This window comes from Chelonia mydas, chromosome 2 (genome assembly GCF_015237465.2).
Source record: "Chelonia mydas isolate rCheMyd1 chromosome 2, rCheMyd1.pri.v2, whole genome shotgun sequence".
In the NCBI taxonomy this organism is placed as follows: domain Eukaryota; kingdom Metazoa; phylum Chordata; order Testudines; family Cheloniidae; genus Chelonia; species Chelonia mydas.
This window is the reverse complement of record NC_057850.1, coordinates 242,336,030-242,469,954: the sequence shown is the minus strand read 5'-3', so window position 1 is coordinate 242,469,954 and position 133,925 is coordinate 242,336,030. Positions and strand designations below refer to the sequence as shown.

General features: G+C 41.9%; 1 protein-coding gene across 6 annotated transcripts; it reads left to right on the top strand.

Moving 5' to 3' along the window:
- The first annotated feature begins 12,506 nt into the window (after positions 1-12,506).
- Positions 12,507-107,768, top strand: DNAJB6 (DnaJ heat shock protein family (Hsp40) member B6). 6 transcript variants are annotated; one of them, XM_027830894.3, is made up of 11 exons: positions 12,561-12,675; positions 32,425-32,704; positions 33,308-33,403; positions 36,659-36,768; positions 41,285-41,344; positions 42,792-42,902; positions 52,823-52,954; positions 53,623-53,764; positions 58,403-58,473; positions 96,666-96,866; positions 106,089-107,768. In XM_027830894.3, the coding sequence occupies exons 3-11, from the start codon at positions 33,339-33,341 to the stop codon at positions 106,169-106,171; spliced, it is 975 nt and encodes a 324-aa protein (XP_027686695.1). In that variant the 5' UTR covers positions 12,561-12,675; positions 32,425-32,704; positions 33,308-33,338; the 3' UTR covers positions 106,172-107,768. The 6 variants fall into 6 exon arrangements, with proteins under 6 accessions (XP_007054174.1, XP_043397490.1, XP_037747000.1 ...); XM_007054112.4 differs by lacking the exon at positions 32,425-32,704 and having other exon boundaries at positions 12,507-12,675; XM_043541555.1 differs by lacking the exons at positions 32,425-32,704; positions 106,089-107,768 and adding an exon at positions 99,068-99,993 and having other exon boundaries at positions 12,526-12,675.
- The last annotated feature ends 26,157 nt before the right edge of the window (positions 107,769-133,925 follow it).

The following is a 133,925-nucleotide window of genomic DNA, read 5'->3' as shown; positions in this document are numbered from 1 at the left end:
GAGACCTTCTGTTGGTTATTTATTTAGCAAGACATAATCAAAGAATTCACTGAAACTTAAACTATGTGGGTCTCCACAGATGTTTTGCACAAATGCTTTAACTAAACTGAATGTTTATCATGTTTGATCTTGGCTCCTATGCAGATTATACATGGAAACTTGCAAAATCAGTATGCCTAGCATAATAGGGCCCCAATTGTTGATTGGGGCTCCTTAGGACTGTAATAAGAACAAACCATCCTCATGAATTATGGGGCTACGATGGAAAATAAAATGGTGTAAATACCCCACACAGCACAGTTTCAGCTACTGGCGAGGCTCTAGCCTCAAATCCTTTTCCCTAAATTTTATTATGGCAGAGGCCCATCTGTGGAACAGGAAACCTGTTTATTCTGGGTCTCTTAATCCTTGTACCTTTAAGGATAACTACAGTGATCACCTTTAATATATTATTAATGCGAAACTGTATTCTTAAAAAAACAAACAAAAAAATCTCACAGAAATTTTCAAAAAGCTTTTTAGAATTACCTGCATCTCTTTCGGTATCTCCTGTGTGATTGTGAATGGTGCTGGTATTTCACAGAGAAGTGCCATTTTGTTGCTTTTCCTAGGATAGAATATGGACAAATGACTGGAGGAGAATTGTGTGGGTTTCTAGGATGGGATTTTTTTGTAATATACATATGGGGCAGAGATCCAGTACTTTTAGCACTTTCAGTTAATCTGCAGTGAAACACCAATATCCTGCCCATGTAAAGGAAAAGTGAAGAGCAGGACAGGAACCAATGGGAGCCCAGTCATGAATTGAGAATACTGCTGTGCTACTGAAACTCTGCTCTTAACTGGACCAGCTCCTTCCAATAGTGGCTACTATTCTATCCGCCCTGTCACAGGTCAGCTAACCTAACCACCAATTCCATAAAGGTGACCAAAAACAAATAACTGAACGTAAGAACAGCCATACTGGGTCAGACCAAAGGTCCATCTAGCACAGTATCCTGTCTTCCGACAGTGGCCAATGCCAGGTGCCCCAGAGGGAATGAACAGAACAGGTAATCATCAAGTGATCCATCCCCTGTCACCCATTTCCAGCTTCTGGCAAACAGAGGCTAGGGACACCATCCCTGCTCATCCTGGCTAATAGCCATTGATGGACCTATCCTCCAGGAACTTATCTAGTTCTTTTTTGAACTGTTATAGTCTTGGCCTACACAACATCCTCTGGCAAGGAGTTCCACAGGTTGACTGTGTGTTGTGTGAAAAAATGCTTCTGTTTGTTTTAAACCTGCTGCCTATTAATTTCATTTGGTGACCCCTAGTTCTTGTGTTATGAGAAGGAGTAAATAACACTTCCTTATTTACTTTCTCCACACCAGTCATGATTTTATAGACCTCCATCATATCCCCACTTATTCATCTCTTTTCCAAGCTGAAAAGCCCGAGTCTTAATAATCGTTCCATACCATTCTAATCATTTTTGTTGTCCTTTTTTGAACTTTTTCCAAATCCAATATATGTTTTTTGAGATGGGGTGACCACGTCTGTATTCAAGATGTGGGCATACCATGGATTTCTATAGCTGCAATATGATATTTTCTGTCTCATTGTCTATCCCTTTCTTAATGATTCCCAACATTCTATTTACTTTTTTGACTGCACATTGAGTGGATGTTTTCAGAGAACGATCCACAATGACTCCAAGATCTCTTTCTTGAGTGGTAACAGCTAATTTAGACCCCATCATTTTATATGTATAGTTGGGATTGTTTTCCAGTGTGCATTACTTTGCATTCATCAACATTTAATTTCATCTGCCATTTTGTTGCCGAGTCACCCGGTTTTATGAGATCCTTTTGTAGCTCTTCGCAGTCTGCCCGGGACTTAACTATCTTGAGTAGTTTTGTATCATCTGCAAATTTTGCCACCTCACTGTTTACCCCTTTTTCCAGATCATTTATGAATACGTTGAATAGGACTGGTCCCAGAACAGACCCCTGGGGGACACCATTATTTATAGCTCTCCATTCTGAAAACTGACCATTTATTCCTACCCTTTGTTTCCTATCTTTTAACTAGTTACCAATCCATGACAGGACCTTCCCTCTTATCCCAGGACTGCTTATTTTGCTTAAGAGCCTTTGGTAAGGGGCCTTGTCAAAGGCTTTCTGAACATCTAAGTATACTATATCCACTGGTTCCCCATTGTCCACATGCTTGTTGATCCCCCTCAAAGAATTCTAGTAGATTGGTGAGGCATGATTTCCCTTTACAAAAACCCATGTTGATTCTTCCTCAACAAATTATGTTCATCTATGTGTCTGACCATTTTGTTCTTTACTGAAACCAAAAATGTTCTAAAAATGCAGGGCTAGTTCCTCAGTTGCTGTAACTGGACATCATTGATGGAGTTCTGTCCATTTACACAAGCTGAGGATCTGACCCTCTGAGTGAGAACAAATGTCAGATTAAGGGATAACCATGGTGATTTGACTAACCTCTTACTACTGGAGAATCCTGGTCATTTTCAAGCATTGCTGGGGCTCAGGGTTGATGCAGGAGGCAAAGTGCTGCAGAGACAGTTTATAAATACTCCATGTAATACTACCAATTGATCAAAAACTATACAGAATTAGCTAATATCTGGTGTGGGCCTATGGATAAGAAAGCAAATCATAGATCAAGTTAATGAAAGTGGAATGTTCAGCATAATTGCTGATGAAGCTCTGCACGCAACTAATAAGGAACCTCTGCCAGATCTGTGGATAATCCACAGCAGCAATTCTCAAACTGGTCCATAGACAAGGTATGATCAATGGAGTCCCTGCTGGTGTTCCATGAAAAGCTCCCAGGACACATGGAGTTGGCTGTTCTTGCTTGAGTTGTGTCAACAAACATCCATTCAATCTAGGCTATTAGGCCCAGATCCTCAAAGGTATTTAGATTCCTAACTTCCATAGATTTCACTATGCATTCTTGTTGTAGCAATGGAAATTAGGAGCCCAAATACCTTTGAGGATCTGGGCCTGAATTACAAATCGGAGTCTGGATGTATGTAAAGGCAGCTGGATTCAAGAGAAGTTGCTGGGCAGCATGTATTAATATAGTTCTGATGAAAAATTGTAGAGAAGCTCAGGAGACTGTCATGAAAGCTGCTTATTTCTTCTTTTTCCTTTTTGTGCTTTAAATATTTCTGTTAAGAGTCTGTTTGGAGTCTGAAATGTTCAGTGTACTGCCAATATTTCAGATCTAATTGTTTCTGATAAGCTATCAACAAGAAGTTAATGGTAGTGTTTAATTAAATGGTACTTTCCAGAATTGCTTTGCTGGTTGTACTATATTTAACTTTAAGAACAGTCTTTGATGCATCTCCTATCCTTTTGCTAATTCCAAAAATAACTGCTATCTGTAAATAGAAAAACTAGATGCATTAAGCAGCAGGCACAGCATGCAAGAAAGGCCATAATCATTACTATGTCAGGAGTACTATATTAATGTCTCTAATGTAGCCTTTTCCCAACATTTCTTCAAGTCTGTTGGGTTTATCCATATCTGACCTTCATATATCATAAAAATTAATCCAGAAAGCTGGGAACTATGTGAGTGGCTTATACCTCATGGAATGATGCCACATTATTTTCACGATAGAGTAACACCCATCATTTTAAGTGCTGACATCAGGTGAAAAAGTTAGACCCGAGTACCAAATTTTTTTATCCTACAGTACTAGGGATTTATTTCTTATGACTAAAGGCTATTTTCACCTGATACATGGAGGAGTAACTACTTCTTTCAAAAGGATGCTCCTTTCTTGACTGTCATAGGTACCAGCTGAGTACCCCCCACCCCAGCCCTCACTAGACTGCTGTTAAAGAACCCAGCCACTGGGGCCCCAGGTGTTTTAAAAGTCCACAGCTTTACTGGAGCCCAGCTACTGCCTCAGTCTTGGGATCCCTAGGGGCACAGCGAGGATGCAGATCCTCTGTCTGAGAGTTGGAACTCACCCTTCCCTTTGGAGTCCTTGGGGACCAGCTGTGTTCAGGGAAGTAGGCAGTGCTCCCCTCGTCTCAGCTGGCAGTGGCACCTATCTGCTGGCTTGCTTCTCCCTTCTCTTGAGCTGAAGAAAAATGGCCCCTAAAAAGAGCAGCTCCTGCCCTTTTTTAACTTTCAGTACCTGCTGTCAGCTGACTAGAGACCCCTGCCGGCTGATTTCGTGCCCCTGAAAGTTCTCCTGGTTGGGAACCAGTCTACTGTTTAGAGCTATTTCTTTTCAGTGGGACAGCACTTTGTCAACAACCATCTTTTGTTGTTCTTTTGCCACAAGCCTTTGGAATTTCAGTCCAAAATGGAGGCAAATAGCTAGCAGAGAAGGCAAAGAGGCATATGTGGCTGGTGAAAATATTCTTTGAGGGTGCTAAGCCCAGCCCACACTCCCGCTGAAGCAGTGGCTCCTGTCCCAGGGGGCTGGATCACATGCCCCATTCCAGCCAGCTGGCTCTCACCCATCTCAGATTTGGAGGAGCCAGTGGCCGTATCATTTGTGCATGTCCACACACATATGAGCTCCCCACCCCCCGCCCCCAACCATCCCTTTTCCTGTCCCCAGCACCATTGGCTGTGGGGCTTTGCCCAGCGAGCTTGGCATGCCCACGGGTGGCTCAGAAAATAAGGCAGAAGTAGATTTAAAGGGGCTAAGCCCCCTCTAGCCCTAGCCACCTCCGCCACCTGTGCAAAGAGGTTGCACATTCAAACTGGAGTTTGTGGCTTGGTAAAGTTACATACAGAGCATTCAATCTCAGACAGAATTCATAAATTGTACAGCCAGACTCCCAGGTTGTCACAGTCGCATCCTCTGATGGCTCTGTCATCTTGTTCAGATTCTGGTAAAAGATGTGGCAGAAGCCTTGCTTGGTCAGCTACCCCTTCAATCTGGACTCAGTCTACCAGTGATTGGAGGGAGCCTCCATGATAGATAAATATACAGAGTGCCTGGACATTGAAAGAGCTTCCCACCCCTCTGGACACCTGTCTGGTTGTACTCCCTCAGGCCCTAGACCACTACAGCAAGCCTCCTCTGGATAGGGAAAGGAGACATGGACATTCTTCAGACCCCTTGGTCTGCTCCGTCCCTTCTAGGGAGGGCTTCCTAATATGATATGAAGGGGACTTTCCAGGACCTATAACCTATAACTTTCCTGTTCTATCTTACCAGGCTTACCAATCCCCAAAGTGAGCCATCCCAAAAGTCTAAGGTTCTCCCATCTGCCAACAAGCCTGAGAAAGTCTCCCCATCCCAGACATCTGGAGCAACAGCTGGACCCATGGAGCGATTCAGTGGTGCGGTGACTTGGAAGACTCCAAAACTCACAGACATAAGTGACCAACAGAAGTCTAGAATGCCTACAGTGGGTTGGGTATCCTTTTGAAGGGGATTTTCCCCCCCAACACAAGTACTAGGCAAGGAGAAACTGTGTGCTCCAGTTTCAAGATCCTCTCTAGTTTCTGGATACCATTGGCTCCCTCTTGGCCACTGCATCAAACACAAATTTAATGATTTTTGCCTATAAATCTTTCCATAGCTTAGCCGTGCCTTACATACCAGCTCTTATATGTTGTTAAACTGCTGATAACAGCCTCTTCTCTGCCAAGTATTCCAGTCTTCCTATGAAATCTAAGTTTAGAGCTCACAACCAATTAGGGTTTGTGCCCTGATTTTTAACAGTCTGCCCTGAGGTTGATATTCACGCTCTTGCATGTGAGTCGGGAGAATTACAAATATAAATAAACACAAATATTTAATTATAAAGAAAAGGAGACAAGGAGAGATCTTAGGGTTCCTAACTCAGTTCAGACACCCATAATTTACAGGGGGGTTTTCTCCAATCTTCAATATCAAGAAGTGTCATTCCTAAGAAAAAAAATTGATTCAAACTAGGAAAAAGACTCTGTGTTGGAAAATTCTGTCTCAGCACATTGAGAGACTGCTGATTCTGCATATGCCATACTGTAAATGCTAAATTACGTAGAGCTGGAGCAGAACAGAGGAAAATTCTCTTCTCTATAGGTTTTTATACAATGCTCATCACCATAGTATCTGAGGGCCTTTTAATACAGCATTAAACAACATGACTAGCATCTGTCACATGGTGTTTGTTCTCTTGTCCTCTCCCCAAAGGGAGAAGTGTGTGCAGTGGTTTTGTTATGGTACAGTTTGATTTTTATTGTTATTAAATAAATATACCCTATCAGGGTCACAACCAGAAGTTTCCTAAAGAGGAGCCCTAGTGAGAGGACACATTTTCAGTAGGGTACCTGGCCCAGAGTGAAGATGGTGGGGTATAGCTTGGCTTGCTGTATGATTTGCAGAGGGCAGAGCCAGCCACAGGCAGGTCTGCAGGCACAGAAGGAAGTGCTGGGATGTGCTGAGCCTGAGTCCCCCATGCCAGGGCAGGTTGCAGTGTAGAAAGCGCAAGGGAAGGTAACGTGCAGCTCCATGGGCCCTCAAGCACCCCCACTCTTCATGGAAAACCCCAGTATCTGGGCTGTAGCCCCATATCTGTTGCTACCCACCCCAGGGCAGGGAGCTCAGGAAGGTCCTGGGGACTCCCCTCCCAGCCTACAGCACTGGGAGTCTGGCAGAGGGTCCTGCATTGGGCAGGAATGCGAGTGCCCGAGCCTCTTATCTCCTGTGCAGGCAGTGGAACCTGGTCACAGGGCTACCCTGTGTTGCTGTCTCAGGCATGACCAGGATGGGAGGGGGTGACTGCTGGGTCCCTGCACAGAGCCAGACTAGAGCAATGTAATACACCCAGGGCATGAAACCTTAAGTACTTAGGAAACTCCAACTAGTACATAACCTGATGCTCCCCTGTGCTGTTGTTACATGTTTATGTTGGAGAAGGTAGTTCAAAAGAATGCGCCTTGCGCTTGGAGCGGAAAATGGTGAGGTATGTGATGGCCCTAAGTTCTTGGGGGAGCTCATGCCAAGTCTCAGACCAACCCCAGAGAAAGTTCTGTCTACTGGACAACAACTCTTATTGTTGAGAGTTCTATTGTGCCAGAGGAACAAACTTGTCAACCATGGTCTTCGTTCCAGAGCATCAGGTATCCTAGACCCAGGTCATGGAGCACTTTGAAGATAAGAACTGAGACCCTGAGCTTGATCTAAGATTCCATAAGAAGCCATTGTAGAGAATGGAGGACAAGAGCGATGTGCTCATGGTAGCCTGTGTTGCTGAGGAGAGGCACTGAAGTGTTTTGTACTAGTTGGAGTTTCCAAAGTGTTTAAGATTTCATGCCCTGGTATATTACACTGCTGTAGTCCAGCTGATGAAAGACCATGAAGGCATGAATAACTAAAGTCATGTCTTCATCTGCCAGGATGGGAGAGAGTCTCCTAGACAACCAGGGATGGTAAAAAGCATTATGTGCAGCCATTGTAATGTGACAGTTCAGCATCAGCAAGGAATCCCAGAGTACTCCTAGACTATGGATTGAACTGATCAATTGTGGATTGGAACCATCAGTCAAAGGAGACTATATCATAGCTGCGAACACAGTATTCTTCTCTGCCCATCAGTTTCATCTCTTTTTGCTCAGGCTAAGCTTCAGCCCGCTGTCCTGCATCCATGAGCTGATCTCATCCAAGCACTGGCCATCTTGGTGGTAGTGGTATGGTTGTATGTAGTGAAGGATCATTACAGCTGTGTACCATCTGCGTGTTGCTGACTCTTGAGTCCTTGTCATCTGACCAGTTCACCTAGTGGTTGCATGTAGATGTTAAAAAGGACTGGAGAGAGAATTAATACTTTTGGGGGGGCCTCTTTCTGGTTGTATCTACACAAATAATGAAGCTACTGCAGGAACACTGATTGCATGAAATTACTGGTAGCCTTGACAGTCCTCCTAGCAGTTCAGGTCACCCACATAGAAAAGCTGATGTTGAAGGAGCCATATTTGCACCCTCACGCAACCATTTTCCAGATATACCAGCACATAATGAGATTGTTGAATAACCTCACTCATATTGCTCAGCACTTCTTGCTTGGAGTGAAAAATCTGGCAGTTTCCAAAATGTCAGTCACCAAAATGTCAGGCATACATCGTGCTAAAGGTTTACATATCATGTCCCAATTTTATAAAGGAGAAAAACACCCATCAGGGTCTGTATTGGCTGTGGCCCAGCATGGGTCATGCTGCAGTCATTTTCCTTACTTGCTGTATACCTGATGCGTGATTATCTCATAACCATGTACCCTGTCGTGTGGTAATACTACACACAGAGCCAATGTATATTTCAACAGTTTCCAAATTGAAGCAAAAAGTAAATAACTCAGAACACGCCATATTTCATCTTACTTTTATTGGGCAAATCCTGCATAAGGAGACAAATAGGTTAGAAACGCCATGAGTCCATTGAACTAAGAAATGGACAGCAGGCAATAGAGACCATGGAACCAATTCCATAAAAGTGGGATTATGGGTGAGCTGGAGTGGAGTATTTACATAGCCCTACTATCCACGAACACCACAAGTTGGGGACTGTGGGCCAGGTGCCCCTCTCACACTCTGTAGTAAACACTGTAGCTCGGGTATGTCCTAGCTACTACAGAATGGAACTGAGGATTCAGTTCTTCAGCCTCGTGCCTTTTGAGGGCCTTTATACGAACAGAGAGCTCACTTCCTCAGGCTGGACGTGCGTTGACACAGCACTTACCAGCACACAGCATCACCTTTTTCCTGCTTTTCATAAAAACTATGGCGCTTCTGCATCGACTTCCTTCTAAAAGCATGAGCTATCCCTAATCCACTACCTATGGCTGTGATGGGACGGGCAGGCCCAACGCTGGCACCAAGGAGGTTAATGAGGCGATCACATTTTCCCTTCCCCCCCCGCCCCGCCCTGTTACTGCATGAAAAAGATGTACAAACAACAGGGGAACTGACAGGGATACTATATACAAAGTGCTGTCAAATGCACTAAGTAAATAAACTGGAAAAAATAGAGAAAACCAATTTATTTTCTCTAATCTCTTTCAATCATCACCATCTCAGTACCATGTGTAATTGTAATAGGTAAAAAATGTTCAGAGAGACATGAGATTTTTAAATTTATGGTGACCTTTTAATCAAGAATCTTAAGAAAGTTACTATGTTAGCATGATACAACAAACCCTAACTGGTTAAGCTACACTTTAGCAATTTACTATTTCATTAGTTTGTTTCTATACTTTTGCCCATTTGCTTAAATTTTCTGACTATCTGTGGCCTCGGGGACAAAGCACCAGATTGGGATTTAGGAGAGCTGGATTCTGTCACTGGCTCTGCCACTGGCCTGCTGGGTGACCTTGGAAAAAACACTATAACCACTCTCTGCTTCAGTTTCCCCACATGTAAAAGAGAAATAATGATATTTAGTACTTTTGTAAAGTGCTTAGTAATCTACAGACGAAAAGCGCTATGTAGGAGCTAGGGAATATTAAATGATTACAAAAGCACTGGAATTCCAGTGCACAAATGTAAGTATCACTATCACACTTGTATGCAGTTGTGTTGTAGCCATTGTCAGTCCCAAGATATTAGAGAACCAAGGTGGGTGAGGTAATATCTTTTATTGGAGCAACTTCAGATGGTGAGACAAGCTTACAAAGAGCTCTTTTTCAGGTCTGGGAAACAGTACTCAAGAATGTCACAGCTAAATAAAAGCTGGAACAGCGGCCTTCCCCCTTTCTCCCCACCCCTCCACTCCTTTATTTCACTCCTATGACTGGAGGGTGTTAATGGGCCACTTCACTTTGAATGGTCCCTTGAAATATGTGTTAACTACTTACTCCTGGGGGAATTCTGCATCACTGTGCATGTGCAGAATTCATGTCTCCTGCAGAATTTTATTTTTTTCTGCAGAAAATACATTCTGCCCCAGAAGTGCTGCAGTTCCACCTTTTACCCAGCAGAGACCACTGTGGTGCCAGAACAGCCAACAGCATGAATGCAGCAGGCTGTTTTGGGGTCATAGTGGCCCCTGGTGGGGAAAAGGCAGAATTGCAGCACTTCTGGGGCAGAATGTATTTGCTGTGGGGAAAAAAAATTCTGTGTGCATGCACTGGCACAGAATCCCTCCAGGAGTTCATCACAGCACCCTGCCTGCAGAGCCAGGTTAGGACAGAATGGGGCACATGGTGGGGAGGTCAGAATGGCCAGTGGGGGGAAAGACTGGGGCATGGGCTCAGGAGCCAGTGAGGTGACAGCGTTGAGCCAGGAGCTGAATGGGAGTGGAGGGGCATGGCCACATGGGGAGGAGGCTGCAGGGATCCATCAAGATTGGGGGAGAGTGCAGGCATAGGGGCAGATGTGCCTGACTGAATGGGAGAGGCCTGGGATCAGCCAGGGTCTCCCTAACAATACTGCCTCTCCCCCACAAAAAAAACTTGTTCCATACTTCTCCTCTCCCACCCACACCCAACAACCCTCCTGGTTCACTCCAGGCTCCTTCCCTCTCCCTCAGTTTCTCCATTACCCTTGACACTGCCAAACCTTTGCACTGCTTCTGATGGGTGCAGAAAATACAGTTCTGTATTTTAATTTAAATGACTTACTCAAAATTCTATATTAATATGCCTAATAAGGAATCTATTTGCCAAAAAAAGCTTTTTTGGGGGTCTGTATTGTTACAGACATACTTGCTGACAGATATTTTGAAATAAATTACCAAAATAATTGAAACTGGCATGATTATATTGTGTTATTTTGACAAATAAAATATGCAGAATTTTGCAGAATTTTAAAATATCACAGAATTTTTAGAATTTTCGTGCAGAATTCCCCCAGGAGTAACTACTTATGCTAAATAATCTGTTCCACCAGTGACATTCTGAGGCCAGGACTACAGTACAGACCTATATCAGCATCATTACATTGCTCAGGGGTGTGAAAAATCCACATGCCTGAGCAACATAGTTACACTGACCTAATCCCCCATGTAGACAGTGCTGTTAATGTGAGAGTTTCTCCAGCTCCTTCGTCTCGGGGAGGTGGATTATCTATGCTGATAGAAGAAGCTTTCCTATTGGCATAGGAGGGTCTTCACTTAAGTGCTACAGTGGCACAGATGCAATGCTTTAAGTGTAGAGCTGCTTTCAGTAAGTTTCCCAAAGCTGAAGAAGAGCTCCGTGTAAACTCAAAACTCGTCTCTCTCACCAACAGAAGTTGATCCAATAAAAGATATTATCTCATCCACCTTGTCTCTCTATCACAGTTGGTATCGTTGGCAGCCTCAATAGAAACACCAAGGACCGAATGGACGTAAAAAGAGCTGTGCTTTTGATGGCACTGGTTCCCTCTTGGATAGTGTTGAGATTAATTTTTTTTCTGCTGCCTGTGCTGTTCTTATTTGGTGACTAGACAGAGGACTTTATGTTCCAGAGCTGTCAAAGCACTGGACTCTGATAAAATCTGGCATAACAATTAAAAGAAATGAATTAATGTACTTTCTCTACTGACGCTGGGATTTTCTAAAAGGATTAAGGGAGTTAATAGTCCGCACAGAAATTCACTGCGCAGTGGGCATCTAACTCTGTTTGGCCCCTTTGAAAGCCCGCACCTGACTCTATAAAAACTTCTGGAGAGGGAAATAACTGATCTTGTTCTCAAATCAGACCATGCTGGTCTGGGGTTTGCCTCGAGAATATACAGAGAGCAGTATCCTCTGAAACCAGCAAGCACAATAGCTAGAAAGAATTAATCTGTTGTGAACAAGAAACAATGCTCAGAATGATAATGTCACAAGTTACACACTCAGATATGATGGTGATAAGGACCACATAAGAACTGGGCTAGACAGTAGCTCAAAAACCATAAGTCATGCCTCTAAAAAATTTTGACTGGTTTAAAAATTAAGAGATTTAAAAAAAAATGTGGGGTTCTTTTCATTTGCCTTCCAGTTTCTGAGACTTCAGGTTCACCTTTTCACGCTTTTCCTCACAACTATCAGGGCTCACATCAGAAGAAAGAAAAGGAAAAACACTAACAGGTGTGAGACTTGCAATAAAATTATGTGAAGTATCAACCATGAGTTAGCTAGACAGCAGGCTCTTACAGTTTAAATCAGAGATTTCATAGATCCCAAGACCAGAAGCAACCACTGTGATCATCTAGTCTGCTCTTCTGTATTCCATAGATTCTAGAACTCCTGCACAATGATTCCTAGAGCACATCTTTTTGAAAGCCATTCAATCGCAACCTAAATATTGCCTGAGATGGAGAATCCACCATAACCCTGAGCAAATTGTGTCAATGCTTAATTACCCTCCCTGTTAAAAATGTACATCTTATCTCTAGTCCGAAGTTCGTGACGGCCTCGCCCATGCCTCCCCCCCCCCCCGCACCGGCTCCCCCGTCGGCCGCGACACCGCCCGCCGCACCCCAGCTGCGCAGCGCGCCGCCAACGGCCAGCAGGTGACGCCGCAGTTCGCGCTCCCTGTCAAACCCCCCCCCACACACACTTCCGCTTCGAGGGAAGAGGGCGAGGTCGTTCCAGAAACTTCCGGAAATAGGGGGCGTTAGCGGAAGTGACGTTCCGGAGTGCGACGCAATTTCTGTTTGTGCGTGGCCGGCCAAAGCTGGTGCAATCGCTGCTGCTGGGAGAGACGGGAGCGCGTCCGCCGTGCAGGCCTGGGCTGGGTGAGCCAGGGGCTCGCGGGGGGGTGCGGGGGCGATTTACGCTGTTCCCGCCGGGGCGGCGATGGCCGTGCTGGACCGGACTGGACCGGACCCGGGGGGGTGGGGGAGGGGGGGAATACGAGGCGGGCTCTCGCCCTCAGCAACAGTGTTGTTGGTGATGGAGCTTCTCCCCCTCCCCCCATCTCCCGCTGGCGGCAGAGCGGGGGCGGGGTGAGCGGAGGCCACCGCTGCTGTCTGCGCCCGAGCCGCTGTGGGGGCGCTTCTGGGTGCCGGGCCCCGGTTCCGGGCGGGCCTGTAGTGAGCCCTGACCCCGGCTCCGGGGTGCGGCGGGACTGGCGCGGAGCGCGACCCAGGCGTCGGTCGTCGTGGGAAGGGAGCGGACGCGGCGATAGGCTCCCTGCTTTGGGGAGGGCCCCGGCGGCTCGGTTACTCTGACCGGCCGCTGGGTGCCGGGGAGATACGCCGCAGCGCTGGGCGAGGACAAGGCCCGTGTTGATGCCTCGCAATGAAGCAAACTCAGATCGCGCCAAACTTCCGGGGGAGTCTAACGCTGCGCGGGGGTGGGGTGGCGAGGGAGCTCCGAGCACCCCGGCACGCTCGCAGGTACCGAAGAGGTGACTCACGAGGCCGGTGTGTAGCCGCCTCTTCGCTGTGAGTCCGCTTCACGTTTTTGGGGGTGGCTCTGGGCGTTAGTTTTTCCTTAAAAAGCAAGCGAGGGAAGCGGCCACTGAGCCCCATGGTACCACTGGAGTTCTTGTACGTTAGTTTGCAGTAAAACTTCCACGCACCTTGTACGTTAGTTTGCAGTAAAACTTTTTCAGTAAGTAAGGGCAATGGTAGCAGCCTAGTGTGTTGGCAAAGCCGAGGGGCCCTTGGATGTTTTGTATATGATGTTGCCAAGCTTCCCACGCACAGTGTCCCTATGAAGGTGAGGCAGATGGTTCGTGTCATCACTATTTGCAGGATTTCTGGGATGGTAGTGAGTGGGCAAGTGGAGTCTCTGGTCTTCCTGCTGGCAATAAAACTTTAAACTAGCTTCAGGGTGGTCACAACTAATGTGATTTGAAGTTGTCTGCAAAACTGGCTTCCTCTTTGAGGCAGGAAGAACATGGAACAAATTATTCGAGATGTTAAGATCATTGAAGCCCTTTCTCATTATGTTTTAACTAGTAACTTTATAACCATAGGTAGAAATTGGAGTGTTTATCATACAACATTGTTCTTAGGGGGCCAAGATGACATTATAGAAGCTGAATTTTTATAACAAGGTTTTAAATGTATGTGGTCAAGCTTGTGACCTGGTATAGCAATTTAGTTGTCAGTCTTGTGCAGGGTGGATAAAAATCAGTGATTTATTTAAAAACACAAAAATAAATCCAGTTTTTTATTTAAATCGGGGAAAAAAACTATTTTCCTTTTTGAGGGGGGGAAAAAACTACCTAAAAGTAGTTTTAATTAAGATACATGATAGCTCAAAGATATCTCCTCGTGGAATAGGGATTAGAAGTTTTAATTCTATAGTATGAGACTATATATTCATGTAATGTTTAAGAAAAGTTTTGTAAGTGAGTTCCAGTAGTTCATGGATTTAGGGACCCAGTTTTATGGGATTCCAGGGGCTTTTGATTAGATTATTTACGTTAATCTTTCCATCTGCCCAATAGTGCTCAGTCTAGCAGATACCGTCAGAGATGCTTAGTTTTGTAGTTCTCAGACTGGATTTGTTTCCAGAGATAATATGCTTATTAACAGCAAAAATGTTTTAAAATAAATAATATATAAAGGTGAGAAATAACAGACCTCAACCCTATTGTCCCTACGCAAATTTGCGTATACGGGGTCAATCCCTTACCTCTCTCTCAAAGTGTAAAGTTTCAAAAAGTTCAGTGAATAGAAGATTGTTGGGGGTGGAATAGATCTGGACAAGAAGAAGTCTGGAGATAAGTGTGAGAAGGGAGAGACAGGCAGTAGGAACAAAAGTGAAACAGGAGTATAAATAAACAGGAAAATGAAGGTGAAGATGACTGAGTTAGCTGCAAAAACCAATATTTTAAGTTTCTGGTGTTGAACTGGCTGACAATTTCATTTTTTTAATATTTCATTAACTATTTTAAACAATTTTTTAACGAAAACAAACCTGATTTTAAAAAACTTGAATGTTGAACTAAATTCAAAAATTCATGTGCTTGTTTTGTTAAAATATTTATATGTTTGCTATGGAAGAAAAAATCCAGAATACTTAACATTGTTTTTAGTTAAATAAAACAATTTAAATGTCTGTCTGGTGGTGATCTCCTCCTAATACATCATGGCAAGAAAATCCTCCAAATATTAATGATAGATCACTTCCCAGTGACTTCATAAATATCTGCTTCTATTACCTTTTGGTAAATGAAATAACCAAACAATCATTCATTTTCTGATATAGCTGTAAAACTAATTTGAAAAGTTTTCAAAATAAACCACTTCAAAAATGTATAGTGTGTACCTTCTAAAAATGAAACCTACATCTATCTCGAGTTGTGAAGAATATGTATTAAGGTTACAATCCACAAGAATGCACTTTTATGTAGAAATCCATGATTAAATTGTCTGCTTGACTAGTGATTTAAATCAAATCCACTGTGGTCTTGTATATAGAATATCATTTAAAAAAAAACCATGGCTTTAGCCTAGTTTGAATGATTGAAATGGCCTGCTAGTTCCATTCTCTGATTGTAGGGTCCTTTGGCAGTTATTGCTGTGTACTTGTGAGGGGTGCATAATCATATAGGTCTGGATTCTTCAGGTTTTGGGATATGAGGTATCATGTAACTCCAGTTAGAAAAGGTGTTTGTTTTCAGATGGGGAGGTGTAAGAACTTGGCAATTAAGTTAAACTGTAGTTGTGTTACATTACTGGGCTGACTAAATAGTCAGCTGAAGTATGTGTAAGGCAGTGGGCAAATATGCTTACCGGGACACTTGTGATTTTTTTTTTTAAATGTACAGAACAAAAAATGAACAAATTACATAAAGGTTGGCTTTATAAGTTAATAACATTCATTTGAGCCCTATAGATAGTCCTTTTGTTAGCTCTGGCTATGACCACAGAGCCCTTCTTATCAGATCTTTACATAATTTTTTGTTTAAATCCTCTTTCCAGTTTCTGAGACTGAATTCAGTTTGTTAGTGGACCGTGGAATTGTTTATATGTTGCCACAAGAAAATTGTTATCACTAATGTCCTGTGAAAACATGAAATCTAGAAGTGAGAACAGCAGGGTTTTTGACTTCCGGTAGCTAAACAACTAGTTACAGCAAAATCAAAACATCACACATAAATTAGCATAATTTCAGAGCACTATAATACATCAAAAATAAACTCAAGGTCAATTTTCTCAAAAAAAAAAAAAAAAAAAAAAGGCCAAACGCCGCCCCCCCCCCCCCCCAAATTTCATCAAACAATATCTTTTTAAAAAAACTCTGGAAGAAATAACTTTTTTTGAAAGTTTGAAACGTTTTATTTAGTCATAGTGGGGAGATTCCCACTTGCAGTGGGGGGGGGGAAAAGGAAGGGAAGTAAAATATGAACAAATGCAGAGAAAAGGAGAGAAGGAAAATCTTAAATTCAGAACCATTTTCTTCAAACAAACAGTTTCAGTTATTTTCATCAAAAAATCAATGTCAACCAGCTTCACACACAAGTAATTGCCTTTATTCAGCATAACGTATTTTTCTGCCTCACAGTTACTTTTGGTTTCCACAAGTTAATTGTTTTCCAATGCTGCCTTCCATCGTGGATAACACTTCAGAATATTTTAAATTTTAATACAGGGTTTTTAAAACATCTATTCCAAATTAAATTGGAAATGGACAGTCTATGTTAAGTCCCCAAACTTAACATATTGAAATCATTTAAACAAAATAAAAAAAAAAATCGAAGTCAAACCACAACTTGTGGAAGTCATTGGTTAAGCACCTCGAATCCCAGTCCGTTGAAGGCCTAAAACCAGTTGCTTTTTTTGCTGGTCCATAGAGAATATTTTCTTTTCAGTTTATTCAACTAGTTCAGTTCAATGGCTCGTACAAAGTTAAGAAACCAATTGGAAGTTGAAAAAGCAGGAAAGCTAGTCTTCCTCTTCTAATTTAGAAATAATAAAAACTAGGTGCAAGAGGATGAACTCTGCTAGTTTTTAAATATTTGACGGACATGGTGTCCACAGAAGTATTTAGTCTGGCTTCCACTGAATTCAGCAAAAGTTAAGAGCCTAAATACCTTTGTTTCCAGTCACCGTGGCCCAAATCTACATACAATCACCTCAGTTCACTAACTACAGATAATACTACCGTTGTTTAATAAATCAGTTCATTTTAAATGCAAAACATGTTAAACTTTTTCTTTTATATCTGGTATGCTAGGGGACACACTAAAGTTTGTACCCCCAGAAGGTCTTCCTGGTTCTTGAGGCAAAGACAATGGAATTAGGAAAACCTAAAGGGAGTAAAAAGACCTTCTAGTTAACTATTGGTTGGGGAATAAAGCACCCTCTGATTCTGTGAATATGGGATCCCCATATCTGGTGGGCTGGTAACTTGATGTAAGTAATACTCCTGGGGGAATTCTGCACCAAAAAATTTCTGTGCACAATATTTTCAAATTCTGCACATTTTATTTGTCAAAGTAATAGTACAGTCACTCCAGTTTCAGTTATTTTGGTAATTTATTTCAAAATGCGTGTCAGCAAGTATGTCTGTAACAATACAGACAACAAAATATTCATGAAATGTTTTTTGACAAATTCCTTACTAGGCATATTAATACAGAACTCTGAGCAATTCATTTAAACTACAGTACAGAACCGTATTTTTGGAAGCAGGGCAAAGGCTTGGGGGAATCCGGGGGAGTGGATAAGCTGAGGGAGAGGAAAGTAAATTGCTGGGAAGGAACCTGGGTCTGAACTTGGAGGGCTCTTGGGTATGGGTGGGAAAAGTATGGAACAGATTTTTGGGGGAGCCGGGAGGGATTGTTAGGGAGCTTCCCCCATGCAGACCCTGGCTGATTCCTAGCTTCTCCCATTCAGTCAGGCACATGTGTCCCTGCACTCCCGTCTCTGTTTCTTTCCATCCCCATGTGGCCCTGCATCCCCTTCCCCATGTGGCCCTGCCCAACTCTGTCCTCCTCTACTAGCCCTTATGAACCCCTGTATGTGACCCCTCAGCAGCCCCATGTGCCCCATGCTGTCTGTCTCTCCATATCCCCTGTCTCCTGATCTGGCCTGACAGGCGCTGTGACGAAGGCACTGCAGGCTCTTTCTCTTCCATATAGTACCTGGGGCTGGCCTGGAGCAGCTGCTCTGTTCTAGTGCCACAGCACCCTCTGGTGGGTGATAGGTGGAACTGCATATCTTTCAGCCAGAAGTTTTCTGCGGGGAAACACAAAATGTGCGGCCCATGAATTATGCATGCAGTGGCGCAGAATTCTCCCAGGAGTAAAGTAACATATCTGCTTAGACAGAGATTGTAACTTGCTAAAATTAAGTGTTAATTGCTAGAGAGCTTGTCTTGTTTGTAACCATATCTGTCTTTTCTCCTTGCTTAGAATCACTTTTAAATCTGTTCTTTGTTCACACATTTATTCTTGATGATTACAAAACCATCTCGGTGTAAAGGGTAAGTCTTCAGCTAACCTAACAGATGCGTGCTCTGCCGTTTTGGAGGCAGAGAACCTAATTTCTGAGTATCCAGTGAGATGGACTACGTGCTGCAGGGAGATGTCTTGAGTGAACTTGGGAACTCTGATTCACTGATTTATTACCTGTTAGGCAAAGTTTAGACTGACAGTCTTGAAGGGTTTGCTGGCAAGGCAGACAGGCTGTTATGTCAGTGCTCTCACTCTTGCTAAGTCGGAGTGATAAAACAGTGGCTCACAGTTCTGGGAGTTCTGAGCATGACATCACAGTTCACCAGATGTAAAAACTGTACTTTCTGCTGCTTAGTTAACTTTGGCTGTAACTGTACCTTTCTCACTTTCTCCACCCACCACGCTCTATCAGCAATGGGGATGTAGATGGAATGTGCACAGAGAGGAGACATCAAGTTCAACTCTCCCTATGATGGGTGCCACCTGGAACTGGGGTACTGCTGAGCCCCCTTGACCCACCAGGCTGGACTCCCTTTTACACTGTTGTCATAAATATAAAGGGAAGGGTAACCACCTTTCTCTATACAGAACTATAAAATCCCTCCTGGCCTGAGGCAAAACCCCTTAACCTCGTTGGCGCTTGACCAAAATGACCAACGAGGAGACAAGATACTTTCAAAGCTGGAGGGGGCAAAAAAAAAGGGTCTGTCTGTGTGTGTGTTGCTTTTGCCGGGAACAGAACAGGAATGAAGTATTAGAACTTGTTATTAAGTAGTCTAGAAATGCGTTAGATTTCCTTTTGTTTAAATAGCTGGTAAATAAGCTGTGCTGAATGGAATGTATATTCCTGTTTTTGTGTCTTTTTGTAACTTAAGGTTTTGCTCTATGTTTTGAATCTGATTACCCTGTAAGGTATTTTCCATCCTGATTTTACAGAGGTGATTCTTTTACTTTTTCTTTAATTAAAATTCTCTTTTAAGAACCTGATTGCTTTTTCATTGTTCTTAAGATCCAAGGGTTTGGGTCTGTGTTCACCTATGCAAATTGGTGAGGATTTTCATCAGGCCTTCCCCAGGAAAGGAGGTGTAGGGCTTGGGGGGATTTTGGGGGAAGACGTCTCCAAGTGGGCTCTTTCCCTGTCCTTTGTTTAACACGCTTGGTGGTGGCAGCATAGGGTTCAAGGACAAGGCAAAGTTTGTACCTTGAAGTTTTTAACCTAAGCTGGTAAGAATAAGCTTGGGGGGCGGGGGTCTTTCATGCAAGTCCCCCACATCTGTACCCTAGAGTTCAGAGTGGGGAAGGAACCTTGACACTGTACTGCTGTGACAAGCTGCCACGCCCTCTCCAGGCTCCAGCCTGCACTTACACCAGCACGCACACAGGTAGGACACACCTAGCTGCAGTACACGCATGCAGGCTTTTTAACCAGACCCTGCATGGTAAGGCTTCAGCTAGGGCACATCCCAGTTCCTAAGGCACGCACCCTCTGTGGAGTATAAACCCACAATTATACAATCTTATACTGAACAGTTCCCTATGCAGCACAAGCTCATGAAATTCGCCCCCTTCCTCAATGTGGAGAGTAATATACAACTGCTTTCTGCCCTGAGTTATGACTCCCACAAACTGGTTTTAGATAAAGCAGAAACAACTGTATTAACTATAAAAGATTAACTGATTATAAGGGATAGCAAACTGATCAAAGCAGATTACCTGCAAATAAACAAAAACTGCAAACTAAGCTTAATATACAACATAGATGGGATATGAATAGCAAATTCTCACTCTAAGTAATGATACAAGCAGACTGCAGATTCTTAAGGGGTAAACTGCACTTGCTTATGGCTTGGAATCCCCAGGTGTTCCATTCACAAGCTAAAAATTCCTTTAGCCTGGGTCTAGCACTTCCCCCTAGTTCAGTCTTTGTTCCTCACGTGTTTCCAGGAGCCTCCTTGGGTGGGGAGTCATTGAAGAACCCAGATGATGTCACTCCCCTGCCTTTTATAGCTTTTGCACATGGTGGGAACACTGTTTCAAAGCTTGGTTCCCACGCAAGTCAGTGGAAAAATAAACCTCCCAAGATGAAGTCCTGCACCAGGTGACCTGGTCACATGTCTCTGTTGTGTGACAGCAGCTGTTATTGGAGGCTGTCTGTCGCATCCTCAGGAAGGCTTTCCAGCTGGAGATAAGCTTCCCCTGAGGCCTATTGTTCTCTCTCATGGCTAATTAACTTGATGGCTGGCTGGAAAGGACCCATTCTAGACTGAGAGCCTTTGCCTAGTGGGCGTTGCCCAGGAATAGCTACATGTGAAATAGATACAGTCAATATTCATAATTGCAGATACAAAAATGATCCATGCATGCAAATAGGATAATCATTCAGCAAATCATAAACTTCCCAATGACCTCTCACATGACTTGCATAAAATACATCATAACTATGTCATAATCACATATCATTGTGAAGAATATGGAGTGCAGTGTCACACTTCCATCCCAATTCCCAAGAAGTCCCAGTTCCTAACAGTAATGGGGCAATGCAGGGAAAAGGGAAGTGAGGATTTTAATAACATTAACTTTGTATTACCATAGTGCTTATGAGCACTAGTCAGGGACCAGCACCCCATGGTGCAAGGCATTGTACAAACTCAGCAAAAAGATGGCCCCCCCTGCCTGAAGGAGCTTAAGTTCAAGTGAAGGTGTCTGTCAAGTGGCAGTAGTAGCTGTTCCAGTACAGGAGCCCCTTCTGTCTACTAATCTTCTTACAATTTGCCAGAGAAACTGCTCACTGGATCCTATGAGTTGTGGTTGGCCTGGATGTTTGGCTTACCTGTTGTTTTTTTTGGGGGGGGGGGGGAGGGGCGTGGATAATAGAAAAATATTGCATTGGTTAAAAAAGAAGCTGCATAACGTTAACAATAAGTTAAGTTTTGTTGTTTTGGGGGTTTCTCTGGCGGGAAGAAAAAATGTTTGCATCAATATAGTTTCTCCCCCCCTCCCCAGCATTTGTGTATTTTAAAAAAATTGCACTGTTAAACAATAATAGAATAACATTTAAATAAATATTTTTGGATGTTTTCTACATTTTCAAATATATTGATTTCAGTTACAATACAGAATACAAAGTGTACAGTGCTCACTTTGTTTATTTCTGATTACAAATATTTGCACTATAAAAAACAAAAGAAATAGTATTTTTCATGTACTATAGTGCAGTCTCTTTATCATGAAAGTTGAACTTACAAATGTAGAATTATGTACAAAAAAAACCCCTGCATACAAAAATAAAATGTAAAACTTTAGAGCCTACAAGTCCACTCAGTCCTATTTCTGGTTTAGCCAATCACTCAGACAAACAAGCTTGGTTACATTTGCAGGAGATAATGCTATCCGCTTTGTGTTCACAGTGTCACCTGAAAGTGAGAACAGGTGTTCGCATGGCACTGTTGTAGCCAGCATCGCAAGATATTTACATGCCAGCTGCTCTAAATGTCTCTTCATGCTTCAACCACCATTCCAGAGGATCCAAAGCGGTGTAGGCTGATGCACGTTCATTTTCATCCCTGAGTCAGATGTCACGATCAGAAGATTGACTTTCTTTTTTGGTGGTTCTGGTTCTGTAGTTTCTGCATCGGAGCGTTGCTCTTTTAAGACTTTCAAGAGCATGGTCCACACTTTGTCCCCCTCAAATTTTGGAAGGCACTTCATATTCTTAAACCTTGGGTTGAGTGCTAAAGTGATCTTTAGAAATTTCACATTGGTACCTTCTTTGTGTTTTGTCAGATTTGCTGTGAAAGTGTTCTTAAACGTGATGATTCATCACCTGAGATATCTATAACATGAAATGTATAGCAGAATGCAGGTAAAACAGAGCCGGATGAATACAATCCCCCCCCCCCCGCTGAGTTCAAATTTAATTAACTCTTGTTTTTTATAAAAAAAAGCATCATCAGCATGGGAGCATGTCCTCTGGGTTGGTGGCCGAAGCATGAAGGGGCGTATGAATGTTTAGCATATCTGGCACGTAAATACCTTGCAATGCTGGCTACAAAAGTCCAATGCGAACGCCTGTTCTTATTTACAATGTCCCCAATAGGTGAGAAGGATGCAGAACTATCTCTTGTAAATGTAAACAAAGTTGTTTCTTGCTCAGCCAATTGCTTAGACAAGTAGGACTGAGTGGACTTGTAACAAAATCTACATTTGTAAATTGCACTTTCACGATAAAGAGATTGCACTACAGTACTTGTATGAGGTGAATTGAAAAATACTATTTCTCTTGTTTATAATTTTTACACTGCAAATTTTTAATCAAAAATAAGTGAGCAGTGTACACTTTGTGTTCTGTTGTAATAAAATCAATATATTTGAAAATGTAGAAAAAAATCCAAAAATATTTAATAAATTTCAATTGGTATCCTATTGTTTAACAGTAGGATTAAAACTGCAATTAATCACAAATTTTTTTGAGTTAATCACATGAGTTAAATATGATTGATCGACAGCCCTAGTATTTAGGTTTATGATGTCTGCTTCATATAAATGAAACCTGAACTTTATAAAACTGGCCATAGAGGCTCTGATTTAGCTAGCTTATGGATAAGAAGTAATTAATGGGTAGAATAATAGCCAAGAGTATTTGAGGTGTGGGCTCTGCATTACTGTGTCTTTCCAGAATTTCCCTCTGTTATCCTTGGTTCCGGGGTAGAGGATTTCACTCCTGTCTCATTTCTTCTCACTTTTAAGTTGGCTGATTTTTATGTGAGGTTTTTCTTAGTTGTAATGCCTTCTACGGATTTGTGTATTTTACCGCATGCTTTCCTGTTCTCAGTGTTGGCTGTGGCCTGCAGTTCCTGCCGATATAGTCTTGTACTCATTTTCATTTGGGGCCTCCTTTGAGCATCTTGCTCTGAAAATGAGAGTACAGCAAAGTTGGCGTTATTTTAGAGAAGCAGAATTAGAAGGCATGTAATCATCCTGTTGAGCTTATTCCACACATTTATTTACTCAAATATGTTGCTATTTTTATTTTTTGGACACAGAGCTATGTTGTATGGAAGGGAAACTTGTGTAAATGTAGAAGTAAATATCATACATCCAAAAGTTTCTTTTAGTTTGTTTTGACTTGGGCCACATCTGTATATTGAGCACATCAGGGCACCACTGCACTGATGCAGCAGTGCCTCTAGTGAAGACGCTCTATGCCAGTGGTCCCCAAACTGTGGGGTGTACCCCCTAGGAGGCAAGGAAGAATGTTTCAGGGGGTGGGGAAGGAGTGCCACACAGTCCCATACTACCCCCCCAGCTCTGCTCTGATCTTGCCTGCAGCCCCAGCCCTGACTTCAGCACAGCTCAGGGGGGCATGGACAGATTCCATTACAGGTTGGGGGAGGGGGGAGCATGACCTAAAAACTTTGGGGTCCGCTGTCTATGCTCTATGGGAGAAGCTCTCCTGCTGACATAGCACTGTGCGCACAAGCACTTATGTCACTCGCAGGTGGAATATTCACACCTCTGAATGACACAAGTCACGTAGACATAACTTTGGTTTAGTTAGTGTCTAGGCTGGTGATGGCCAACCTGAGCCTGAGAAGGAGCCAGAATTTACCAATGTACATTTCCAAAGAGCCACTCTAATATGTCAGTATCGCGCGCCTCCCAACCGCCGGCAGCCCTGCCAATCAGTGTCTCCCCCTCCCTCCATGTACCTCCCGAAGGCGAAGGAGTGAGGGCACAGCAGGCTCAGGGGTGGAGTGGGCTAGGGCCTGTGGCAGAGCCGGGGTTGAGCAGTGAGCACCCCTGGCACTCTGGAAAGTTGGCACCTGTAGCTCTAGCCCCAGAGTCGTTGCCTACACAAGGAGCCGCATATTAACTTCTGAAGAGCCGCATGTGGCTCCGGAGCCACAGGTTGGCCACCGCTGGTCTAGGTATTCAATTATCTTTGACGTTCATGTTTAATAACCTTACTTTAAAATTAGTGATTTTTCTTCCCATGTGAATCTGAAGCTGAGTTTCACAGATGTATGTGTGTTAACCTATGTTAGGGGTAAGCTAAGTGGTCAGATAGCATTGAAATTTCTTGTATTTTAAGATACCCCAGTCTACAGTTTAATCTGCATACGTGACCATTGGTCCCAAAGTTAACACATAATTGATTTCTGAAGATGATAGCAACATTTAAGCAACATGTCACTAGTTGGATAAATCTTTAGAAAAGTTTTTTCTGCTGCATTCCTGTGCCCTAGCATCAGTGCAGGAGCAGCTTTCATTAGTTTATTTGGCAAATGTGTAGTTGTAAACTTTCACTTACACTACACCTCTACCCCAATATAATGCGGTCCAATATAACGCAAATTTGGATATAACATGGTAAAGCAGCGCTCTGGGGAGCGGGGCTGCTTTACCACGTTATATCCGAATTCGTGTTAACGCAAGCGGTTCCTCTGCGCCCTCCCTCCTTACTTACTGCGGCCCCCCTGCCCCAGCTCACCTCCGCTCCACCTCCTCCCACGAGCGTGCCGCAACTCCGCTTCTCCCCCCCTCCCAGGCTTGCCACGCCAATCAGCTTGGCACGGCAAGCCTGGGAGGGAGGAGAAGCAGAGCTACTGCGTGCTCGTGTGAGGAGGCGGAGCGGAGGTGAGCTGTGGTGGGCGGGCCGCAGCAAGTAAGGAGGGAGGGTGCAGAGGAACCACTCCCCGCCCTGTGCTCAACTCCGCCTCCTCCCTGAGCGCACTGCCGCTGCTGCTCCACTTCTTCCCCCTCCCCTCCCCCCCTTCCTTCCAGGCTTCCTGTGCCAAACAGCTGATTGTTGTGGCAAGCCTGGGAGGGAGGGAGAAGCGGAGCAGTGGTGGCATGCTCAGGGAAGGAGGCAGAGTGGAAGTGAGCTGGGGCGGGGAGCAGTTCCTCTCCCTACCCCAATATTATGCGGTCTCACCTATAAGAGAGTAAGGGTTTTGTTTTTTTTTGGGGTCCCGAGGACCGTGTTATATCGGGGTAGAGGTGTATATGTTTGGAAGGTTAGGGGTCCACTTGGATATCTAGGTATCTAAAGGTGAATCCTCAACATCGTTTCTAGGGTGGGAGGTCTGTTGGTTTGGTTAGTTTTTCAACAGCACTTCCGGGTAGAGTGTATTAAGAGGAATTATGTACTGATTTCAAGGTGTTTTCTCTTCCTAAGTATGTGAACAACACCTACCATATTGTGGATGCTACTGAAATGAAAACATCTGGATTCATGCTAGCTGAAAATGCATTCAAATGGATTTTGTTTGAGTTGTGGGTCTCTTCTGCACCTGACAATTGAGCTATACAGCGATTCCTCTGCTTTTTCTTGACCTAGCATGATAGTATGGAGGGCATTTTTCACACCCAGGCTCCTTCTGTAAAGGGCAGTCAGCTCATTCAGCCATTTTTTAGTGAAGCAACAATATTAGGTTTGTTTACTAGCTTTGGCATCCAAACAGCCATATATGGGAAGGTTAATTGGAAAGGGTCCATGGACCAGCAGTTTGCTTGCCCCTTGATGCATTGACTGAACTCTGGTCTCTTTCACACTCTCCATTCCAGTTATGACTCAGACTGACAGGGTCACATATTAAGAAATGTGCAGCCCACAAAAAGAGAACTAACAAAGTTTCACCTATAATCTTTAAATAGCTAGCTTGGAGGCTCTATTCCCTGCTCCTGTCAGTACTGGGCTGAGTAAGCTGCTGAATTGGGGGGTTAATAAAAAGCTTAAATTGCAGTCTTTACAAAACAGATGCATGAAGTTAAAATAGTGGATATAGGACCTCATGAACACTTCTATGGGTAGATCTTGGTTCCAAAGATAAAGAGCTACTGCCTAAGAACTTTCCCCTTAGGCCTTTTCCACATTAAAAGGAAAAAAAGGAGAGGGGGGGGGGAAAAAAGAGAATAATTCCTATCCTTTACTCTGGATTTACAAGCATTCTAATTAAACCTGCTTTACTGTGTTAAATGCCAGAAGCCTTGGGAACTTAATCTACACTTCCAGCTGACAAAATATTTTTTATAAACTTTCACTCTTATAAACCAGATCCCCAGACATATCTGCTCCTCTTCAGCATCATTATAGCTGTCTTCCCAAGGAAAAATGTATCCTTAATTCCAGTTAGCTAACTTGAAGTGAAATCCCAGTGAAGACAAGACAATTTGTAATTACAAAACAAGCAGGTTACGTTAAAGACTAAGCCTCACAGGTCTTTTCTCGCCACCTAAGACTTACAGCAATGTACAGAGTACAGGCACTACACATGTAGCTATATACTGCCGTGAAAGGCAGGCTGTGTCCACATTTGTTGCTGATGTGTAGCTACATGCAGTGAGGAAAGTCTCCAGCAAGGCAAGGCAGTGGGATATAACAGCACTAAAAATAGCAGTGTACATGTCTGAGGTGCTGTGTAGGGTGTACTCTCTAGGGGGTTCAGGCACTGTAGGGCACTTTACTTGCCTAATCCATGACTCACTGTCTCCACTGCTATTTATACCCGTGCTAGCTGGGTGTGCAGTTTCTGTACATGCTGCTGTAAGTGTTAGACATACATTAAATGTTCTAATAAAAGGACAGACTTCCCAGTTCTCAGGGAAATTGTAGACCCAGCTGTGCTTAACACAGGGCCTCTGTCTTGATGGAAATGTACCACGGGGAAAATGTCAATTATATAAAGTTTTTTTTGTAGGCTTTTCTCCAGCCAACACTAAATATATTAAAATAAAAACACCCCCTAACGTCCCTGGGATATTACTAAATCCCCTAAAGATTTCTCTGAAACAAACCTAGCCCAAAACAAAGTAGCTGCATTTTAGGTTTACAATATCTGGGGCAGTACTAAGCGTGGTATTGATACTCCTGTTCCCACAATTTCAGGCAGTTCATGGCCTTTCAGTAACCCTCTGTCATAGGGCCTTTCTTGACAAGCAGAAAGGTGGTGCATTTCAGTTGTTAGCTCACTCAAGTTACCTTAATCTCACTGGCTGCGTTTTAGTCTCAAGGGGAACCAGCTAACTCAACTTCAGATTTGTTAGCTGGCATCTTAAACAGAATTTTTTTTCAAAAAGAAAAGGAGTACTTGTGGCACCTTAGAGACTAACATTTATTTGAGCATAAGCTTTCGTGAGCTACAGCTTACTTCATTGGATGCATGATCGGACAAAGGATTTTTTTCAGTCATGTTACATCAGTCAGTTGAGCTAACATGATTGAAGATAGTACAAAAGAAATAAAGGTGGAGAAATTTTTCTCAGTTGTAGTTCTAGAACTTGTTCAATTTATGGATGAGCTATAGTTGCTCCTTGAGGGGACTTCCAATAGTCATTACCACTCAATGACAAATGAAACTTAAGTTAAATCTGTGTTTTTAAAAATGGGGACTAGTTCCTATTTCTAGGAAAGGTCAGCTGTTCTCTGAAAGGCACGATTCCCACTGATATAAGTTAATCATAGAATCCTTTGACCTAGCTTGTCACACAATCAACCTGCTTTTCTTGTTTTCCCTATAGTTGCTTATTTCTAGATTGTATAGTCTTAGACTGGAGTTATGACTACTGTAGGACACAGCAGTCATTAGTTAGGATTGCTTTTGTTACTTCTGCTGTAGATCCTTTCTGTAAGAAGATGTTTACGAGGACTTTAGAACTCTAGTTAGATGTACTGGCATATCCGATGAAGTGCGCTGTAGCTCACGAAAGCTTATGCTCAAATAAATGTGTTAGTCTAAGGTGCCACAAGTACTCCTTTTCTAGTAAAGCATGTGAACCATTTCTGAGAAATACTCAAATGTACTTTCAATTTTAGTTTCTACTTGTTAAATAACATAACGCATTGTCAGGGTGGATAAAAATTTTAAACAGCCCCTTTAAAATTGGATTTTTGGTATAAATCTTAAATGGCTTCTAAACATTGGGAAGTATGGCAACCTATATTAAGGACTAAATTTCACCACTGAACTAGTGGAAGTCACTGGCCAGTCACCTGGAACTAGTCTGACGTGCTAAACCAGCTTTTTGCAGCGTAGTCTTTTCTGCAGGTGTAAAGAGAACTTACTTTCTTAGTTTATTCAGCTAGTTCAGTTCAGTGACTAATTGCTCATTCAAAGTTGAGAAACTGATAGGAAGTTGAAAATCTGTTCAATCTGTGAATAATGTTTAGATTTAAAAGGATTAGATCTTCTAGTTCTAAAATCTCAAAGGATATGATGACTGGGAACAATTAGCTTGATTAATTACAGATAATACTTTTTAATCCGTTTTAAATGCAAATCATTTCTAACTTTTTGTGGCCAGCACAATAATAGTAACATTTAATATTAGTTAAATCAAATTGTAAAGTGGTGTCTTTGTGCATTTTAATTCAATTTTCATCCAAGTGCAGCTTGGCAGTGTCACATGCAGATTATTTAGTAAATAAGAAATGCATCATTCAGCATTTTCTAGTGTAATAAAAATGTAAACAATCCGAAGATGTGTGTGTAAAGCTGTGTAATTGCTTAAATAAATGTGTATAGAGTGCATCTTTCTGGTTAGAAAAAATACCAGATTATGCCAGCCAATGAGAATCAACTTTTCTCCAGGAAAATGAGTGAAGTAAATTGCAAAACAGTCCTGCAGTTATAATGTGCTCAACATAGGAGGGGTGCAGAACGTTGTCTTTTGGGTTGAATTTTCTAAGTTTTAAAACCAAGGTTAGGGGAGAGATGGTAAAAGGAGTTTTCGTCTCTGGCTAGACACCACCAGAGCTTCCCACCCCAGGCACTTAAGGTGGAAGCCCATCTTCTGCACCCTTAAGGAGTGACTTCTGGCTGTTAACCTAATGTGCAGTAGCTAATAGAGATTCATGTTCTTTAATTTTCTTTTTCTCTCCCGCTCTATTGCTTCCTCCTTTCCACACTTCTGAATTCTTCTGCAGGATGCCCTATTCCTGCCAATTTACCATCAAGCAAATGAAGTAGGAAAAAAGGATTATTTAATTTTACTGTTTGAAGCCATATGTACAGGAGAAAGGATGCCCTTGTGTTTGAGGCACTTGACTGGGACTCTGGACACCTGGCTCAAATTTCTTGCTCTAATGTGGACTTCCTGTGACTCTTTGGGCAAGTCACTTAATTGTTATGCTTTCATTTCCATCTGTACAATGGGGATTAGCTTCCTTGCCTTACAAGTGTGTTGTGGACAGGGATACGTCCACCTATGGTCATGGGGGCTGTATAAGTACCCATATAGAGGAACATGAAATACTCATTACCATTGGTGGCCCTCTGTGTCTCTACTTCCTTACAACCCTAATCCACAAACTACTTGTTTGGAGCAAATAATGAATTAGCAACAGGTCTATTTTGAATATTAGTATTTACCTTGGGAAAATGGACCCATGACTGGGTGCAGCTGAACTGAATGCAGAACATTCAACTGCAAACGTAGACAAGGACAAACTGTGTACAGTGCCATCTCAAACAAAAGATAACTTGAGCTGTGACAACTCTTTTCTAATTCATTTGAAAGTTCAAACATGAAACAATCCCAGGTATTCAGAACAATTACTTAAACATCCTTGCAAATTCTACTTTATCATGGGCAAGTAACCTTTTTGTTCTAAAGGAAAAATAAAATATCAGTAGGTCTACATCATGGTAGAATGCAAAGATTGACTTTTTGCCTTGGCTGGTAAGTTTCCATGACCATTTTGCAAGCCTACATCAAAAGGGATGTGGAGACGTCAGATTTTTCTCAGCTGGTGGATTATAGGGTTTTTTTTTCTTGTTCAAAAACTGACTCTTTCAGTAACACATGCCTTTTAGCTCCAAGGGTGGATTTTGCAACAGATCTTCCTCATGCAGGCTGTCTCATCATTGATGGGTTGGCTTTCACCTCATTTAGCTTTTGTTACAGTGACAATCACTTGTGCTCAGAGAAAAGTTTCCTGCCTCAACTATCACTGGATTTTTCACTTCTTGATGTATATACTCTGGGATTGTCATGATTGTGGAACAGTATGCTTTTAGTGCTGTATACTAGAGCCGTATTTCTCAACGACTGGTCCGTGAACCAGTAGTGGTCCCGGCGATCTCACTGATACAGTTTAGGAAGGCATGAAGCTGGTTTCTGGTATCAAAAAGGTTGAGAAACATTGTACTAGAGAATTATGCCAAGACACTTTTTTTTTTTCTACGTTGATTCTATTTGAACATACTGGTGATTTATGAGCAACAAGGACTTCCCAATAATTTCACGTCTTGTTAGACCAGGGGTGGGCAAACTTTGGGGGTGCAAAACTGTATGGTGGGGCAGGTAGGGAAGGCTGTGCCCTCCCAACAGCCTGGCCACTGCCCCCTTCAGAACCTCCAACCCATCCAAACCCCCACTCCTTGTCCCCTGACTGCCCCTTCCTGGGACCGCCCCCTATACAACCTCCCTGCCCCCGCTCCCTGTCCCATGACTTCCCCAACCTATCCACACCCCCGACCCCTGACCACCAGGGGTGAGCCTCGAGGCCCAGGAGCTCAGGGGCCGAGCAGGACAGTCCCACAGGTTGCATATGGCCTGCGGGCTGTAGTTTGCCCACCTCTGTCTTAGACATAGTCACATCTGGACTCCTATTGCAAGCAAGTAACCTTTGGCCACTGTCCATAATAAAGGGGGCTGAAAGTATATTTTAACATAAAGTTCAGTGAAACTAAAACATCTGAAAACCAGGAAATAGAGGTAAGATAAGCACCCACACAGCCTTGACTTTGTCCTCTTTGAGCAATGCTCCAATATGTTCATATCACATACACTTTTTCCACTTCACTGTAATAGACAGTGCCTGCACTTGCCCTATAGAAACACCTGAGCTTGCTCTGCTGACAGAATTCTGCATTGTTCTATTTTAACAACCACTTCATATCCTCTTACAGCCCCTTCATACTTCAACAGAGGGTAACAGTTATTCTTTCCCCACCCATCATTAAATCCACAGACTACTCTCAATACAGAATTGTGCAGGATACAAATGATGTAGACTGGAACCTCAAGGTACATATGTACTCTTTTTTTCCTTTGGTAACGCATACAGGTTGGTTGGTGGGACGACTCAAACCCAGATCTCCTCATATCACTGTCACAGTTGCCCCCAAACTACTCCAACTCATTCCTCCACCATTCAGTATAGTTACACGTAACAAAGTAAATGTAGCTGGAATGCACGCAGATAATATCCAGTGGCTATTACCAGCTCCAGAGGACAGAGTTACGGTTGTATGGATGTTTACCGTAACTCTGTTCTGGTTTTCAGAAATTTTAGTTTTGCTGAACTCAGCGTTCTGGAAGGGCAAGAGCTATCACTGAGCAACCTTTACTCTGCGTTAATGAAGTTTTGCCATTTAACTTGAGTGACTTTGTATTTCATGATTTCTTAAATGTTGGCTTGATGTTCCATTGAATTGTCATTCAGGATTTAAAACTTTTTTTAAAAAAAAGTACCAGAACTAGAACAATTGGGTTCAGAGATGACTGGAAAACTTAAAGTGGAGGAATAAGCAGGGGTAGTTTTAATGCTGAAAGGAATGGAATTTATTTACAGAATAAAGCAAGGAGGTAAAAGCTAGCTGAGGTCTCTGGCAGGATTCCATGTACTCCAGAGACCATTCAGCTTATTTACATAAACTCCCTCTAATATTATATTTCTGTCTCTTAATAGTGACCAAAAACATCATGGCCTTTTTTTAAACTGGCCAAGACTATTGCTCTAGGCTAAATAAGTCAAAATGGTGTTCACTAAAATTACATACCATAAGATGTATAATAGCCAAATAAATAATTAAGCATCTAATATTAATCTTAAAATAAACTCCATTTGGGTATTTTACTCTAATAACCTTAATCTTGTTTTCATGTTGGCTGATTCATCTTCTAGATTTGAGCCAGACTAGTGGGTCCTTCTCATTTGGCTATCTTTTTCCTAATAAAAGAGATGAATGACTAGCAAACTGAATTTAATAATGCTTTATAGACCAATGTTGTCTGTAGTAACTTTATGGCTGGGTTTGGATATATATGTTGTTAAGATAATTAACTTTCTGAATTGGTTCTCAAGTGACTTATGATTGTGTCCTTTTTTTTTTTTTTTTTTAAGAATACCATTCTGAAGCTTCCTTGGGATCTTATGAATGGCTACGAGAAATTGCACCTGTCTATTTCCTTTAGTTTTTTAAAAAAACAAACAAAAAAACTTGGCAGCATTGCAGGCTTCTGAGGCAACTATGTGTTCTGCATGCTCCCCTGGAAGGGAGACTTATCTACACATACCAGGGATCAATGCTGCTGCAGCAGCAGCGGTCTAGTGAAGACCTGCTAAATCATCTGCAGAGCGACTCTGGTTGCCTCCAGTACTCCACCCGAATGAGAGGAGTAAGGCAAGTAGACGGGAGAGCATCTCCTGTTGATGCAGCACAGTGTGGACACAGCAATAAGTCAACCTAAGCTACATCTACTCCAGCTATGTTATTAACGTAGCTGGAGTGGTGTAACTTAAGTCAACTTACCCTGGTAGTGTAAACAAGGCCTTACAATGGCAGCAGTACAGTAGTATGAAGAAGGTGCTACGGAAGTATAGGGTAGCCAGACTTCCTAATGGCCGATAGACGTACTGCGTAAAAAGTGTCCGCATTAGCAAAAGATCTTGACAAATTTTAGCATGCAAGAAAATATATTACTGTCCAGTTACATGCTGTCAGTACTTCATATCCACTAATGAGAAATGACTTAACTCCCTGTCTAGTCCAATGTAGGATACCTACCTAAATGATGGAATTGGGGAACCTAAAACCAAATTGCATCAGTATAACTTATTTTCTATCAACATAGGAACAGACTAGTTCTCCTTGTACTACTGTTTGTAGGAAATGTTTGGATTTTAAAAAAAAAAATCCCTTCTGTTAAATCATGTAAAGGGAGAGATGTCACGTTACTCAGTAGTAGTACTGTACCCATTTAGTAATAGGTTCTTGTAATTGCAGGACTTGCTGTTAACAAGACAACTGTTAAAACATGGTGGATTATTATGATGTTCTAGGAGTGCATAGGCATGCCTCACCAGAAGACATTAAAAAAGCGTAAGTACCATTTTCTTTGTTCAAGTCAAATCTTGCACACTTTCTCATAAATAAATGTATACAGTTGATCTCTAGATATCAAATTTCCAATCTATTGGTATTGGTAATTAGTAATTCAGAAAAGTTTCATTATTAGTGAGATCAGCAGTGCTCCAGAAAATCCATCTTTCATTTTATGTGCACGTCAGGAGAAACGTTTCATAAGGTACTTTTGTATCCTAATAAAGCACATTAACCATTCTAAAAATTGATCCCAAGCTCTTTTTTTAAAAAAAGATAAACTTTTTTGTCAGTCACTTTCAGATAGAGGTTTTATGAAATGAAGGAGGCGGTCTACATAAAATGCACTAGATTAGATCATCAGCTGTTCATTCTAGTGTACAATGCCAATTTTGTCTCATTTAGACTAAATTACTTAACTCTGTAGATTCTAATCCTCCTATTGTAGATCATTTCAGGTTAGAACCTTTCTTGGCTCCCTCATGCTTCCTTGGCTTCGGCCTCTCATCAATTTTCTTTTCTCTCCCTTGGTGTAGACTGCATATTTACCAGTACCAAATCTCCTCTTGCTTCCTGCAAACACCCACTGCCTCAGTCGTTTTGCATTCTGATAGGTTTCAGAGTAACAGCTGTGTTAGTCTGTATTCGTAAAAAGAAAAGGAGTACTTGTGGCACCTTAGAGACTAACCAGTTTATTTGAGCATGAGCTTTCGTGAGCTACAGCTCACTTCATCGGATGCATAGCATATCGTGGAAACTGCAGAAGACATTATATACACACAGAGACCATGAAACAAAACTTCCTCCCACCTCACTCCCCCGCTGGCAACAGCTTATCTAAAGTGATCCTCAAGTAGAGCCATTTCCAGCACAAATCCAGGTTTTCTCACCCCCCCCCCCCCCACACACACACAGACAAACTCACTCTCCTGCTGGCAACAGCCCATCCCCCTTTGAAACCCCTCTTTATAATGCGCATGATAATTTTATAATGCATGTGCATTATAAAGAGGGGTTTCAAAGGGGGATGGGCTGTTGCCAGCAGGAGAGTGAGTTTGTATGGGGGCGGGGGGGGGGAAGGGTGAGAGAACCTGGATTTGTGCTGGAAATGGCTCTACTTGAGGATCACTTTAGATAAGCTGTTGCCAGCGGGGGAGTGAGGTGGGAGGAAGTTTTGTTTCATGGTCTCTGTGTGTATATAATGTCTTCTGCAGTTTCCACGATATGCTATGCATCCGATGAAGTGAGCTGTAGCTCACGAAAGCTCATGCTCAAATAAACTGGTTAGTCTCTAAGGTGCCACAAGTACTCCTTTTCTTTTTGCATTCTGATGCTGCACTTCTGTGTATGCACTATCTGTCCACTGTCTGATGCCACTTCCAAACTTGATCAGATTGGAACAAACACAATAAAAGACCTGATGCAGCCATTCACGCGTGTGGGAGAAGAGCCTTTTTTAGATTTTGGGCAAAAAGCTTCTAGAAACCCTTAAGGTTCTGGAATTTTCAGAATTTCACTGTGTCCAGAATAGTCACTGTGTCCAGACTGAGGACTTCCTGGAAGTATACCATGGTCCACCATTTGAGAATTGGCTTACCCTGCTATATGCAACTTCCTTTTATACTAGGTTTTTAACTGGCTTCAGATTATCGTTGTAAATCCGTTAGTAGATACCTCTTCAAAATGTGGAGTAATGATTTCAAATACTGTTAAAGGTGATTTCCACAGAGCACTGAATGGGGCAAGAATAACATTGAGCTGTTAGGCTGAAGAAGCTGTGAAGTACTCTAACTGCATAGTACCTAGAAGTGCTCCCTCCTGAAACAGCACAGGTAGTGGCAACATCTGCTGTGTGAATCAGCTGAAGTTGTTCTGACTCCATTTCCTTCCCACTGCAAAATGTTCAGAATGCCTCAAACCAAGATGAAGTCTCATCTATTTAAAAAAAAAAAAAAAAAAAAAAAAATTCCAAAGAAGTTGCTTCATATACTAACTCTCCAGTTTTATTGGATGAGATCTGTTTTCCATGTTTTGACTTAATGGATTGAACATCTACTAATGAAAAGGTGAACACATTTAAATTAGGAAATTTTTTAGAGCAATTAGATACGCCTTTTTAATTTAGACTTTTGTGCATTACTTGCAGCTGTAAAATAGCTGTCTGGCAGCAGTGCTAAAGTGAATGAGTAACACATCTTAGTTTCCAATCGCTTTTTTCAGAAACAACTGGGAGGAAGCTTTCCTTGTGGAACATCTTCCTTTCATGGGCTGCTAAATATTATGCAACATTTCTAGTTTCCAGTAACTTGTACATGCTGTATCAGTTTCCTGCCACAGCCTAGTATAGAAAGTTTATGCTGATCAAACCCTGATAGTGGATGAGAGCTTTAATTTGGCGTGCATACCTGTATGGATAACTACTTAACTCAAACATTCAAGTTTATGCTCCTGTTCGATCATAAAACTACCCCAGATATAATCTGTACACTTAAATACTGAGGGGCACAAGACTGTAAAACTGCTTTACACTAAATTATTCTTCTTGGGGTCCTCTCCTCCGGCTAGAAATTGTGCATATGGTGTAGCCTCCAAATCTTTCAACGTAGTTCCTCCAGGTGTTGTCTGTCCACCAAAAACACACTAATTGCTTATAAACACGGAAAGAGTTGCTACTACGGTATAGCACTAAATCCTACTTGGATGTTTGTTAGAACTCTGCGGAGAGCATGCAGCAGCAAGTCTGTGGCCTCCAGATCTACAGGCTTGGGCAAAGAGGTTTCTTTGTACCCTCCCTACTTCTACCTTCCTACATGCCAACCCAGTTCTCCACTCAGTCATTGGCAGAGGAGGAGGTCGGGCTAACTTCCATTGCAAGAATTGCCTCTGAAAACCAGATTGTCAGCAGCCAATCCACTCAGATGTAGCAAGGTTACTGAGAGAACAGAGGGAATCACAGAAGCTGCTAAAGGAGTTTAGCTGCAAACAGACCTCCATCAGTCAGCAGCACCCAGGAGTAACTGATTCCCAGTAAAATATTTCTTTAGCAAAACTGGAGGGTACCCTGACGGCTTAAGTTACTTATCTGTGTTATCAGCAAAATTTCTTGGAATAGGTCTACAAATAAGATTTGAGCGACTAAGTGTCCTAATTCATGATTTCTATTTTGACACCTGTATTTCTTGTGTATATCTGTCTGGTGCTTATGAGTGCAGTTTACTGAAATAGAGCATGATTTATCTTCCCTTTTCATTTTAGGTACCGCAAACTAGCTTTAAAGTGGCACCCCGATAAAAATCCAGACAACAAAGAAGAAGCTGAGAGGCGATTCAAACAAGTAGCTGAAGCATATGAGGTTTTGTCAGATGGTAAGTGTCTTAAAAGGGATCTTGGCAGCAGGTAATCTTTGGTTATGGAATGCTGTAGTGGAAATGTTGAAGCATCGTGCTTTAAAGGGGTTTTCTTAAATTGGTCCCCAAATGGCCCTTTTTTGTGGTGCTCTTGGAAAGAAGTGGAAGTAGTTGTACAGTGCGGTGCCGGGATGGGGGGGAGGTGAGGAGAAATTCCGTGACATAAGAAATACTTTGAGTTGATATAACAGTTTAAGCCTACATGTTAAATCCTGAGTCTACAGAGACCTGTGTTTAAGAATGAATTCTCTACAGGAGTTCATAAAGATTTGAAAGCATGGAATTTTGAGAAATATATCCTTGGAATCAATTAGCCGTGGTGGTCATACTTCCTTCTAAACCCCTAAAAGTTTCTTCTCACCGCTTGGTTCTACATTTTTTCTAATTCATGATCTATTAATTGGGATAACTAGTCCAAATATTTTTCTTTACCAACTAGCCAGCTGTATGCAGCAACTGATCATGGTAGGGGTGTCTCTGTCTCATAGATATAGAGAGAGAGAGCGCTGAATACCAAAAGCCTCCCTTCCTCTCCTTGCAGTAGTCAGAACGAGCAATAGGGTAACTCTAAATATAACATAATTTAATTTCTAATACACTGTCAGAAGGGCGGTATCCTTTTCAAGGATTTTGTAGCTTTCAAAATTTTGTGGGAGAGATGATACATCATGAGGGAATCTCCTAAACAAATTATGCAGCCTTCCCACCTAGCATGGTGGCTAATGTACATGGAAGAATCCATGAAGTGGCTCACTGGCAAGTGGTTTGTCACAATAAGAAACTTGAAAGAATGTGTGGATGGTGTATTTACGTCTAACTTGTCTTTATAAAGTTAACTTTATAAATTTAGTGTAGCAGTTGTCTTGCTTTGTTTTGGGCTCCATAATAAGAGTGCTGACAAGACTTACAGAGTGTTTAGAATTGTCGGAAACTACTTGTTATGGGGGTTGGGAGCCTTAAATTCTAATCAGTTTTAATATTGTACTGATTAACGTCTTGTAGGAATCATTTACTTAGAGTTGGTCAGAATCAAAATTGTATAGTATGAGCTACTATAAGCAAGAGGTCACTTTCGTTCCCTTCAGTGTAAATTCTTGACTTGGAAGGAAGCATCTTTTTTTTTTTTTTTTGTCAGAGCATTGTCAGCAGCTAATCTGAACCATAAACCAAAGGGTTTGTGCATCTTTTATATTCTATATCCTCAGATAACTGACTGGAGCTGTTAACCTTTTTTTTTTTAAAGTGTGTTAAATACTAATAAAAATCAGAAATAGCATGTATATCTGGATGTTATACCATGGAAGATCTTTATCAGCTATCTTTTTGTGTGTATGTATTTAAAAGCATCGAACATTTCCCCTACTAATCTAGTTCATCCTTTGACATTTTTTCACTCTTCTCCCTTCTCTGCTTCCCAAAAAAGTAAACTGGTACAATTGGGCATTTCCCCCTTCACCTATTCCAGTGGTTCCCAAACTTGTTCCGCCGCTTGTGCACGGAAAGCCCCCGGCCAGCCGGGCCAGTTTGTTTACTTGCCGCGTCTGCGGGTTCGGGCGGTGGCGGCTCCCAGTGGCTGCGGTTTGCTGCTCCAGGGCAATGGGAACCGCTGGAAGCGAACCGCAGCCACTGGGAGCCGCGATCGCCCGAACCCGCAGACGCGGCAAGTAAACAAACTGGTCCGGCCGACCAGGGGCTTTCCGTGCACAAGTGGAGGAACAAGTTTGGGAACCACTCACGTTTTCCATATGCATTAATCCTGCCAGACAGATCCTATGACCAACCCATGTGCAATGAAAGTTCATTCCTGCTGGTAGCCTTAACTTGACTATTTGTATAAGACCTACAATATAGAAACGTCTCCCATTTTTTCCATATGCTTGTCTGCTTTACATAAGAATGGCCATACTGGGTCAGATCAAAGGTCCATCTAGCCTATTATCCTGTCTTCCAGTGCCAGGTGCTTCAGAGGGAATGAACAGAACAGGTAATCATCAAGTGATCCATCCCCTGTTGCCCATTCCCAGCTTCTGGGAAACAGAGGCTAGGGACACCATCCCTGCCCATCCTGGCTACTAGCCATTGATGGACCTATCCTTCTCTCCAATGTTCAGGTTAATAGAGGAGTAACACCACCTCCTCCCCAGAAATGTTCTTGTGAACGTCACTTGTTGCAAGTGACTATGGGAAAGGTTCTGCTAGAGCAGCACCATCCTTTGTCTACTCTGCCTCTCAAAATAGGGCCTGGTTTGGTAGGCTACAGACTTGTTCACCCTGCCTCCTGTTTTGGTTTCTGGTGTCTAATTTATAAGGGCTAGGCCGAAACTTTCTCTGTGGGCAACTTATTCCATAACTGTCATCCGCTAGGTTTCTTGCACCTTCCTGTGAAACATTTGCCTCTGATCGTTGTTAGGGACAGGATAATGGACTAGATGGATATCTGGTCTGATCTGGTACAACTATTCCCATGTTGCACTAAGATGGTTATTTCAGTGTAATGTAGCATATAAAACTTGGTTATTTTTCATAACCAGTCTGCGCAAATCATACTGTTGATATCCACACGTCAGGTACTGTAGCTTTGATTCAACGTGGCTAATTTAACCCAGGAGAGTGGTTGGAGATTTTTGATTTAGTTGGGGATTGGTCCTGCTTTTGAGCAGGGGGTTGGACTAGATCAGGGATCTCAAACTCACATTACTAGGAGGGCCGCATGAAGACTAATACATTTGGCCTGAGGGCTGCATCACTGACACTGTTCTGCCCCGCCTCTTCCCAACCCTTCCCCAAAGTCCCCATTCCAACCCCTGCCCCAAATCCCCACCTTTTCTCCGCCTCCTCCCCTGAGCACGTGGCTCCCCGCTCCTCCCCCGGAAACCCCTAAGTGCTGCCAAACAGCTGTTTGGCACCGGGAAGTGCCTGGAGTTAGGTAGAGGAACTGGGATGAGGCGTGCTGGTGGGGGGGCGGCAGATGAGGGGAGCTTAGCGGGCCGCAGCAAAAAGCTCCGCGGGCCACATGTTTGAGACCCCTGGACTAGATGACGACCTGAGGTCCCTTCCAACCCTGAGATTCTGTGCTTCTGTGAGATGCAATCAATTCTCCTATAATTTTATTCATTTTGTCATTAGAATTTTGAACAGAGATGGGTTTTGGCAAGAGTAGTTCTGTTAAGGATTATCTATGCAAAGAATATTTGACTGGTAGACACTGTGCCTGTAGTTTCAAGAACATGAAGTTCTCAAAATAAACATTCTGTTCTGCCAGCCCACATGCAGGACTTCCTGTCTCTTGCCTGCTGCTTTGTTCTAGGTTGCCCAGGTTCTTGTTTCATTGGTCCGTCTTTCCCTCTTTTAACAAGCTATTTAAAATACTCAGTTTTTTTTCTTTGGGAAATCACTCTATTGAAAGGTAGTGTTGTAGGTAATGTACAAACTTGTGAAGCACCTGAAGCCAGAAGGAATTCATAGAGCTTTCAATATCCAAGAGATAATTTTGTCTTGGACTTGGATTGTGAATGGTGGCTGGTGCCTATAGAATAGGCACAATCCCTTTTAGATATGGTGTCTTACTAAATTCTTTATAATATCCCAATATGTTAACTGTTAAAAGTGATTGTCTTCAGCGAAAAAACAGTCCTGAAGTTCCTGATCAGACTCCCATTAAAGTCCAATGAGAAGACTACAATAGGTGTTGGATCAGAGTGTGTCTAGTTTGTCAAATGCTCCGGCAAGTCTCTTGCTTTCACTTCCAGAATAGTGTCTGAGCTGCTGGAGCAAAAAGCCCGATGTTCTACCTGGCAGAACTCTTCACTCTGAACTTTGATTACTGAGACAGCAGCCTGAACTCTTATAATGCAGACTTGATTTACTTCTCTCCTCCCCCACACTCCAAAAAAAAAAAAAATTGCCCTGGGAAAAGACTACTAACAATGAAGTTGCATATCTATGGACTCCGGAATATGGCAAGCAAATAATTCATCAGCTTTTTGTGTGTGTTAAATGGCCCATCCTTGACTTGTGCTCTTTTCCATCCTGCATCCATACCTAGCAGTCTTTGAAAAATGCCTTCCCACAATCTGATATCACAGTGGCGAAGTCTCTTACCAGTTTTGTCACAATGCCTTTAGTTATTTTGCTGAATATACAAACATGAAGACCATAGGCTTCCTTCCAAAAAAAGAGCTACCTTTCAGCATATTAAAGCATCTCTCAATGGAGATCGTGAAACAGGATGGTGAACATGACACCTTATTAGTAGCTACTAGAACTAAATTATTGACACTTAAGAACAGTTTTTTCTTCACCCGCGGTGCTTTGATGATGATTAGCAAAATATTTGTACTCTGCATTTTCTGTAACAAACATGGCTTAAATAAACTTTCTGTGATAAAATTCAACTGAGTACATTAGTGATGCATACTGCATTTCTCCTGCTTCCAAATGCAGCTTAACTGATGTAATTAACTTTTTTTTGTAGCTAAAAAACGTGACATCTATGACAAATATGGAAAAGAAGGCTTAAATGGAGGAGGTGGAGGTATGTAAACTTGGCATGTTTTTTCTTCCATATCATCTGAATGATTTTAACTGTTCCACTCTGCAGACTCATTTTAGTTACAGATTGGTTCATGCTCTGAAAAGCATTTGTAGCCATAAGAGCTAAAATATTCTTAAATGCAATTAAATTATGTAGAAACAGAGCCACTGGGGATGTTGTGTTAGCACATACCAGAGTAGCAACTTGACATGACCCTGATAGGACTAGTTCCAGCCAGTGAATTTGCCTATCTAGTCCAAAACAATATTTTAAACGTAACAGGAATTAGTCTGTATAGTCAAAGTAAGTGAGGAAAAGCAAGTTAGACTCTAACTTGGCCCAACATTTAAATTTTGAAAAGTTTTTATAAAACATAAGACCAAAAGAAGAGACTACAATTTTTCTAAAATGTCTTCGTTATCCGTTGCTTTTTAAACAAATGTGACATTAACCTGCAAAGCAGAAACTGAAAGTTTCATTTTTACTTGGTCATGTTTGCTTTAAAAAAAAAAAATAATTAAGTCGTCTTTTTGAAAGACTATTAGGTAGTCAAATAATAAATCAGAGGAGAAGCTGTTCCCAAATTCTTCTGGGAGAGTCTACAATCATAAGTATAGTCTTAACAACTGAAGTGTCTAATTTTAGCTTGTATTTGCCAAGTGTAAGTCAGAGATTCTTTGTGTAATATAAATCAGTGATTTTTCAACCTGTTTGCCAGGCCCCTGAGGGTCTGCAGACTAAGGTTTCCAAAGGGCTCTGCACCTCCATTCAAAAAAATTTTTTTTGAAGGATCTGCACAAGAACGAAGGTTGAAAACCACTGACCTAATTCAAAAGCTGGCAAGTGAGACTATCAAATAAGCCATCACAAGATTATACTGATTCAGAAGTAAAGATGCACCAGACTTCAACACCAACAAAGAGCTTTGATTTTTTTTCTAAACTCCGACAATAAAACTTTTCATTTTTAGTCAGATGTGTTCCCTTAAGTATAATGAGAAATAAATATTGATGTCTAGAAACCTGCAGAAGAACATAAATGATAGAAGTAACTTGTAGGCTACTGTTAACTTTAGGGATATCTGGCAAGTGACGGGAGGGGGAGAAATTGAAACTTTGTTTAATAAACTACGGGTGACCTCTTTGACTGTCCAATTATTAAAAATAGAAACATCCTTTGCTGTAGAAAAACTGATTACAGTAATTCTAGAGACAGTAGATCTTTTCAGGAGAATGAGAATTTTAACATGAAAGTCTCAATCAGCAGTATTAAATGTGGTTTGAAGAATATGTTGAGAATCTATCCAATGAGCCAGGAATGAACTATTGTGAAAAACTAGAATTCTGTGTTAGAAAATATAGAAACACATACAGCTTATACATACAACTCAAATATTTTGTGCTTCTGTAGTGTGAAGAGTTATGAAATGTGACTTCTTTTTCTGCAGGTGTAAGTCATTTTGACAGCCCATTTGAATATGGATTTACATTCCGTAACCCAGAAGATGTCTTTAGGGAGTTTTTTGGAGGAAGGGACCCCTTCTCATTTGACTTCTTTGGTAAGTCAGCAGCTTTTGGGGGGTAGTGGTGCGTCAGAGTAGTGGCTAAAATTCATCTCTACATAACAGATGTGTGTAATTTGACTTTTACCGGAGTGAAAACTATAACTGATCTCTTGGATGTTTTAAAAAGTCTCTTTTTTTCACCTGTCTCCCTCCTTGCTTTTTGCTGTTGCACGTAGGGTTTTGTGGTCAGTTTTTGCTCTGTCAAGGTCTGATTTGTTTAAAAATAGTATATCAAGTTTGCTATCGTCTTTCTAAAAGAAAACTAATAAATCACACACAACAGTTCTGCTTTAGTAAATGTGGGTTGCTGTCTGTATGGCGTAAAAACACTTTCTTCCCAAGTCTGGTGCTGCATGACAGTCAGAAAAAATGACACCCCCACCACCAAAAGAAAAAGCATAAGCAATAGCTTCCAAAGCCTCTGGCTACCATGGAGTTAAAGAAAATAAATTAGTGGCAAACAAAACCATTTAAAAAATACTTTATGCTTGCCAGCATCATGTCAATGAACTGTATGCTTGCGAAGGCACCCTCGGCCATACAAAAGATCTCAGCAAAACTGCTTATTCAGTCTCTGCAAGTGCAGCTGGTTTCCCCTTTTGATCCATAAAAGGAACACATCCTGTGTTCAGCCTTTCACTCCTGGAACTGCCTAAAGGAACCAGAAGGAGTAACATCTTGAGGATTGCAAGAAGAATTCTCTGCCTGTTTACAGGCAAGACATGTGAAACAAGAGACCTCCTGATTATTCCATAGAGCTGAAGATGAATTAATGCAACACTACTGCAAACAGTAGGTGACTTTTATGATTAACTCCAAAATGGGAAAGGAGCACAGATCATTGTCTTATCCTAGGAATCTTTGGAAAAAATTCATTAGTGGGTCAGAGGAAGCTTGTCTACTACATGTTCACTATACACATGTACAGTTAAGGTTGAGTGTGCAGCGGGAGAGATTTGTACCATGAATTTGTTTTGAGAGCAGTGAAGTTTCCCATAAACTAACACATATGCACCAACATCTTTTCACAATCTTAATCAGAACCCATTTTTCCTTCCTCTCCCCATGCCTTTCTATTTACATATACGCCAACGCTATGTAAGCATATGAAAGGTCAAGCTAGATTGACAGAGGAGGCCAGTTTATTTCCTGGAGATTGTGCCGAGTCTACCAAAACATGCAAAAATGAAGAAATCCTGGGAAAGGGGGGAAGCTTGTTTTCTAATGCTTTAAAGAAGAGGGAAGTGGTTTTTTTTTAATGGCCTTGTATTTCTTTTACCTTAGTTTTTAAGGCAGAAGAGAGGCTTGGATTCTCTACGTGTTGATAATGGAAAAAAAACAAATTTCAGTTCTTTCGGAGATGAGCCCCATTGACCTGCAGGAAGAAAAAAAGGCTTAGGTGGGGGAGAAATTAAGAGGAAAGGGAAAGGAGTCAGAAGATTGTAGTTTCCTATTCAGAAGCTAGCCTCCCCCCCCCCCCCCCCCCCCCCGTTTTTTTTTTAATTGCTCTTTAGATTCCCCTTCCTCCACTTTTGGGTAGGAAGTGTGTTCTGCTTGTAGTGAAGGAGTGAAGCTGAGGATGACAGCTTTAGTACTGGCAACACTTAAAAATGATCCAGGAGCAAAGGGAGTTACTTCCAAGTTGGGTACTGATGAGTGGTGTGGTTATTTCTCAACTGTTGTGAGTATGAAATTAAGTAGTTAAACTGAGTTCAAGGAATCGTATGACTATTTCATTTCAGTATAATATATAGAAAAATAACAAAGTAAAAATGCTTAAACACATGGGATCTTCATTTTAGTGATCAGCTTCTAAAACAAAGTATCCATAATTTGAATAACTGTTCAATACAAATATTAAACCATTTTGTTAGCATATAGAAGTCATTTATTATTGCCGCTTTCCTATTTAAGTGGCCAGATAATGGGGCCACTTATAAAGGAGGAAGAAGTTTATAGGTACAGTGACTTAAATTTTTAAGATGACATGCAACTTCATTGACATAATGTACTGGTAAGTGACAAAGTAGCTAAGAATGGTGAACTAACTTACTAATTGCAGTGGGCATGTTTCTTTAGATTTCTACTCAGTGGCCATCAGTTGGCTGCCTGAGGAGTCTAATGGAGGATCAAAGGAAGGGTTTGTGGAGGAAGAATATAGTGCAGGAATGGCAGAGAAATCAGCAGAGGGGCTGGAAGAAGAATCCAGTGGCGGAGGGGCTGGAGGAAGAACTTGGTGTAGGATAGGCGGAGGAAGAATCTGATGAAATATTGGAGGAGGGATGTCAGTGTAGGATTAGAAGAGTGGAGGGGAGGAGCCTAGTAGAAGATCAGAGGGGGAAGCCTCTGGAGAATGGGAGGAGGAGCCCTGCTGAAGAGCTCTTAGTTAAAACAATAAACTTTATTTTTAAAAGAGTGTTTTGATTCCTCTTTACATTGTTTCTTTACTAAGATGGATTGTGGGAAGAAGTGTAACAAATATTTTCACTATCAGCACTTCAGCCCTCTGGATTCAATTTGTTCTTCAGCTCTCAATCACAACAAGACCCACAAAAGATTAACTCAGTGTTTGTAAAAATCTGAATACTTGTGGCTAAACTTACAACCAGCAATTGGGTTCTGCATATAAGAAGGTGAAGATTTGAGATTCAGAAAAATCACAAGTAGTTTTGAATACTTTTCAGGTAGGAAAACAGCCATTTGCAGATAAGTGTGAAACAGCTGTGTTTCTCAGGTTGGGGTAGGTAGTATACAATCACAAGGTATTCAAAGAGTATCTTGTACCCAGAAGTATGTTTTGGTAGACTCTGCATAAAGTCTGTAAAATAAATTGGCCTCTTCTGTCAACCTAGCTTAATCTTTCATACACCTATGTAGTGTTGGTGTATATGTAAATCGTCTCCAACTTAAAATTACAGGAATGGAAAAGGATGAGGTTTTAGTTGATGGAAGACCTATAGTGACAGCTGAACACAGCAGAAGAATGTAAAAAATACATTTGATAGAAGCAAAACTAGATGTGGTGATGTATGAGAGAACACTGAGGAACCATCTCCAAGCATGTGCAACACTAGGGATGGGATGGTCTACAGAACTATATCTGTGGTCTTCCCTGCTTCGCCAACTGAGGCCACTTTAACACCTATATACACTATGTATTTTTCTTGGCTCTTATGAGTGACTTAAGGCACTGTCTGCTTACAGAATTTTTTTTTCTTGTGACACAGACACCATGCCAAGGTGTGTGTGTGTGTGGCTTTAACGTCAAACTTCCAAGCTACAATGCGTTTTGAAAGAACTACAATATTATCAGGTTTTTTCCTTTTTAACTTAAACTTTTACAGTATTTTTTTTTTACTGCTGTAAAATAGACTTTTGTGATCTATTATAGACACAAGGTGGGTGAAGCAATATGTGAGACCTGAAGAAGAGCTCTGTAGCTTGTCTTTCACCAACAGAAGTTGGTCCAATAAAAGATTACCTCAGCCACCTTGTCTCTCTAATATACCAACAGGGTAACAACACTGCACACAATGATGAACTATTGTCCGTTAATTTCAACAACGGAAGATGACGTTTATAGTTTTAAATCTAATTTTGCAACTTGGCAGGGCTCCTCGGGTGAGGCACTGTAGTAAGCTATCATTAGATTCAGCATTACAGCAGTGAATAACTGATTTTCCCCCTCTCCCCCTGTCAATGGCAGTTCAAACACCCCCCCCCCCCCCCCCCCCCCCGAAATTTCAATGAATCAAAATTTCCATAGTTCAGTTTGGTGAAACAATGTTTTTGTTCCATTCAAAATGCTTCATTTTGATTTGGAATCAAAGGTTTATATTCACAAGGGGACTCAAGAGCCTAACTCCAAAATTTAGGTGGGATGGTGGTGTCGCTCCCCCACTTTTTATTCAGTAAACCAGTGGTTTAGGGCACTTATCTGGGGGTGGGAGACCTGAGCTCAAGTCCCTTCTCCAGAGTAGGGATTTGAAGCTGGGCCTCCCACACTTCTAGATTCAACTACCTGCTCTGGAGAAGGGACTCAGGCCCACATCTCTTATCCTATGTGAGTGCTCTAACTACTGGGTTACTGAGTAAAAAGTCGGGGAGGGACGTACCACCATTCTGCCTAAATGTTGGTAGGTTCCTAGGAACTAGCCCCAAAAGAAAAATATTTGCTTTTTTTTTTTTTTTTTAAAGCAGTTGACCAGAATCAACACACATTCATAAAATGACTTGGTCAACTGGGAGCTGCATATTTAGAGTAGTGTTTTGGCTGAAAAATTTTGCCCTCTTCTGGTTAGGCTAGGTTCTCCCCCCCCCCCCCCCCCCAGTAAGTATTTGAGCACCTATGCTTACTACTCAAAGTTCTGAACAAGAACAAATAATTGAGAGAACAAATTGTGACCCTCTTCTGACAACAGAAATTACTACACATCCCCGGGAGTGGGGACTGGAGCCTGAGCCTGCCCATGGCCACACCACCCTGGGCTGGGGGGGTGCAAAGCTGAAGCCCAAGCACTTCTGCCCTCAGCAGGGGGCAAGTAACCGTAGCCCAACTGCCCAGGGCTGAAGCCCTCGGGCTTCGGTCTCAGGCCTGGGCCGCAGCAAGTCTAACACCAGCCCTGGTGACCTCATTAAAATGGGGTCACAACCCACTTTGGGGTCCTGACCCACAGTTTGAGGACCCCTGGTGTAGCCCAGTAGCCTGTCTTTTAACAGTGGCCAGTACAAGGTGCTTCAGAGGGAATGGCCAAAACAGGGCAGTTGATTAAGTGATCCACTCCTGTCATCTGGTCCCAGCTTCCAGCAGTCGGAGGTTTAGGGACACCCAAGAACATGGTGGTTGTCCTTGACTATCTTGGCTAATTGCCATTGATGAGCCTATCCTCCACAAAGATATCTAATTTATTTTCTGAACCCACTTGTGCTTCTGTTTTTCACATCCTATGGGCAAGGAGGTCTGTGGGTTGACCGCGTTGTGTGAGGTACTTTGGTTTGTTTTAATTTCATTGGGTGACCCCTAGTTCTTGTGTTATATGAAGGGATAAATAACACTTTTTTTGTTTTCCTCAACACCATTCATGATTTTATAGACCTCTCCCAGGCCTGTCTTCTAAGCTGAAATGTTCCTGTTTTTTAATTTCTTGTTTGGAAGCTGTTGTATATTCCTAATTTTTGTTGCCCTTCTCTGTATTTGTCCAGTTCAAATTTTTTTTTAGATGAGGTGACTGGAACTGCATATAGTATTCAAGATCTGGGTGTACCATGGTTTTATATAGTGGCATTATGATAGTAAGAAAAAATATCTATCCCTTTCCAACTGGTTCCTAACATTGTTAGGTTTTTTGAGTGCCTCTGCACATTGAGTAGATTCCCACCAGCCCCTGCCCCAAACTATCCACAATGAGTCAGATTTCTTTCTCGAGCAGCAACAGCTAATTTAGACCCTGCCATTTTGTATGTATAGCTGGGACTTTTTCCCAGTATACATTACTTTCCATTTATCCATATTGAATTTCATCTGCCATTTTGTTGCCCAGTCACCCTGTTTAGTGAGATCGTCTAGTAACACTCCAATCACTGTATCATGTGCAAATTTTGCCACCTTACTGTTCAACCCCTTTTCCAGATCATTTATGAATAGGTTGAACAGTACAGGTCCTTGGGGAACCTAACTGTTTACCCCTTTCCATTGTGAAAATTGATAATTTAGGAAACAAAAGTAGGAATTTCTTTTAATCAGTTCCATGAGAGATCCTTCCCTCTTATCCCATGACTGTTTACTTTGCTTCAGCGCTTTTGGTGCGGGACCTTGTCAAAGGCTTTCTGAAATTCCACGTACATTATATCAACCAGACCACCCTGTCCATGTGCTTCTTGACTCCCTTAGTGAATTCTAATAGATTGGTGAAGCATAAGTTCCCCTTACAAAAGCCATGTTGACTCTTTCCCAATGACTAATATAATCTCAATAAATTTTTTATTTTTTAGGAGAACTATAAAACCTAGATTGTACATATGAGGGGAGGGGCTTGTACATAATTCAGTGCTCCCCTGATCTATACTACTGTCTGAAACCAAGATAAAATTACATCTGTCCACAACTTATGTATACATACATTAAATAACTGTCTTTGAATTCCAAAATAGTTGAATTTCAGTAGCTTGATGCTGATTACAGCCAACAATCAGTATGTTCTGGAAGCATGCATAGGCTCTGTACAAAAGCAAAGGAAACAAGTCTCTGAGCTTGCAATTCTAAGAAAACAGTTAAGATTGAGGAGGGAAAGGCAATATTATGTGCAACGTGATCATAAGCATGTCAAATTCCATTTTTTACAAATATGTGCTTGTTCTGTGTGTTTTTTGGGTGGCACTTAAAATTAAGTGAGAGTAAGTCACTGGTGAAGTGTGCATGGTGTAATCTACAGGGTTGAAAGTGGAGGACTAAGCATTAAAGATGGGGAATGAGGTCTGGGCAGCTTCAGGGTTGCAGCGATGGAAGCGGGCAGGGTCATGCGGGGGGGGGGGGGGGGGGGAGGGGAGGGGAGGAACACCTGGAGTCTAAATCTACAGCTATCTTATGGACCCTATGTTGGCATAGCCCCCTAGCATAGGTGCAACCTGTGCTGGCAGAAGGAGTTTCTTCTTTTGGGGTCAGAACACCACCTTTCTTGACAGTGTTAGCTACATTTGTTGAAGCATTGTCCTATCAGCGTAACTCTGTCTACACTGGGGTTTATTGGCGTAGCTCTGTCAGCTGAGTGTATGGTGGGGTGTTTTTGGTTTTGGTTTTATTTTCACACCCTGACTGACACAGCTTTGCTGATATAATTTAAATGTAGGGTAAGCCCATGTATCATGAGTAGTGATGGCAAGAGCCTGGAGACTTCCATAGTCCATCTCCTTCATGCTCCTCCTAGCTTGTGTTGCTGTTGTGACCGGGATAAGGAGATAATGGGTCTGACCCAGGTCACCTGTAAGTGGCCAATGATGCAGTGGATTATAAAAATATATAGTATAGCTTTGACATGAGTGTGTGTTCTTTTTTTTATTTTAATGCCAGGTAACTGAAGATAAACTGGACTATAAATAGGAAGCATAATAGTGGGCAGTAATATAATATAGATCACTTGTATGCATGAGTGAATGACCTTCATAACTCACTAGTGAGTCATTCTCTAACTAGCAGGAATAAATATTGGACTATAGCACTGTTAACTGCGGTGGCGTTATTTGCTAGCTAATATGCTGGAGTGAGACTCGCATATGCTAGTCTTTGAAATTACTACTCCAGGAGTATGATGACTTGGCACAAAAATATTATTAGAATTTAATATTTCCAAGAGTTTGTCAGATTTGCTAACGCACATATAGTGTTAAAGGTAATCTACAAAGGATTTTTTTTTTTTTTTTTAAACATTGAGGTTGTTACAAATCTTTGGGGTTTTTGATGGAAAAGAGAAGCTGAAAGCCTTTGGGGGGAGAAAAACAATTCCTATATTTTACCTCACAAATTTATAGTCTGGTCTGTATTCCTTGGTTTTGTGGGAGGACCAGTGAGAGTTGTAAGGGATTATTGTGAGTTCTTAACATCATATTTGATGGGGGTAAGAGTATTGGCGCTCTCCAACAAAGGCTTCCTTTATTCAAAATGTGTTAATTTTGTCATTCATGTTAAGTAGGTGTAAGCAAACCAAGCAGAGGTTTAAACTGTGGCTAAAAATCCCATTTCCTTTCAGTTCATCTTTTTTTTTTTTTTTTTAAACTTGTACTGTAGTCATTTCACTAGCTCTCAGTAATCGGGCTTCCAGCCTTGGTGGGAACTGGATTTTAATGGGGGAGGGAGGGAACCTGCTCTTGGTTTCTGATCTTCATTTAAAATCAACTTGGAATTCTAATTGGTACAGTGATTATTCTCAAGTCACTGAAAATGACAGTGGCCCAGATTCAGGAAAGCAGAGACGTGTTTAACTTTAGATATTGCCTTCAATGGGACTTAAGTATATGCTTAACTCTTATCCTGCATGAGAATATCTTCCATTCTCTGCAACATCACGCTGAGATTGGTTTTAGAATTGGAAAATTCTATAGTTGAAGAAAATATAAATGCTATTACAGACCTCGTATGTTGGAAAATAACTTCTTACATTTCACTTTTAAACTATTGTTTTTGCAACATTACATTTTTCAACATCATTTCATCACAGGTCAGGCTAACATGCCTAAAACTGTTGTTCTGTAGATAACTCATATTTGTAAAATATTTTGTAAATGTTTCCAGTGTCCTGTGCTGTGTAATATAGGTCTTGTAAAGTTCTGCTGCAATGGGAACTGAAATCCAAAATAGCTTACGTTCAGCATTAAAGATCTCCACCTTAATGGTACATTGTGTTGTGTAAATCATGGTCCTGCAAAATGCTGATGTTATGCTAGTATGATGTAAAACTCAAACTTCAGTTTCTTTATTTGTAGTATGCTAGTGGAATTTCCCTTTTATCTGGACACCTCTTCTGTAACTTTCTATGAAGTAATAACTTCCATATAGGTATTCCATATTTACTTATTAGTCTCTGACCAGTGTTTTATAACCTTAAAAAATCATATTTGTGCCAGGGAATAGAACCAGTGGCCTGCCAGTTTATTTTTTTTTAAATCCAGCTATAGGCTTTTGAGTTTAAGCACTGGCTGAAGGACATTTTGAAGTTAATTTGTGCGAGTCCCAGCACCTTGAGATTTGGCAGTTCATAGCCCGAGCACCTCTGGGCTTGTTACACCAGTTATGAAAGTGTGTTTTTTATTTAAAAAAATAAAAAATAAAAATTGCTTGAGCCCCAGGACCTCTTTCATTACAAATTAAGCACTGCCTTCAGCCCTTATTTTTTTTCTTCCCATAAAGCTCTTACCGTCCGAATTTCCTCTTAAGCATCTAACCCTCCAACTAGCTAACTTAAACTAAACTAAAACATTTGCAGATCACTTAAAGTTGTATTATGACTATTTTAATTCCCGGTTTCCAATACCCTTTAAATTTCAGTCTTAACGGAACACTAACATACATTGAGCCTGTCTTAAGCAGAGTCGTGGTGGGCGTGGTTCTTGGATAAACCTTGAATGAAATTATACAAGAAGTCTTGAATATTTAGGGGTTGAATCAAACTTAATCACATCAACAATATTAAGTTTAAGCCCCAAAACACAGCTTGACAGACAAGGTGTTCTACGGAGAGAAGGGCTTCTCTTGTTGTAATTTCAGATGTTTGACATTCTGATGAATAGCAAGCAGATAGTTGCCTCTTGGAACCAGAAAAAGTCCTCATTTCTTGATAGCACAATTAAAGCAAAGTGTGTTTTATAGTTAATGGCCATGTGAGGAGACAAGTTCTTAATTACACAGATGTTAACTGACGTGAATTTGGTATCTAACCTACATGAATTTGGTATAAAACATGGATTTTTTTTGTGTGCATATATGAACATACATAGCTATTGTATAAATGATAAGGTTTGATTATATAGCATAACTGGTGTGGAACACATTTCTCTGCTGAAAAGTGAATTTCTGCATGTTCCCCCTGATTACTCGTCATTTGCAAACTGGCACAGCACTAAGGAAGCAGGACTTTATTTTCAGCATGCCATTACTTTAATAATAGTACTTAAAGTTCTGGAGACCAAAAAGAGTTGGGGGTGTATGAGTAATATTGGTCTCTTACAGGTATCAAAGGAACACAGAATTGCTATACTGAATCAGATCTGTGCTCAGATATTCTGTCAGACAGTGACTAGTACCAGAGGAAGGTGCAAGAAACTTCCTTCTCTACTAGAAGTCCTCATACTTATTAAATATAGGAACTACTGAATAAAACTGATCACTTCAACCTCCTGTATAAAAACCTGGTTTTTGTTTGTAGAAGATCCTTTTGATGACTTATTTGGAAACAGACGAGGTCAACGTGGGAACAGAAACAGAGGTGGTGGGCCATTTTTCTCTGCATTTAGTGGATTTCCTGCATTTGGGAGTGGCTTTTCTTCATTTGATACAGGTAAATATTCTAAAGCAAACTTCAAGCCAAATTTAATATTGCTAGAGAGGGAGTTTCTCTGGAACAGTAAATTGGTACAATGCAGTTAAAAAATCATATACAACACTGAGTCCTGTTACATCTACCTGTAGAGTCCCCTAGTTTAAATAGAGCCACGGTATTGTAGAGTATTATTTGATATAGCTAAAATCTCATGAAAAAAGAGTGTAAGCCCTGTTAGAAGGAAATTGGCTCTATTCTGCTTTTTGGTCTTTTACTGACACCATTACATTGGACAAGTCTTAACCTCTTAGTATATCAGTTTCTATATCAGCGTTACTTGCCTTACCAGGGGGTGTGTTCAGTGTTCTTGAGGTCTCCGAAAAAGGGACTGCAATAGTGTGCGCCTTTAAACAAGATTATGAACTCCAAGTGCTCTCAATTATTGGAGCCTAGTTGAATGCTAAAGGTCTAGTTTTTGCAACTCCACTTGAATTCAGTGGGAGTAACCGTTACCTAGCAACTCTGAAATTGAGTAACTTTGGTATTTGAAATTGGGGAGCTAGAATTAATAGATCAAAATTTGATGGTCCAGCAGACCTTCCTAAAGTAGAACAGTTGTTAAACGGTTTCTGATGAAATTATGTTTACAGTGCTTTAGTCAAATACTTATCATGTCTTCCCCCCAGGTTTTACTTCGTTTGGTTCACTGGGACACGGGGGCCTTACTTCGTTCTCCTCTACGTCATTTGGTGGCGGTGGGATGGGTAGCTTCAAATCGGTATCAAGTTCTACTAAAATAGTTAATGGCAGAAAAATTACTACAAAGAGGTAAGTGATATAAACAAGATAAATGTTGTAACAAAAATGAGGAGGCCGGTGGCACCTTAAAGACTTAACAGATTTGGGCATAAGCTTTCGTCCCCAAATAAATCTGTTAGTCTTTAAGGTGGCACCGGACTCCTCGTTGTTGTTTTTGTGGATACAGACTAACACAGCTACCCATCTGATACTTGGTACAATGCGAGTTGTTGTAATAGAATTCGTCAATATTTTTCTGATGATAACTTTCTTTACCCTTACTGTTTTGGTTTCCCAAAATGTAATAACATAGATATCCAATTCTGTGTGAATTGTAATGATAGACCTATTTGATTCTTTTTTCTTTCCCTGCCATTACAGGATGGTTCCCTGCTACAGTATATGTAAGGATGCAGAGGTTGGGCAAAAAGTACCTAATGCCCTGTAGCCAAGAGTTTATTCAAAAGTGGGGAAAACCCTTAGCAGCAGTATCCTGTGTAGCCTAATTGATGGATTGGTGTATTGATTAACTTCTTTTCTTTCACAGTAGTTGATAAGGGTTCAGTTTCTTGAATAGCTACACCATCAGGAAGATTACCAATGTTGTTAGAATGAGACCTGAGGAGTACAGGACAAACAACTAAAGTTTATCACAAGTCCCTTTTTATTAGCAAATCTACTAAACAGATAGGTAATCCCACAAACACTGAAATACAACAGCAGATAGAGTGTAATGCGTTTAGCCCTGTGACTGGCATCACTCACATCTTCTGCGGGGATCCCCACAGTGTCGGTCAATATACTCATCTTCATTGTCATTGTTATCATCACCAGTGGGAGTCATCCAAGGCATGTAGATTAGAATACAGTTTTTATAATGTGTTAGGCTGATGCCCACAGGGGTTCATGCATATTTGAGGGTTTCCACCCCTTTTCCTCATTTGAACTTCCATCTCCCACTACCTTTGGAATAGCCTATGAAAAATGGGACCGTTTGTTAATTTTCCTTATTCTATTAATATTTACATTACTGAGTCACCATAACTTGCGGCTAGCATACTGAAATGGCTTCAAAATCCAAAAAATATTATAACCAGCTTTCACCAGTACATTACAATATATATTTCCTAAATAGCAGAAAGTTTAGCAGCAGTGGAACAATCTTATGATATCTTGTGATGTAGGGTCATTGCTATCTTGTGACAAATTTTGATCTAGGTCACTTACTGGTTAGTTGCTTTATGTCAAGTGTGTCTTTAGTCCTGAGGCCTTGTTTGGCTAAGCTAAATATCTTACAGGCCTGAGGGCTGTAGGCCATGTTACAACATTAATTCTTTTATTTCCCCTTTATATCCTGAATACATGTGATCTCTTTTTATGCTTGGGTATACCTGCTGAGAAGCTCAGCAACCCGTCAGCTGCTGGGCAGGGAGTGGATACTGGGATTCCCAAAATGCTGCTATCATTGGAACTTGCTCAGGGGTGATGCGTCTTTTAGTATTGGCTTTTAGCTAGTAAGCGTCTGAAAACTGAAGCCCTCCTCTCCAGGCTGCTGGAAGAGAAAAGGAGTATGCTCTTGCTTTCCCTTCACCGGTGGAGCTACTGATTGGGGATTGGGAGGCCACTGTTCTGCTCCAACCCCAGTTTTCTGGTTGTAAGTAGCATGAAAAGCGTAGCAGATGGTCTAAGCTATGCTCCAACTTTCCCCAGCCTCTGTTTTGAGTTGTTGCTTGGGAAGCCTACTGGATGGGAGGCTCATCAGTGAAAGTGAACTTTTCAGTGTCCCTACTGACCGTATGGATTTGAAGTGCAGATAGTCTTGTCTGATCTGTCAGGTAAGCTAAGAGCAGGAGTTAAGGTTCTCCACCAGGAAAAACATATTGCTCACTACTGGTGAGTGAATGTTCAAACACTACACACATCAGAACCTCTCCTCACTATTTTACACCAGTCCTTGGGGAAACCCTCTGCAAATATGAAGTAGTGACAAAATACCATGCAGTAAATTAAGGATATGCATCATAAATGTAATTGACAGTTGTCAAACTGAAGTGTTCTTAGTACTTATGAGGTCTCAGCCCAATGAACTATACTAATACCACGTACTAAATCTTTAAGAAGTGGAGCGAGACCTCTAGGTTTTTGTTTGAATTATGCAATCTGTAAACTAGCAAAAATGCAAGGTTCTACTGTATAAGTTAACTGGAGAGGTGTCCCTTAGAACAAACCTCTTGACACGTTTTTGTAATTAAAGTGAATTAGTGACAGTGCCAGAAACCCCAGTGTTTTTTGGTATTTATCCAGTGTCAACTGGACAAATACCGTGACACAGAAATTGCAGTCCTTCCTCAGTCATTGAGCTACAGTTTGCGTTCAAAATGATGCTTAGACAAGGCCTAACTAGATAGGCCTTGCATCATGCCCTGCAAGTTAGCAAAAGCAAACCCTGGCAAACCCGTGTGGAAGAATTTCAATAGAGCAGTGGTTCTCAACCAGGGGTCCTTGGCCTTTGGCAGGCCATGAGCAGGTTTCAGGGGGTGTACGCCAAGCATGGCCAGTGTTAGACTCGGTAGGGCCCAGGGCAGAAAGCCGAAGTCCTGCTGCATGGGACTGCAGCCCAGAGCACCCAGCCCCACTACCCAGGGCTGAAGCCAAAGCCTGAGCAATTTAGTTTCACAGTTCCCCCTGATGTGGGACCCCCAGGCAGTTTCTTACTACCTCCTAATGCTGGCCCAATTATTGTGGCACAGCTGGGCTGTGGAGTTTTTATAGCATGGGGGGGCCCTCAGGGAAAAAAGGTTGAGGACCTTCTGTCAGCCTGGAGGAACTGACCTATCTGGACTATGAAGTAGAAAGTCTCTGCTGTTGGCTGGGAGGCTGTCTCCGTGTCTGTAATCCATTACATAACTTTACCCATGGCTTTTGTAACCAGTTAAGAGGCAGAGTCATCTCAACCACTTAAAAGTAACATGGTACAGTTTGTGTCCACACAGCAGCTTTTCAGTCTTCACAACTACTTCATATGGTCAAACCATTGTATAGTGGGTTCTGGGAAAATCTGGACAGCTGTTTCATAGTGCATCATGAAGGAATCAATAGCTCAGAAGACATTCAGACAGAAAGCAGGGCAGTACCTCATGTCGTGTCCTGTTGCATAGACTTGGGAAGAACAGGCCAAATTAATTACTTTATGCAGACATGATTAGAAGATTCTGTCCACAGAGCAAACAAGTGTGGCTAACTGCTTATAGGAAGACAGTTGTTTCAGTCTAGGAGCAAAATGCTGTTAGCTGACGTGGTGGTTAACAAAGTGGTAACTCTCTACATGTAACAAACGATGCTTAGAACAACCCAGGCCACAAACTTGTTACAAATGTTAAGGTGCAGGATGGACAGGATCTCTATCTTTAAGTTTAGTAGAAATAAGACTGAATTGCTCCCCAAAGCCAATAAGAAGCTGTGCAACATACAGGACACAGATGTACTGTGCTCAACATAACTAGCACTCTGAGAAAAGGGGTGATGTTTGAATGATGACAATAATAGTATACTTTTGAAAGAAGACTACCATCTTGTGACCAAGCGAGGAAGAGTTCCTGGCCACTACTACTACTTACTTTCTCTCTGAAATTTGGGTATAGTTATATAATTTAAAAAAAAAACCAAGCAAACATTGATCAGTCGACATTGAGAAAGAGCAGGTAGTTGTCTTTGGAGAGAACAGAGTGTATCTGCCTGTTCATCAAACTTCCTACCAACCACAGCAACTGTTGTCTCTGATTCTTTACTGAATAGATCCTTCCTCTGTCTGATCATCAAAACAGAATTCTATCAATTGATTTATGAAGTGAAAAGCTTCTACATATTTCTGTACTCTAAACACAGGTTACTTACGGATAGTATGTAATGCAGACCAGCCCTAAATATGGCTTACGTTTGTGCTTTGAACAAGCAATTATAATTCAGTGACAAGGGAATAAAATGGTTTGCTTTGCAAACCCAAAATTGCACATTAAACATTTTAACAAGGGGAGGTAAACCCTACATGCATTGTCAAGATTGCCTGGTGAAAACCAATCGAGATGCAAAAGTTAATCCTGCTTGTGAACCTTAACTTGGCCATGTTAAGCACATGCTGTGTAGCACTATTTTGGTGCTGTTGCACATGTTCTCTGTGGTGGTTCATCCTGCTTAACTAAAACATATCAGTGTAATATTGTGGGGAAAACATACACCATAAAACACACTATGCTGAACACAGCTGTCTGAGCCGGAACTGCCACAATTCCTAACTACTACTTTTAACTGAAACGCAAAACTAAAATTGCATATGATGCTTTTTGAATGGGAGGGTGGGGAGAAAAGGAAAGAGATGAGAACTTCAGCCTAAGAGGAGAACTATGATTATGGAGAATAGAGTGCCCCTTCAGCTGCAGTGACTAGGAGTCGCTTCCAGAAAGGGTTTTCAGTGGGGTGGGAAAGAAGATGCTAATTACTGTGGCTTCTCCACTGTTGAATGCGATCACTCACTTACTGCAGTTGCATCAGCCAAGCTTTGGCCCTAGACTTGGCAATGTATTTCATTACCTAAATATCCACATGTGTGGTGTACTTTGATCATATTGAAAATGCTTTAAAACTATGATTAAATGAATTTTTGTCCTACAGAATTGTTGAGAATGGACAAGAGAGAGTGGAAGTTGAAGAAGATGGCCAGTTAAAGTCATTAACAGTAAATGGTAAGGAGCAGCTGCTACGCTTGGATAACAAGTAATTCAACGCACGTGTTAACAGAAATTTTAAGCTATAACAAGCACCATTTGAGGAGTAACAGGAACATTTTTTTTGAAGATTTCAAACGAACTCTTTCAGTATCTGTACTTAATCTAAAGTATTTATAAACAGCTCATCGGAGCTCATGGTATTTGTCATAGACTTTTGAGTTAATTGTTGGGACCACATCAGTAGGACCATTTTTTGTCCTTAAATTGTTGTAAATTTCTGTATGCACTTTGCTTTTTATTAAACATGATCCAAGGTTAGCCGTGATCCTTCAGTAGTGCTAGGCAAAATGTACACTAACCACTAGCATGAATCTTGCTTTTCCCATTTTGTTTGAAATGTGAGCCAACTAGTAGTTTGTCTGCTGTGAAATTAACATTTCAAGGATGAACTCTTCCATAATTTCAACTTTTTTTAATATTTAGTAGTGAAAGATGTTAATACGTTCCTAGTAATGCATTTCTGGTTTAAATAAATTAAGGATGTTTTCTAGTTGTGCATGAATGCCAACAACTTAGTAAGTTCTGACAATGTTTAAATATGTAATGTTTAAGCCTAGGAAAACAACAAAAAGTAAAGCTGGTGAGCTGGGTCTTTTGTCAATTGCTAAATTCAAAATGAATAAATGCTGATGTTTGTGGTGCATTCTTTCATGGATGGCATTTGTAGCCGCCTTGTGTCTGTGTGATTTGGGCAAGTGGGGAACCATATTTTGCTTTTCAACACCTGCTTCCTTCAGGCTTCAGGCCGAGGGGCTTTTCTTGCAAATGTTTTCTTCAATGTGACTGAAAACATGGCTTTTAGTTTCCTTTCCAAACCTAATGTGAAGTATCTATCTATAGGGTGTTTTCCCCAGAACTGGCTGGATAACTGTCACTTCCCCCCAATGTATACATTTCAATTTGTCCGAAAGTAATACTCTGCATTGTCTTGTAACTAAGATGTCGAACACAAGTATACAATATCTCTGAAAACACTGCATTAAAAGTCCTTTTCTTCATATATGGGGCAACATGCCCATCTGTAGATAGACTTCCACAAAATTATCGATATCTGTCAGTAAATGAAAAGCAAACCCAAAATACCTATATTAGCAGTGTTTTCTAATGTTCTGGCATAGATGTAAAAGGAAGAGTAAATGTGATTCATAAATGTCAGCATCTTCAAAACTGAGTCGTCAAGGAAGTGAGTAACTATATAAACCCGCTATTAATGCGGTGTCTTCAGCTGCATAGACTTGAGTACCATTGGTTTACACACTTACTAACCAACACTAAAAATGCAGAAAAGTGCCTACTTACATTAATGGAATGGGGAGTGAGGCAAAGTACTAATTTGTAGATTTTTTTTTTTCAAAGCTAGGCAAAAGCAATGGTTTGCAAAGCTCCTCTATACCTGCTTTATACAGTAGATATTTATGCTCATTCATCAGGTATTTTGTGCACTGGGTATTTATGTAGAAGTGATGCATGTGCAGTTTTATGCATGCAGCTAGCTCTGAACATCTGGCCTACTGTGAATTATTTAGGCTAGTTTAACTTCCGGATATGTTATGTAAGACCTCAAAGTGTATGGTTTTGAAGTGATCAGTTAATCCTTTCTAGAGAATACGGTCTGTGATGTTACACTATTGAATGTCTGAGAATTAAAGTTCAGGAGGTAGATGGAAAAAATTGGCAAACTATTCTTCAGGATAACTGATTCAACTTAAACCAAGAACAAATAACCTAACAAATTGTATTAATTGTTGGTGACTGCAGTGAGGTTAAACACTGTGAGGTTACAAAATTTTAAAATTTTCTCCCCCTCAATTTTATAGTCAAACAATTAAAGAGGGTAGGAGAAGGAATGAAATATAAAAGTTATACTTTAAGGTTGGGAGATCAAAAGGTATGTACATTTTTAAAGTATATGCCAAGACCTTGTAATAGAAGCTCAAAACTTAATCTAGCAACTCTACATTGTTTCCTTGTCAGTTTTCCTCTCTTGCACTTGTTGCCCAAAAGATGACTAAACAGAAAAACAAGAAGTTACTTAAAATGGTTTGAAATACATTTGTAATTAGGTCTGAAAATGTTAGCGCGCGCGCGCACACACACACACACACACACACACCCCCTTCTACTGGCATGACTTCAGTGTGTTACAACTCCTACCTATGAAATACATGTGGCTCTTCATTTAGCTGTTTGGCATAAGCTGAGTTGTAAATTGCATAGTGAGAGCTTAACATGGTGACTTCACTTACGACCCAGTCTGGATGGTGCTTTTCTCTGCCTTCAGATTTCCATAGTTGTTGATTTCAGGGGTAGGCACTGTGTAGTTATGAAACATGGCAACATTGCACTCCTCAAGTAAAAAGAGAAAATAACCCCCCCCCCCCCACCCCCATAAAAAAAGCTGGCCAGTTGGTCCCATCACTCTAATTAGTCAATCAGTAAAAGACCTGCACAGTATTTAAAAAATAAAAACCTACACACAGTCATCTGAGGGAGTTGACCTTGAACCAAATAACTGTTTTTGATTTGGTCCCGGCTCTATTACTTGACTGGCAATCCCACTTCCATGTATAGTGGTATAAAGACTTTAAGGCTCCACATTGTTTCAACATGCAGAGTGCTGTTTCAGAATAAAGCCATACTTCTCACTCTTTAATTGTCACTTGCTGTTCATTCTGGATATAAAAATCAAATCCTGACCTCCACCCCTTCCTCCCCCATATAGATCCATTGTGCACCTGCAACACAAAGGTGTAAGTTAGGCTTCTGTGCCTGAGACCCTATGACTGCATGTCTCTGGTAGCCTTACTGTGTTAGAATTGTCTCACTACTGTAATACAGAAATACATGGCTATTTTGTGCTCTGTTGAAAACCCACTTTTATTAGGATGTATTTAAGAACTTTGCATCACTTTTCTTACTAATACATTCTTTTCATGCAAGACCTGCTCCTTAGGAGTGAAGGGTTACGTCGCGCACCAAATTTAAAGCCTCATTAGCTTTCCCTTCTGCATGGCCAATAGAAAAATTTCTAGTAACTGGTAAACTTTTTCAGTTCTAGCAGATATCTGTACAATGCTTTATCAAATATGCAGAGTAAAATGGGACTAAATGGAAACTTGTCCTCTTAAAGCTTTTTGCCTAAAAGTAAGAAATTTCGTGCAGATGGAGAATAAAATGCTAAATATTGGACATCTGAAAAAGCAGGGCAGGACATATGCTAAGATTAAAAAAAAAAAAAAGCTTCCTTCAGATTTAGAAAAATTAGAGGTGGTTTCTAGGACTACTATCCTTTCTGTGATCTGGACTTTCATACTTTTCAGTCTATCGGTAGCATATAGTATTCTACTAATGCTTTTACTTGGTGAAACATCTCAGCCCCTTCTGTGCAAAACCTAAATTCTTCTTTACAGGGCAGTAATTTAAGTACTGCATGTTATACTATATAATATGTAGGGGGTTGGATTATCCAGCTTTCAGTAGGACACAGTCACAAACTGCTTTATAAACTAATGGTTTTGGTTTTGTCAGAATGTATTTAGGTGGCAACATACTATTTTGTTAATCTTTGAAATGTGTTTACTGAAGCAGTCAGTCTTAATTTGTAATCCATAAGGAATCTAAAACACACTGAGCTATATGGTGTAAATGACAGCTCTGCACATATGTTGTATAACATAGTGTGTGGGCTGCAGTTATAACTCTGAATTAAATTGTTTTGTCTGGTCAATAGATGAAATGTCATTTTACCATGGGATGATGTCTAGCATGTTTCAGAAAAACTTGTCCCTGCTGCAGTTTGTCATGTCCTACAGTAACAATAAATTGTCACTGTTTGCAAAGCTACTGATATGAAACTTTAACTTCATAAAATTCAATCAGAAGTAAAGTCAGTAATAGCTTGACACCTTCCTGTCTGTGTTCATGCTCATATTCAACTTTCCTATTTGTGTCTGACTGGCTAAGCACAGTGGGTGTTATGTAAAAGTGATGCTTCTTAGTGTTTGTGTATAGTTGTGCTTCTGTGTGTGGTATTGTCTGTGGTAAGCAGCTTTGGTCAAGGAGGTTTGGAGACTTGAGTCTCTAAGTCTGCCTGTGTCCTGTTGTCATAGTGAGTGGATTCACGTCTCCTGCCTCAGTTTTTTCATCAACGTAGGCATAATACCCACTTTCAAGACTGTAATCCAAGTAAAATGGTTATACCAGGGTTGTATTACGCTTGTAGTTAAGGTTTTATTTTAAGAAAATAAAGGATGGCATTTTCAAAAGCACTCAGCACTGGCCTAGCTATGCTTCCATTGACGGTGGTAAAACTTCCACTCAAATGGAAGAATAATTACCCAAATTGAGTATTGGGAAGACACACTTCTTGCATCAATGCTTAGCACTGCTGCTTTTAATAATAAAAAAAAATTCCACAATATGGATGCATTATAGGTATTAGTTATCCTGCCAGCAATCTGCAACCCTGACTTTAAGGCTTATCCCTTTTTAAGGGAAAAACAGTTGAATCTACCCATTCTGTCCAAGACTTGTTTACTTTGGAACTGAATTGTGACAAAAATTCACTTCCTAGACTACCAACTATATAGCTTCCTTCTTATCACTGGGTTTGAAGTGACTACAAGTAAAAGGTTTTCACCCCCTCATTCAGTTCTCTTGGCCCACCCAAATCCTTCAAATAATATTAAGAGACTTAGAAAATGAGTATCTCTTAAAGATTACTTGCAAACAGGGACTTGTATTGCTTTATTGCTAAGACCCAGAAAGATCTTAGACTTTGGACTGTTAAGGCCTGTACAGTGCACATGCATTACGTGAGGTTGTCCACACAGGATAAATTATATCTTCAGGCTTCTAATTACAGTGGGATTTATTGTTTGTTCTGAACTTGGATTTAGTAAAACTCTCCCATTTGTAATAAAAGGGAATGACAGATCAAATTGCCTCAATGCGCTTCTTTTGAGTTTGGCACCTTTTTACAGTGATGCTTTGCTCTGTTATCTGCCTTCACTATACAAAGGGAATATTCCTGCCTTCTCTGCTGTGCTATTTTTATTATATTTAGGGCTTGTCTACACTACTGGCTGGATCGATAGGCAGCGATTGATCCAGCGGGGGTCGATTATCATGTCTAGTGTAGATGCAATAAATCAATCGCTCTAGTGTTGACTCTGGTACTCCACCTCAAAGAGAAGTGCAAGGGGAATCGACGGGAGACACTCTCCTGTCGAGACACTGTGGTAAGTAGATTTAATTACATCAACTTCAGTGATGTTTTTCACGTAGCTGAAGTGGCATAACTTATATTGATCCTTCTTCCCACCACCCCCATCCCCAGTGTAGACCAGCCCTTAGAATGCGGTAGTGCTCAAAATGTGCTTCTGGTTTCCTCACACAGAGGAAGACTCTGTCCCATTCCTGAGGCAGTACCAGTCTAAAAAGGCAAGGGCTGGTGGGTGGGAGTGCAGAGAGACAGCTCATCCAAAGGGTGGACAAAATGGACAAAGATAAATAGAAGATTTAGGATTAGTCTACATCAGCAACTTATATCAGTATAACTACGTCGCTTAGGGATGGGGAAAATCCACGCCCCTGAGAGGTCAATATAACTGCATCGAACTGCCAGCGTAGACAGCACTGTGATAGAGGGCTTCTTCCTTTTTGCCCTAGCTACCACCTCTCGGGAAGGTGGATTACCTGCGCCAATGTGAGAAGCTTTCCTGTCAGCAAAGCTAGTGTCTTCACCGTGGCAACGTCTCGACTACAGAACTGTCTGCCTAAGTTTTATGTTAGCATACAGCCATTGTAGTTAGTACATTGCTTGTGCATGTGCACACTTTGCTCTTTGGTACGTCCTCACCAGGAGTGCTTGTATTGATGTGCAGTACACCTGTGGGTAGGTAACCGACTGTGTAAATCACTACTGTCCAGTGCAGGGTGTTTTGGGAAGTTTTTGCAATGACTCATTTTGGCCCCATCAGGCATATAGGGATGACTGGGAGCATGGGGTCCACAGTGTTCTCCATTCTATAATTCTATCTGTATCCCACAGTATTTTTGCACCTTTTCAAAATCTGCACAAACCTTGCTGTCTGCTATATCTGACAGAAGCTCGGAGCCTGCACAGCTCTGCACTATTGTCATGAGCATTGCAAGCGCAGGGCATGCAATCTTGCAGTATTTGCAGAGCTGCAAGAGGAGCCGTGGGGAACATGATGATTCACTGGAGATTAGATTACTATGGTATGGAGAAAGAAACAATTCAAGGTTGTTGGTGGCATTCATGGAGCAGCTAGAGATGGTAGAGCGCTGCTTCTGTGCCCAAGAAAGAAGCACAGACTGGTGGGAGCACGTTGTCATGCAGGTTTGGGATGACGAGCAGTGGCTGCAGAACTTTCGAATGCACAAGGCCACGTTTCTGGATCTGTGTGCTGAACTCGCTCCAGCTCAAGGACAACAAAATCAGCCATGCTGAGAGTGGAGAAGCGAGTGGCAGTTTCCCTGTGGAAACTGAATACTGGCACAGTTTTTCACAGGCAGTGATGATTTTAGCTGATATCTCACTCCTGAGGGTAACACAGGCTGCTGTTGGCGTCCCAATGACACCTGTGACTGTATGCTGCTAGCCTGTATACGGCAATAGTGCCTGCTGAAGTAGTTACTGTGTGGTGTAGGAAGGTGTCCTGCTGTGGCAGAAGAAAGAAGGCAACCCTCCACAGAAACCTTCGGCAGAAGATTGCAGAGTACCTCCATGAATGATTCATTTGAGATCTCTATGGAGGATTCGTAGAACATCCTGGTGGACATAAACTGCTCTGCCTAATTCTAGAGGGGAATGAAAAGTAGATAGGAACGCTGTCTCTCTTAGCAGTTCCACTGCTGCTTCCAGCACAAGTGAAAAGGAGCAGATCAACAGATGAGCTGCTACTTTGGGAGTTCCATCCCTATAATTTCAAAGCAAGCTACATACTTACCAGAGGCTCCTTCTCCTATGTCAGACTCAGTCATGGTCTGCTGGCAGGACTGCAGTGGAGACAAAAACACATCCTGCCTCACTGCATAGCTGGATCCCCCTAGCAGCTCTCCACCGGATCAGTTGTTGGCCTCGCTGGCTTTCTGGTACGCCTGCTGTAGCTCCATGGCTTTCATGCAACACTACTGCTGATCCCTCTTGTAGCCCTTCTGCATACCCCAGGCAATCTGCTCATATATGTCCACATTTCTATGGCTGGATTGGCGCTGTGCCTGTACAGCTTCTTCTCCCCTCAGGCCCAGGAGATCCAATATCTCCTGTGTCCTCCAGGCAGGAGCATGTCTGCAGCGTGTAGCCAGCCTGGTCAGCTGGGCAGCTACACTCAACGGGAGAACTGCTATGTGTGTTCGCCACCCTGGAAAAGAAATTTTGTGGAGCTTTAAAGAGGAAGGGCAGCTTCCTGTATACCTGACCCCTGGGCAGCCGTGTGCACAACAGTGACCAGAGCAGTCATTGTGGGACAGCGCATGGAGGCCAGTGACAGTCGATGTCAGTAATGTGGTGTCTAAACTCACTGTCTTGACCTCACTGCATCAGCTTTGACTCTCTGCCAGTCAGGAAGGTTGTGTTAAGTCGGTGTAGCGGGACACTTGTTGGTGGGAGTCAAATTTTGAGGGCTTGTCTTCACTACGGGCTAAATCGGCACTGCTGCGATGGATGCAGCGAGCATAGATTTTTTTTTTTTTTTTTTTTTTTTTAGTGGGTCTGGTGAAGATGTGATAAGTTGAAGGGAGTGTCTCCCACCAACAGTGTGGTGTAGACACTGCTGGAAGTCTATTTAAACGGTCAACTTAAGTTCTGTAAGTTAACTAGCATAACTTAGATAGACGTAGTGTAGACCAGGCCTAAGTGGTCACACATCCGGAGCTAGGGTGATGTGAGCTGCCTTGCGTTGACCTAACCATGCAGTGTAGACCAGGCCTGAAGCGCGGTAGCTGCATCACTGCAGCTTTTTAAGTGTGGACATCCCTTTAGTTATGGATGTTGTGAACGGGAAACTGGGTTTCATATGAGATTTAAATGAGAATAGTGGCTTTGCAGCAAGGTGGATTGATTTTTAAATTGATTTAGATCATGATTAAAACGGATTTAAATCCAGCTAGCAGGAAACCTGAATTTAAAGAACTGGTTTTAGTCTTGTTTTGCATTTGTACTTTTTCCTAAAGAGGTTCATTCTCACTGGCTGATATAACCATTAAAACATGGTGTTTTGCCACCATTCATTGTCTTTCTGTGAACCAGAAGGATTATGCTAAATTTAGCGTAAAGTATTGATATACATTTAATTATATAGCTTACACTTCTTGAGATTCTTAATTTTAATCTTTATTTTGAAAGTAGTGAATACACCTCTATCCCGATATAACGCTGTCCTCGGGAGCCAAAAAATCTTACCGCGTTATATGTGAAACTGCGTTACATTGAACTTGCTTTGATCCACCAGAGCCTGCAGCCCTGCCCCCCCGGAGCACTGCTTTACTGCGTTGTATCCGAATTCATGTTATATTGGGTCGTGTTTATCGGGGTAGAGGTGTACTTTTTTTTTTTTTTTTTCCAGGTCAGGATTTGTGTTGTAGTGCATTTGGGTGGAAACTGGGATTAAAGTACAAGAACAACATTTGAATTTTGTTAAATAAAACTACTTTAAATGTTTGGCAGAAAAGTCTACTCTGCCAGTCTCAGGAGGAACATTGCCAGCTTTCAGGTGCTTCTGGCAAAATGACTCTCCTCTGGGACATGTTCATTTATGGAACAACTCATGCAGGAGCATGGAAGAATTAAAATCCATCATGCTGGAAGGGCATCTGATAGCTGGGGATTCCTTGCTGGCTGCTTTGGATACATTTCATACAACCACCTGCACCATGGCCACATCAGTGGAGATGTGAAGATCCTCCTGGCTCCAGTCATGGGGAATACTAAGGGGAATGCAAACCATGAGACGGACCTTCCATTTGAGGACTTGTGATCAATTCAAATACAGGTGAGGCCCTCCACTCATGAGGACTTGAGAGCCACTTCTCTGGTCTTATATGCACCAGACCAAAGGAGACAGCACATCAGACTACAAACCTCCTTCAGTCAGCATCCCTCTCCTTCATACTTTTACAACTCAGAGGGAATTGGAGCCACTGAAGGAGAAGCAAAGATCCAGTGCAGATAACCCATGACCTCTTTCTTTGCTATGACTCACTTGATAGCAGGCTTCTTGCCACAGTTCAGAGCCTGGTATAACATTTGGAGTATCTCTACCCTATTTATCATATTTAGAAATGGCCTTTTTGGGGGGAACCTGGGCTAGAATCGCCATGGACAAGTGGGACCAAGAGATTGTCAGCAACAGGTGTATTGCATACAGTTCCTGTTTCTCTTCAGGGACCCCGTATGAGATACTGTTGAAGCAAGAAGCTAACTCTCTGCATCTTGGAGCATTTAAAGAGGTGCCCTTATGTCAGGTGCTGACAAACAACACCACAGCTATGCATTATGTCCGTAGACAAGGAGGAGCTAGGTCGTCATCTACTCTGTCAGGAGGCCATTTGGCTCTGGACTAGTTGTATCTGTCACTGGATTACACTGCTGGCCCCACAGTCCTGAGGAAACTGAGGCAAGATGCTGAATCAATGATAACAGTAGTCCTGGCTTGGGCCAGGCAGTTTAGGTGTTTGAATCTGGTGGCTCAACACAGTTCTGATTACTTTGCCTGGCAGTCTGAGAATGATAGCCAGATCCTACACATGCAGCTTTGTTACATTTGGATGCTGGTTTGCTGATAGCCATAGAGAGAGGCAGTTCAGCTGAAGTTCAGAATATTTTTCTCCAAAGCAAAAAGTCTAGTTGAGGCTGACATACCTTTACAGCTTGGCATCTCAGCATCTGTTTTCTCCCTTTACAGCATTCAATTCAGCAAAACTGGCTATTTACTAGACTTGAAACAATTTGCACTTTCTATTCATAGGGGTCCATCTAGCATCAATATCTGCATGTTACTTTCCTATCAGGGCCACACTATTTTTTTCCCCCCCCTACTAGCTAGATTCCGTAAGTGCCTTATAGGTTTTCCCCTAGTTTAGGAGCCCCCTTCCCTCGTTGGGACTTCAATAGATCTTCCCTTTGAGCCCTTAGCAACCTGTTTCTTATACCATCTCTCAGTGAAGGATACCTTTTTAGTCATTCTGTTACCTTAAAGGGTAAGGGAGAGTGAGGTGTTCAGGGACGGGTCCCCTTATATAGTGTTTTATTAGATGAGGTTTACACTCAAACCTAATCTAAATTTTCTTCCCAAACTTATTTCAGTGTTCTGTAGGAACCAACTTATTTCCCAGTTTTCTTCCTCATGCCTCATTCAACTCCAGGAGAATTTAAACTTCATACACTTTAAATTGTTTGACAGTTCCCTTACTATCTTTTAACAGTTCCAAATCAGGAACTTGCCTAATCTGTTCATTGCCTTAGCCCTATCAGCAAAGGGTCAAGCAATATTAAAAATTATCAATGTGTTTCCAAATGTATAGGAACATGTTATGAGTTAACAAAGTTAGATCCATCTAGCCAGTCATTCCACTTTCAGATAAGCAACAGAGGCTGTCTGAGCTAAAGTCCCTAATTCTGAAACTTGTAAGGCAGTTCCATGGAGCTCGGTCCACACACTTGCCACTCTTTGGTAGAGGCTTCGGGATGGCGCTGCCAGAACAGGCATCTGATCTGGAAGTCACTGTTTTAAGTATAACTCCTAGAACCCAAGAAACATAAGTGTGTGTTAGTCACCAAGAGGAATCCATGTGGACAATTTCTCAAAGAACAGAATGGCTACTTACAGGAACTGATTTTTTTTCAGCTGTGTTGTCCACATGCATTCCGTGGCCTCTCCTGCTTTTCTGCTACTATGGAGTCCTACCCCGCTAGGATTCTGTAAGTGTGAAGAAACTGGGATGATTGGGACTGTTCCTCCCTCTCTGCCCTAAGGTAGGTATGGGGTGTGTGTGTGTGTGTGGTGGGGCGAGGGGACCTCTAGAGTACAAATGCAACCCCAATGGAAAAAGATCTGATCTTGCATGCATGAGGCGCATGTGTACCAAAAGTGGAATCTGTGGACAACACATCTCGAACCACACTTATTGTAAGGTAAGCAACCATTCCTTGTCAGTGGACAAACAAAACATTGCAGTTGTTGGTATTGCTGAAGTGGAGAAAACTCTAAATGGTGATAAGAAGGGACCAACGGTATACCTAGGACCTTGAAGGTAGTTGTAAGAAGTTTTCATAGAACCTGATGCCCTTGTATTCTTTGTATCTCGGCCCTCAATGGAGCACCCTGCAGCTACAGAGGGTGAAAAGATAACATTACTACTCCTGAGGTGAAGAGATCTCTTGCCAAGTGGTGCTTTTGTGGTAGAAAAAGGATCATGACTGGGAGGTTGCACTTAATATATATTTATTTTAATTTGGATACTGCCTTCGTGTGTGTACATCTTAAAGCTTTCTCTAGTAAAGCTTTGAAAGCTTACCTTAAATTTTGTGCTGTTACAATTAAATAGCCTGTCCCAAATTGTTTTAATCACATTTGGTAGGATTTTATATTTCTAAGATTACAGAAATATAACTTCCTTTTTCTTATATCTGTCTCTCCCAGGATTTGTCTTCATGAGGCTCATCTGTGTAGAGACTTAATTTTGTTTTTTACCTTAATCATAGGACTGGAAGGGACCTCGAGAGGCCATCTTGTCCAGTCCCCTGCACTCATGGCAAGACAAAGTATTATCTAGACCAGTGGTTCCCAAACTGGGGTTCGCAGAATGTTACAGGGGGTTCACCAGAAGAATTTCTCTAATGGCAGCCAGAAGCCCCTGGGCAGTGGAGGCAGCAGGTGGGACCCGGTTGCAGGGCAGACAGCTTGAGGCCCCAGGGAGAGCAGGCCTGGGCATTTGGGGCTGGCAGCCCAAGCCCCAGCGGTCAGCGGGACCTGCAGCCCAAGCTCAGTTGACCGGGGCAGTCATCAGGGTCCAGCAGCAGGAGCTTTGCAGAGTGCGGAGGAAATTTAAACTTAAATCCCTAGAAATATTCATTTTTAGGAGGGGTTCATGAGATTTCACAATTTAGTGAAAGGGGTTCGCGGACTGTTAAAGTTTGAGAACCACTGATCTAGACCATCCTTGACAGGTGTTTGGCTAACCTGCTTTTAAAAACCTCCGATGATGGAGATTTGACAACCTCCCTATGCAATTTATTCCAGTGCTTAGCCATCCTGTCAGGAAGATTTTCCTGATGTCCAACCTAAACCTCCCTTGCTGCAATTGAAGCCCATTGCTTCTTGTTCTATCCTCAGTGGTTAAGAACAATTTTTCTCCCTCCTCCTTGTAACAGTGTTTTATGTACTTTAAAACGGTTATGTCCCCTTTTGTTTAGTCTTCTCTTTTCCAGACTAAACAAACCCAATTTTGTCAATTTTCCCTCATAGGTCGTGTTTTCTAGTCCTTTAATCATTTTTGTTGCTCTTCTCTGGACTTTCTCCAATTTGTCCACATCCTTCCTGAAATGTGGCACCCAAAACTGGACAGAATACTCCAGTTGAGGCCTAATCAGTGCAGAGTAGAGCGGAAGAATTACTTCTTGTGTCCTGCTCACAACATTCCTGCTAATGCATCGCAGAATGATCACTTTTTTTGCAACAGTGTTACACATATTTAGCTTGTGGTCTACTCTCACCCCCAGATCTTTCCACAGTGCTCCTTCCTAGGCAGTCATTCTCCATTTTGTATGTGAGCAACTGATTGTTCATTCCAAAGTGGTGTACTTTGCATTTGTCCTTATTGAATTTCATCCTATTTCCTTCAGACCATTTCTCCAGTTTGTCTAGGTCATTTTGAATTAATGCTATCCTCCAAAGCACTTGCAACCCCTCCCAGCTTGATATCATCCGCAAACTTTATAAGTGTGTACTCTATGCCATTATCTAAATCATTGATAAAGATATTGAACAGAACTGGACTGAGAACTGATCTCTGCGGGACCCCACTCATTATGCCCTTCCAGCAGGACTCTGAACTACTGATAACTACTCTCTTGGAATAGTTTTCCAGTTATGCTCCCTCCTTATAGTAGCTCCATCTAGGTTGCATTTCCCTCATGTGTTTGAGATGGTCATGTGAGACGGTATCAAAAGCTTTACTAAAGATACAAGATATACCACATCCACCGCTTCCCCCCCCCTTATCCACAAGGCTTGTTATCCTGTCAAAGAAAGCTATCAGGTTGGTTTGACAAAATTTGTTACTGACAAATCCATGCTGACTGTTACTTATCTTATCGTCTAGATGTTTGCAAGTTGATTGCTTAATTATTTTCTCCATTATCTTTCCGGGTACAGAAGTTAAGCTGGCTGCTCTGTAATTCCTGGGGTTGTCCCGAGTTCCCTTTTTATACACTGGCACTATATTTGCCTTTTCCAATCTTCTGGAATCTCTCCCATCTTCCATGACTTTTCAAAAATAATCGCTAATGGCTCAGATCTCCTCAATCAGCTCCTTGAGTATTCTAGGATGTATTTCATCAGGCCCTGGTGACTTGAAGACATCCAACTTGTCTAAATATTTAACTTTTTTTCCCCGTTTTAGTCTCTGATCCTACCTATCTTACCACAGGGCTTTGCGCTACTTTAAACGCTTGTTTTTAAAAACACATTCATTTAGCTAAACCAGTACAAGCTTGTGAGTAGACAAGGCCTAAGAACGATCACTCAGCCAGTCATGTACATATTTACTTATTTTTTTTCTTCCAGAAAATGTTTAACCTTTAACCTTAAACCTTTGAAACCACAGGAATTTTGCAATACAATCTGAAGAAATAATTTCTGTGCAGGTTCCTCACTTTTTTGGAACAAATACTACCTTTAAAGCCTAGGGAACACTAATACAACCTTTCTACCTTGGAGTTTACCATAAGTTTCCTCAGATGTAGTATATTATCCACACTTCATTAATCAGATCTTTAAATTTGTTCATAAGGCCTTGTCTAAACACAAGTTGTACTGCTTAACTATACCGGTATAGTTAAAGTGGTATAACTCCCATGTGTGGAAGCAGTTCTTCCAGTATAAAAGTGTGTCTACATTGCGGGAAAGAGAATACATTATACCAATTGCATTACTTAACTATGTTAACAGTTTTTAGAGATTTCAATAATTTTTATCAATACAAAATGTGCATACGCTTCCTAGTGATTCAGAACTGGTGACCCAGCTTTTTAAGGACAGTTGGTCATTTTTATTTAATGTGGGTTTATTGAAATGTGTGTTAGATGGTCAGAAAAACGTCAATTTTTTTGGCAGAAAATGCCATTCTGCCCAAATTGAAACACTTTGGGAAATGGTATCTCTTTCACAGAAATTTTGTTGGGGGGGAGGGGAACAGGGAACAAGTTGTGAGTGTTGAAATGTCCCTTTTTTGCATTTTTGGAATGAAACAATTTGACTTCATTTTGAAACTACTTTTCTTCGATTTTTTTTAAATGTTGTGTTTTATATAATATGTTGAATATAGACTGTTGAAATGAGATACTTTGATCTGAAATTATTTTTTTTGTTGCGTTTTCTTTCATGGTGATTTTAGAAATGTTCAGGTTTCATTTAAAACTGAAATGAAAACAAATCTTGAAATCCCCAAATTCTTGGCAAAAATTTTCATCCTCAGCACAGCTGTAGTATACATTGACGGATTTATCTTCTGTCAGTCTTCGATTGCATAAGAAGCAACACTTCATCTAGAAAATGACAGGTAGTGGGGCTTGAACTAGGTTTAGAACTGGAGAGCTAAAGGTAGCTAAGCTTCTGTTAAGGTGTTAGACTCACTACTAAGTTTTTGAAATGTTACTTAAATGCTGTCTGTGTTCAGTGCTGTGCATGACTGTTAAGATCACGTTTCCAAAGCACTGCATGTTTAGAGCAGCAGGTTTGAGTTTCTTATTGACTTTGAGCCATCTTGAAAGTACTAATCAAAACGATATAATCAAGTACAGTCAACCTTTTAATGGGACTTAAAAGTTCTTAGGTGCTGTTTGTCCCTGAATCCCCTTAACATAATTTGTGGTCTTTACACTCACATTTTCTTATCTAGATTTTTCCTTTTGCAAGTATGGCTCTTTCACAAAGCAGTGAAAGAAAATGAGACTAAGCAAAGTGTTGTGAAGTGCACTAAATAAACTTAATGTTTTCTAGATTACAGTAATCTTAGGTGTTTGTTACAATAAATTAAAAAATCAGATGGAAGGGTGATTATATTTAAATGTGAGGATGTTTGTTTAAGCCATCCCATTTAAAAAAAAATAGTTTGCACTTTGCTTGCTACTTGAAGAGTTACTGTCTCCACATATGTGCTTTGTCCCTGGAAAGCTTATAAGATTACATCTATGGTGGTAATATTTTGTTACACTAAATCACTGTTGCTGGGTGCTCAAATGTTCAGTGTATTGTATTTTTTTTCCCCCTTCTGGACAAAATTTTCCTACATAAAAGGACATTTCAGAAGTATTTTGTCTTACATCTCTCAGCTATGTACGTAAATAGCAGACTTTAACTGTTAAGTGATTAGCATCTCACTCCAGATCTAAGTTCACTGCTAGTTTTTCTAGGCGTGGTAAGAAAATTCCGTAAATTGCTACTGTCTTAAGTGTCAAGTATGGGCCTGTTAATGGCAAACAGCCAATTTAAGGGATTTGAAATACAATTTATATGTAAGATATAGAACACCCACACAATGTGGGGCATAGCTTTTTCAGTTTTACATTAATTATCTTGATGTTTCTGGCTAGTCTCCTAACTTCAAAGGGACTAAAATAAACTCTTAACTTTTTTAGATTGAGATAGAAGCTTCAGATATTAACACTACTTTGTTCTTGGGCTGTAGTCTTTAATTTACCCAGTACATAAGTGTGTATGCATAGAGAGAATTTAATTCAATCTTTTTTGGGGGTCTGCAATGATTATGCAGTATTTAACTCTGCACTAATTTTCTATTTCTGGATAGAAGATAATCCCAGGGAGACATTCATTAATGGTGACTTTCGTCATTCATTAGTGGTAGAACTGAGGTAGGTGTATACATAAAATTATAGCGCTATGTGCTGTAAAAATTTGCAGTATGCACCTGCTCTGGTTGTGATAATGTGTTAACACAAGATTGTTTTAAATGTTTAGATTATGGTTAACAACAATTCTATAACAAAACATTCTTTACAATGTTTGTTTTGATCAAGCCTTTCTTTCAGGAATGTCACCCTGATGTTAGTACCCAGGTTCTGACCTAATTCTCTGCAGACTTAGATAGGGGGAAAACTACTAAATGTTCTCAGTTCAGTTTTCTTCTTTTGTAGTACAGATTCCAGGATGTGGCAAAGAGTAACGGGCATATGCAAGATACCCAGTATTGTCAGTTTTCTCTGTTCATATTGTTTTGAATCTGCTTTAAGGTCAAAACATTGACTATATGAATCTAGTACAACTTTTTCTGTAACTCGTGCTAAAATGAGCTAGAGGAGAACTTTTAGGTATGGATCATCTAAATTAGATGCATTTCGCATTTGTAAGTATACTTAAACCCCGGCACATCTTTCTGCAATTAAGAAGGATTCTAAAGTAGCATTTTTAGATCCTTCTAGAGGTCTACCAATACTAAATCAATTTTCTTACTCCTCAGCCTGGTTTCCAGACAATGACAATAATTGACCTTTTTCATATGTGAATGAAGTTTCATCCAGAAATAGGACAAATCAAGAGAAATTGTGCAAAACTTTTTATTTCAAGCATAGATTCCAATTGCATATTAAATCTGACTGATACTTGTTTGTCTAAGAGGGTTTAGAAAGTCCACTATAATATATTGGCGCACAACCTGTTGTATGATGTGTCCTAAAAAAAATTAGTCAGTTGTGGTTATTCTGTGTGTGTGTGTTAGTTAAGTAACACATGTCCATTTCAATGTCTAGATTGACACAGGAATTCAATAGGAGCTGCTGGGTGTTCAGCACCTTTAAAAATTGGGCCACTTCTTCAGAAACCTAAAAATAGAAATCCATTCTTGAAAATCCTGTCTACATAACTTAGGCTCTTCTAGCTCCATATTTATTTTAATATAATTTCATCACGTGGATGCCACTGTCACTTTCACCTGTCATTCAGGCATCTGGTGACCAATTCAAATGAAGAAATTGTTCCCAGTTGTACTGCTTCTCCAACCTGTTTTTTTTTTTTTCTTGACAAAGCAGCCATGTCTCCTAGGTTTAGTGACCTTTGGTCTGGCCTAGATCAAAGAAATGGTACGGAACAAAAGAGGGAAACCTTAGGAAAGTGTAAGGCAAGAGAATGGAGGAGGGGACCAGATTGCCAACCTGTTCTCATTCTTTTATTGCAGGCCCAGACTACCTCCACATAAGGCTTCTGCAGCCAGTTGACCACAGAAGCAGGATCAAAATAGGCATGTGCTCATCATGCTTCAGGGCTCCTAGTGGAGGACAGTGTTTCCCACAAACATGCAGAGAGAACCCTGAAGGGGAGGATGTTGCCCCATGTTCGCTTTCTTCTCTCTGCATGAGAACCTTATTTCAGGAGTCATCCATGGAATTAATAAAGTAAATAACCTATTCTCCCCCCACCCTCCTTGAGAGATCCTCTTTTCCCACCAAAAGTTTGAGTATGTGCACAATCCTCGTGCTCCTTCTTTAGTCCTGTCTAGGGACTTTTCTTTCTTTTCCCTCCATTCCCCCAGTTTCTCTGTCACTCTGTTCATAGTTTTTAAAGCCAGAAGGACCACTGTGGTGATCTAGTCTGACCTGCATAACAAAGGCCATAAGACTTCCTGAATTCCTGTTTGAACTGGAATATCTTTTTATCTCTCCTGCCCAAATTGTAACTTATTTATGACCGCCTTTGTTTGTGCAGATGGTCAGCATAAATTCGCTGGTCAGAGCTTATCTTATCTATTTTATTGTTTGTTGGGTCTCTTTGTATCCTCCTTAAACTTCCCAGCACGTAGGTGTCTACTTGACAGCCCTGGGTGTTATAACTCCTGTTAGGGGCGTTCCTGAGGTGGGGGTGCCTTAGCAGCAGCGGAGCGTTTTTCTTAATTTTAGTGGTGAAATCCCAGAGTTTCACCCAAGGCTAGTCAAAGCCAGTTTAGTATGGGGGGAGCGAAGTCCCAGGCCTACAGCAGTCCTTCCCCCACGGTGTACAATCTGAGACATGATGCAAGTGTGGATGGTGGGATAGGAGTGGATGGAGAGTGGATGGAGGAGTGGATGCAGTCCCTTGAATGCTGATCAAACGCAGAATCTGTACTAGTGCAGACCTTCCATAGAAACTACATTTGTTCTTACCTGCTTTTCCGTGGCCTGGCAACACTTCTCCACCAGTTGTGTGTATCCTGGCTAGGTGTGTAGTCTAGGATAGGCAGTATAACCTAGCACATTACAGCATTATCAGTTATCGCTCTGGGAGGAGTCTGGGTAATATGCTCATCCTGACTGGGCATTTGCTGCCAGAGTGCAAGTATCAGTTCTGCTGTAGTCACGCCAGAGAAAATGATAATGGGTAAAAATTGTTTTGCATTGATCATAATAGTTGAAAGAATTAAATATCTTTTCACAAAAGAAGGAAACAGAGGGAATTAACACCACTCTGGTTCCTAAACCCCACTTGTTCCTGTTATGACTTGTGCTCAAGGCGTGCACACACAGAAAACTGCCTTCCTGGTATGTATATTATGGTAATTTATCTGTTTACAGCGCTGACATCTGAAAAATGATAGCCCTTTATATCTCCAGATTGAGCTTTTGGCTAGCTAATTGTAGGGTGACCAGATAGAGTGAAAAATCGGGAGGGGGGTGGGAGGGTAATAGATGCCTATATAAGAAAGCCCCGAATATCAGGACTGTCCCTATAAAATTGGGACATCTGGTCACCCTAGTGTATTGGCATACTTAGAACAGTTCATTGATGCAAAAATAGTGATTAAATGCCATGGGCAACAAAAATGGATGAGAATCTTTTTTAGCTTAAGTTGGAGATGGCTGAGAAATGAAAAAGTAGAAAGGATTTGCAATGCTCAGTTTCAAAGGCTTTCTTTGAGGAGTTTCTGTAAATTATGACTTAAATAAAGACTATTCAATCAGAGCTAAAGTATTGTCAAAAGTCATCTTGGGCCTATGAAATAGAGATCTGGCACTGTGGCAACCTGAAGGAGTTCATCTGCAAGACACTAGCAGCTCTTTCCTTGATGTCTCAGTATTATCAAACAGGACTCTCAAGAATTGCTTAGCTTTATTGCAGGTGTCCTTTCTGACACTTTAGCTGAGATGCTGGACAGTGAGACTGGTTCTCATTCCAACTTTTTTTCAGTTTTTAACTGTAAACCACAATAAACATATAAAACTATAACCCCAGGATTGTAGAGCTGAAAGATTTCCCACAAACGAAACACTTGCTCTTTCAAAGATATTTCTAAATTCCCTTTTAGAGAGAGATTCTGTGCTTTCCATTTTGCTCTGGAGAATCTTTGGCAGTTTTTGATTTAAGACAAAGGGTTTGGTTTGAACTTACTTGGTTCATTTCAAGTGTCTTTTGACTATCAAGCGTCACTATGAATGGCTGGACAAATCTTGTTATCCCTATTTGTTTGTTCCTTTCCACCCAATGATCAGATTAAGCTTCTGAGGCTCTGCTCATGAAAGAAACTTGGATGGAGTTAATAGAGAATCATGGCATTTTCAGTTCCATAAATCAGGGGGGATACATAGGCATTGCTTGGCTCTGCCTGTTAGGCCTGAATATCTGTCTACCTTCGTCCAATTCAGTTCACATGCATCAAATTTGGATCATACCTTTCAAAAAATAACCTTGTTAAAAAAACAAATAAAAAAAACTTGCTTGGAACTGGTTCTGAGTTAATTGCCTGCATAGGTTTTTTCCATTATAGAGATGCCCAGGTGTGAATCTCTGTAGGCGGTACTCCAGAATCTTGTTCAAATTAGTGTTTCCATAAGTAACTAACCCTGAGGGGCAACTGCTTGCCCTTTTTTTTTTAACAGCATGTTGCAAATATGCTTTCCTACAAATGACCGCCATAATACAGTATAACATTATGGATACAACTATGCATATAAAAAAATCCATACACTAAACACATCTGCTTAAAGAACATCACTGTAATCTTTGATACACTTCACTAACATTAGTGTCTGACTTAAGAATTCAACTACAATGCTGCTACTTCCACTTCTGTATAAGAAAAATGTTCTGAAGAGATCTTAAGATAAATATTTTCATGGATTGCTGGCTTTACAGTAAACTCCTTTTGCTAGTCACTCTCTTAGTGTTTGAAAATCACACACTAGCAGGTAAACTTCTGTGGCAAATAAATGGATACATTAAAGAAATTTCAGTTTTTCTGTATTAGACAACATTTCTAGACCATTTCTTTGTTTAGTCAGTTTCTCCTTGTGTGTGAGGGTGAGGGAGGAGTCTTGCAGAGCAATACGGAAGAGACATTTTCATAATTAAAGAAAATATAATCAGAAAACCTTCAAAATTGAAAGAGGATTCTGAGGCACTTTTTAATCTAAAACTATTTTTCCTATGGGCTTGTCTGCACTTGGGGAATTTTTATACCAATATAGCTACTCTGGCAGAAACACCCAGTGTATGTACAGTACTGGTTTGACTTTACAGTGGTTTGAAATGAATGAGTGACACGTGCAAGCATTGAGATGTCAAATCAATGTCCTCTTGATTTCCTGATCCTTTACTCTCCATCACTGAAGACAGAGTACAAGCAGAATCAATGGAGATGTGGTTCTGACACGTGGTTTCTATAATTAATCTTGCTTTAACTGCCCCAGAGCATATTTCTATCAGCCTTTTATTTTTAGGTTTCAGAGTAGCAGCCGTGTTAGTCTGTATTTGCAAAAAGAAAAGGAGTACTTGTGGCACCTTAGAGACTAACAAGTTTATTTGAGCATAAGCTTTCGTGAGCTACAGCTCACTTCATCGGATGCATTCAGTGGAAAATACAGTGGGGAGATTTATATACATAGAGAACATGAAACAATGGGTGTTACCATACACACTGTAACCAGAGTGATCACTTAAGGTGAGCTATTACCAGCAGGAGAGCGGAGCAGGGTCGGGGGTGGGGGGGTGGACACCTTTTGTAGTGATAATCAAGGTGGGCCATTTCCAGCAGTTGACAAGAACGTCTGAGGAACAGTGGGGGGTTGGGGGGGGCTAAACATGGGGAAATAGTTTTACTTTGTGTAATGACCCATCCGCTCCCGGTCTCTGTTCAAGCCTAAGTTAATTGTATCCAGTTTGCAAATTAATTCCAATTCAGCAGTCTCTCGTTAGAGTCTGTTTTTGAAGTTTTTTTGTTGAAGAATTGCCACACTTAGGTCTGTAATCGAGTGACCAGAGAGATTGAAGTGTTCTCTAACTGGTTTTTGAATGTTATAATTCTTGACGTTTGGTTTGTGTCCATTTATTCTTTTACGTAGAGACTGTCCAGTTTGACCAATGTACATGGCAGAGAGGCATTGCTGGCACATGATGGCATATATCACATTGGTAGATGTGCAGGTGAACGAGCCTCTGATTTTGTGGCGCTCTACACCAACATTCCACACAAAAATGGACTACAAGCCGTCAGGAACAGTATCCCCGATAATGTCACGGCAAACCTGGTGGCTGAACTTTGACTTTTTCCTCACCCATTACTATTTCACATTTGGGGACAACGTATACCTTCAAATCAGCGGTACTGCTATGGGTGCCCGCATGGCCCCACAGTATGCCAACATTTTTATGGCTGACTTAGAACAACGCTTCCTCAGCTCTCGTCCCCTAATGCCCCTACTCTACTTGCGCTACACTGATGACATCTTCATCATCTGGACCCATGGAAAAGAAGCCCTTGAGGAATTCCACCATGATTTCAACAATTTCCATCCCACTATCAACCTCAGCCTGGCCCAGTCCACACAAGAGATCCATTTCCTGGACACTGCGGTGCTAATTAGCGATGGTCACATAAACACCACCCTATACCAGAAACCTACTGACCACTGTTCCTACCTACAGGCCTCCAGCTTTCATCCAGACCACACCACATGATCCATTGTCTCTGTCTGAGGGGTTGGAGCAAATGCGGTTGTATCGTAGAGCTTGGCTGTAGACAAACACCTACAAGATCTCTATCAAGCATTCTTACAACTACAGTACCCACCTGCAGAAGTGAAAAAACAGATTGACAGAGCCAGAAGAGTACCCGGAAGTCACCTATCGCAGAACAGGCCCAACAGAGAAAGTAACAGAATGCCACTAGCAGTCACCTTCAGCCCCCAACTAAAACCTCTCCAATGCATCAAGGATCTACAACCTATCCTGAAGGACGACCCATCACTCTCACAGATCTTGGGAGACAGGACAGTCCTTGCTTACAGACAGCCCCCCAACCTGAAGCAAATACTCACCGGCAACCACACAACAGAACCACTAACCCAGGAACCTATCCTTGCAACAAAGCCCGTTGCCAACTGTGTCCACATATCTATTCAGGGGACACCATCATAGGGCCTAATCACGTCAGCCACACTATCAGAGGCTCGTTCACCTGCACATCTACCAATGTGATATATGCCATCATGTGCCAGCAATGCCCCTCTGCCATGTACATTGGTCAAACTGGACAGTCTCTACGTAAAAGAATAAATGGACACAAATCAGATGTCAAGAATTATAACATTCAAAACCCAGCTGGAGAACACTTCAATCTCTCTGGTCACTCGATTACAGACCTAAAAGTGGCAATACATCAACAAAAAAAACTTCAAAAACAGACTCTCTAACGAGAGACTGCTGAATTGGAATTAATTTGCAAACTGAATACAATTAACTTAGGCTTGAACAGAGACTGGGAGCGGATGGGTCATTACACAAAGTAAAACTATTTCCCCATGTTTATCCCCCCCCCCTCCCCCCCCAAACCCCCACTGTTCCTCAGACGTTCTTGTCAACTGCTGGAAATGGCCCACCTTGATTATCACTACAAAAGGTGTCTCCTCCCCCCCCACCCCCCTTCTGGCAATAGCTCACCTTAAGTGATCACTCTGGTTACAGTGTGTATGGTAACACCCATTGTTTCATGTTCTCTATGTATATAAATCTCCCCACTGTATTTTTCACTGAATGCATCCGATGAAGTGAGCTGTAGCTCATGAAAGCTTATGCTCAAATAAATTTGTTAGTCTCTAAGGTGCCACAAGTATTCCTTTTCTTTATTTTTAGCTGACTTAAGAATGAATTCCTGCTACACTCTTTTCTCTTCCTGGCTACTAGGTGCACACTTTTTGTGTGATAATTCAAGTTTTGCTACATTGGTTATTCCCGTCTAGCAATAAGTCTGTCAAGTTTAGATTTTTAAATCTAGCTTTGACCTTGTAGCACCCGTCACTGTGCATATCTTAGTAACTTTGTTCTGCAGTTGCCCCTGAAGACTTCGAAGTATTTTTCTCTTAAGTGAGATGAAAATGTCTTTCTTCCTGGTAGTTGCCTATGACAAGCTGTGGAATTAGTTTTCTTTAAGAAAGGAAATAATGTGTTCTACCCTACAAGATGTTTGAGTTAGAGGATTCGATTAGAGGAAGAGTCTAGCAAGGAAACTATCCACCAGAATTTGAATACTTGTGGGTCAGAAGTTCTTTACAGTTGGCTGGAGGAAGACTTTTCGTATACAAAAGTTGTACATCATACTGGTATAAACATGTTCATGGGCCGTGGTGGTGGTGGTGGTCTTGCTTTGAAGCCTAAACATAAAATCACTTGCCTGAAAGGATGGTGGTATGTGATATTTTTTTGTGCGGGTCCAAACAATTATTTACTTTTTTTTAAAGCAGGTGTTTTTCTATACTGGAATTAGAGAAGATGTTGATGCATGGAGATTAGAGGTTAAATTGCACTTGAAGAGAGGATGTTCAGGAGACATGAACATCTGATTTTGTAGGTGGTGGGGCTAGAGTTGGTTCTCCTTAGTGACTTGAAATGGGGATTGGGAGAAATTCAGGTATGGGTTGGGTGACTCAGGAGCACATCCTCTGGGTTAGAAGGGAAATTGCATCAGATCCGATAAACCAGGGGTGAAAATTGGGCTGTATTTTGTTCTTAAATGTGTACAATTGTTAATGCAGCATCATGATGAAAGTTCAACATAAACAGATAAGGAAAGCTGAAATGACAATAGTTATTGAACTTGGAAGACTGTTATTGCAAACTGAGCAGGGTCAATACAATACAGAATTTGAAAACATGCAAGTATAATTCTTTGCTTCTCCAAGCTTTCCATAAGGTGTCAGCTGATTTAAGAGCCAATTTCCTGAAATAAAAAATTAAGGCATTTGCCAGCTTAGTGTGCTAGTGTTGGCAAAACAGATTACTCTAAAACCCAGTATTCATCACACTTTTGTGAAGCTAATCATAAAGTTCTTATCTAAGTTAAAGCTATCATTGAATGCTTTTTGTTTTTAATCAAAGTTTATTTCACTACCTCTTAAGAATCTGAAAATGTGCTCTAAAATCATCTCTGATAACACTGAAATTTCCTTTGTTGCTATCAGTTGAAAAGTAAATTTCATAGATTACAGGCTGTCACTTTATTTATGTTGGTGGCTTTACTTAGTGCAGTTGTCATTTTCTGTCTCCAAGACAGTTTTAAGTAAGACACTTTCTCTACGTTTTAACTTTAAAAACAGTCAGGCTGGTATAAATATATACCTTGATAGAAGTAGAACACCAGTTTAATCTCCTGAGTGAAAGGTATTTTATAACTAATTTGAAGTCAACAGGCTTTAATCCTAGATCTGAAAATCATCGATCTAGCCCTCTCTGGGGGGAGGGGAGATGGGCAAAGCCAGGAGCTCTCCTCTAGGACGGCTAAGGAATATTTTGTGTTTATGTGTAGCCTCTTTGCTTCTCCTGAAGTTCTTTATTTTGATCTTGCAATGTATCTGTGCAAGTGCTCTTTTGAAAGTACAAATAAAGGAAAGGAACGTGACCAAGAGTGAATCTCGATGTGAATGAAATATACAGCAGTTGGCTCATGAAATTAGGAGACTGTCATTTGTCTTGGAGCTATTGAGTCAGTAATAGGATGCATGAGTAGTGTGGATAATGGAGAATTGTGTGAGAAACTATAGTTTTGAAAAGTTTGTAGAGGATATGTAGAGATTATAGTGTCTGGCAACATTTAGTGTTTTTGAATTCTTATAGCCCTTGTGCTCCCAAACCTAAGATTTCACTTTTAGAAAATTCTTCAGCCTGCATGGTTGTAGAGGGGTATTCCTGAGTCTGCAGGCCAGCAGGCTGCCTGAAATAGCTGAGAGGTGTGAACTGCCTGTGGGGGTGTCATCAGGTGTCAATTCTGAGGCCTAATAACTATTTAAATGTTAGTGTCAGCTGTTTCACTGCTGGGGGAGAAAGCATGCAAGAACAGCTCATTAATATATACATCTGTACCTCTCCTGAGTGGCATGGCATTTTAGTGTCATGTGGATGGAGCATGATTTGTAGACAGAGCCTGGGAAAGTACCACCATTTCCAGTCTGACCTCTAACTAGTATAGGAGTGGTGAATCAAAGCCTGCCATGAAGAAAGTGGTAACACAGATGAGGCACTGTACTGAGTTAGAGGACCTCTGTTCTATTCATGTTAATTCAAAGTTCCTGTTTGTCCAACACATCAGTTAAATGCTGAGTGATACAGAAACAAGTATTAGCCGCAAATTGGACACAAGGGAGCTGATCAACATCCGCATGAACTACTTGAACAGTAGATCTTATCCACTGAGTTGTAAGAGACAGAAAATAAAGACTCAGAACTGTGACCTGAAATACACTTGCCATTAAATCATAAAGCAAAATGGAGGGAGTACCTCCTGTGTTTGGTGTTGCTGTTAGGCTGGTTCACTCTTTCCTGTTAGACAGCCGCAGAGGAGCAGAAAAACTCGACTAAAAATGTCCTAAAGGATTGTGTAAAACCATTCTGAAGGCTTTTTTGTAGAGCTTGCAATGTTGTAGCTGTGTTGGTCCCAGGATATGAGACGCAAGGTAGGTGAGATCTTTTATTGGACCAACTTCTGCTGGTGGAAGGGACAAGCTTTCAGGCTTATCAGAGTTCTTCTTCAGATCTGGACAAGGTAACTAGGGTGTCCAAGCTAAATACAAGATGGGACAGGTTAAGAATAAGGGATTCACACATACTGTAGAAGACTGTTTAAAATGAAGTGGGCAATTAAGAGTGAGCAGGCAGTAAAATGTTACAAATTGTTGTAATCAACCACAAAACTGGGGTCTCAAGTCCATGTTTTTTTAGTTTCCAGCAGAGTTATGATTTTAAATTCCCAGGCTCCTCTTTTGAGGGTGTTGTGCAGGTTTCCTTTGAGGACAAGGACTGAGAGTTGGGATATGAAATGATCATTTTGTGACATGTTCTCCCACATGACGGAGTGTTTTGTCATTTGTTACTTTCGTTCTAAAGTGTAATGACTGATTTCATCCACATAGTTGTTGAGGCAGTTGATCCACTGGATGAGGTACACCACACATTGTGTTAGGGATGTGTAGGACTCATGGATCTTGAAAAGTGTGTTGTGGAGGGTATTAATCATCATAGCAATGGAGATATGTCTGACAGGGTCTGGTGCTGCTTTGAGTGGTGTCCTGGTCTGTGGGGAGTTTGTTTCTGATGATCTTGGTGCAGTTGGGGGGTTGTTTGCAGGTTTGGGAGAGGTGTCTTTCAGGATATGGTTCCCCCTCATGACTGGGTTGTAATTGTTTGATATCCTGTATAGGTTTTGGTACAGAGTAGTAGGTGACAATTAGGGGTGTGTGATCAATGGTGTATTTTTTTCTGTATCGATGCAGGGGCTCTCAGGATACTTGGGTGACCCGTTCCATGATGCAATCTGCTTCTCCAGTGGAGTGGCCTTGTTTAGTGAAGGAAGTTTTAAGTGTGTGTAGTATTCCAGACTTTCTTTGAGATACACTGATATTTTCATCCTCTGCGCTATCAACCTTGCGCTCCTTGTTCTGGTGGAGTACCGGAGTCGACAGGAGAGTGCTCAGCAGTTGATTTATCGCATCTATACTACATGTGATAAATCGACATCCCCTTCCCCTCCCCCCCACAACTGGATTGATCGCTGCCCACTACCCTCTGGATCAGTGTAGACAAGCCCTTAAACTCACACAGTGGCCTGTCAATAGAATGGTCTCTGTACTTGCTTACTGGAGACATGAGGATTTATATTGTCTCCCTCTCAATGTGCCATCTCAGAGACCTTCCTTCTTTACAAGGACAGCTAAAATAGCCTCCTACAGGAGTGACAGTTGCATGTGGTTCTCCAAGACCTGGCAAAATCATGTCACTACATTTCATAATGCAAGTTTTCGTTGCTTTTTGTGCTTACAGTAAACTTAAGAGCTGCTTGAGGGTGTCAGACCCGAAGACTCTTCCTTTGTGAAAGCTTCAGCAGAAAAGCTTCAGCTGCCTCTGAGAGTAAACTTTGGCAGTGGAAGGGTAAATTCAGAGTCATTTGCCACTCATCTGCTGGCATTTCTATGCTGTAGGCTGCACTATTTCAATGTTATCAAATGCTGTCAGATGGAAAACCCATGAGCAGTAGCATAACACACACTGGAGGCAAACCAAATAGGCAACCTTTATCTTATCCTGCTAATACCTGCTCACTGAGAACATTACAGGAACAGAACCTTAACTTTTACCATATTTATAGTACTGTACCATGCTAAATTAGTACTGATGGTTTTTGTACAGCTCATATCCAGCATACTGATTAACTTTCATAATATAAAGCAATAGGAACTTTGTTTTAATGTGTTCTTCAGTATCTGCTCTTTTCTAAATAGTTTCTCATTCTGAAAGTGGCATGCATGTTAACACATGTTATGTTTAAACTACTGTGCACATTCTAGTCTTTAAGAAGCATTTGTTTGGCTGTCTGGAAAATGCTGTCTGTGTTAAGGTGAACACACTATCTCAGTGGTTTTGAATCTATGGGATTATTTTTGGGATTATCTATGGGATTATTCTTTTGGTGCTGAATAAGGTGAAGAAAGGGGTGAGTTTACTGCAAAGTTAACCGGAGTAAGTTGCTCAGTCAGGGGAGAGGGGCAGCAAAGGGGAAAGAATGGGAATTCCCATTCCCGTCATCCCATTACAGAAAGTCAGGACTGTAGGAACAGCGTGAGCTGGCATGGGAGTAGCTGGGGATGAAATCAGAGATAAAAGGACTGAGCCCATTGCCAGCTCTCAGAGCCGGAAGGGAAGAGGATTGCTTTGATTCTGTTAAGCAAGAAACCGTGAGCCCTGCCCTTTCCCAGCAATTGAACCATGCTAAAGCAATGGCCTTTCCATGACAGAAATAGAACAGTAGTGCTTGCTTCATCACTCTCCACTCCTTTTCGTTGTCCCAGATTCCGTACTGTTCTCCTCTTGACTTTACTGTTTTATTCACACAACTGCCAATCTCTCCATGCCATGTCCGTTACAAGTAACATTCCTCTAGCTACTTCCCCCACCCGCTTTGGCTCGTAAGTGGTTGTCAAAGTCCTGCTCCAATCTATAGTGTGGGTCCATTGCTGTTGGAATTCCCATGCTACTAAGGTTCCATTATTATGCCTCTAATCGGAAATCCCCAACTTACACCATCAGTTGCACATGCAGCAAGATTGGTGGAGGTGGGAGTTTTTCTGAGCAGCATTCCTACTGCATAGGTGAGGATTTAATGTGGTGTGATTCCGTGCCTGGGGTCCCCATGTTAGAACCTCAGAAGGCAGTAACCTTGAGAGAGCAGCTTTAATCACTCTAAATCCAGCTTGGACTTCATAAAGTCCCTTTCTGTGGATGAAGAAAGTGACCCTGATAGGAATAGGTTCCTATGGCTGTGTTGTGTGAGTTAAAAGCAGGGCGGTAATTCCAAAAGGGATTGGAGAGAGACAGGGTGGGTGAAGTAATACCTTTTGCTGGACCAACTTCTGTTGGTAGAAGGGATGGAGAGAGACAGGGCAGGGCAAGCTGCTGGATAGAACGTCGGTCAAGAAACAGTAAGGCCTTCTGATATCTCTACTCAGACTGGTAACTGTTGAGCATCAGAGAAATGCCTGGAAATGGATTAAATTGTGCACTTGCAGAGTTTTGTGTGTGAAGGGTTTTCCACTGAGCAAAGAGGGTGAACAGCATCTCCATGGAGACAGGAAGGCTTATTACATTGTTCTTGCAAGCAAACCCTTATTTTTGGGTTCTCTGTTGTCGAATACAATGATAGTGAATATATGCACTTAGGTGGAGCTACTTATGGCCAAAGGAAAATCCATAGTTGTGCACAGTGGTCAAAGTGACCAGTTTATCTGAGACCAGTCAAAGTTCACACTTTCATTTGTAGTTTATCAGATAAACTGCTATGTTGAAGCTACACCCTTTACAGTTTGTGGAAAAGCTGCCGTGAGAAACGGTGCAGACTTAGCAGCTGCTCTAACATTCCATGGATAGCTTCTGCGTGATTTCAGGCCCTTTTGGCTAAGAAGCTATAACTGCATTTTTATCAGTAGATCTTAAAATGGCTGTTTATTTCATATGAATCTATCAAATATCAAGCATCTTTTTTAAGACACGTTCATTTCCCGCCTAACACAGAGCTACATTTTTCTAAAAAGATTTAATGAAAACTTAGCTTTCGTTGAGCATGGCAAAAATCTGCAGAGCACATACTTAAGTGAATTTTATAACTCTTCATCTTGAACTTTGCTGCAGTATTAGCATTTCCTGGAATTTAAAAAACAAACATAGCAATTATTAATCAAAAGAACTTGGGCAATATAGTCTGCAGTAGCATACCCTGAGCACAGACTTTTCCATTTCTCTATTTGAAGTATTATGCTCAAAACTTAAAGTGGCCTCTGAATTCTTTTTCTTTGGGGGGGGGGGGGGCGGGGGGATGGGTTCACTTTGAGTTCCAAATTTTAGAAAAAGCTGGGGTCTGCTCTTTTTTCCAGAACTGAGGATCTTGTAACTCCAGTTGAAGTTGATGGAACCTGTGGGTGTGCAGCAACTCTGAAAATTTGGTCTAAATTCAGCACCCAAAATCAGAAATTTTAAAAGTTGGCCTTGATACTGTTTTGTGTGTCTCTAGGTTTCAGGATATCTCTAATCTTCACATGGTCTGCTTTCTACTTGTGCCCTCATCTGCTAAATATATAGATATAAATATATATATGTTTTAAAGTGGCTTTCAAGCGGGGAACAGGAGAACCAATTTATCCACTTGGGTTTTTCTGTATACAGTAATCTAGGACTACTCTGGTAACTTTTTCATTGAATAAGTTGTCTGCTCTAAGGGGCTGTTGTAATCAGATTTATCTGAAATAATTTAACTTTTTTACGTGTGCTGATTTCAGATTGGGTCGGAAGATGTTTGAGCAAATAAATCTTAGTGCATCCAAGGGTATTATACTGCTAAAGCTCTGTCCTGTCTTAGAGCAACTGTGTGTGCTCCCCATCTAGGAGAAGAAGCTGCACTTGAGTCCATCGTGTGCCTCCTCATTCATGGCAATATCCAGAAAGTACAATTTTTATCCTTAGGAAGAGGTGAATGAAAACTAACATTTCTAGGGCAACACTAAGCCCCATAGTGTTTCATTGAGCTTATTGATTCCTAGAACTGCTCTCATTGGGTGGCATCTTGTGCTTAGTGACCTTGAGTCAATCAGGGCTCAAGGGCTGTACATCCACCACATTACATCTTGTGTACTCCTAATTTTTGATCAGTTCACTTAAGTGTCAACAGAATGGCAGAATCTCCTATTAACTAAGGCATGTCTTTAAACTATTTAATGAAGATGTTAATTGCTGCAAAAAATCCCACTGTTAACTGAATATAAAGAGCCGCGGACAGCACTTCGGAAAGCTTTATAGTTCAGATTGTTTTATTTTTTATTTTTATTTTATTTTATTTTTTTTGGCAAAATGAGCTTTATTCCTTTAGAAGTTTATCTGCTCTTTCATTTGTAGCCCTAATCTTCACAGCAGCCGCTGTGTTGTCATGGACTCTTGATCTCCTCATCAGGAGCAGAGGTATTAATGAGTGGGGTATGTCTACACTGCAGCTGTGCCTCTGTAGCACTTAAAAATCAAGGACACAACTAGATGAGCAAAGCTGATAGTCTTTTACAAAGTCTTATTGGTCATTCATCCCCACTGATACAAGTGAAGTCTCCAGGGGGCAATGCTTGAATAAATAGTTCCAGTTTTGACCCCATCTCTACAAACAAATAGAAGCAGAATTGTTTCCACACTGTTTTCTTTTAATGTGTCATGTTGTATCAGCAGCTCTTGAGGAACATTAATATACGTTAAACAAAGGTGCTTAGATATTCTGGGCACCACTAGAAGAACCTAGGTAAGGTCGAGGGGAAAAATTAATCTTTTAATTTTAAGACGCTTTTATGACACTTTGTAATTTCTGAGCCTCAGCATAACTTTAGTTGTGAATTAGTGCATTATGTCTCCATGTGTCATAATGTGACCCTATTCTTAACAGTACTCCCAATAAGGGTATGTACTTTCACGTACTCAATTTTTTTTTTTTTTTTTTTTTTTTCTTCCATTGGGCTGTGCGTAGGCCAGTTTGTACTATTGTTGCTCAAGACAGGACATTACACTACTGGTAATGTAAGAAAATAACAAGCATTCTCTAACCCTTCCCTACTGGAACAAACTCCTCTTTCAACTTAGGTAATTTTACCGTGTGTCATTATTTCCTACTGAGAAGGAAATAAATGGTGCAATGTCTTCAAGGTTTCCCCACCAATGCAGGTATTGCATATTTACATCACTTTGTACCAGTAAAGTTGTGCTTTCAAGGCCAGTCATGCTTAGCCAGTGCCCATACTAATCTTGCCTTCTTAAAATCTAGCTATGTAGAGGAGAATTTAACCTTCCCTTTAGAAGGCTTATAATGAATGTTGTGTGAACATTCAGATGTTCATTGGAGCTGGGGAGAGCTTGCAACTAGGAAATGAGAATATATAATTCTGTGTAACTTACCTGTGGTTGTAATATATAGTCGTTCTCTGTTTAGATATGGCTACTAAACGAGGGCTAGTTCTAAACTGCAATCCACAGGACAAAGAAAATTTAAATAAAATAATTGCCACTTCCATATCCCCTCTGTCCAAGGACCTTAACGTGCATTGTGAAGATAAACTTAATTTCACAATATGCCCATGAGGTAAGCAAGTATCACTATCCCCCTTTTACAATGGGAAACTGAGGCACAGAGTAAGTGACTTGTCCAGAATGACATGGGGAAAACCTGTGGCAGAGCCAAGCCCAGGTTTCATGCTTCCCAGTCCTGTGCCTTAACCAAAATTATTCTACCTTGGCTTCTAAATGAAGGTGTGTTAAAATAACTGTTTGCAAACCTCTTAATGCAGAAGAGACTAAAATGCAATAATCACTCACTTTTTAGTGAAGTACTCAGGAAAACTTATATTCTTGCTCTCCAAAAACCTTACTCTTATGAATATGATTTTTTTAAATGAACTACGTGAAGGTACGGAATTACTAATGCACTGTGCCCCACCTGCATAAAATATTACCTACCATATAGAACTGCTGGTTACCAAGTACTTTTTCTTTCACTTTAAGAAAGTTACAAGGGAAGAGGGGTTTTTCCAGGAGCAAATGAAGGCTTGTGCCTGGGTGGCATCCTCACTGAAAGTGCTCATTTAGTGAAAGAGTCTGTTTTAAGTGTGTAGTACCTACAGGATGCAAACACTGTTTTTATTAAATGAAAGGCTTTACAGCTATCTTTTATTTTGACAGATGTGAGTTTTCCCTTTGATATGCAATATTGCCCTCTGCTGGTTAATGATAGCTTAAATGAACTTAAGGGTTTTCCCTTCTAGAACACAGCACCTTGATCTAACAAATTATAAGACCATATTCTGCCAAATGAGTTGATTCACCTGCCTGCAACAGAAGGCAGAATTTGGCTCTAATTAGATTAGTTTTAAATACATTCTATCATGGTTCTGATTTTTCAGATATGTGAAGCACCAGGAGCCTTGTTCTAGTTGTAGAAGTTCAGTGCTTCTAAATATAAATCCCAGCCTGTATAGCCTTAAACTGTGAAAGTATTTGGACTAGGGGGTAGCAAATAATGAGTAATTGATTCCAAGGGTCTAAATATTTCACGTTTACTGATAAACATACCCCCCCAAAATCGGTTTTCACAAAATAAACATGCATGTTTAATCTTCTGGTAGTGTTTAGTAGACTGAGGATCTAAGATATAATCAGTTTTCAGATTACCCTTTCCCACAACAACACAGATACTGTGGCTCTCATTTATTCAGTACAAACATTGCAGCTGACAAATAACTTCTGAATGTTTGTGAAAACACTGTGTGTGTGTGTGTGTGTGTGTACACACAAATATATTGATTTTTAAATGTCCTGCAATGGCTGTTTTTATACAGTACTTTTATTGTATTTTATTCACCACTTGTCTGAATTTTTACAGACAAAATAAAGATCCACAACTGCAAAAAATGAAATAGGTAGAAAAGAATACAGCATGCACATGCAAAGTAAGCTTTAATCTGTTTTAGTATACTATGGAAAACAAATACAAAAACTTAAGTAATCAACTGGAGTACAGACACAGTCATCAGTACAATATTTGGTGCACTGTACACTTAACAGTATTGCGTATAGCTAATTGTGAGGAACATCAAATGCTTCCAGATGTCATAAATCTAGGAAGGGGAAAATGTGTGTGTTCTCAATGTATAGTGGAGTGAAACTTCCAGTGCATTTGGTTCAGAGGAAGATAAACTAAATCCTTTTGTACTGGAAATAGGGAACACAGAAGTTTGTGGAGATCCTTAGTTTGTGTGGTTGGGTGGGGAGGGGAGGGAAAGGGAGAGGTGGTGTTTGTAGCTTAATGAGAGACAGCTAACTGTATATTTTACTTTTTTAATTAGGATAAATATTTCACATCAGTACTATTTGTTCTTTAGCAGTTTTAACTCAGTATGTGATGTCTGATGTGCAGTTACTTAACGTTGTGTCCTTCAGCATCGTTACACTAGGCAGTATGTAAGAAAATGCAATTTCTTGCAATAAAGCACTCACTAAACTAGGTTTAAGATTACAGTTTCTAAAGGGGTGTAGCTCCTTTGTTGGAGGGAATGTATGAGACACTAATCAAAATTCCTTGAGGTAACCTTAAATCCAGGATAGTAAGCAGGGCTTATAAATAAGTTAAAAGTATTTATTTCCAGAACAGGTGTGTATTGCTGCATTCCATATCACAGAACTGTACTTTGTTTTAGTGTAGATTGCCATCCCCTTCTAGGCAAGAGATAGGCTTGAGCTAGTTTGGAAACATCCCTTACCGGCTTTGCTCTTTGCTGACAATGCCTAAGTATCTCATATTGTTTTTCCACAGCAACGCTAAGCCTTTTTGTGCTTCAGGTGCAGCTGCAGCTGCATCACTCCGATAAGCCCCAGACAGGTTGAAACCTGTCTTGTGTTGCTGACTTGATTTTGGCAGATCAGGTATTAGGAAGCTTTCTGTGTGCAACTTTTGGTACACAGCAACTGGCATGGCTGAAATCAGCTGGCTTCAGTGGGCCTGTGGCAGTTTGCAGTAGCATACTCACATGCCCTTGACATGGCTATATAGTTTTCCCTAGCCCGAATAAGTACCAGAGAAATCTAATGTTTTGTATCACAGTATAGCACCTAAAAGAACTAACCAAAGACCTTCAAGGGCTAGGCAGTGTTCTCTTTGAAGATGGTCCTTCCCAAATTGCTTATTCTAAATTATAAGGATAAAGAGAATTTTACAGATGGGGAATGGTGGCACAAAGTAAGTGACTTGCCCAAGGTCACACAGTCTGGCACAGCCATTGATTAAACCCAGATTTCCTGGATGCAAAGCTACCGTTTTAACTAAAGACCATCCTTCAGCACTTGGTACAACTGAGGTCTAATAGGAAGAGGATCTGCCGTGGAATTCAATAGAAGCCAGAGAGTTGTAGCCTATCTCTTGCCGAGAATGTAAGTGAATTCACTGGGAGTTGAGGGCATTTGGCATTTTTCAGAATACTTTAGTCTACTTTAAAACTTTTGTGTGTGTGAAATGTCATTTTATAAGCCTGGAGCCAAGAGAACTTGTTGGACTTTTCTGCTGCTTTGTTAAACGCTTTTTAGTGCTGTTGCTAGTTCCTGGAGTGAGCTGCAGTATCTGTATGACACACCCACATGCAGAAAGAAGGGAGGGTAACTGCTGGATAGGGGGTTAGGGTGTAAGAGGCTGCGCACAAAATCATGCTGAGGAGTGTGCTGCTCGGGTAGTGAGATTACAGTACTCTGAATTCTGGGTCTTTCAAACTCTTCCTTCATATTGGCTGAATAAAAGTCAAAACTCTGGAATTCTGGGTGTGACGGAGACCTAGCTGGAACAGTTCAGTGAATTCAGTTTGTCCATGTTTGTGTAGCATAGAGGTAGGTAATGTAATACCTACCCCAGTATTTACAATAGTGTCCATTTTCATTTCAGCTGGTAAGAAGCAGCCTTTCCTGAAAGGGGTACAAACATAAAACTCCTACAACTAATGGCTAATGCACATTTCTAATATGTGCATCTGCTTTCAGATATAAACTATAAATGTGCACCGGAGAATTTTGATGTACATCAAAGGGAGAGCTGTGTTCCTGTAGGAGGGGAGGAATCTCTTACTGAACTTGCAAAGTAATTTGTTAGGAAATCAACTCCCTTGATCTGCCATGATAGCTTAATTGGTATGTTGGACTTTTCCACTGAGTTTGATTTTCTATTCTTACCATTCTTTAAAAGGATTCCTCTTAACAGACCTGGTGTAATGAGATTGATACATGTGTAAAGTGCCTGTGCCAAGTGCCGCATAGACAGCATCTCACATGATAGCATGGACGTGAAACCCTTCACAAGGATTCTAGTTTCTCCAGCAGGAAGCTAAAGATTTGAATTAATGTTTGTTCATTGGCTTTGATCCTGCATAGTGAAGAGCACTCTCAGCTGCTTTCCATAGTAATGGCAGCTGAAGGTACTCTGCTCCACATGGGATCGAGGCCATTGAATTTGTTGGTGAAGCCATACTGCCAGGGATCTTCTATTGTCAGCACAGTAAAACTTTAGGGAACAGCTGGCCAATTGCGTTCTCTTAAAGTCAATATAACGGGCACAGCCAGGTTGCACCTCCATGTGGAAATGCCTGGCTTTTTTTTTTTTTTTTTTTTACACAGCTTCTCTTTTGTGTCTCCCTCTTGCTTGTCTTTCAGATAGGGGGAGGTTTGACTGTTAAATCTACGAAGGAGGCCAAGGCCTAACCAAAACATCGTACAGCATAAACAGATCAGTTCTACCACCTCTATAATACTCCTGACTAAACTTGGTGTATGTTCAAAACTGCTGGCAAGCTAAAGTCACTTAAATACAAGTATGATAAACACATCTGCCACTTACGTAGGATTTTAGTTGCTCCATGTGGCTGAGAGCTGAATTGTCCTATGCAAGAAGTAAAAAATTATACCCCATCTCCTCTTCCTGATCCCTAAATGTAATATTCCATATGCAACAATGAGTTTAAAAAGAAAACCATAATCCTTCCACCTGTAAGTATCCCAGCACTGTTTTAAAACACACAAGAGTTGCTTAGGTAACTGGATAACAACTGACCCTGGATTACTGTTATTGCTTAATGCATACATAGTGCTTTTCTATCTTCAAAGCATTTTCCAGACATTAACTAATGCAACACACCCATCCGTATGCAGCTGATGCATGAAATAGTGTGGAAAAAACTTACAGAATGTGACATGCCAGTTTTGATGCATATAAAATGCCACATTTAATCAAATATTAAGTGATCAAGTAATTGGATTAATAAAAGTTAAACAAAAAAAGCTCCTTTGTCTCCTATTTACCTCCCTCTTTTCCTTCAGTATTTTTCCTAATGTGTAACTAACTGTTGTTCGGGTCGTCAGCTTTCTTTCCCATTATAGATTTTAGCTTTTCTGTGCCTTTTTCCTTCTGTTCCTGTTTGAGGGTTTTTTTCCTCCCTCAGTACTGTGTTCCTATCAGCGTTTTTACTGCTAATGTTTTGATATGGTAGCTCCAGCAGAAGGGGCTGACTTCTCTGCTTTATTGTATTGATGTTGTCACAAATAGTGCAGCAAGGCAAATTCACTTGAACTCCCATAGTGGTACGACTTTTTCTTATGTATTTTCCTGAACTCTTCATTTTATTTCCATCATGTTTCTTCTCTTCTCGTGCGCGCATGCGTGCTCTTTCTCTACCCCTTTCTCTTCAACCCTATTTCCTCCCTCCTGCTGATCTTTCCTCCTACTTTTTTCTTCGGTTTCAGAGTCTCAGCTCTCCTTCCTTCCTTCCTGAGAGCCAAATTCGCCCTCTCCTCATCCCTGGAGTCAGCCTAACTGGACTCTTTCCCTCTTGGCAGTAGACTGTGCTTCTCTCTGCTGCAGTGCGTACCCCTTCTGTGGAGGCCTCAATCAGAGCTGTAGTGGGATGGCTTTTTCAGCTGCAGCGGGGGAAACCAGGAAAAAGCCCTTGATCAGTACAGTGGGGCTCAGCTTGTGTGCTCTGCTGCTCGGGCTCGAGTATTTTGATTGTCCACCAGAATCTGGCAGGGTGGGTCCACTGTAGTAAGATTCTGTGTGTGGAGGGGGGAAGGGGACATTCCCAGACTTTGTGCAGTAGCTCAGAGGACAGTAACATGGGCTGGTGGTAGAGAGTAATGTTATCCCTGTCCTTACCATGGAGAAACTGAGGCATGAAGAGTTTAAATGGCTTGCTCAAGGCAACAGACTGAGTCTGTCAATACCAGGGTGTAACTTAGTGTTCCTGACTTCCAGCCTGATTTCCAGTTGTTTCAGGTTAAGCTAAAGCCTTGATGTGCTTCCAGCTCATTTCTCTTGACTTGTCTGCTTTTCAGGTGTGGCAGATGAGGAAGCTCTTGCTGAGGAGTGCAGCCGTAGAGGACAACAGGCCCTACCTTTCCAGTCTACCAATATCCGCCTCCCGAAGTCCCACAAGCCTGCCACTTTCCCCAAACATGCCTATCATAACGATGAGGTGGAAGAACAAGATAGAGCTCGGGTTACAAGCAGCTTGGAGACCCCTTTTTATACATCAGGTGTGCACATAAAGGTTAATGAGAAATGTACAGAAAATGACTCATTTAGTCAAAAGAGAGAATCAAAAACCCAAGAAAGAAAGCATTGCTGTATACTGACTTAATGCTAGCTCCCCAGCGGGTAACGATTGCCAGCTTGTGGGCTTTCATTCTGTACTAGCTGTGCCCCGCAATTCAGTCTAAATTCACAAATGTCCTGACTGTATAGGGCACATCCTCCAAAAGGGGTTGAGTATGACCCTGTAGGAATAGCAAAAAGTAATGCTCTCAAAAAATATCCATGCATTTTGCCTTTAAAGACCAGGAAGTCCTTAACTAATCACAGTGTGCTTTCATATTTATTTAAATAAACTGCTTGGTTTTCCTTCCCCAAATGAGAATAAGTCCAGACTTCAGCAACTGAGTATTGTTTCTGGAAGTGGGAATTCCTTGAGGCCTAAGTCTCTACAGTGCAGCTGGGAGCAAGTCTCCTGGCCCAGGTAGACTTGTACTAGCATGCTAAAAGTAGCAGTGTGACCATTGTGGCTCGGGCGCTCCAGCTCCCTGTGTCTAAGCTTGAGTGGCTAGCCTGAGTCTCCATCAGCACTGCAACATCCACGCTGCTATTTTTAGTATGCTTTCATGAATGAAGCTAGCACAGGTCTGTCTACCCAGGCTGGGAGGCTGGCTCCCAGTTGTAGCATGGATGTACCAAAGGTGCTTTGCACAGATTGTGCATCTTGATATCTAGTGCTGAGAACTGAGCAGCCTCCAAAGGTAAATAAGGAAGCCCAACAATTGCCATGGATACTTTTTGCCATAATTTTGACCATGTGATCCTGTCACCATCAGATTCTAGATCTGATTAGATCCCCCTGTATTCTTGCCTCCTGTAATATTTACGGCTACGATAAGTTTGGTAGCTAGGACAACAAAATCCATTTGACTACTTCAGTTTGTCTGAATAGCAAGTCCTTGGCCATGCATAGAACCTGGCCCTGCCGTCCTCGGCACAATATAAGACAAAACCCCTATTAAAATTAGCTGGAGATTTGCCTACCCAAGGTCAGCAGATTTTAGTTGCTGAAAAAGACCCTTCATTTTGGCCATGTTGAAGCAGGCCCACTGCCATAGCTTTCAACAAGAGTTTTGCCTTAAGGAGCAAATGAACTTGAATAGGGCCTAGTAGAAGAGGTGATGAGTCCCTAAAAATACCCAAGACATTGGCGGAAATATTTCTATTTATGGATCCGATTTCCCTGCTCATCAACACTGATGGACCAAAAAACCTATCTTAAGTGCCTCAGCTCCTGCTGTTTCTCCACCTATGATCCTCTGCTTGTGACATTGTCTTGCATGCAGCCCAAGAGATGTCAAACACAGAATTACTTTAGGTTGGGAAATCAGCAGAAATGAGTGAATGTTTGAGAAACCTCCTTTTCCTGATCCTGGCATCCTGTAGTCCCTGGGAGTTTTGCCTGCATAAGGACTGCAGAATCAGGCCTTTAATGTGTATATATGATGTAGCAAAAACTCTTCTAGGGATGAGTCCGAACCAAACCCTGGAGCTGAAGATCTGAAATGAATCTGGATTTGAATTGTGTGGCTGTCCCTGTGTCTGTGACTTCCCAAACCCTAGATCTGACCTTTTGAGGGAATTCAGATTCCATTTCCTCTAACTGGAATGGGGATCTGAACACTTTCTAAGCAGTATCCAAGTTTCTGACAAAACATTTGAATTTCCTTGTTGCAACCTTAACACCATTTACATAAAGTTTTTAGTTGCAAATCTCCTTACACCCCTATGTCCATTAGGCTGTAATTAAAGTAAGTCCCAAGTATATGTGCACAAAGACCTAAACATGACTAATGTAACTATAGGTCACTGTCTGCTGTACAGAATCTTCTCATCTCTCATATAATCCCTTGCCACCTTTTTCATATTCATTCAACAGATGGAAGGACTTGGGGTGGGGGGGAATCCTGACCGCTTAAAGTAAGTTTTTGCCAGTGACTTCAGTGGGGTCAGGACTTCACTGTCATTCTGTAAGTATTTTACAGCTACTGCTTGTTCCCCTGGCAGACCATGATTGCCCAATAAGCTGTTTGTAGGTTTACATGATAGGATTCAAAGTTCAAAAAACAAAAAAAACTTCCCACCCTTCTCCATTAAGACTTTTTGTAATTGAAGTTTAAGCCAAGAATGCATTTCTTACTGCTAGGTTATAAACCTCTGCATAATGAGCCTTTATGATAGGAAGTGGACTCTGTGGGCACCTGCTGCCCCTCACATCCTTGATTATGCAGATGATCTCCACTCTGGCTGGGATTCCAGACATCACTGTGGCAGCTACATCAATTGCTCTCATGGAAAAATGTTAAGAAACCATCTAATGTACTATTGGCATCTTTTAGAGCTTGATCCAAAGCCCATTGAAGTCAATGAAAGTTTTACCATTGACATCAATCAGCTTTGAAATGAAGAGGAGAAGCTAGCACAATGTTACCACCAACAAATGTCCATAGGCCACCAGTGGGACACAGACCACAGTTTAAGAACCACTGCTGCAGCACGACACCTGAGATAAGATTAAGGTAAAATAATTTAGTTAACTATTTTTGTTGAAGCCAAATAACTTCAAACAATCTTCATAAGTGAGATTAGATTTGTGGCCATCGTGCAAGATTGTTGCAAATTAAAAAAAAAAAAAAAAAATCCCTGATAAGTGTGGTTGGGAGAAATCAAGTGCGAGTTTCCCATTCAGTGGGACAATTTGTAACCCAAATTATGTTCTGTTTGTGTGAAAGGTGTTGGGATGGAACAAATCTGCACTCACATTTTTATCAGCTTCTTGTTGCCTTCTTATAGAAATGTGTTAACTCTCACATTACTAATGATTTTTAGTGGATAGATGGCTTAGCTGCCTTTTAGAATACAGAAATCCATGTTGAAACCACATTTACCTCACAAATATCAAATGAGCTTATTCTGGTTATAGAACTGTTTGAAGTCCAAATACTCTCCAGGTATATCAGAGTTTGAACTTTAAAAAGCTGAGTTGCCTAGTGAAGTGGTTTAAATGTTTTATTGTTAAAAATAGTGTGTAAATAATACATATAAATTAAAAGTTCTTAACTTGTAAATTAATACTGCAAGGTTTGTGTTTTCCCTTTTGAGTGATAAAGTATCCTGTATTAACCTATATCTTAAACCCTAATCCATTCATTACTTAACACCCATTTTCATCTGCTGGCATTATTGAAAAGGAAACCATTTAAAAAACCTAGCTTAACTAATCTTGATCTAATTCTGGCATGGATTCCTCACGTGAGAAGTCAAGCTCCTAGAATTTACTGTGTCCACAATGCAGTCTCTTTCTTTGCAAATATCATGAATTATGTTACTAAGTAGTAAAATCACCAAATAATGTTACCCCCAACTTATTACTCTCTAATTTACCAAGGTATTTTGATTCAGCTGTACAATGGATGGAAAAATGTTTGGCAAGCTGCATGAGCAGAGTTGCTGGAGGGGTTTTTGGGAGGGTGGGGGAGGGGAAGAAGGTGGGAATTGAGACCTAACCCCAGGAATCTTTGGAAGGCAGGGGTAGAGCTGAATGAATACTCCCTAGCCGCTGCTAGACTGCATGTGATGTGGTAGCAGCTGCACTCCTCTGTGGGCAGAGGGTGGGAAAATTGGCCAGTGGATTTAGTCACTGGCTTGCTGCCTCCTGGCCTGGGCTCAGAGGGAGCTGTTTTCAGGCACTGCTGTCTTGCTTTCATGAGGGTGGCATCCCCTGCACAATTGTCCCCCATGGAGAGCTATGTTGAGTCCCTTGTGCGGGTAGGGCTTCCTAAGCTGCATAGCATTGCAAGCTTCTGCTTGCCCAGGGTGAGTTTAAAAAAAAAAAAAAAATCAGAGTTTCTTCATTAGCAGTATCATCTTTGCAAAAGGCAGACAAGTAGACTTTTTGTTTAGGTCATTACATTTTCATGGCAATTCTGCTAGGCTGACTATGAAAAATAGGTAACCTGTAGCTTGGTGAAGAATGCAAAGGGAAGGCTTAAACAGGTGGTTAAAGCTTTTTTGCTTAAAAGCCTGTTTAACTTAAGTGATGCTAAATTACTTCAAAGGATGAAGCTAGTTAACTCAGCTTACAAATAAGGCGCAGCATTTGAGCAGTGAGGGTAGTGAACAATTGAAACAACTTACCGAGGGATGAAGTATATTCACTATCAGTTGAAGTCTTTGAATAAAGATTGTCTTCCTAAATAATACACTATAGCTCGACAAAGTTATGGACTTGGTGCAAGAATTAGTGGGTGAAATTCTATGGCCTGTGTTATGCAGGGGGTTAAACACCCTCCTGGTGTTACAATGTCTCTTTGAATCAAATCATACCTAAATTATTGTTTGTGGTATAACTTATTAGAGGTGAGGGCTTTGTAATGGCTCATAGGAAGGTGTGAACAAAATAAAGTAATGATAACCTTCAAATCACACCTTGTTAGCATTTGATGAGTTTGGACTTAATCAAATATATTTTAAAGCATAATAGAAAATATTTTCTTTTTATAGGCCAATCACCTCTGCCCCTCACACAGTCATGTCAGCCTAGGAAGCCCTATGTGCAGAACTGAGCCACTGCTGTTTCACTTCATGGGAAGATTTTGTGCAGGGGGATTCCACCCTCATGAGAGTCTGAGAGCAGTACTTAAATGTCTGTCTCTCTGGGACTAGAGGCAGTGAGCCAGTGACTGAATCCACTGGCTAACCTTCCCACCCTCTGCCCACACAGGAGAGCAGCTGCTACCATACTTCAAGCAGGCTGTAGCAGCAGCCAGGGAGCAATGCTGCCAACCTGGAGCTGAGGAAAGAGTGATTCACATCCATCCCCTGCCTCCCCGAGATTCTCTGTGGTAAAGCCAAAGTAAAAAGATCAGGATGTGTTCTTTTCTGCTGCCCACAATGGGTTGGGGGGCAGGAAGAGGTAAAGGAGCTGCTCTAGGGGATGCACTTTGTACTAGTTACAGGCAGTGAAACCAGCCTGCTGAGTGTATTGTTCCTTATTGCTGCCTGCCAATCTACTTGGCTTACTCTCCTCTCTGCGGGCTGAGGGGAGAGGGAATGGGGCTGCTCTCACCATCCCACAGTTCTGCTGTCTTAGCAGAGCAAAGGATTCAGCACCTCCTACTTTTGCCTCTCTTCCTCTCCCCCCCCCCCACCTGATTCTATCAGGATGAAGAGGACCGTAGGGGAGCTGGGTAGTAGTGCTCTCTGCAGGGCACTAGTATATTTAGGTAAACACTCTGTCCATACGTCACTCCTTGTTGCTTCTCAAGGGTGTGATGTGCTTTGAAGCCCTAGACTAAATACATCTATCTCATGCCTTCTAGAGATTCAGAAACATTGTGTGCTCTGAAGCCCACTTAAATGGAGGACCCAGAGCATTGGAAAGACTAAGAGGCAGCCTTGGACGCGGTGAAGAGGCTGCCAGATTTATTGATCCCTGATGGGGTGGGGGGGGGGTTGTTTGAAGTCAGAAAGCTTCAGTTTTACTTCAGTAGGTTTTAAGGATAAAACTGCTTTCACAGTGTTTTGAAGTCTTCCATTAGGTGGAAGCTTTGTGGAGAAGTGGATACAGGTGGGGCATAAAGTAGAAAGGACAGGTGAGGAGATAGTGGCATGTAACCAAGGTTTCAGGTTCTAGAAATGGGTCACAGTTCAATGGTTACATTGGCTGGACTGCTTCACCTGGCTCAGTTTGTGTCAGGAGTTGACAAAAGCAAGAAAGCACCGAGTTAGTGGCTGCCATCTGTCTTTAAATAGGCTTTGGGAAGCTCTGACAAACCACCTTTACAGCCTCTCTATCCATGTGTAATCTCTGTGTTGCAATACCTAACCTTTAGAAAAGTACCATGGTCACTTTGGGATGTGAGAATTTTATCTCTCCTCTCCTCCCCCTTGATCCCCCACAAAACAAAACAAACTATTTGACTGAAGAGAGACTGTAAAAACCCTGAGTCAATTTCACCAAATCTTCATTGTGTGACTTCTCATCTTGTTGGCTACTGACTGTCTCTGACTCTCCAGAGACAAATATTTTTCAAATTAATCAAATATTAACTAATGAAGCAGCAGTGTCATCATTTCACCACGATTTGTAATCTGCATGCCTGTTGTTAAATTCTGCTGCTTGGTCATTCAAATAACTTCATTTTCCATTGACTTTGGGGGCAATCTTGCATCCCACTGAAGATTACTAGATACACTTCAGTTGAGAAGGTCAGTGGGACTCTTTGTATAAGAGTTAAAGGGCTCATCACCTTGTCTCATCAGGAGTTACTCTGCCTGTTTGGGGAAGATTCTCTGCGGTGCAAATGACCATAGCACCACTATCTGTGGAGCGACGTGGATTTATCCCAGCAGAGACTCTGGCCCACTTTGACGGGGGGAGAGGGACTTCTTCATCACAGAAGCTTAGAAATGGAGAAGACCCATTAGTCCTGTCTTTCCAGGAGTGGTCCTTATTGTAGTGTTTTGGTGGTTTAGTTTTAAATGTCACTGTTTCCCGTGAGAGATCATTCCGGAGACTAGCCAGAGATCTTGCTGTCAGTCTCAATTCCTTAGTACCCATCTATTCTAACATTTAGTGCTAGTTTTGGTCAATTATTTACGTAATGAAGCATATTGTATCCGTATACAACAAGTTAACTTATATTGGATTGTCTGCATCCTGGTTAAGTGATATAGGGTTCCTTCCTATGTTTTTGAATGAGGCTTTTTTTCTAAAAGCCATGTAGAATCAGTGTCACCTGTATGTAAAAGCCCCTTCAGAATTACTGACCTTCTTTTGTGAAGGGAAAATGAGAATAAGGGTGTAAATCATTAGGCTGTAATGGTTCTTTCAGAATATCATTGCTAACATAGTCATTAAACTGACTAGTTTGGAGTGGCTAATTATGCTATTGATTTTGCTTTTCTCACTAAAAGGGGAAATCCTGTGAATTCAGCCCATTGCTAACTGATTCTTTTTTATAGGAGATTCTTCACCTGACCACCTTATTCTGCACTGTCTTCTCTCCTCTATTCTAAGAGGGCTGCTAGTTCCCTTCTGAGATAAGATCCCTCTGGTCTGTTGCATTCAGATATAAGGCAACTCAAGGAGTTTTTACAATTGTAGGTCAAGTGCAGTTGGTGAAGGGGCTTGATTTTCAGAGTGAACTACTTTAATACATGAAGCAAAGTGTTGTTGATGGTGCTTCATTCTTAGTAGTAAGCACATGTTCAATAACTTGTGTCTGGTGGCAGCATCTGTGGACATCAAGGTGGTATGGTGCGTTTGAATAGGAAAAGCTTAGTCAGCGTCTCCACAAGTTCCACTCAGAACACTGCTGTTTTTTCTCATCCTTTAAACAGCAAAACTGGTTTCCTCTTTAACTTGCCCAGGCTAATAGCACGTGGCTGAACTATTAAATAAGGAGCACAGTTTCTTAAATCCTATGGTTACTAAGCATATATTATGAAATAATGCTGCTGTATACAGTGTAGGAGCTGAAATAATAGCCAAGGAACAAATTCACCACTGGCATAAATGGGTTCAACTCTAGCAAATTCAAAAGCTGTCTGCTGGTTCCTGAAGTGAATTTGGCCCAAAAGAATACCGTATCGTTCTGCTGACCTAAAGCTGGAAACTTTCCCTTAAGTACTGCAGTTGTGAGGTGGGTGAAACTCCCATTGATTTAAATAGGCATTCTACTTTTAAGAGGACTTAAGGGTAGAGCCCACAAGAGAGATTGTAAAGCACGATGGTTAATACTTACTTAACTCTTACTTAGTGCTTTTAATCAGTTGACCTCAAAGTACGTACACAGGTAGGGAAGTATCATTATTCACACTTTACAGATGAGGGAAACTGATTTAGAAATGAAGTGATCTGCTCATGATTACGTAGCAGTTAACTAGAAAAATCAGGATCAGAATAGGTCTCCACATTCCCAGTCTGGTGCTTTATCCTTCTTATCCCATTCTCCCTCTTCAACCCTATATCTGATATGTAGTGGTGAGACTTTGTTTTGTCTGCCCTGTCCACCAGATCATGCTGCTGCTCAGTGAAACAGTATTGCTGAGTTAGAAGCACGTTCTTTTTCTTAAAGCTTTGTGTAATAAATCTTGAAGGGAATTGTAAACATCAGTCTAAATCTATTGGTTTTAGTTCAGATTAGAATTAATATAATTCATTAGACTTGAATGGAGATGGTTCTGTTTTCCATGGTGAGTTGTACACAACAAAAGCCTGGGTAGACAGTTCTGTTTTACCCAAAGTTTGAGAGGAAGCAGGTGGGTTCTGATACATGATTCTGGTTTTCACATCTCCCTTAAATGCATGGGATAGTGTGACCATGACAGTTCTAGGGGTAAGCAAGCAGAGCAGTCATCCCAGGCACTAACTTCTAGGCGGTGCCGTACTGCTTCGCCTTTTTGCTCCACTCTGATTGGCTGCCCTTTTTTCTTGGCTGGTGGAAGTGGGGCCAAAGGATTTTCCACCCTGGCTGATACAATGGCTAGGGCCACTCTTGCAGTGTGATCACATGACCTGATGGAGACTCAGGGAAAAAGCATATTAGGTGCTGCAAAAACAGACTTCATTTGCATATGCTCCTCTGAAGTGGAGCTAGATAGTTACTTGAGTTTATAAGTAGCTTAGTCCTGATATCTAATCCTTGTTCTCTTGCACAAGGCATACAATATAAATCCACCTAGTTTAGCTGATGAAGCATGCACAGGCTGATGTTCGGCATACACAGTGGGCTCCAGTAAATGTTAACATATAGCAAGTCGTTCTTACTCAAGATTATTTTCTATCCTTAGAATGAGGAAGATAGTGCAAGTACTATGGTAAGTTCAAATGCTGTGACTAGGCAATAGCACTGTCTGCATATACTCTAGGTTTATTTATTTTTGTGTCCATTTTGTAAGTTTTATTTTTGAGGCTCTTCCTGAATGGCTTTGAAGTTCTTTGTTTGTTTGTTTTTTTACACCTTTCCAAACTTCAAAAATACTGAAGCTTTTTCTTTCCTAGCTTTGTATTAGACTTAGTGAAACTGGTAACTAAAGAAACAAACCACATTAGACCAAGTCTTCTTGAAAGAATATCTAAACCATTCAGAGAATGTGTGCATTTATAAAGGAAAAGTCAATTGAATATTATGAACTGTGTTTTACAAGCCATATCTCCTCAGGACACAAAGAAGGCAGCAAGAGGAGGAAGCAGAAGCAGAGAGAGGAACAGAAGAAGAAGAAGCCAACCAAAGGGAATCACTAAAATGGACTCCTCCGATATTCAGTACCTTTACAATGATACCATATGTTGTTGTTACATTTGAGCACACTTTTTTGTGTATATTTTTTTTGATTGTATACACTTAGTAAGGAAGAGGAGTCGTGTTTAAAACTACACTAAAATTGCACTGTATTACCCTTTAGCAGCACAGAGTGGCTTTTTTGCCAGTCAGACTGGGGACTTCAAAGTAGGCTGATTTTGGTTAGAGGTGCGTTGTGTTTGAAACTTGGAAAATCTTGCAGAATCACTTACTTCTTCCTTCCCGGCAACTAGATCTACTGTAGTCTTGTGTTTTCCTCTAGGATATAAGGGGTTGTAACAATGTCTCTTTAGGTCTACTCCTTCTGGTATCCTCAGGCCTGTTAACATATCTGAGTTAAACCTTGATCCTGTTCCTATTGAAATCAAGAGAAGCTTTCCCATTGACTTTGGTGAGAGTAGGACTAAGCCTTTAGAAACTAGCTTTAAGAAACAATCTAGTAATCAGTATGTAAACTTCATAATTGCATTTTACATTAACTTTTTTCTAATCTAGGCAGAAAAAAGTTATTTCTGTTATGATGATTTAAATATGCTGTCACATTTATGTTGCATTTTGAAGTTACATCTGGTGATCTAAGAAAGCCAGTGTGATTCTGGTCTCCTGTAAATATTCATACTGATTCATTATGCATGGTAGACTCCTGGTGAGTCACTGAGTGAAATCATTCCTTATATTTTTCATCATTTTCAATTTCTCCAAAGTCTCTCCAGACAAATTATCTAAATGTTAATTTACTTTAAATTTACACTTGATTTCTGCGGAGTGATTTCAGATCCTGAACACGTTTTCAGGTTCCATATGATTCTAGCAAGTAATTCTTTGCAGAAATATATATATATCTAGAATGTCAGTCACACATGAGGAAAGTATATTTTACATCAGTTATATGGCAGGACTAAACTTTTAAGTTTGGAAACATTTTCCTCACTTTAAAAGAAATATTTTGAGTCTGGCAAGATTGCTTCCGTGCTTCCCATAATTGTTCTATGTGCATGTCACACTGCTTCTCCTAACCTTTTAACTGAGCACTAGGTAGAATCTTTCTATTGTCTTAACTACTTTCCTGCATGTTCCTTGCCAGTGGGTTGCCTTTTCTCTTTAACCTATGAATACTAGTTATCAGACATGTTTTCGTTTTGTTCTTTTGTCTCTGCTCTTTTTGCTTTTATGTTGGTGATGTAACTGACTTAAACCTGGCACTGTTGGAAACCCAAATTTCCTGGAGAAATTCACTCACCTTGGTATTTACAAAATGTAGCAATGCACACGATGTAAAGAAGATGCTAAAGAGAAGTAAAATCTGTTGTTCTAGAATGACTGTTAAAATATAAGAAATCTTGGTAATCTACAATATTTGGATGGTTTAGCATATGATGCTTGCATTAGGAAAATGTAACCGTATGCAGATTGTTAGGGTACTTAAATTAGGTTTATCTGAAATTTAAGATTGAGAACAGTTTTTGTTTGTCACTTAAGTACCACTTAATTGTTTTGTGCAGTGTTACTAATATTTAAAAATAAAGACAATTCTCTTTATTCTTTGTCATTTTTAACTATAAAAAATAGTCATGTTCTGACATCAGTTTGCTATACCTGTATTAAGCATCGGGGTACTAAAGAAAATGAAGGCTATACATTCACAAGACGTTCAAGTACCCACAAGGAATGGTTTCTTTAGCAAAGATTAACAGTATACCGTATATTTGTACATGCTACAGTGGGAACACAATGTTAATTCTAGTTTTAGAGAGTATCATTTCTAAAGAGATTCCCTACACTTAAAATAGTTAATACTGCTAAAACTAGAAATATTGCAGAGTTCATTCTGATGGAAATGCATCTGCTGTAAGCATGGCATTCATATTAACACCACATGATTACTTTGAATTCAGCTATTCTGTGGGATTTTGAAGATTGTTCCATTTGGGGATTTTTTTTGTTTTTGGAAAAACCTCCCCACAACACACTTTGAGATTCTTTCAGATGGTGAGTACTAATGGCTTACACGTGTATGTTACAGTAACAGAAGGGTGACAAGAAGAGGTAACAATAGTTACTGCATCATTGTTTAAGAAAAGTTTTCATGAGTATTTCAAATGCTGGCTGCAGGATGGGTGGGTTGGTGGGGGTGTATGAGAGAGAGAGAAAAAATATACATATTCATTGTTAAGAAGTTGCATGGCACGTGTGATATTCCCCTCTGGTGTTATCTGGACCGGTGATCTTCTAGGCCACTCCAATCCTTGACTCTGGGAGCCAGTCTTACCCTGCTCTGCTTTGAGAACCCCCACTCCTGGGCTGTTCATGCACAGCCTCTGGCATGTAAGCTGCTCCCAGCTAGTTGCAAGCGAATGACACTAGCCAATATCTCCGGTCCCAGACACAATCCTAGGCACCTCTGTCTTGCAGTGTCCAGTTATGCCCGCTGGATGCTGCAAGCTTATGAGTTTGTCAATTTAACAAAGAAATCGACATGTACCAGGCTTTTTCTCCCAAGGGGGAGTCTCTGACACGCTTCAAACCAAACACACTGCTTCAGGTAGAATAAACAGATTTATTGACTATAAAGACAGATTTTAAGTCAAAGCATAACAAGTCAGAGTGGTTACCAAAAGAAAATATAAGTACGCAGTCTAAACTCTCAACCCCATTAGACTGGGCAGCAACTAGATAAAGGAGTTTTTCTCACCCCCCTGGATATTGCAGTCCTTAATATACAGGTTTGGCCTAGGTTTAAGGAACAATCTCCTGTGTTGGAGTCTTGTATTCTTCTCAGTGTCTTGGTTGCTTGCAGCATAGGTGGGGGAAGGAAAAGGGCCCAGTATGTGTCCACTCTGTCTGTTTTATTCCCTCAGTCCATGTGCTTGTAGGACTAGGACACAAGTCCAGGCATGTTTGGAGAGCATTGCTGAGTCTCTCCAAGCAAGGTTGAGCAATTCCTCTGGTGTGGCCTCATGCAGGTGAGTCATTGCCAGTTTACAGCATGCTTTAGTGACAACCATACAACACAATTCTCTAACTTCATATGCATTAATGATACACACACATGGATAGAGAAATGACTTTCAGCAGATCGTAACCTTTCCCTTGATACCTTACAAGGCATGCTTTATATGTAAGATCACGTTTATATGTAAATGAGGAATATGGGGACTACAGCATGCTCCCCCAAGGTACAGAGCATGTCAGAATGCCCTTGGTAGTTAGCTGTAATACTGAAAGGACTGAGCTCTTGCCTATGCTTCAGCATAAATGTAGGCTCAAGTGCAGGAAAGGGGAGTGCATTTAAGTGCAAAGTAGAAAAGACTTGCTGCACCCCACAGCCCTTCCTAAACCTGGGGAGGGGTTTTCTTGCCTAGTGCCGGGCCACTGGGATTCCATGACTCCAGCCAACAATACACCCTCTGCTTCAAGGGCTGCTTGATGTTCGGTCAGTTGGGAGATTGGGCAGCACTTGATCTTAGCAGAACGGTCTCAGCAACTGTTTCTGCTACAGGGCAGGGGCATATTTCCCAAATTAACTTCCAGTGTTGGGTGATCGGTGTTGCTGCCTTCAGCTGTGCATTCACTTGTTTGAATTGGCTGAGTGTTGTGAAGACTCGTTACACTGACTCAAATAAGTCAGTTTTATTTGGTCACCATGGAAGCCCCTACCAAGGCTCCCCTCCTTGCTTCTCTTTTGCAGGAAGAGTTCGTGACCTTTCTGTGGATTCGGAATGTACTGTGTGTTTCTAAAGATGCCACTTTCACATTGTTCTTATGGAAACGGCTATTGTTGGAGAAGTCAGACACCTAAAGACATGCAACATATATCCCCTACCTGTAACGTAAAATGAAGATTGCTCTACATTGCCTTTTTCCAAACTATTTCTTAAATTCATAACTGCTGTGACCCACCTGCCCTCCAACATGGATTTCAGGATACTTACTGCCAAATTCGAGCATGCATTTGGTCTCCGAGTCTGACACTTGGTTAATTATTACATTTAATGCCCAATGTTTTTCTCCCTGGCATGTTTCTACATCTCTAATTGCACTTTAATTCTCCAGTCTGATCCTCCTGAATCTGAGAAATAGCTATCATACTCATTTAGATTATCTGCATTTCAGATCTTGGTTCCTATCATTTGATACACAGTCCTCTGCAGGCAGTCTTAATCTTTTATCGCATTGCTTTGTGCACAATTTAGTTTTACTTCCCATGTTTTCCTCTATATTGACTCTTTTCCCTTCTCTTTGACTTTTGCATTGGGGCAGAAAACAGAACAAACTAATAATGGCACTTTACAGTTTCCAAACAGGGTGTTGTGGGGATTAGGTAAATTGAATTATCCCCCTTTCTGACAGATGAGTTAAACAGTTTTAAGTGATTTCTCAAGGCCATCCATGAGTCAATGTAGGAGCTCCACGCATGGCTCTTACTGGAATTCTCAGGCCACTAATGCTGCCTGTCAGTCTAGTTTTAGGAGTCACTGGGTAAGGAAAGGAAGCTGCCTTCACATTTCTAGATTTGGCTGCTTAAATTGGGCACCTCAGTCCCCAACAGGGGCACAAGAGTAGGTACCTAGGTCTGAAACTGCAGCAAATTCAATTGTCCTGTGTGAGCTTAGTTCAGTTTCTCATTCTTCTTCTAACCCCTTTTCTATGAGAAATCTTTAACTTTTTAATGTCAGATTTGTAAGGTATCCCGTTGGTCATCAGTGACTTTAGCACCCTCTCCTCATTTAATATTTATTACATCCTGAAACAATATTGAGATGAGCCAACTGCCCCCATTCCTCTCAGGGGAGCAGTGTTGACTCTGAAACCTAATCGCAAACATGTCCCTGTCCACGTTAATTATTTAACTGATCATCGTTTAAGAAGAAACTTCTTCCAGATGTGCTTATCCTGAACTGTCTCCCATACCTCTGCTGCTGCCAACAGCTTCAGCTGTCTCCATCCAGCTGCCAAAACTTCTTGCTTCCCCTGTGCCAATTTCTACACTAGGATTGTGCAACTATGAAAATCTTTGCCATGTGCAAAGCTGAAAATGCTTTATTTAAATGTATCCAAAATGACATGGACTATTGTATTGCATATATTCATCTTCCTATTTAATTCAGAAAACTGCAATAGTTTTAACTTTAAATGAGGATGCAGAATGTCTAGCCAGCCACAGTGGAGCACAAGGGAGTGGGGGTGGGGGGCCTCTTGCTGCATAGTTTAGGTCCCATGAAGTACATGGGACTTTGACATTTGATGGGAACAACCTGCCCTCTGCCTTGTACTCTCAAACAAGACACGGATCCTGGCTTTAGCAGCCCCTGATGAGTCACAAGTTTATCAGCTGTTTTTTGGGGTTCAATATATATTTGACATGTGCTGTACACCGACCTGAAGCATAGCTCTGACTAGATAACATTTCTCTGATCCTTTGTTTCCTTTAGTAGAAACTCATATGTATTTTGCTAAAGAACCATGACAGAGTTCCCTTCCCAGACCTGAAGAAGAGCTCTGGATAAGCTCAAAAGCTCGTCTTTCTCACCAGCAGAAGCTGGTCCAATAAAAGATATTACCTCACCTACTTTGTCTCTACTAAAGAACATGCTCTTTATCCTTTGAAAGCAGCTGCACTCTGTACTAAAGTTCTATATAACAAGAAGCAGAAATGGGCTGGATGTGGCTGTTGGGCGTGCACACTGATGTGAGTAACCTGCAGTAAAGGTGGGTTGGTTGGAACCTTTTGCATTGTCAGGGTGTTTGCTGCCTGTGTCTCCAGTGACAAACGGGCCGTTAGAGGCCTTGAAACATGCCCCGCTGTTGTAAGCTGTGTATTGCCCCTGTGTAGGCTATTTATGTAGTGTTTCCAATGCTGTAGATGGAATTTGAGGCTGTCCAAATAAGCACAGCACCTATTAACAGCACTGACTAATTTAACAAATGCTCCGCCCCAATTAGAGACGGGAAGTGAAGAATAGTGTATCTAACTGGAACTACAGGGGCTCCAGGGAATTTAAGAAAACAGACTGAAATTGTAGCATTGGCTAACGCCTCAACTCTTACAAATACACCATGGGACTCTGTCATAACCACAAATGATCAGGAGCTTTGGTTTTTCACATCTCGTACAAAAGCTGATACCCTCATTACACAATTTGCACTTCCCCCTTTCCCTCCCCATTCCTCAAAAACACTACGTTGGGTATTCCTTCACTGCTGACTCAGAGCACCACCTACTGATTTATGAACATCACCTCCTGCAGCATCTAAAGGCTCCTTAAATGTCTCACGTGTGGTATTGGCCAAGTATCTCCTTGCTCAGCTTGACAGTCACAGCACAAGGCATACAAAGTAAATATTCTTTAATAGGTAACGTTAAAAATGCCAGCCTGGTTGATCCTAGGAAATAAAGGGTTATGACTATGAGGACTACCTCTGGGACTGTCAGGTGCTAATAATCCTTGGAAAGGTAACTTGTTCCTCCTTTTGGAATGTCCATTTATGCAGCTGTCTCATCAGATAGGCAGTACTTGGAATGCTAACTAGCAAGCATTGCTATTGCTTCCTGAATTTCTGCTGAGCTATGGGTACAGAAATGACAGTAGTGCTGTCACTTCCAAGGAACATTAGGCCAATTTAGTAGCCTTTTTATCCAGCTCACATTGGTAGTTAATAACTGAAGTGATCTGGCCATGCCATTCCCCTGTGTGTGTTGGCTATTGCCCCACTGGATTTCAGGGCTGCCTACTTCACCTGGCAGCCCCCCTGGAGAGGCTGAAGGAGAAGTGGCCAGACTACAGACCTAGTTTCCTAGAAAAGCAAGGGTCTGTGGGGAAGATATGGAAAGCAGGGGGACGGGCCACGGGACTGAGCTTCATTTCCACTCCTGAATTGCAGAAGTATTTGTCTATTTGGCATCCAGCTCCAAAACCCAAAGGTGATTCCAAGAGCTGCCGTTTTCAGAAGGTGTTTCAGTCTGAAGTTCTGTTTCTGATCCATCTCTAGTTTTAAATATAGTTTTGCCTAGCATAGCTTCAATTCTAGTGCAGACTGGCCTAATGCTCGGGGAGGTTTCTGAATGCAACGGGGGGGGGGGGGAAAAGCCCATCAGATTTAATATCCCAGGTTGCAGTTGTAAAATGGTGGGGTTTGACTTTTGGGTTGAAAATGTATGAATACACAGCTGAACCATGGCCTTTTTTTGGTGGATGACATTGGTTTTTTTTTCTTCCCCCTCAAATCAACAAGATGATGTTTTCCTCAGAACAACGCCTTTTTCCCATCATGAGTGCTTAGGAAAACATTGTTCAGCCAGTGTGTTCTGTCGCATTAAGGGATGGAATGTGACTGACTCACTCGTATCATGTTCTATCTAGTATCATGTTTTATTGTGGTGCGTCAGCTGACAAAGCTGGAGCAATTCAACCAACCCCAGTTATGAAACAAATATGCCAAAATGACTAGATATTTCCTATGCTACTAAGTGAATTTTTTGCTCTGCGTGGTTAGCAAGTTAAATAAAAGATTGTTTAGCAATGGTCTACCTCACACACTTTTCCCATCTGCATGTGTAAAGGCCCCTCGTCAACTAGAATTCACCTTTCTTAGGATCTGAGTCATCCAAATTAAAATATGTCCATTTGCATGCCCGAAAGTGGGCCAGGTTGCCTCTGTTTATTAAAGGCTTGCTTTATGCCCATTCCTCTGACTAAAATGAACAGGATTTGACCCTAGGAGAAGGCACTAATCTTTACAGTGCTGTTCCAAATGTCCTACCCCATGTATGATTTCATTTGTTTTTCCTGCGTATCTTAGAGTTTAAAGCCCCATTTAAAATATTAGGGTCAAATTCAGTAAATCAGAGGAGTTGCCCAAAGGGCTAAAGCTGGCTTGGTATCTTATAGTCTGGTTCGGGAAGCGGAAGAAACTCAAACCGGGAAAGAGTTTTTTCTAGGCATGCTTTGCATTTACATGGCTGCTGGCCACAATGCTTAGAGAGGGTGCACATATGCTGATGCACGCCATACATACGGCTGTACAAAGTAGTGTGGCCCACTGGAGTGTCAGACTTTGGACCTGGGCTCTATTCCTGCCTCTCCCCTGATATTCTGGGAGACTTTCAGCAAGACGTTTTGCCTTTGTGCAATGCAATGTGTTTGCCATGATGGCATATGCAAAGAGCTGGTTACACTTGTGCATGCATTTCTTGAACATTTAAACGTGTGGCTAACTTGGCGAATAAGCATATGTATACCAAATTCCAGTCCAGATTATATTTTATTTTGAATGTGAGTGAATTCAGTGCTAGAGCCAACGTTATTAATCCCTCACGTTCACAAGACCGACGCAGGTATGAAGCAAGTTTCTCCTACTCTAGCTCTGCTACTACATCCTATTGCTGATTTTCAGCACTCCGTGCTCTGCCAGCCCTAGGTTTCACTGAGGTAGAAATTGCCAGTCCTGCCACATGCTCTGTGGAGTTAATAAATGAAGACATGGGGTGGGGACAATTCGATCAATTTTTGCAGCAGTTTGAACTCCCCCCTCCAGAGATGAAAAGTTCAGTCCATTAACCCACTGCGACTCCTGTCTAAGGAGAATAAGTAATGGTGGCTAAAGATACCGAAAAATGAGGTGTTGGGGGAGGGCCTGGATAATGGAAGGATTGACAGACCTTTCGTGGCATGTCTCCTGCGTCATTCCGTAATTCCTTTGCTTTTTGATCTCTGGTTTCCCCTTGATCAATAACATTCATCCTACTCAGGGAACAAACTTAATTTTTCGTTTTAGGAAACAAAAATGACGGTTGCTCTGACTGGCTCCTCTTACCAATTGACACTGCCTGGCCGGAAACAATGACTCTTCCTGTTGTTCAGAAAGTGAACTTGATGTATGAGAGCAGCAACAAATAGCTGTCTGTGTCTTACAATCATGGCATGCGCTTTACTGGAATAATATCATTACCTGTGATAAAGAGGGAGGCACAGCTGTTTAGCACAGCACAGATGCAGCATTTTTGGTTACAATTCAGATTTTATTAAGAGAACTTTAAATGACAGAAATAAACCTCATTTGTAGTTTTAAGGACTTGTTCCAACATGGCACATGAAGCCAAGAGTTATGGGCAGGAAAGGGAGTACAGGGGGTACCTGCTGCTCCTGTATCAATGGGAGTGTGGCTGACCAGCCAGAAGAATGCTCCTGCCTAGTAGCAGGAGTTTGGGCTGAGGAGGAGGGACACATACCTAAGGACATCCATAAGCATGACAGAATGCCTAGAATTAGCCATTAGGCCTGGATCTTGCTAATCCTTTGGGTGGAAGTTCTAGTTCTTCAAGTGCTTGCTCATGTCCTTCAATTTAGGTGTGTGTGCTCACCACTTGCACTGGTGCCGGAAGTTTTTTCCCTCAGCAGTATCCGGAGGGGACCGTCTCCCGCGCCCCCCACCCCACCCTCAGTTCCTCCTTGCTGCCGGTGACGATGCTGGAACTCTTGCTGCTTCAGCTAGTGCTGTTGCTTTCTCGTTTGTACCAACTTGGTAATTCTTGTATTATAGTGTATATAGTTTTCTGTTAGTGTTATTAATTCCCTTAGCTATAGTTAGAGACTTTGTAGGTCCTGAATGGGACTTTGCCTTGGGATGGAGCATGCCCCGTTCATAGAATATCAGGGTTGGAAGGGACCTCAGGAGGTCATCTAGTCCAACCCCCTGCTCAAAGCAGGACCAATCCCCAACTAAATCATCCCAGCCAGGGCTTTGTTAAAAACCTCTAAGGAAGGAGATTCCACCACCTCCCTAGGTAATGCATTCCAGTTCTTCACCACTCTCCTTGTGAAAAAGTTTTTCCTAATATCCAACCTAAGCCTTCCCCACTGCAACTTGAGACCATTACTCCTCGTTCTGTCATCTGGTACCACTGAGAACAGTCTAGAGCCATCCTCTTTGGAACCCCCTTTCAGGTAGTTGAAAGCAGCTATCAAATCCCCCCTCATTCTTCTCTTCTGCAGACTAAAGAATCCCAGTTCCCTCAGCCTCTCCTCAAAAGTCGTGTGCTCCAGCCCCCTAATCATTTTTGTTGCCCTCCGCTGGACGTTTTCTAATTTTTCCACTTCCTTCTTGTAGTTTGGGGCCCAAAACTGGACACAGTACTCCAGATGAGGCCTCACCAATGTCGAATAGAGGGGAATGATCATGTCCCTCGATCCGCCAGCAATGCTCCTACTTATACAGGCCAAAATGCCATTAGCCTTCTTAGCAACGAGGGCACACTGTGGACTCATATCCAGCTTCTTGTCCACTGTAACCCTAGGTCAGGGGTCGGCAACCTTTCAGAAGTGGTGTGTTGAGTCTTCATTTATTTACTCTAATGTAAGGTTTCGCATGCCAGTAATACATTTTAAAGTGTTTAGAAAGTCTCTTTCTATAAGTCTATTATAAAACTAAACTATTGTTGTATGTAAGTAAATAAGTTTTTTTAAATGTTTAAGAAGCTTCATTTAAAATTAAATTTAAAATGCAGAGGCCCCGGACTGGTGACCAGGACCGGGGCAGTGTGAGTGCCACTGAAAATCAGCTCGCGTGCTGTCTTTGGCACACGTGCCATAGGTTGCCTACCCCTGCCCTAGGTCCTTTTCTGCAGAGCTGCTGCCTCGCCACTCGGTCCTCAGCCTGTAGCGGTGCATGGGATTCTTCCATCCTAAGTGCAGGACTCTGCACTTGTCCTTGTTGAACCTCATCAGATTTCTTTAAGTCCCATCCTCTAATTTTGTCTAGGTCCCTCTATATCCTATCCCTACCCTCCAGGGTATCTACCTCTCCTCCCAGTTTAGTGTCATCTGCAAACTTGCTGAGGGTGCAATCCATGCCATCCTCCAGATCATTAATGAAGATACTGAACAAAACTGGCCCCACACTGACCCTTGGCAGCCGGTATCAAGCAGAGTGCCCCAACTAGACATGGAGCCATTGATCACTACCTGTTGAACCCGATGAACTAGCCAGCTTTCTATCCACCTTATAGTCCATTCATCCAGCCCATACTACTTCAACTTGTTGGCAAGAATACTGTGGGAGACCGTATCAAGGCTTTAAACCCTGTGATCACTGCAAGAGGCCCATACCCATTAGTGATCCACACAGCAGCTGTCTGCGTTGCTTGGGCAAAGGGCACATTAGTGAAAAGTGCAAGATTTGCAAGTCCTTCAAGCCAAGGACTAAGAAGGAGTGTGATATTCGCTTAAGAGTGCTCCTTATGGAGTCAGTCCTGACGCCGGTACCGGAGCAACACCCCGACACGGCACCAAGCACCGTGACCTTGGTACGTAGCGCCCCACCAGGACCGTCCACTGGCTAGCGCCGGTTCCCATCCGTGGCTCCGACCAAGAAGACGGTGCAAGGTCAGTCTCCAACCTCCCGCAAGGGAAAGGATAAGACATGGTGCGAGCAAGGTCCAGTGCCGGGCAACTCTTCGCCCATCTCGGGCCCAAGCTCCTGTTGAGCAGTGTAGCCCAGCTTGCTCCCTGCCAGCCACCTGGATAGTGGCAGAGGCCTCCGCCAGCACCAGGTACCGCCCACGCCGGAGGCCCTGCAGGTGGCACAGGAGATTATGTCCCTCCCGGTGCCACCCACACTGGCTCCTGAGGTTCCCCTTTCACAGGGTAAACCCGCGTTCACACAGCCACAGTCCTCACCCCAGCAGCACCGTTCCCCTTGGCAGGGGACGTCCCGCCAGCACTTGCCCTCCCGTAGCCACCATGCATCTGACTGTGAAAGGCAGACCTAGCACAGCCCCATTCAGTCCCTGGACCTTGGGCACAGGCAGAGATGCTCAAGGTGCAACTCGCCAGTTACCGGGCGCAGACCTCTGGAGGCATGCGCCCCCCAGCCGGAGTACTGGTCCTTGCACCTGATATTTCCAAGACCATGGTACTGCTCCAGAGACCCATCAAGGGATCGATGCTACCGTTCCTTGCACCTCACCGATCCCGCTAGGAGGGCATCACCAGGTGTGGGCACTTACCAGCACCGAGTCCATTCAGACTCCCAATCCTGCTCCTCATCCCAGTACCATTCGTCAAGCATGAGACACAGATGGCCAGCTCCAGGCTGTAGCGGATCTGTCGAGCACCACCAGTCCCCAAGACCCCGCTCCAGATCAGACTCCAGGTGCAGTGACCGGCATTGGTCGGGGAAGAGCCACCGTTCCACTCTGTCCTAGTTGCCTGAAGAGCAACCGCTCAAGATCCAGCCCTGGTTTGGAGCGAGGTTTCCTGATGGTGGGACAAGCCATGGTACCAGCTACATTGTCGGCACTGAAACCAGCCCTGTGGCCTCAGGCACAGTGGCTGGCACCGTGGTACCCGTGGAACACAATGGCGTTCACTCAGCCCTCCCAGGCCACCCGCTCAGTGTCTGGAGCCTTGGAGAGACCAGCTGCCTCTCTCTCCCGCCCTCCTCCAGTGCATGAAGCCTTGGGTGCAAGGACTCCACAGGTCCAAAAGGGAGTAGGGGAGCAAGCCACTGGGCCACCAATGGTTGTGGAGGACCCTACGGCACTGGCATCCTCCTTGTCATCGCCAGACAAGGCCTTAACGGGGCCCCCTCCTGAGGAACTACTGAAGAGGGTTGCCACCAACCTGGGTCTTCAGGTGGAGGAGTTAGAGGAGCCCTCGGACTCTCTCTTTGATGTCTTCTGTTCCACGGCACCAGCCAGGGTGGCTTTGCCCCTTCATGAAGGGGTCTCAAAAATCATCAATGCCCTGCGGCAAACTCTCTCCTCGCTGCCCCCACATCTCCAAGTGGATTGAGCGCAAGTACTTTGCCATCCAAAGGCCACAAGTACCTGTACACCCACCCTGCTCCCAACTCCCTAGTGGTAGAGGCGGTTAACCACAGGGAACAACCCAGGGCTACCCCTAAGACTCCAAGAGACTAGACTTGTTTGGGCGTAAGGTTTATTCATTCTCTAGTCTACAGTTGATGGTGGCCAACCATCAGGCCCTCCTGGAATGCTTTGACTTTAGCATGTGGCAAGCCGTGGCCAAGTTTGAGGGCTCCCTCCCTGAGGCTTCTAGGAAGAAGTTCTGAGCAATCATGGAGGAGGGCACGACTGCGGCCAGAGCAATGCTCCAGGCAGTGTCGGATGCTGCCACTCGAACCATGGCCTCGGCCGTCGCCATGCACCGGGCATCCTGGCTGCTCCTCTCTGGCTTGTCCACAGAGGCTCAGCAGTCGATGAAATACCTTCCGTTCAGTGGGCAAACCCTGTTTGTGGAACAGATGGACAATAAACTCCATGGCATCAAGGACTCCTACATGACCCTTAAAATGTTGGGCCTGTATGTTCCCGGCCCTGCCCACAAATGGTTCAAGCCATAGCAGCCTCAGGGCCGGGGAGCCACCCTCATCAGGAGCTTCCCCATAAGAAACCCAGAGGCTACAAGCGGGGTCTTTGCCAACAGCCTTCGCAGGCTTCTCAGTTGAGCTCGGCCCACCAACCACCTTTCTTCTTTCCTCTCTGTGCGGGCATCTATAACATTGGACCAATGGGTCCTCAGTACAGTGGCGCAGGGTTGCACCCTTCAGTTGCTTTCTACCCCTTCTTCCTACCCACCCTCTTTTCAGGGACCCTTCTCACAAAAGTCTCCTCGCACAGGAGGCTAGAGGGGTTACAACAGCTAGGTGCAGTGGGGATCATTCTTCCGGCGTACAGGAACAAGGGGTTCTATTTCCGTTACTTTTTAATCCCGATGACCAATGGCAGCCTGTGACTTATCCTAGACCTGCGACACTTGATCCGCTTCCTAGCGAAGCTGAAGTTCTGCATGGTCTCCCTGGCCTCCATCATTGCCTCCCTGGATCCGGCAGACTTTTATGCCACCCTTGATCTGAAAGATGCATACTTTCCCTTGAAGATGGCGATGTGACACAGACGCTTCCTCTGGTTTATGGTAGGACCCAACCACTATCTATATGCGGTCCTCCCATTTGGCCTAGCGACAGTATTGTGGGTATTTACCAAGTGCATGTTGGTGGGGGCTGCTTATCTCAGATGTCCAGATCTACCTGTACCTCAACAACTGGCTAGTCAGAGGCAGCTCTACGTCCAAAGGGATGTCGCGATGCTGTTAGCCACTTGCTAAATGACAAAAAAAACTGCTAGTTCTGGTACAGAGGATAGAGTTCATTGGAGTGGTGTTCGACTCAACCTGCGCCAGGATGTTCCTGCTACTGGAAAAAGAAAAGGAGGACTTGTGGCAACTTAGAGACTAACAAATTTATTTGAGCATAAGCTTTCGTGAGCTACAGCTTACTTCATCGGATGCATTCCTGCTACTGGAGAGATTCAGGGCACTGATGGACCTCATCGGGAAAGTCTCCGCGTTTCCCCTGACCACGGCCAGGGTTTGCTTGAGCCTCATGGGTCATATGGCAGCATGCACATATGTGATGGGCCACACCAGGCTCTGGATGCGACCCCTGCAGCAATGGCTGGTGTCGGTCTATTCCTAGTCCAGGGACCACCTGGAGAAGGTTGTTACCATTCCCGCGACGGTACTTACCTCGTTGCGATGGTGGACCAACCCTGGGAAAGTCCTGGAAGGACTTCTCTTCATCAGCACTCCTCACTCAGTCGAGTTGGTTTCGGATGCCTCAGACCTTGGCCAGGGGGCACACCTTGGCGCTCTCCAGACACAGGGTATGTGGTCCTCAGAGGAAATGAGGCTACACCATAAATGTTGAAGAGCTCAGGGCAGTGCACAGGGCATGCGTGGTTTTCCTGCCTCACCTGTCGGGCAGAGTGGTCAGCGTCTTGACGGACAACATAGATTCAGTGTTCTACATCAGACGAGGGGGCGAATGATCCTCGGCCCTCTGCCAAGAGGCACTTCATCTCTGGGACTTCTGCATCAACCACAAAATCCATCTAGAAGCGTGTCACCTTCAGGGTACTAAGAACCTGCTAGCAGATCACCTAAGCAGGGATTTTGCCTCTCACCTGAGTGGATGCTCCACCCGGAGATAGCTGGCCTGATCTTCCAGAGGTGGGGAGTTCTCCAAGTGAATTTGTTCACCACCAGGCAGAAAAGGGGGTGTCACAGGTTTTGCTCCAGGTGGGGTCTGGGCAAGGGTTCCCTCTCTGATGCCTGCCTTCTGCTGTGAGCAGGAAGCATGATGTACACTTTCCTCCCAGTTCCGCTCATCAGCAAGATCCTTGCAAAAATTGAGAGACCAGGCTCAGGTTATCATGATTGCCCTGGCCTGGCCTCGCCAGTACTGGTTCGGGACGCTGTCGAGCCTGGCATTGGTCCCTCCGTGGCCCCTGCTGAACCGTCCAGACCTGCTATCTCAGGATCACAGTCGGCTCTTGCAACCCAACCTCTCATTCCCTCCACCTCACAGCATGGATGTTGCGTAGCTGAAGCCTGAGGAACGCGCCTGTTTGGAAGGAGTCTAGAAGGTCCTCCTCGAGAGTAGAAAGCCCTTGACTCGGCAGATGTACCTGGCAAAGTGCACAAGGTTCTTCTGCGGGGCAGCCGAATGGGGCATCTCCCCTTCGCATTCTTTGGTGCAGTCGCTCTTAGACTACCTGCTTCATTTGAGGAACCAGGGTTTGGCACACTTCTCTATTAGGGTGCATCTGGCGGCCATTTCCACCTTTCATCCGCCAATCCAGGGACAGATGGTGTTCTCCTATGACATGACAGTCAGGTTCCTCAGAGGCTTTGAGAGACTTTTTCCACAAGTTTGGTCCCTCAGTGGGATCTCAACTTGGTTCTGTCCAGGCTCACGGGCCCGCCCTTTGAGCCTTTGGTCTCCTGCTCCCTATTTCACCTATCATGGAAAATAGCTTTTCTGGTGGCAGTGATGTCAGCAAGGTGAGTCTCTGAGCTGTGAGCCCTGACCTCAGAACTGCCATACATGGTCTTCTATAAGGACAAGGTCCAGCTCTGGCCTATCCGGTCTTCCTTCCCAAGGTGATGTCCGCTTTCCACATGAGCCAGGACATCTTCCTTCTGGTCTTCTGTCCTAAGCCCTATGAGACTGGTGCCTTCAGGCTTTGGATGTAAGAAGGGCCTTGGCTTTCTACTTAAATCGGACAAAGCCTTTCTGTAAATTGACTCAGCTTCTCATCTCTACAGCTGATAGAATGAAAGGTCTCCAGGTGTCCACGCAGAGGATTTCTAGTGGGATCACCTCTTGCATTTGCAGTGCCATGAGTTGGTGGGAGTCCCTCCGCCACCGGTCTTCAGAGCCCATTCGACCAGAGCGCAGGCATCTTCAGCAGCCTTCCTGGCACACTTCCTGATCCAGGACATCTGTCGAGCCATGATGTGCTCCTCAGTGCACATGTTCACGGCCCATTATGCCATCACTCAGCAAGCAATAGATGAAGCTGAATTTGGCAGAGCTGTGTTGCAATCTACACATCCTTAAACTCCTACCCATCTCCACGGTGTACTGCTTGGGAGTCACTTAAGTTGAATGGACATAAGCAAGCACTTGAAGAAAAGACAGTTACCTTTTTCTGTAACTGGTGTTCTTCGAAATGTGTTGCTCATGTCCAGTCCACAACCCACCCTCCTTCCCCATGGTTGGAGTTTCCAGCAAGAAGAAACTGAGGGGGAGCCGGCAGCACCGTATATACCGTGGCATGTGCATGCCACTCCAAGAAGCGCACACACACCTAAGTTGAATGGACGTGAGCAACACATCTTGAAGAACACCAGTTACAGAAAAAGGTAATCCTCTTCTCTGAGGAATGATGGCTTTACAGAGACATGACAGAGCCATCTGACAGCTGTCTGACCACAGGCCCCATGCACTTTGTGAGAACGTGATGCCAATCCAATGGCAAGAGATTCATGCAGAAGTGGGAATGGGCCCAGGGAAGATCCTCTAATGAATATGTCCCACCAAAGGACCTACTGGACAGCCAGCTTCTCCAGAGCTTGTACAATCAGGACCAGATCCTCAGCTTGTCAGTGGAGCAATGTTCATTCGTGACATCTGAGGAGCTGCTCACAGTCTTTTAACATCATTGGTGAAAGGGCAAGTTGGCCAAAAAAGGCCAGACTGAATTTTCATAACAGTGATGTGTTGCGCGCATGTGCGCTCTCTGTGTTTATCTCAGAGACCTGGAGTCACGTGTTTACATGAAAGTTCTCAGCTTTAATTTTTTTTAAAAAGTGAGTTTCTAACCCTCATAGTTCTGGAGGAAAGCTTGGAAACATGAACCCTACAGGCTCAAAAACCAGAAAGCAAATAAAATGCTACAATGTAGAGCTCTGGCTAACGATTCTTGAACATGTGGGGCTGACAGTATGGTGGTACGTGCAGGGCATGTTTCCGAGTTAGGCCTCGATCCTACAGTGAGCTCAGTGCAGATCTACCCCCACTGAGTTCAGTGGGCTCCTTGCAAGTTCACAGTGTTGTTCACCGTGTTCTGGTCTTTAGAAGCCAGCCAGAGCCGCTGTGTATATTTGTATCTTGACCTTGCATGTGGTGTGTATATAGTTAGCAAACATGGATATTTGGATCTCACCATACTCATGTGGTTTCTTCATGCTGCTGCTGTTGTGTAAAGGACTCAGTGATCCATTTCTGGGCTAAATTCTGCTCTTATTGAGAACCGATCCAAAATTTTTCCATGCAAATTTGAGTTTTCAGCAACAACTTGAAAATTGAAAGATTTTTGTCTGAAATACTTGGTTGAAAAAATGAACTTTTCCATGGAAAGCAGACACAATTTTCCATCTAACTGTTCTGAAAAACTTTTCAGCCAGTCCTACCCCCAATCACACTTGCATTCAAGGCTAAATTCTGCCCTCTGAGGTATAGCACTATTGTAGAACTCGGGATTCTATTCCTGACTCTGCCACTGCCCTTCTGGGTGATGCTGAGTATGTCAGTGGACCTCCATTTCCCCACCTGTAGCTCAGGGGTGATACTTCCCTCCTTTGTAAAGGGAAAGGGCTTTGAGATCTATCTATAGTATTTGTGTGGCCCCCATTTCCTGAGCCATTCACAATCTTTAATATTTTTTAACTCTACACCCTTTAAAAGTACCATTATCGTGAATGTACAGATGGGAAACTGAGGCACAAAGAGCAATTTGCCCTGGTGGTGGGGCAGAGAAGTGAACCAAGGTCTCCTGAGTCCCAGGCTAGTGCTCTAGCCAATGGGCCACCTGTCTCCTCTACCCTGAAAAACACTGTAGTAAGAACTAGGTGTTGGTGTTACTCTTACATCTGTGCACAACTCCTATTCATGCTGGTGGGGCACACACATTTCAGGGCAGAGTTGACCCTAAATTTGGAGTAACTCCATAGACTTCAGTGGAATTTCTCTGATTTTTACATGCATGCAGCTGAGAGCAGAATTTATCCCTTATCTTTTTTCCATGTTCTGTAAAGCATCACGCACACTTATGGTAGTGTGTGTAAAAAAAACAAAAAAACAACAAAAACCAATAATGTAGTTTCTAAGTAAGAGGCCACTTTACTAGTCATTTAATATTAAATGCTGTTGTGTGGGTAATATTTATTTACATTTTCTTTCAAATGTAAATTTGAGATTGTTCATCTATAAAACAGAATTTGTTTGTTTTTAAACATTTGTAAAGCACCTGGAGTCACCTCTGGAGGTGAATATAAATACATGAACTACTATTAAATGAGGATCTTGATATAATAGCTATCACAGAAACCTGGTGGAATGAGGATAATCAATGGGACACAGTAATACCAGGGCACAAAATATATCAGAAGGACAGAACAGGTCATGTGGGGGGCGGGGGAGGAGGAGAGTGGCACTATATGTGAAAGAAAGCATAGAATCAAATGAAGTAAAAATCTTAAGTGAACTAAATTGTACTATAGAATCTCTATGGATAGTAATTCCATGCTTGAAAAATAAGAATATAGCAGTAGGGCTATATTACAGACCACCTGACCAGAATGGTGTTAGTGACTCTGAAATGCTCAGGGAGATTAGAGAGGCTATTAAAATAAAAAACTCAATAATAATAATGTGGGATTTCAACTATCCCCATATTAACTGGGTACATATCATCTCAGGAAGGGATGCTGAGATAAAGTTTCTTTACACCTTAAATGACTGTGTCTTGGAGCAGCTAGTCCTGGAACCCACAAGACGAGAGGCAATTCTTGATTTAGTCCTAAATGGAGCACAGGATCAGGTCCAAGAGGTGACTATAGCTGGACCCCTTGGTAATAGTGACCATAATATAATTAAATTTAACATCCCTGTGGTGGGGAAAACTCCACAGCGGCCCAACACTGTAGCATTTAATTTCTGAAAGGGAAACTACACAAAAAATGAGGAGGTTAGTGAAACAGAAATTAAAAGGTAAAGTATCAAAGGTAAAATCCCTGCAAGCTGCGTGGAAACTTTTTAAAGACACCATAATAGAGGCTCAACTTAAACTCTGACATAAACTCTGGCAAATGAAGTGTAAAAATATAATTAGAAAGACCAAAAAAGAATTTGAAGAACAGCTAGCCAAAGACTCCAAAAGTAATAGCAAATTTTTTTTTAATAAATCAGAAGCAGGAAGCCTGCTAAACAACCAGTGAGGCCTCTGATGATTGAGATGCTAAAGGAGTACTCAAGGACGGTAAGGCCATTGTGGAGAAACTAAATGGAACAAATTGATAAACTAAACAGCAATAAGTCTCCAGGACCTGAAGGAACTAAAATGTGAAACTGTAGGACTACTAACGGCCATCTGTACCCTATCATTTAAACCAGCTTCTGTACCAAATGACTGGAGGATAGCTAATGTGATGCCAATTTTTAAAAAGGGCTCCAGAGATTACCCTGGCAACTACAGGCCAGTAAGCCTCACTTCAGTACCGGGCACATTGGTTGAAACTATCGTAAAGAATGAATTTGTCAGACACATAGATGAACATAATTTGTTGGAAGAGGAGTACATGTGGCAACTTAGAGACTAACAAATTTATTTGAGCATAAGCTTTCGTGAGCTACAGCTCACTTCATCGGATGCATGCAGTGTAAAACATAGTGGGAAGATTTATATACACAGAGAACATGAAACAATGGGTGTTATGCTCAAATAAATTTGTTAGTCTCTAAGGTGCCATAAGTACTCCTTTTCTTTTTGTGGATACAGACTAACATGGCTGCTACTCTAAAACGTGTCATAATTTGTTGGGAAATAGTCAACATGGTTTTTGTAAAGGGAAATCATGTCTCACCAATCTACTGGAATTTGTTGAGGGGGTAAACAAACGTGGACAAGGGGGATACAGTGTATTTAGATTTTCAGAAAGCCTTTGACAAGGTCCCTTACCAAAGGCTCTTAAGCAAAATAAGCAGTCTTGGGATAAGGAAAGGTTCTCTCATGAATTGGTAACTGGTTAAAAGGAAACAAAGGGTAGGAATAAATGGTCAGTTTTCAGAATGGAGAGAGGTAAATAGTGGTGTCCCCCAGGGGTCTGTACTGGGCCCAGTCCTATTTAACATATTCATAAATGATCTGGAAAAAGGGTAAACAGTGAAGTGGCAAAATTTGCAGATGATACAAAACTACTCAAGATAGTTAAGTCCCAGACAGACTGGGAAGAGCTACAAAAGGATTTCACAAAACTGGGTGACTGGGCAACAGAATGGCTGATGAAATTTAATGTTGATAAGTGCAAAGTAATGCATATTGGAAAACATAATCGCAACTATACATATGAAATGATGGGGACTAAATTAGCTGTTACCACTCAAGAAAGAGATCTTGGAGTCATTGTAGATAGTTCTCTGAAATCATCCACTCAGTGTGCAGCGGCAGTCAAAAAAGTGAACAGAATGTTGGGAATCATCTGGAAAGGGATAGATAATGAGACAGAAAATATCATATTGCCTGTATATAAATCCATGATACGTCCACACCTTGAATACTGCATGCAGTTGTGGTCGCTCCATCTCAGAAAGGATATATTGGAATTGGAAAAGGTTCAGAAAAGGGCAACAAAAATGACTAGGGATATGGAACAGCTCCTGTATAAGGAGACATTAATAAGATTGGGACTTTTCAGCTTGGAAAAGAGGAGATTAAGGGGGATATGATAGAGGTCTATAAAATCATGAGTGGTGTGGAGAAAGTAAATAAGAAAGTGTTATTTACTCCTTCTCGTAATACAAGAACAAGGGGCCATCAAATGAAATTAATAGGGAGCAGGTTTAAAACAAACACAAGAAAGTACTTTTTCCCTCAACGCACTGGCAACCTCTGGAACTCGTTGCCAGAGGGTGTTGTGAAGGCCAATACTATAATGGGGTTCAAAAGGGAGCAAGATAGATTCATGGAAGATAGGTCCATCAATAGCTATTAACCAGGATGGGCAGGAATGGTGTCCCTAGCCTCTATTTGCCAGAAGCTGGGATTGGGTGACAGGACATGGATCACTTGACGATAACCTGTCTGTTCATTCCCTTTGGGGCACCTGCCATTGGCCACTGTCAGAGGACAGGATACTGAGCTTGATGGACCTTTGGTCTGAACCAGTATGGCCATTCTTATGAAATATCTTCCCTTTCTCCTTGTGCCGTTCCGTGCCATGCTTGATGGGAATTGCGTGAATTGAGAGGATGTTAATAAAATGAACTGAATTTTGGCACTTCAGGTACATCAACACAGCCCACCGAACTCTTGTGGATTCCTCTTGTGGGTCAACAGACTTGGGCTCACGCTCGCACTCTAGAAATAGCTGTGTAGACAGCGCTTGGAAGTGGGCTCGGGCTCTGAAGCTGAGGGAGGGGGCCTGAGCTTCAGAGCCTGATCTCTAGCCCAAGCTGCAACTTCAAAGTGCTGCCTACACAGCTACTTTCGGAGCACTAGGCTGAGCTGCACGCACCCTATCAACACAGGCTGAGAGGCTTGCTGCCATGGCTGTGTAGAGATACCCCTAAGGGCCTGGGTCAAAGCCCACTGAAGTCAAGAGGGGTTTTCTCAGTGGGCTTTAGAATGTAACCTGTTATGGGGCTTATTCCTTCACCCACTTACTTCCCTGGTCCTTCTCGCGTGAACAGAGAGCAACAATACCCGAAGTCCAAAGGTGCAAACAATTCGATGTTTATTGGGGTGAACTTCCAGCAAGCATGATTCCAGTTTCCTTCCTTAGTGTCCCCCTTCCCAGCTCTGACACCACAGAGCCTTACCTGTGTCCCTGTTCCCATCCCCCCCTTAGCAAAACATGATTCCAATTCCCCACCCCCATTCCCTGTTCCCATTTCCCCCCCACCACACACTTTCTGATTGACTGCAACCTATATAGTAAAACTTGAGTTCTGCTTAGCTATACCTTAACCAATCATTTTCCTGAAATTTAACTAACCAATCCTAAAATATTGTAACATGATTATGTAACCAATTATCTCCCACCACCTTAATTAGTTTACACCCAGCAAAATTAATTATACAGCAGACAGAAACAATCACAGAACCAGACAGAGAGTATACAGACAAACAATAGCAAAGTGGGAACTATAATGACAAAACAATACAGAAGTGAGGATTTCACATCCCAGCTATTGATAAGTGAGTTCTTGCCAGACAGGATGCTGTCAAACTAAGTTTCCTTTTACATCTTCTAGGCACTTCTCTTTCTCTGGAGGTGACAGGCATTATCAGGACAGGATTGTATTCCTAACAGCCCAATAGCACCTTCTTTCAAAGTGAGTGGTTTGGAATGTGAGGATGTGACCGGTCGCTTCCCAGCTTATGGCTGCCTCTGCTGCTTAGCCAAAGGCCTTAGCCTGAGAACAGGGCCTCAGACTATCACAGTAAGAGAGAGCTCTTACACCAGCAGACAGTGATTTTGATTCTTTCTTTTATACCTCTATAACTAGCCAAGTTATAAGAATACACCTAAATTCTTAGAGTATAGGCCTTTACAGACAGGCCTGAATATCTATATCCTAACATAACCCTTTGAGGTTGTGGTTGTACAGCCCCAAGTACAATGGGGCTCCAATCCTGATTTATACATACTTTAAAAGATCTGTATGGCCAGAAAGGGAACACTGTGGTCCAGTTTGACCTCTGGAACACAACCCTGGCCATAGAATTTCACCTATTAATTCCTGCATCTAGCCCAGTAGCTTATGCTTCAACTAGAGCATCTCTTTTTAGGAAGACATATAGTTGATTTAAATAAATAATAACTATGAAGAAATAATCTTTTTACAGAACATGCCTCAACCTTTCTCAATCCAAAAAAATAAGATGCTCCCCACCCCCCCGCCTATTTGTCTCGGTTGTGTAGTCTCTGCCATTCTTCACAGCAGTAGGAGGTTCAGAAACTAGAAAGCATGTGGAGAAGTCTAGGGTTTGATTGATACAGTGTTTGTATCAATTTAACTATTTCAGGGAGCGGGCTGGTTTTTATTTTATTCAATTTACCAAAAATTAAAGCAGTACATCCCCTCGTATGAGCAGTTGCATCAGTCTAAAGGTGTTTTATTACTAAATTTACAGGAATATTCGAGAGTAGTACCAGCATTTTTATACCAGTATAACTACGTCCACACTTGGGTTGTATTGCTTTCACTATCACGGTAGAAGTAGTGGTACAATCTTTATGCATAGACAAGGCCTCACACGTGTTACATAGACGAACGTTAAACAGGCCATCAAGCTAAATCTCACTCCTGAGGGTGCTGTTTTATTTTGACAGACAAACAGAACTGTTACGTTAGGTAACAAATAATACAGAATGCCTGACGAAGAACTCTAAATGCCACTGAACATAACCTAGATTGTTATGGACACATTGTATGAAAGATCCTACTTTCTTCCAGTTTAAATTATGCACTGCATTCCGTACAATACCTGCAACAAAACTAGACAAACCCCTCTTCCAATATGTCAGTTGCTGGGCTATTCCTGCTAATATAGATAAGTATTCAGTGACTTAAATCATGAGCTTCCTTTCAGATGCAATAGTTAAGAAATCCTGTCAACCCACATTAACATAAACCAGCCTTCTCAAACCAATTTGGATTGCCTCAGAATGTGGAATTTATTACTGGGATTAGTTAACTTAAACTCATTTAGTAAAAACTAAGCCCTGTTATCATTTATGAGCCTAGAAAGAGCTGGTTTGCTCCACTGAGTTTAATGTACTCTGTTCAATTTTTTGAGCTCATAAATAAAGCCGTGGTTTGCTTTATTTTCAGTAACCATGGCATCATGTTCCTGAGACTCCACATTTAAATGGATGCTAAAAATCTCTTCTTGGCATCCACCAAGAACCTTTCACATTCTGTCATATCTGCCTCTTATTTTGATATAGCTGTACAATAGTACATCAGACATCAAGTCTACAACCAGATCTGTTGCCACCCTCCCTGCCCCCAACTTCAGTCTTCTGCAGTTTCTAAGGGTTCAGTGCTGTGGAATTTATCAGTCTGGAGCTCTGGAGGAATCAGATCTTCAGAGATCTGAAGTTAAAAGTGAGAAATTCATTGAAGCTGGGGAACATGGAGTCAACAAGTGATATGATATAAGGCCACATTGGGCCATGCATGTTTGAACAGCTCCACAATTTGGAAGGATGGTCTTGGGGTTGAGTCTGGGCTGGGACTTAGAAGATCTGAGTTCAATTCTTGACTCTGCCCCGGACTTTGTGTGTGAACCTTGGGCAGGTCACTTAACCTCTCTATGCTTCTGTTCCCTATCTGTAAAATGAGGATAACATTGCTTCCTTTCTCCCACTCTTGAGCTCTCATCTATTTAGACTGTAAGCTCTTTGGGGCAGAGTCTGTTTCATTAGTATGCAGGACAAACATAGTAAAATAATGTGATATGAACCTGTGCCATCACATGGGGATATAGATTCGTAAATCATATGGCTTAGGAAAGATATATAAGGTGCTTCCCACTTCTAGCAATAAAAAGAATGAAGCAGATGTTCTCAGTATCATAGAAACACAAAGTCATAGAAAATAGAGGTGGAAGATGTCTGTTTGTGATCTAGTGCATCCTTCTGGTAATGCACATCTTCTAATCCTTTCTATCTAGCAAGGTATTTGTTATACCAATCACTGTAGTTTTGGATCTGTTGGCTTTACAGCCCCTTCTGCCACCATATCCTAGGAAAGACCCTGGCCCAGTGTAGAGGATGTTAAAGAAAAGGAAAGTTCTGTGAAATGATTCCTTCTTCCCACCAGTATCGTTTCAGTCTTTAGTGGGTTCTCTCTCCACTAGATCTTTCATGTAGTCAACAGAAGCCCAAACATATCTATACATGCTGAATACATTGGGCCTGGGTCTTTCCTATGATATGGTGGCAGAAAGGGGCTGTAAAGCCAACAGATCCAACCAGATGGGACTTCCCCTAGTGTTACCAAAGTCCCTGGTCAGCATAGCAATTCCCTCCTCCCCCAGTGGTGGGAGTGTGACTGGAAGAAAGAAGGCGTGGCCAGAACCCGACTCTGTTCCAGCAGTCGGAGGCCCCTTGACGCTATGGTCAACAACATAATTTGAAGTAGCCTTAAGGCTAATCTAAAAAACTCTAGGAACCAGGCCAGTATAGAGGAGGATTAGTGTGCCATGTTATAGGCCTTCTGTGGGTATAGCCACTGCCTACTGGCTGCAGCTGAGAATGTAGGCTAGAATATAGGCTCCCTAAGTGCCCATATAAAAGCAGTTTAAGCTTTTTCTGTTTTAGATAAAACATAATCCAACTCAAGCTGACCATGCCAAGTAGTGCTACAACAGTGCTACGAGATCTCTGAAATCAAGAGCAGAAGAAGCAATCTTTAGAAAGATCCTAACAAATAGCAACATTTAATGGAATTGTATAGCTTATCTAAATAAGTAAAAGAGGAGAAGTTATTTCTTATGGTAAAGGCCGATCTCAGAGATTTCCCTTGAGGGAAAATCAGTAAAGCAAAAAAAACTTCCATAAAACCAAAGGGATGTGTCAGCTAGACAGCAGAAATTGGAGAAACCACTCAAGCAAGAAGAGGATTAGTCTATCGCCTATCAAAACAAATGTGTACCAGTTTGTTATGGGGAGTTACACAGAAAGCTGGCCCCCCCACCAATTGCAGCTACTGCAAAGATTGAAGGAGACTATATAATATATGAAATATGCAATCTTTAACCTAAGATCTTCCAGATGGGACCATTACAGGTCTGTTCTGTTCTTATCCTGGTAACCTGGAAGGAAGGTTGAAATAGATACATTGTGGGTACTTTGAAGACAGGAACAGTAGCTCTGAATATGCAAGTGACTTTGACCTTCAGGTCAGAGACTATTTGCTTCCTACATTATTACCCAATTTAGGGGATGCACTGTGTAGTGGTGCACACTGTAGAATACAGAGAGGAAGGGACCAGATTCCACTTTCTTCTTCCTGTAAAATGAAGCATTATTTGCATAGCTTTGCTCACACTCTTACATCATCTTAGTTACATAGCCTCTCCCATAGTGGAGTTATTAAACCAACATTCCTTCCCTCCCACTCAATTTTTGTACTTGAAGTTCTCCAAGTAACTGGTTCTGTTTCACTTGTTACAAGTTATTTCAAATAGATTTTTTTTCAGTAAATGAGTCTTGATTAAATTCAAATGAGCATCACCAAGCCTTTTCCGTGGCCACTGTGTGATTCCGGACTCGGCATCAACATCTTTCTTTGGGTTTTTTGGAAGTGATCATATGGCTCAGAATAAGCTATTGTGCCATCAGAGCACTTGTCCTGGGCTAGAACAAAACAGCTTGTGACCTTTGCTTATCTTTTTAAATATCTACTTCGATCTACATAGTATAGGGAACATTTTTTTCCTCACAGCGCTGCTGGAAGGATATTCTTTCCCCCCTCTATCAGGCAAGCTTACCTTCCTAACTAATTTCTCCCTAAATAAGTTCTCAGTTTGGAATTTAACTCTGCTTTTTCTTTAGGCCATCCTTGCAAAATTGTTAATGTCAGCATAGGTAAAATTAGGTCTCTGTGCTTCAGTTTCAAATATGGCTAATTTTGAAGTAATTTGTATCTGTCCATCTCTGGCTAGCTGTCTATATGACCCCATCATTATAATATGACTGCTCCCTCATACCTGGCATCTCTTAGCTTGAGTACATCGCCATTTGGAGCAAATGACTACACTGTGGCTATCTTGAGTATTCAAATTCAGGTGGGTGTCACTTATCTGAGTTTAGATTTGTTGATATTTATGATGGAGAATACTTGCTCACACATGTACTTACAGACATGGAAAGAGTTCTTGCTGCAGAGGACTTCAGATTGGGATTATTTGATTCCAGATATTGGTAAAATTTGAACGCCAACATCAGGAAAACCTGCCTTTCAACAGAGTGTCACACTGCAGTTCAATATGCTCCATTTGGAGCTCCTCTGGTACATCATGCACGTTGACAGAAAATGGCATGCTGAAAACTGCAAATTCTCCTTTATGGTTCCTGAGGGCAGAAAACCATTCTTGAATTTTTTTCTTAGTTTAACAATTTTGCCAACATACCTGTCTGTGGTGTCACCACACTGAGTCCCAACAGTGTCATGTAGTGATTTCAAGGTGGAAAAATGTGTCAAGTTACTCTGGGAAAGTTGCTTGTCCCACAGCTGAAGCTTAATTTCAAAGGCATGAATGTTGTCATCTTATTCTGTGACTACTTGTATGTACTCCTGCTTTCTTGTGTTGAGTGAGTT

What these genes read in the sequence shown, in the direction of transcription:
- DNAJB6 (XM_007054112.4), top strand. Translation starts at nt 33,339, where the DNA reads ATGGTGGATTATTATGATGTTCTAGGAGTGCATAGGCATGCCTCACCA. An exon ending in CCAGAAGACATTAAAAAAGC is followed by an intron (nt 33,404 to 36,658) that starts GTAAGTACCATT and finishes TTTTCATTTTAG; the next exon opens with GTACCGCAAACTAGCTTTAA. An exon ending in GACCCCTTTTTATACATCAG is followed by an intron (nt 96,867 to 106,088) that starts GTGTGCACATAA and finishes ATATCTCCTCAG; the next exon opens with GACACAAAGAAGGCAGCAAG.